This window comes from Malus sylvestris, chromosome 5 (assembly GCF_916048215.2).
Source record: "Malus sylvestris chromosome 5, drMalSylv7.2, whole genome shotgun sequence".
Taxonomy (NCBI): domain Eukaryota; kingdom Viridiplantae; phylum Streptophyta; class Magnoliopsida; order Rosales; family Rosaceae; genus Malus; species Malus sylvestris.
In genome coordinates this window covers 23,188,501-23,332,679 of record NC_062264.1, presented here as the reverse complement: position 1 = coordinate 23,332,679, position 144,179 = coordinate 23,188,501, and the positions used below count along the sequence as shown (strand labels likewise).

At 39.3% G+C, this 144,179-nt stretch overlaps 10 protein-coding genes and 1 pseudogene across 19 annotated transcripts; 3 read left to right on the top strand and 8 right to left on the bottom strand.

The window, feature by feature from the left end:
* Window positions 1-39,363: 39,363 nt before the first annotated feature.
* On the bottom strand, window positions 39,364-44,892 carry LOC126623232 (uncharacterized; annotated as a pseudogene).
* Window positions 44,893-46,568: 1,676 nt separating this feature from the next.
* Window positions 46,569-50,605, top strand: LOC126623226 (uncharacterized). 2 transcript variants are annotated; one of them, XM_050292025.1, is made up of 8 exons: window positions 46,569-46,828; window positions 47,441-47,646; window positions 47,751-48,183; window positions 48,284-48,491; window positions 49,096-49,203; window positions 49,293-49,382; window positions 49,529-49,598; window positions 50,158-50,605. In XM_050292025.1, exons 1-8 carry the CDS (start codon window positions 46,593-46,595, stop codon window positions 50,223-50,225), a joined length of 1,419 nt encoding a protein of 472 aa, XP_050147982.1. In that variant the 5' UTR covers window positions 46,569-46,592; the 3' UTR covers window positions 50,226-50,605. The 2 variants fall into 2 exon arrangements, with proteins under 2 accessions (XP_050147982.1, XP_050147981.1); XM_050292024.1 differs by having other exon boundaries at window positions 46,570-46,828; window positions 49,293-49,442.
* A 513-nt stretch (window positions 50,606-51,118) lies between these two features.
* On the bottom strand, window positions 51,119-52,598 carry LOC126623230 (uncharacterized). Its single transcript, XM_050292030.1, has one exon. It carries the CDS (start codon window positions 52,396-52,398, stop codon window positions 51,442-51,444), a length of 957 nt encoding a protein of 318 aa, XP_050147987.1. The 5' UTR covers window positions 52,399-52,598; the 3' UTR covers window positions 51,119-51,441.
* Window positions 52,599-53,458: 860 nt separating this feature from the next.
* LOC126623224 (pentatricopeptide repeat-containing protein At2g21090-like) lies at window positions 53,459-56,353 on the bottom strand. Its single transcript, XM_050292022.1, has 2 exons — window positions 54,304-56,353; window positions 53,459-53,642 (listed from the first exon to the last, which is right to left on the bottom strand). The coding sequence occupies exons 1-2, from the start codon at window positions 56,133-56,135 to the stop codon at window positions 53,615-53,617; spliced, it is 1,860 nt and encodes a 619-aa protein (XP_050147979.1). The 5' UTR covers window positions 56,136-56,353; the 3' UTR covers window positions 53,459-53,614.
* Window positions 56,354-71,652: 15,299 nt separating this feature from the next.
* On the top strand, window positions 71,653-77,031 carry LOC126623222 (translocase of chloroplast 120, chloroplastic-like). 6 transcript variants are annotated; one of them, XR_007623707.1, is made up of 4 exons: window positions 71,653-71,817; window positions 72,132-72,891; window positions 72,928-76,511; window positions 76,662-77,031. XR_007623707.1 is itself a non-coding variant. In XM_050292019.1 (2 exons), exon 2 carries the CDS (start codon window positions 72,163-72,165, stop codon window positions 76,024-76,026), a length of 3,864 nt encoding a protein of 1,287 aa, XP_050147976.1. In that variant the 5' UTR covers window positions 71,653-71,817; window positions 72,132-72,162; the 3' UTR covers window positions 76,027-76,575. The 6 variants fall into 6 exon arrangements, 1 of the variants encoding a protein (XP_050147976.1); XR_007623706.1 differs by having other exon boundaries at window positions 72,132-76,123; window positions 76,289-76,511; XR_007623705.1 differs by having other exon boundaries at window positions 72,132-76,187; window positions 76,289-76,511.
* A 2,282-nt stretch (window positions 77,032-79,313) lies between these two features.
* LOC126623233 (dirigent protein 22-like) lies at window positions 79,314-116,827 on the bottom strand. 4 transcript variants are annotated; one of them, XM_050292034.1, is made up of 3 exons: window positions 116,818-116,827; window positions 81,060-81,597; window positions 79,314-80,848 (listed from the first exon to the last, which is right to left on the bottom strand). In XM_050292034.1, exon 3 carries the CDS (start codon window positions 80,019-80,021, stop codon window positions 79,440-79,442), a length of 582 nt encoding a protein of 193 aa, XP_050147991.1. In that variant the 5' UTR covers window positions 80,022-80,848; window positions 81,060-81,597; window positions 116,818-116,827; the 3' UTR covers window positions 79,314-79,439. The 4 variants fall into 4 exon arrangements, with proteins under 4 accessions (XP_050147991.1, XP_050147990.1, XP_050147992.1 ...); XM_050292033.1 differs by lacking the exon at window positions 116,818-116,827 and adding an exon at window positions 82,328-82,468 and having other exon boundaries at window positions 81,060-81,655; XM_050292035.1 differs by lacking the exons at window positions 81,060-81,597; window positions 116,818-116,827 and adding an exon at window positions 82,328-82,342.
* Window positions 92,998-93,994, bottom strand: LOC126622672 (uncharacterized). Its single transcript, XM_050291422.1, has 3 exons — window positions 93,548-93,994; window positions 93,235-93,474; window positions 92,998-93,150 (listed from the first exon to the last, which is right to left on the bottom strand). Exons 1-3 carry the CDS (start codon window positions 93,992-93,994, stop codon window positions 92,998-93,000), a joined length of 840 nt encoding a protein of 279 aa, XP_050147379.1.
* LOC126623234 (dirigent protein 23-like) lies at window positions 107,599-108,567 on the bottom strand. Its single transcript, XM_050292037.1, has one exon. It carries the CDS (start codon window positions 108,471-108,473, stop codon window positions 107,895-107,897), a length of 579 nt encoding a protein of 192 aa, XP_050147994.1. The 5' UTR covers window positions 108,474-108,567; the 3' UTR covers window positions 107,599-107,894.
* Window positions 116,828-118,720: 1,893 nt separating the features above from the next.
* Window positions 118,721-120,481, top strand: LOC126622671 (secreted RxLR effector protein 161-like). The gene is made up of 2 exons (XM_050291421.1): window positions 118,721-118,804; window positions 120,080-120,481. The coding sequence occupies exons 1-2, from the start codon at window positions 118,721-118,723 to the stop codon at window positions 120,479-120,481; spliced, it is 486 nt and encodes a 161-aa protein (XP_050147378.1).
* Window positions 120,482-131,933: 11,452 nt separating this feature from the next.
* Window positions 131,934-133,107, bottom strand: LOC126621643 (dirigent protein 4). Its single transcript, XM_050290189.1, has one exon. It carries the CDS (start codon window positions 132,564-132,566, stop codon window positions 131,994-131,996), a length of 573 nt encoding a protein of 190 aa, XP_050146146.1. The 5' UTR covers window positions 132,567-133,107; the 3' UTR covers window positions 131,934-131,993.
* Window positions 133,108-133,244: 137 nt separating this feature from the next.
* On the bottom strand, window positions 133,245-134,192 carry LOC126621642 (dirigent protein 23-like). The gene has a single exon (XM_050290188.1). The coding sequence runs from the start codon at window positions 134,011-134,013 to the stop codon at window positions 133,432-133,434; it is 582 nt and encodes a 193-aa protein (XP_050146145.1). The 5' UTR covers window positions 134,014-134,192; the 3' UTR covers window positions 133,245-133,431.
* Window positions 134,193-144,179: the final 9,987 nt, after the last annotated feature.

Sequence of the window (144,179 nt, the reverse complement as noted above, 5' to 3'; positions counted from 1 at the left end):
ATTATGTTAATATTTTACATTCCGAGTCAAATAACCCAAGAATACTGTCTTTTAACAGTTTTCGTAACCCAAGAATACTTAGCAAATTTTATATTACCTTCATTGCTAACAATTAAAAATATTTTCAGTAAACTATTATTTAAATTATTGGAATGATATATGGACTTAAAAAATTAAAATGCGAAAATGTATGATGAATGTACCAATAATGGTGTTTGATTGTTAGAAAAACAAACTTATGACAAATTTTTCTTTTTTAATTTTCAAGTTGTTAAAAAAACCCGTAGATGGGTGAAAAAGGAGTAGATGGTAAAAAAGAAAGGATAAATGGGTTTCAAAATGATAAATGGGTAAACGGGTACTAAACGGTTATGGTTAAATGGGTACACGGTTATGGGTATGGTTAACCATTTATAAACGGTTATGGGTGTGAATATAACCGTTTAGACAATTACCCAACGGGTAAACGGTTATGCGGGTATAAGAATAAACGGTTATGGATAAATAACCGTAGTTACCCGCCCGCCATAACCGTTGTCCATCCCTACTTATGTCACATGGACATTTTTTTTAATTTTTTTATAATTTTTTTTAATACAGACATTGAATTATAGAACTTTCCTCTTCATCCTTCTTCTGTTGGCCTGTTTTTGGACCAGCATAGGTAATGAAAAATTGGATGCTTTATTAAGAATTAATATACATGAAACCAAACTTTTTTTGGACTCCAAAAACAGCAACATCGTACAGTATCTTAATCTTAGCTTAGAAGGGGACATTACAAATTAATCACCAAGTAAGCTAATTAATATTTCTTCTTCTGCAGCCACTTGATGAAATATGTTATTTGTGGAAGTTTGGCCTAGCTTTCAGCTTTACAGCAAATACTATATTACTCTGCATCTGCATGTAATATGATAGCTGCATTGTATGGTTTTGTTTTGTTTACAATATATTGGGCATATGGAGTTTGATTCATTTCTGTTCGTCAGCAGTGTAACGAAGGAATCTCTCATCCAACACTTGAGACTTCAAAGTTCTCTGCATACACTTTTTTCAGCACATGAATTTCAGCTCAATAATTTCTTGTTCACCCTTTCATCTTATGTAAAAGTGTCTTGAGTAGGTCATTGAACACAATCCATAGTCTAAAAACTTTGGAATTCCATGATTTCCACAATAATTTGAACCAAAAATTTAGCATAGATATATAAATGAGATGTGTTCTTTTTTGGACTATAATTATATGTTTTTTAAAAATACAAAGTGATGAATACGAGAACAAAGAACTTCCGATACATGAGTAACTTTTCCTAACACTTTAAGCTGCAGGTTAAAACATTGAACTCTTCTCTTCAATTCACTATACAGGATTCTCTAAAATTCTAAATATTTTGCGTGTTGTATTGACCAAAGTTTTGGATATGCGGAGCGAGTAGCAATATTCAAATATGTATGTTTAAAGGCCCAAGATGGTTCGTCCTCGTGTAATTTAGTGAACTGTGATGGAGAGAGGTCTGAAATTTGTTTATTCTTAACAGGTTTTTAATTTTTGATAAGAATCGATATTCTATTTTTATTATTTTAATTTATGTAAGGGGACCTTAAAAACTACCTATCATACGTGGCGTGCATGCCGAGTAACTAATGAGCTAATTGCGTCATTCGATTGTGTGCGGGACGTGCCAACTCGGCTGGGGAGTAGAATGTGTAGTGTGGCGTTGGGCACACTGCTGACTTCTTAATCTTGTGACTGCGGCTGAGGAAGGAACACATCTCAGCCTTCAGGTTCTAGAGCTTGAAGACAACGCTGCTAGTTCTGTGAAGTTCACAAATCGTCGACACTGAATTCGGTCACAGTGATTATATTCGTAAGAGTATAAGCACGCCGAATCGACACCAAACTATACGGGCACAAGTACTGAAAGCAAATGTATGTCTTAATCGTAAATGGAGTACGGTTGTCAGAATGCCGAACTCTAAATCCCACTTGAGAATACCCAATTATAAAACAACTCAGCATTCGATGTGCCAAGCCCAGTGATCTATAACACCTCACTTTGCTAAGAAGGCTAATGAGATGACCTCTGTTAATAAGGATTCAAAAATCCATCTCGACCAAGACTTGGATAGATAATCAGTCGGCCTCGACGCAGTGCTGTTTATCCAAACTAAAGGTGCTCCACGGTTAACTGATTCTACGGCAACAGTGGTGTTTATCCAAACTGAAGATGTGTCGGCAAAAAAGAAAATAAAAATGTCAAGGTTGTTGAGAGGTTTCGCGTAGAGCGAGAGTTTGCGCAGGGCAGTTCGTATGTTGAATTGGAGGGGTATTCTCGTTGCCACTGCCTCTGTATTTATAAGGCTGATGTACTTGCTTGGCACGACCAGATAATTTTGTAGAGTCCAACTACAACTCTATTTCGCGGAACTGAAATTAATTTGCATCAGAGACTAAGGCATATCCTTTAGATAGATGTTTGTGATTTTCCAAACCTCATAAAAGCCTATCCAACTAAAAGTCTTCTTATCATCATAGGCTAGCCTACCTAGGCTTGTCATCATTATCCAAGACCATTATTTTCTCTTTAATTAGCCCCCTTATCTATCTGAATGTAGCCATGCATGTCACATGCTTTCTTCCAACTCACACGCAATCCATGCAAATCCTATCACCCATTTACTGGAATATACCGTTGCATGTGGCCTCCTTCATTTTCACTCAGATGCATCCATGTAGCCAAAAACAAAACATCATCAAAAGGCGCGCATCATTTGCACTTCTATGATGATCATCCTACCTTGGATGCTTCATTATCTGGATTCAATTGGGATTTAGATAAATAGGTTTAGATAATTTAATATATTACTAAGAGATAATATCATGATTATCACAATATTATTTCTCAATATTAATGATAGGAGCATATTTATGCGACTTAGTTGGCTTGTTCTTGTGCATTTATGTCGTGTTTCCTTAGTTATTTTAATGTTTAAAGTCATTTTCGTGTGTTTTCAGATTTTATGGACAAAGTAGGCAAGAAGATGCATTTTGGAGCATTTTGGAGCAAAATGGAGCTTGGAATGCATGTCACATATTTGGGCCAAAATGGATGGACGAATTTGAGAACTAAAGAGGCCAAAAATGTGAAGAATTATGGTCCAAAAGATGAAGAACTCAGCCCAAAAATTTGTCACCCCAACTTGCCTTCATTGCCATGCAAAACAACATAGAATTCCCTTTGGATTCCCATGCCATGCTTGATCACTCTTGTCCCCTACATAATTTCTGATTTCATGCTTCAATTCATTTAATTATTACACTTAATTGCTTGATACTTCTTGTTCCCTTCACCCACAAAATTTTATACAACTTTCACAACCATAACATGCACCAATTGATGCTCCATCATTCACATTTGGAATCCCATGCCTTGTGTACCACATGTTGCTGCACCTTTGACCCATTTATTGACACATTTTCACCTCCCTTTCCATCTCTATGCAATGTACACAATCATTCATGCCCCCTAGCTACAAGACCACTCCATTTTACCCTTCACACTTTGCATCATCACTTCATTTTCACCCTTGGACCATTGCACACCACATACACTCTTTGCCATGCATTCTCCCTAGCCTAACCTGATTCTCTAAGGTTTTTGGGGCCTATATATACATGTTTACACCCCTTGGCAAAGGGTTCACACTCTCATATTCACCATTCATCACAGAAATTCGTCCATACACACCTTAGGAAGCAAAACATCCCAAAAACACCATTCTAGTGCCTAGAAAACATAACAGCCACTCCACCTTCTTCCACCCTCTTTCCCTAGTTCTCCACCACCCTCCAAACATCAAACACTCCTCCACACTCACCCTAAACCTTCCCATCCATTCTACGTCATAAAACTACCCAAAAACTGTCCACAAAGCAATCTGCCGCAAGCAAGGGAAAGGAGAATTCTTGGATGCACTTGTTGCCAAGTTGGAGCATTTTAGGTGTTTTCTTTCCTTTGATTTTAATGTCTAATTTTATGTATCTTTGCTTTGTGAGTATGAGGAACTAAACCCCTCTTAGTTAGGGGGTGATTCGAAACTATGTTCATACTTGCAATATGATTTGATTACATCCAGTTGTGATTCATAAGTTGTGAATTCAATTTACTTATCCGATCGTATAAAAAATGATTTGTGTATGTTGGTTGAGAGTGCACGCTTAATTTTCATGCATGAATTTAACGCTAGAATATAAGGGAGTTTCACCTAATCGTTATGAACTTATATTCACAAGTAGTGAAGGTTGCTAGTCACAATCACGTTAAGTAAATTCTTGGCATAAGTTTCATGCAATTCATAGTAACGAGTGCCTCGTCAATGCTTATGTTTTTCATAGAACTTAATGATTCTTGCTTGTATCTCTATTATGCAATTCATGTAGGGAACTTGTAGGGAATGTTTTGGGTTGTCGTATGCAATCATCCAATCCAATAACTTGTGGAAAAACTGAAGGTTAATTAGTGCAATTCACGGTTAATTTGGGGCGTTGAGTATTCATAGCTTATCGAAAAGCAACTGGAAATCGTTTTGTATGCAAGTGTGACATGTGTGGAGAAGAACCTCCTAGCTAGCCTTCCATCCATAAGTTTCATTCAAATTCATTTTACAATCTATTTTGATTCACTTAAATTTGTCTAAGAATTTGTTTACTTTGTTCTTGTCTTAATTTAATTATTTTCGTCCAAAATCAACCCCATCTTATTTCTTTGAGTCATATTAATTAGAACTTGTCTTAGATTATGTTTTTAAGTGTTTTAGTTCATTAGAAAACCAAAATTCGTCCAAGTTTGTGTTAGAGTCCCAAAACTGCCCAGATTGTGTGTTTAAGGTAGTTTTGAGTGTTTAGGGGCTGTTTTGAGTCTTTTGGTTTGTTTTAGTGTTTTAAAGTATAGTTTTGCATTCTTTGAGTCTAGTTAGTGTTTTAAACTTTGTTTTTACGTTTTCAAGTCAGTTTCCAAGTGATTTAGCAATCCCTCCTAATCCCCGGCCTAGAACGATCCCTACTTACATACTTTACTACAATTGATAAAAAGAGGGTTTAATTTTGTGTGTTAACTTATTTTTCACATCAATTAATTAAAAATTATTTCAACCACTTCATCATCCAACGGTCTAAAATTCTGCTCATTTAACGGCCTTGATTACTTGGGCCAATAGTGTAAAATCGGGTCCAAACATTGCTCCTCAATTTCCTTGAGCTTCGGCTCGTAAGCCGAATGATTAAGGAAATTAGCGCAGTTCAAGAACCCCCGGTATCATCGAAAATGAAGTGACTCGGTGAAGCAGAGGACTTTCTTTCTCTGACCGCTGAGCACCTCCAAGTGACAAAGAGAAATATATGGTCAAGGAAAAATGAACATCCACCGCCGAATGTACTCGGCTTAAAGTTTTTCTAAATTTGGGCCCAATTTCTTGACCCTCAAAAGTTGGTTACATAACTTGGAAAGTATACCTCGACGAGTTGGCTGAGCTCCTTAAAAAAAAATAGAAAACTCGTCTTTCCAATGGTCAACTTGAAAGCAATCACGATTCCTCATTGGCCTAGTACCTTCAACCTTATTGTGGAGTCCCTACCTGGTTCTCATCAATAACCTGCCATTAATAATGTAGCTTTTTGCTCATTTTGTCTCAATCAAGTGACTAAACACCCCCAAATGTGTGTGCTGGCCGAATGGAAAAATTGAACTCCCATGGCTGAGCGATGGGAAGGAAGAAGGATCGAAGATAGGTAGGTGTAGAGCATGCTGCAAATATTATTTTTAACCATCGAGGATACGTAATCTTATCAGTCGTTTGTGTTATGGGTTTCGACCGAAAGTAGTCTACCAAAGACCACCAATCATTAATAATTAAGTAAACAAACGATTCAGAAGATGTGAGAATTGGTCGAGCCATGTGGTCGAGGACTACTGAGAAACCACCACGAAATAAAAATGTATTCGGCTTTAAAATTCCATTCATTCGACCAAAATTGTCTTGGCTCGGCTAAGGAGCAACTTTTAAAGCTGAGCACACCATCTTTTGGTTGTCCGGGGCCAGCCTTGAGGGTAGCTGAGGTAGGCGGTCGCCTAAGGCCCCCAAGTTTGGGGGGCCCCCAAATTTTTTTATACATGTATATAAAATATAAATAAAGAAAACGTAAGAAACATCACAATTAGTTCGTTGGTTCAGTGGAAATGGTTCCACTTCGTTGTCATTGGGGTGGGTGGGCAGTTCGAAATACCTTGTAGGCATTAGTTTTTTATTTTTTTCAAATCTATGAAATTAAAGATTAAAATTAAAGATAAATTGCTCTTTAAAATTTTTAAAATTACAAGAATCAAAAGGAGTTAAAATAATTCAACAAATATTAATTTTGAATGAATTTAAAATTTTTGACTTTAGAAAAAAAAATAACAAAACCTCATGTTAGTGGGCCGTTTATGTTTAAATTCTTATTTATTTTCAAAAATATTTTAAATAAAAATTGTATAAATAGAAAAAACTTGAGTTTCTTAAATAAAAAACATACAAAGGCCACGTGTGTGATAAGAAGCTAGTGAAATTAATGGCCTCAATCTGTCCAAATGCATTTTTTTCTTCTTTTGCTTTTGAAAATAACCTAAAAAATAACTATGAAATTAAAGATTAAAATTAAAAATAAATTGCTCTTTAAAATTTTTAAAATTACAAGAATCAAAAGGAGTTCAAATAATTCAACAAATATTAATTTTGAATGAATTTAAAAATTTCGACTTTAGAAAAAAAATAACAAAACCTCATGTTAGTGGGCCGTTTATGTTTAAATACTTATTTATTTTCAAAAATATTTTAAATAAAAATTGTATAAATAGAAAAAACTTGAGTTTCTTAAATAAAAAACATACAAAGGCTACAGGTGTGACAAGAAGCTAGTGAAATTAGTGGCCTCAATCTGTCCAAATGCATTTTTTTTCTTTTGCTTTTGAAAATAACCTAAAAAATAACAAAAACCAGAATAATCATAACTTTGTAATTATTTTTCTTTCAACTTCCCAGTCTTTCTATTTCTGTTGAATGTTTAAGCAACTATGTGACAACCCGTCCCTAATTTTACAATTTTATAAAGGTTAAAAACGTGAATTTATGAAAATGCCTTTAGAGGCGAGGATATTGACTTTGATTGATCAGCGTATAGTGAGGTGTATGAATTAATCCTTAGCGTTTTCCTGAAGTACTTGACATTACGGACTCGTAAGCGCAAGTAGAAGAGGATTTGGGGTTACGGTTAAAGTTTTACGGAACTGTAAACCCGAGAAGTACTTTTGTATTGGTTACTATTTATATATATATATATATATATATTTCTATAATATTTACATTAAATTCTTTTAGTTAATTTAAAGTGGAAAATAAATAAATAAAAAGAAAGAAGAGGAAGATGGAGAAGCTGCCGGATAACAGCGAAGGAAAGAGGAAGAAGAAGAAGAAAAGGAAAAGGGTGCGGGAGAGAAAGGAGGGAAGAGAGGGACAAATCAGAATAGGAAAGAGAAAGGAAGTGATGAATCTGAGAAGGAGAAAGTAGAGAAAGGAAGGAAGGAGAAAAGGAGGGGGAAAACCGGTTTCCCCTTGACCCATCGCGACATGGTATAATTTCCGGTGAAAATCGTCAATTTTCCAACGAATTGTGATGACTTATCACTACTAATCATCACTATGTTTACCCCTCTTCATGTTTCCACCAAAAATCGAGCTAAGTTGGCCTTGTGTTTGTGAGATATACATCGGTGGGTGGTGGGGTGGCCAATGGTGATTCCCCCATTTGTGAAGACAAAACCATTGACTATCACCATGGTTCAACTCCCCTTAAGGTCTAGATGAAATCCCAAACAAGTTTGGGGGTGGTGGAGCTATGGAATCGACGGATTGAGGCACACCTATTTCTAGGGTTTCGGCGGATTCGAGAGAAATTGGGGCTTTTCCCTGCCAAATTGGCCTTGGCCGCAGGTATAAAGTTTGCTCTACTCTTTGAGATCTTTATTTCTGTAAAATTTAGTAATTTTTAGAAATAGTTGAATTTTCAGGCGAGTCGGGGCGACCGACCGCCACCTGTGCCGGCGCGTGACCTGTGGCCCGATGATGTCTTTTTAAATACTGTTAGATACCCTGAGTTCATGTTTGATATCCGTATGACGTAAATTGATTGTTTGGACTTACTTTCATTTCGATATGTTAATAGGTCATTATTTAAATTCACGATTCGACCGTTGGATCGTCACCAAACTTTAATATGTTATAGTACATAATATTTGAGGACCATAGAAATTTACTGATTGGGAATCTGACGTACTGATCTTCCTGAATTGGATTTGTAAGTTCATAAAATAAAATGTTGACCGCCACTTGATTTTGGCAATTGGCAGAGATCCGACCTTTGGATCATAATGAAACATTAGAACATGGTTCTAGGAACATAATGTGAACCCTTGGAAGTAACGGATCAGAAATTCATGATACTGATCTTCCGAACTGAATTACGTAGGGATGTGATTATGTAAATTATGTATTCTATCGGTAAGAACCCTAAGACGTGACTTGATAATTGTTATAGGCGACATTGGTTCGTGATGTCTCGATATGCATACGAGGGAGTCGTAGTGCAGACGTGAGGTGAGTGGATCTTTTCCTGCTTATTATATATATATATATATATGAGATTGACAATTTCACAAACGTTTATAATTGATTATTGCATATAACTACTGTGAATACTTTGAAGTACTTATGCGAACTACGAATGGCTTGATCCCTATTTAGGGTACGTAGGCAGTCTAACGAGACATTAGATGCAGCCATATAATAATGAGACTAAATAATTAGGACTATAGCCTTGTTTGGAGAAATGAAATAACGTAAAGGACATTGGTAGAAAATGTGAAATTTAAACTTATGTTTAGGTGAATAAATGTTGGTCATAAATTAAAGTGTGATGAAGCAAGAAATTGAAGTGAAAAATAGTTAGTAATGATAGTTAGTTAAACTAATGTTTAGTTGAGCTTATCACCTATAATTATTTTCGAAGGTAAATAGTTCGGGAGTGGGATGTTACAGCTTATGCATATTATGTTATTTGTATATACGTTTATATATTTGGAAATATTATGATATGGTTGAAGTTCATATTTACATCCTGGTATATCCATATGTATATTACTTGCACATAATTATTGCGAATGCTCTGAATTACAAAGGTGAATGCAAGACACACAGGTAAGTTCAGGTAAGTATACAATATTAGTTGAATTGATAGAGTTATGGTATGACTACATTTATGTTTTAAGCAACTCCGGCATAAATAGGCAACTCCGGCATTGTCGTACAGGTTGCAATAATAGGCAACTCCGGCATTGTCGTACAGGTTGCTTATGAGTCGTACATATTGTATTAGAGGCATTTAAAGCTTATAAACCTGTACCCCTGTGTTAGTGCTTCCGCTCGTGGCCAGGGCACAGTCCTTCACGTATTGTTCACCTCCCGTACATACGCTCACCTTGAATTCAAGGTAGGTGCACATGCTTGTCATACAGACCACTATAGGTGGTTCCGACTCGTAGGTGACTCTTCACGTGATCGTAGCACTTGAGCGTATTCATTTACACCCAGTTCTGTCGTACATACCACTACAGTGGTTCTGACTCGTGTGCAGGTGTAGTGCCGTATAGGTCACTATAGATGACTTCGGCTTATGTGCTAGCAATGATTAATGAGCTATGATTTCAACCGTACAGGTCACTATAGGTGACTCCGACTTATATGCTAGCCATGATTGATGAGATATGTTATGAGATGCTAGCATATATGATGAGATAACATATATGATGAGATATGTATGAGATGCTATCATATATGATAAGATATGTAATGAGCTAGCTTATATGATGAGATAGCATATATGAGGAGATATGTTATGAGATGCTAGCTTATATGATGAGATAGCATATATGATGAGATATGTTATGAGATGCTAGCATATATGATGAGATATGTGATGAGCTAGTTTATATGATAAGATATATGATGAGATAGCATATATGATGAGATATGTAATGAGCTAACATATATGACGAGATATGTGATGAGCTAGCATATATGACGAGATATGTGATGAGCTAGCATATATGACGAGATATGTGATGAGCTAGCATATGTGATGAGATATGGATAAGTCGTACATGTCACAAGAGGTGACTCCGACTTATGAGCTAACATTGATTTATGAGATATTTGTAGTCGTACAGGTCACCATAGGTGACTCTGACTGGCGTACTAGTATGGGTTATTAAGCACTTGATTAATTATATTGCTAGTGAGATGATGTGATGTGCTATACTTCTGGATTTCATGTTTATCCGTAGTATAACTCCGCCTATGTCTTACATGGCCGGTCCCAAGCCCGGATAAAGGAGGAGGGGGAGGGCGTCAGGTAGTCGACAGCCGGCACTCCATGATCACGTCGAATCCTTATGAAAATGAATCCAGAACAAAATCGCGCTAAAGCTAGGGCGTCACCCGTAAGTGGCGCGCTGTGTGGCCTGAGCACAGTGATAAGTGAGCAAGGGTCGCTGTATCTCCATCGGCACCCGGATGCAGTGTTAAATGAGCAAGGGGGCCATAGAAACTTCTTTTCGAACGACTCCACTCAAAGTTGTTTGGGAGCATATGCTCCTATCAACTTTACCCGGGATACACAAAAGAAGTACTTTGATCCTATTAGACGGGGGAGGGTGAAGAAGCTAGGACAGAAGGGTAGAGTTCAAGAGAGCAAAATGCGTTTAGGAACGTGGAATATAGGAACCTTAACGGGAAAATCTATGGAAGTAGTGGAAGTTATGGTGAGGAGAAGGATAAATATTATGTGCCTACAAGAAACTAAGTGGGTTGGTAGTAAGGCAAAGGATCTAGAAAACTCAGGGTTTAAACTTTGGTATTCGGGCACAAATAGAACGAGAAACGGTGTTGGCATCATCGTGGACAAGACCTTGGTACAAGATGTTGTAGATGTCAAGAGGGTAGGAGATAGAATCATGGCAATCAAGATTGTAATAGGACAAGAACTTATCAATGTGATTAGTGCGTACGCACCTCAAGTAGGGTTGGATACGAGTTCGAAGGAGAAATTTTGGGAAGATCTTGGAGACTTGGTGCAAGGAATTGCTCAGACGGAGAAGTTATTTATAGGAGGAGATTTAAATGGACACGTGGGCAGGGAGACAGGCAACTATGGAGGTTTTCATGGTGGCCATGGTTTTGGGGAGAGAAACGAGGATGGGGAAGCTATCTTGGATTTTGCAATGGCATATGATCTCTTCTTAGCCAACACCTTCTTTAAGAAGAGAGAAGAACATGTGATCACCTACAAGAGTGGGTCGTCAAAAACACAAATAGATTTTCTTCTAATGAGGAAAGGGGATCGTATAACTTGTAAGGATTGCAAAGTTATACCAGGAGAGAGCGTGGCTAATCAACATCGCTTGTTGGTGATGGATGTACATATCAAAAGAGTAAGACAAAAGAACAAGACTTGGAAGTGCCCAAGGACTAGATGGTGGAATCTAAAAGAAGAAAAACAAGCCATTTTCAAAGAGAAGGTAATCACCCAATGTGTGTGGGATAGAGAGGGGGAAGCTAGCCAAATGTGGGATTCCATGGCTAGTTGTATCCGAAAAGTAGCAAAAGAGGTATTAGGAGAGTCCAAGGGCTTTGCCCCACACCAAAAGGAATCTTGGTGGTGGAATGAGGAGGTACAAACAAAGGTGAAGGCTAAGAAGGAATGTTGTAAAGCCTTATACAAGGAGAGGACTGATGAAAATGGTGAAAGGTATAGAAAAGCGAAGCAAGAGGCGAAGAAAGCTGTCAGAGAAGCTAAGTTAGCGGCTTACGACGATATGTATAAACGACTAGATACCAAAGAAGGAGAGTTGGATATCTATAAACTATCTAGAGCAAGGGAAAAGAAGACAAGGGACCTAAACCAAGTGAGGTGCATCAAGGATGAGGATGGAAAGGTTCTTGCTACAGAGAACGCGGTTAAAGACAGATGGAGAGGTTATTTTCATAATCTTTTCAATGAAGGACATGAAATGAGTGCTTCTTTAGGGGAGTTGAGTAACTCAGAAGAGTGTAGAAACTACTCTTTTTATCGTCGAATCCGGAAGGAAGAAGTGGTTGTAGCTTTGAAGAAGATGAAGCATAAAAAAGCAATAGGCCCAGACGATATACCAATCGAAGTGTGGAAACTTTTGGGAGAGACAGGTATAACATGGCTCACTGACCTTTTCAATAGGATTTTGAAAACGAAGAAGATGCCAAATGAGTGGCGAATGAGCACTTTGGTGCCTATCTACAAGAATAAGGGCGACGTACAAAATTGCATGAACTATAGGGGTATTAAGCTAATGAGTCATACAATGAAGCTCTGGGAGAGAGTCATTGAGCATAGATTAAGGCAAGAGACACGGGTTTCGGACAACCAATTCGGGTTCATGCCAGGGCGCTCAACCATGGAGGCAATCTATCTCTTACGAAGATTGATGGAAAGATATAGAGATGGGAAAAAGGATTTACACATGGTCTTTATAGATTTGGAAAAAGCGTATGATAGGGTCCCAAGAGACATTCTTTGGAGGATTTTAGAGAAGAAAGGAGTACGAGTAGCATATATCCAAGCTATAAAAGATATGTATGAAGGAGCAAAGACTGCCGTAAGAACTCATGAAGGACAAACCGAAAGCTTTCCCATAACTGTAGGATTACATCAAGGCTCATCCTTAAGTCCTTACCTTTTTGCGTTGGTAATGGATGAGTTAACACGACATATTCAAGATGATATTCCTTGGTGTATGCTTTTCGCAGACGATATAGTGTTGATAGATGAAACTCAGGAAGGGGTAAATGCAAAGCTTAACCTTTGGAGAGAAGTGTTGGAATCTAAAGGTCTTCGCCTAAGCCGATCAAAGACAGAATATATGGAGTGCAAGTTCAGTGCAAATGGAGGCCAAAACGAGTTAGGGGTGAGGATCGGAGATCAAGAAATACCAAAGAGCGACCGTTTTCGTTACCTAGGATCTATCTTGCAAAAGAACGGAGAATTAGATGGAGATCTCAACCATAGAATACAAGCTGGATGGATGAAGTGGAAGAGTGCATCCGGCGTGTTGTGTGACCGCCGTATGCCACTGAAGCTCAAGGGAAAATTTTATAGGACGGCAATAAGGCCGGCGATGCTGTATGGCACAGAATGTTGGGCGGTGAAACATCAACACGTACACAAAATGGGTGTAGCGGAGATGAGGATGCTTCGTTGGATGTGTGGGCACACGAGAAAGGAAAAGATTAGGAATGAGGATATCCGGGGTAAAGTAGGAGTAGCCGAAATTGAAGGAAAGATGAGAGAAAATCGGTTACGGTGGTTTGGACATGTGCAAAGAAGGCCTACTGACGTTCCGATTAGAAGATGCGACTATGGGACAGAGGTGCAGGGCCGAAGGGGTAGAGGAAGACCTAGGAAAACTTTGGAAGAGACTCTAAGAAAAGACTTAGAGTACTTGGATCTAACGAAGGACATGACACAGGATCGAGCACAATGGCGTTCTAAGATTCATATAGCCGATCCCACTCAGTGACTTGGATTTTCCAAGTCTCCAACCGAGAAGTTTTCCTCATTCGGGAAATTAAGAGAACACTACCCCAACCTACATGCTCCACTCAGAAAGCTTCAACATACAAGCTTTAACAAAAGAAAATTCAAAGAACTTAGCGAAGAAGGCTTTGGTGTATTTAACACAATACGTTGAAATGAAGGAAAGCTTATTTATTGATATCCCCGATAAGCTACAAATATGTACATATACATGAGTAAAAATAAGCACACAAGATGGAGCCTTCACAAAGGTTGCTTAGGAGAAGTCTCAGCAGTCGGTAGAGCCCCAGAAAGAGAAGGCATCGGAGGGGGATCATTTGGAGCCTCAGTACTGGACAGAACCCTAGAAGGAGGAGGCATCAGAGGTTGATCATTTGGAGCTTCATTACGCGGTACAGCCCCAGAAGACGAAGGCAATAAATGCCTTTGGAACAAACCCACAAATCTCTGATGATCAAGTAAAACCTGACCATCAGTTTCCTTCATCTGGTCAAGCTTCCTCTTCATGTTTGTAGCATAGTCATGTGCGAGCCGGTGCAACTGTTTATTCTCATGCTTGAGCCCTCTAATCTCCTGTTTGAGACTCATCACTTCAGCCGCCAATGATTCAACTTGGCGGGTTCGAGCAAATAGGCGTTGGGCCATATTAGACACAGAACCTGCACACTGAACACTGAGAGCCAGCGAATCCTTAACAGCTAACTCATCAGACCGTTTGGAAAGTAGTCTGTTATCTTTGGGAGTGAGAAGGTTCCTGGCCACCACCGCAGCGGTCATATCATTCTTCATCACGGAATCCCCAACGGTAAGAGGACCAGTAGGGGAGACGAAGGATGGGCGCCATATGTTGTCTGGAGAAGGCGGGGCTGCCTCTTCAACAAGGTTCAAGTCAAAACGACGGTCGGAGGGGCCAGACATTTTCAAAGGTGTTGAAGAGAGAAGAGGTCGGACAAATCAAGATCTTAGAAGTGCAAGAATGAAGCTTCTACTGGTGGAGATTCAAGTGTGCTTTGGAACTTAATGCCAGCCCCTATAAAAATCTGCACTCGACGAAGCTTCAGAAATCGAAGAGGCGCCTGCTCAGAAATCGAAGAGGCGTTTGCTTTCTCAAAAGCTGGGCTGCTTAGAGATCACGAGGGTTGATCTTAGAAATCGAAGAGGCGTTTGCTTTCTCAAAAGTTGGGCTGCTCAAAGACCACGAAAGCCGATCTAAAAAATCGAAGAGGCGCTCGCTTTCTCAAAAGCTGGGCTCCCCAGAGACCACGAGGGCCGATATCAGAAATCGAAGAGGCACCTACTTTTCCAGCCTTTTCCAGCCTTGTCAGCACCTGTCACACGCACACTCAGTTTTACGGAAATTATGGGCATTCTGTCAAAGACTTCTGGGGAAGTAGAAAACACATGAATCTTACTGTTCAATCACCCACTTCCCACACGCAACAATAGCTCATGGGTACCACAGATAACTTTGCCAAAGTTCTCTGCCAAAGTTGAGCACGTGAAGCTTGCAGCTCCCACTACATCGCTCTGACCAAGAAGGGTAAAAGAATAGCAAAGAAACAGCACTAACAAAGTTTAGACCCATAAATTTTGAAGGTCTAGCTACCATATTATTACCCACAAGGGTAAAGGAACAGTACCACTGCTGGATAATTGGAAAGTCCCTGTGTGTCAACCTCTGTGCTTCGTGGCAAGGTAGACTAGCAAACATGCCCAACCTTTACTCACATTCGAGAAAACACTCCCAATAAGATTGCTTGCTCCAAAATCGAAGAGGCACCGTCCTCCGAATCTCGAGAGCCAGACTCCCAACATGACTACTTTCTTAAAAATCGAAGAGAGGGTAAAGGAACAGTACCATTGCTGGATAATTGGAAAGTTCCTGTGTGTCAACCTCTGTGCTTCGTGGCAAGGTAGACTAGCAAACATGCCCAACCTTTACTCACATTCGAGAAAACACTCCCAACAAGATTGCTTGCTCCAAAATCGAAGAGGCACCGCCCTCCGAATCTCGAGAGCCAGACTCCCAACATGATTACTTTCTCAAAAATCGAAGAGACACTGCTCCCCGAATCTCGAGAGCCAGACCCCCAGCATGATTGCTTTCTCAAAAATCGATGAGGCATCGTTCTCCGAATCAATCGAAGAGGCGCTCGCTTTCTCAAAAGCTGGGCTGCTCAGAGACCACGAGGGCCGATCTCAAAAATCGAAGAGGCCCTACTTTTCTAGCCTTGTCAACACCTGTCACACGCACACTCAGCTTTGCAGAAATTATGGGCATTCTGTCGAAGACTTCTGGTGAAGTAGAAAGCACATGAATCTTACTGTTCAATCACCCACTTCCCACACGCAACAATAGCTCATGGGTACCACAAATAACTTTGCCAAAGTTCTCTGCCAAAGTTGAGCACGTGAAGCTTGCAGCTCCCACTACATCGCTCTGACCAAGAAAGGTAAAAGAATAGCAAAGAAACAGCACTAACAAAAGTTTAGACACATAAATTTTGAAGGTCTAGCTACCATATTATTACCCACAACTGTAAAGGAACAGTACCACTGCTGGATAATTGGAAAGTCCCTGTGTGTCAACCTCTGTGCTTCGTGGCAAGGTAGACTAGCAAACATGCCCAACCTTTACTCACATTCGAGAAAACACTCCCAATAAGATTGCTTGCTCCAAAATCGAAGAGGCACCGTCCTCCGAATCTCGAGAGCCAGACTCCCAACATGACTACTTTCTCAAAATCGAAGAGAGGGTAAAGGAACAGTACCATTGCTGGATAATTGGAAAGTCCCTGTGTGTCAACCTTTGTGCTTCGTGGCAAGGTAGACTAGCAAACATGCCCAACCTTTACTCACATTCGAGACAACACTCCCAACAAGATTGCTTGCTCCAAAATCGAAGAGGCACCACCCTCCGAATCTCGAGAGCCAGACTCCCAACATGATTACTTCCTCAAAAATCGAAGAGACACTGCTCTCCGAATCTCGAGAGTCATACCCCCAGCATGATTGCTTTCTCAAAAATCGAAGAGGCATCGTTCTCCGAATCTCGAGAGCCAGATACCACAGACCACTTTTTCAAAGTGCTCTGACAGAGTTAAAACATGTGAAACTGGCAGCTCCCACTACCGTGCTATGACCAAGCAGGGTAAAGGAATAGCATTACTACTTGTTGTTAGGGAGACTCCTATATATGTCGACCTCCATCCCCAACGGACAGGCAGACCTGCAAAAATGCTCAACCCTTCATCATATCTGAGAGGGCACTCCCAACGAAGCCTTTCGAAATATTCAGCTTTCTTTCCCCCCGATAATACCTCTGCAAACAAGCTATACTAGAGCAAGAATATCTCATATCATCAGGGTTAAAAGCAAGAGTATCCCATATCATGCTTTTTTCCTGTCTTTTCTTTTGGCCTTGTTTTTACCTGCAAGACAAGGAGAAAGAGAGCAATCAGTCAGCACTTGGAATCAAGCTTCCAGCCAGGAACTGACTGCCTGGAACCCTTTACCTGATTACTTACCTGGCATTGCTCTCGAGTACTCATCTTCAACATCTTATGTTTCCAGGGAAGATTCCGCATCTGCTTGAGGAACAGATAGGGCAAGTGCGAAGGATACAAGGAAGCATGTGGAGACAAGCGTAACAGCACACGTGCCGATACATTCATTACTCTGTCAAAAGCAAAAGTATCCCATATCAGCAGGGTGGAACGTACTCTAGATTTGATGGACTTGTTTTGACCCTCAAATTCTTCAGTCGGCCTTATACTCTGGAGGAAACCAGAAAACCCTCCAGCTCAGTTCAAGAATAAGCTTGTGGAAAGTTACTTCTTCAAAAGCAAAAGTATCTCATATCATCTCTTCTCATTTTTCTTCTCTTTATCCTTCATGCTGCTGCAAGATGGGGAGAAGGTGAACAATCAGTCGGAGCTCTGATTGCTTACCTTGTCTGTCACCTCTTTCAGCAGACCCCCTAGCTCGGCGACTTGGGGGACTCCTACTACATGGTTTGTATCGCGCTTGACCAAGCCTGAAACTACAAGTAAGCTTCAAGTGAAATTGATACATTACCTTGTGCATCTCCACCAGTTAAAGATACCACCCCTGGATGGAGGAAGAGTACTTCCAGAGAAGATGCCACATCTACCTATGAGACAGATAAGGCAAGTCAAGACGACACCACACTCCGATACTTAGAAGTTTCGTGATTACGAGATCATTCTCCCACAATATTTCCTAATGTCATTTGTACTAAATCATTCACTTGTACTCACTAAATGAGAGCTTGAACCTATGTACTTGTGTAAACCCTTCACAATTAATGAGAACTCTTCTATTTCGTGGACGTAGCCAATCTGGGTGAACCACGTACATCTTGTGTTTGCTTTCCTATCTCTATCCATTTATATACTTATCCACACTAATGACCGGAGCAATCTAGCGAAGATCACAAAAAGCGATCGTTTTCGCTACCTAGGATCTATCTTGCAAGAGAACGGAGAATTAGATGGAGATCTCAACCATAGAATACGAGCTGGATGGAAAGAGTGCATCCGGCGTGTTGTGTGACCGTCGTAGGCCACTGAAGCTCAAGGGAAAATTTTATAGGACGGCAATAAGGCTAGCGATGTTGTATGGCACAGAATGTTGGGTGGTGAAGCATCAACACGTACACAAAATGGGTGTAGCGGAGATGAGGATGCTTCGTGGGATGTGTGGGCACACGAGAAAGGATAAGATTGGGAATGAGGATATCCGAGGTAAAGTAGGAGTAGCCGAAATTGTAGGAAAGATGAGAGAAAATCGGCTCCGGTGATTTTGAACATGTGCAAAGAAGGCCGACTGACGCTCCGGTTCGAAGATGTGACTACGGGACAGAGGTTCAGGGCCGAAGGGGTAGAGGAAGACCTAGGACAACTTTGGAAGAGACTCTAAGAAAAGACTTAGAGTACTTGGATCTAACGGAGGACATGACACAAAACCGAGCGCAATGGCGTTCTAGGATTCATATAGCCGACCCCACTTAGTGGGAAAAGACTTTGTTGTTGTTGTTTATCCGTAGTATGATTCTTTGGAAGCTAAACAAATGTTATAGTGAGGGATTATATCGTTTAGAAGGTCTTTATTAAAGCTTTGTTTTTGGCCACTCATTATTATTTTTTTTTCCTCCAGGGCTAGTAGCAGAGCTTTCGTATCGACGAGGATTCGTGGCAAGTTTTAGTATTGGAGGTTACCTTCAATGGTATGATCTTCAATCCACTTAATTGGACCTTATTTATGCTCTAACGTCACGTGTGAAGTGGGTTCATTCCTGCTCACCAGCGCACTCTGGTGTTTAGGCACGTTTAGGTTTAAATTTATTCACATTTTTCCACATCATCATACTATATGGCTTCGTCACCTTCCAGGTGTCGACCAACATAGCTCGATTTGGAGTCTTAGTGGACATCCCGGTCGGGGTATGTCAAACTATCACGTGATCCTGAAGATTGTAATTTGAGGTAACCATAACTTTGAATTTAAATTTTCTTTTTCAATAATTTATTGTTAAACTAGGTTATTCAAAAATTTGATTCGCTAGTGTGTGTTGATTTTAGAAAGAACACAAGAGAACCACTTTGCGTTGTTGAATTATTATATTCGTCAATCAAATTTTATTGTTTTTTACTCTCTTGATCATCAAGTTTTATTGCTCTTCAATCTCAATCTTAGTGCATTTGCGTCTAAAGACATGTGACATGTAATATTAAGTAATGTTAGTATATCTTTTTTCTTTTGATATTATTTTTAATGATATTCGATGAAGAAATATATTTTTATGTAATTAGCGATTTTTTTTTTACTACATGCGAATATACAAATAGTCAGAGGTCCGAGAACTTTAGGGCCCCACTTTGAAGACTCACCTAGGGCCCCCAAATTCTTAGGGCCGGCCCTGGGCTATCGCATCATCTTGTTGCCCCACTTACTTTTTTATGCATCGGCCTAAAAGGCTGAATGGTTAAGAAAATAATTTATTTAATTTGTTTTTTTTTTTAGCAAAAGAAAACAAAAGTGGCCGAACCATAAAGTGGAGGAGGCCAACGATGTTTTATTCCTAGCCGAGATCTTTCAATACTAATATTGCTAATCAGATTTTGCACCAAGCCGAATAAAAAATGACCTCTAAATATTTTTGACTTGGTGAAATATTTTTCATTGGCCGCCGAATGTGTTGAACAATTATTATGCCCCCCAGGCACAATAATTTCGTCAATTTCGGCTTTTAACTCGAACAACTTAACCGAACGGGATTTCTCCATATCGGCTTTATAGCCAATAACCATATCGACTGTCATGATTTCGGCATCTAAAACCATGTTTTGGCCCTGTTCGTCATTAGAATACTCCTCTGATGAATCATTTTCTGAGTCAATTTTTGGCTCAGAAACTTGAACTTTTTCTTCTAGGCTTACCAAACTTTCAGTCTCGACTGAAAAAACAGGTGGCCTAGGTTCTTCTTCGGCCATCTTGACAATTTGCTTGGGACGAATTTTGATTGTGGCTGGAGTGAAAATTTGGCCCATGGTCTTTTGATCCAACCATTCTTCAAATGGAATTGATATAAACCTAAGACAAAAAGGCGATTTCTTATCGAGCCATTCATAAAATCGAGCACTATCTTATTTAACCATTGATCTTATAAGCTGTGATGAACCTTCACCTTTACCATTTGAAAGAAAGATTTTTGTCTTTCCTCATATGCTTCAAGGATCCGGTTAAGGAATTTTCCTTGCTTCTCGACACTTTCCTTGTATAGGTGCCAAATTTCACCCCACTGAAGCCTGATTGAGATCTTGATATATTATGTGAATTTCATAGTTTTAGCACCTGTCCCACCGGGCATGCCGAAATGTTGACCCTAAAAACTACCAAGCCTACGTGGTGCGTAGGTCGAGTAACTAATGAGCTAACTACGTCATTCGGTTGTGTGCGGGGCATGCCAACTCGACGGCCGAACTCGACCGGGGAGTAGAATGTATAGCGTGGCGTTGGGCGCGCTGCTGACTTCTTAATTTATGATTGCGGCCAAGGAAGGAACACGTCTCGGCCTTCAGGTTCTAGAGCCTGAAGACAAGGCTGCTAGTTCTGCGAAGTTCACAAATTGTCTGCGCTGGATTCAGTCATAATGATTATATTCGTAAGAGTATAAGCACGCTGAATTGACACCAAACTATATGGGCACAAGTACTCAGAGAAAATGTATGTCTTAATCATAAATGTAGTTCGGCCGTCAGAATGCCGAACTATAAATCCCACTTGAGAATAGCCAATCATAAAACAACTCGGTGTTCGATGTGCCGAGCCCAGTGATCTATAACACCTTACTTCGCCAAGAAGGCTAATGAGATGACCTCTGTAAAAAAGGATTCAAAAATCCTTCTCGACCGAGAGTTGGATAGATAATCAGTTGGCTTTGACGCAGTGCAGTTTATTCAAACTGAAGGTGCTTCACAGTCAGCTAATTCTATGACAACAGTGTTGTTTATCCAAACTGAAGGTGTTCGCCGGTTGCCTTCACAATGCTGTTTATCCAAACTGAAGATGTGTCGGCGAAAAAAAAAATAAAGATCTCAAGGTTGTTGAGAGGTTTCGCGTAGAGCGAGAGTTTGCATAAGGCAGTTCGTATGTTAAATTGGAAGGGTCTTCTCGTTGCCACTACCTTTGTTTTTATAGGGTTGATGTACTTGCTTGGCACGGCCAGATAATTTCCTAAAGTCCAACTGCAACTCTATTTCGCGGAACTGAAATTAATTCATGTCAGAGACCAAGACATATCCTTCAGATAGATGTTCGTGATTTTCCAAACCTCATAAAAGCCTATCTAACTAAAAGTTTTCTTATCATTATAGCCTAGCCTACGTAGGCTTGTCATCATTATCCAAGACGATTGTTTTCTCTTTAATTAGCCCCCTTATCTGTCTGAGTGCAGCCATGCATGCCACATGCTTTCTTCCAACTCACACGCAATCAATGCAAATCATATCACCCATTTACTGGAATATGTCGTTGCATACGGCGTCCTTCATTTTCACTCAGATGCATCCATGTAGCCAAAAACAAAACATCATCAAAAGGCGCACATCATTTGCACTTCTATGAAGATCATCCCACCTTGGATGCTTCATTATTTGAATTCAATTGGGATTTAGATAAATAGGTTTAGATAATTTAATATATTACTAAGAGATAATATCATGATTATCACAATATTATTTCTCAATATTAATTAAAAATCATTTCAACCATTTCATCATCCAACGGTCTAAAATTCTGCTCATTTAACGGCCTTGATTACTCGGGCCAATAGTGTAAAATCGGGTCCAAACAGAACTATAATATGATGCAAGACATCATGATGGAGTCCAAATTTTCTCGACTCCACCTTTTTACCGGTTCGCTGATAATCTTCCATCGTGCTTGTAGAATACCAAAAGCTTTCTTAAGATCTTTTCGATATGCCTCTTGGTGTAAGGTAAACAACTTTTCCGCGTCATTCCTAGGGTTTGGAATTGATTGGACAAGTGTCGCCCACTTTGGGTATATGTCATCTGCCAAGTAATACCTTATATTGTATTGAAGGTTGTTGATATAGTAGTCAAGTTGAGGTGCTTTACCTTCTGTCAAGTTATTGAAGAGGGATAAATGCCCAAGAACTGTAATGTCATTTTGGGATCCAGGGACTCTAAAGAAAGCATGCCAGATCCATGTGTCATATGAGGCAACCGCCTCTAACACAACAATTAGCTTTCTCGACCTTTCGCTAAAGCCTCATTGCCATCTGGTAGGACAGTTCTTCCAATCCTAATGCATGCAGTCTAATGACCCTATCATGCCTGGAAACCCACGGTCTTCAGCTTTGCAAAGGAGCCGATTCAGATCTTCTTGATTTGGCTTGTGGAGGTACTCGTCTTTGTAAAGCTGAACAATTGTGTCACAAAATTCTTCAAGAGTATCAAGGCATGTAGACTCAGACATACCATGTGTTTCATCCATCGAATCAGCTGGGGAGCCATAGGCAATTATTCGGAGTGCAACAGTAACCTTCTGATGAGGTGAGAAACTAGGGCGGCTTGCTTTGTCCCGCTTCTGTCGAAAGTACGGATGGACCTGCTGGACATCACAAAGTAAACACTCGAAGACATGACGCCTCATCCGGAAGCAACGTCTGAAATCCTCTTATGTGTACACTGAGTTGGGGTCGAAGTAGTTGTTCATCAGATTGGCATGCGTCATTGCTTTGTTTCGTGGTTTGTAAGAGCGACCAGCAATAGAGCCACCCCATTGAGGTTGTTCCTCAGTTGGCTGACACACCATGGCCATAGCCATGGCCGCTGCTCTTTTTTGTTTGTTGCGCCTTACTTGAACTTCTTCATCAGACTCCTCATCTTCTTGTCTCATTTGCGCCTATTTTGCTTCTCATTTGGAATTGGATGAGGACCCCCAGTTGGAATCTGAAGAGGATCCAAAGTTGGGATTCATTGCAAACTTGAATTGAAAGAGAATGTATTGAAATAGATTGAATTCAAAGTTGTGTGAATTATATCCCAATATCCACCCTATTTATAGCAAAAAAAAAAATATTCAAATCCAACGGCTAGCTGACGTCACTTAGCCGTTGGATTTGAATTTAAGTTGTAGTTTTTAAATAATAAATTATGTTTGGCCCTATGGTCTTTTGGCCCTCGGTTGGAGACCATTTTTTGTGATAGGGCTAAAACGAGCCCTCTGGCCCTCGGTTGGAGACGGAGGCAAATATGGCACTGTACTATTCATTAAAATATTAATATTTTGGAGAATCTTGGAGGACCAGAGGCCTAAAACGAGCTAATGTAAGGAAGTGAACACACTGCCTTAATTAATATCTCAATCTTCATTATTCCACATTAGTAATATCTCTTGATTACCAGCTAACATTTCAATATACAAACAGAAAGTGTATGGAATTGAGATTAAATTCAGTCCGGTCCTATAAAATCTCACTTTCTTCGACGAAATAATTGAGATTAATTCTGGTCCAGTTCTATATTGTCTCTCCATTTTTGAATGCACAAGTTCATTAAATATGCACGAGACCAAAGCTTCGTGCTTTAATTGTCAATATCATAGACAAATAGTTGCAGGCTAAAAACCAGCATTTCATTTAATTGGCTACGTTTCCTAATTCTCATTTATAACAATTATGCTTTGTGCATCAACAATGTCCAATTTTAACAAGCAAAAGCCTTCATGCATGTTTAATGAACTTATGTTTTCATTCCAGTTATAACAGGTGTGTGCTTTTGTGTTAATATACCTTAAAAGTGGAACATGTTAGTCACATGTAATGGTCAAGGGATCAATATTTGAAACTTATGATTAGGTGTTCAAGTTAGGGGTGGGCAAACGGGTATAGGAACCGCGGGTCGGGGCGGGTAATCAAGGTTTGGAGCAGGTATGGGCCGGTTCCAATTTTTTAATAATAGAAACGGGGTGGGGCGGGATGGGGCGATGAAATTTTAGGGGCGGGCCGATTCCAAATGTATAGAAAAACGGGGCCTCGGAAGGCCCGTTTGTAACTCCCCCCGAGACCCAACCCATTAAATGGTAGTTAGTAACTTAGTTGGACTCTAGAAAACTCCTACCATTCCACTCCCACCTACTCGCATCGAGATTCCCTCCCACCCACTATTCTCCTTCTCGACGAAACCACTATCACAAAAGTCACCGAGACCATCATCGTCGTCATGACCACAACGACTGAGCCGCCGTCACGATTCAAGACTAAAATGGACTCCCATGGCCAACATCGGCATCGCGCGTCTTAAGTTTCAATGGAACTGAAGTTGAACAAGGACTGGGGAAGCACTCATGCTGCAATCGACAATTGTTTGGCTGTTGGAGATCAATATGACGCTCAGGTCCAGGTGCTATATTCTTTATTTTTATGTTTGGTCTTATAGGCTAATTTACGAGTTTCATCTTCAAATATCAATTATGATCTTAATAGTTAACATCCATACAAACACCTTGAATGGGTATGGATTTGTAAAGCATACAATTGCTGCATTTAAAGGAAGAGAAAAGTGGGTTTTGATGAATTTTTATTGTTGCAAAAGAGGTGGTCTCTCGGAATTGGGAGGAAGAAACAAGGTGGATTTCTAGTGGATTTGCAGAAGAAACAGAGATGTCCCTCGAGTTGGACCCGTGAACCCGTCCCGAACCGGTCTGTTTCAAACGGGTCGGGTTGGGTCTGGTTCCAAATCTCAAAATCCTTTTACCCAGCTCGGCCCGCCCTGGTGTATTTTAAAACGGGTCCGGTCCGGTCCCTTCAAATTTGGGCCTGGCCTGGCCCGTGCCCACCCCTAGTTCAAGTTACACCACTTGCCACGTGGTGTATCTCCAAGAATGATAAAAAATTTCAAAATTTTCTTGCACACTTATATATTTTTTTCTTTAAAATAGTGAAGATATATTGCCATGTGGTGTATATCATAGTTGCGTGTGGTCCAATATTCTAATGAATAAGATGTTGAGTTTCTATCCATTTGTCCCAAGTGCAAAACTCCCTATCTTGTAATTTAATGAAAAAGTTCCGAATCATCTCTCTCTCCTTAATAATAATAATTTTTATTCTCCTAATTCTTGTCCTCAATATGTCCAAAATATATATGTTGTTTTTTAAAACACAAAACAACATCATTTTGAATACAAGCACGAAATCAACACAAAAGGGTAATCATATGATTCACATTATTAGGGAATGTAATAAAAGTTTTTTTCAAATAATATTTTGTTACATGAATTTGTCCATAATATGCAGTATTGCATTGTCGAATTGTATTATGACATGCATTGTCGAATTGTTCAAATACCCATGTAGCAAACATTTTGTCTTTTGGATTTTTCACTGCTGATCGATTTCTCTACCATACATGTCCTCAGTTGTATATATAACTATGAGTGTAGCGGTCTCTTTTACGTAATAAAAGAGATAAATTCATGGTTAGATACATGTTTCACCTACGATTTCTTGCAAATATACAGCCATAGATCACCTAGTGTGTGTGTTTGTGTGGGAGGGAAAGGAAAAAGATCATCTCCGGATCTCTTCCACCAAGGCCACCGGATCAAGTGATACGGGGTCTTTCAAATTTCATCCAACAACCCACTTGTTTTGACCCCTTAAAAGCTGTAATAATTTTTGGCCATTAGATGAAATTTGAAATGCCCAAATCACTTAATTTAGTGGCTTTGGTGGAAGAGATCTGGAGAGGACAGGCGTACCACCGGTTGAAAATTGGTATGAAAGGTGATGATTGATAGAAGAGGCAAACTTTTCTGGTTAATTTGTTTGCTGTTTGTTTGGATATTATGAAATCCTTTCCTTCATGTAGCTACAGGCCATCACATGTAATCTATGGAAAGCGCGATGAACATTCCAAGAAGGCCAAGGCTAAATTGCATTGCATGATTCTCTTGTACGTGCTCTACTCGGACTAGGGCAATGCCATACACACACAATTTACATGCATGTATACTGACTCTACTAGTCGATCGTATAATTTTGAACAATGAATATATAGTTCGTTCATCTATAAAAACTAAAAGAAAAAGGAAAAAGAATAGCGAAGTCGATTTTATTGTGGTTGTCATCACGAAGAAAACTTGCTAAACTATTCACACATATGCGTTGGAAGTCATCATAGATATAAGAAAAAAAGCATGATGATTATGAGAGAAAAAAAATTTGTGGTAAAATATATGTGATTAATTAGTGGCTTTAAAAGTGACTCTTGATGCATTTACTGAGGGAAGCTAAAGTTAGGGAGCTAAAACTTGAGACAAAAAAATGACGTTGTAAATGGATCCCCCCCCCCCCCCCCCCCCCCCCCCCCGCCGCCGCGGGGGCGCCCCACAACCAGTGGTCACATGGGCTTTTTCTTATACAGACATTGAATTATCGAACTTTCCTCTTCATCCTTTTTCTGTCGCCCTGTTTGAACCATAATAAAACGTTGGATGCTTTATCAAGAGCTTTTTCTTATGCTGACATTGAATTATCGAACTTTCCTCTTCATCCTTTTTTTGTCGGCCTGTTTGAGCCATGTTGGATGATTTATCAGGAGTATACAAGATACCAAACTGTTTTTGGACTCCATGAACAGCAACATTGCATTGTACACATCTTAATCTTAGCTTATATTGGGAGATTACAAATTATCACTAAATAATCTAATTAATATTGTCCTTCTTCTGCAGCCACTTGATGAAATATGTATATTTGTGGATGTTTGGCCTAGGTTTCAGCTGTACAGCAGTGTAAAGAAGTTCGATTCATTGGATGCTGCATTGTATGGTTTTGTTTTGTTTACAGTATATGGGGCATAGTTCGATTCATTTCTGTTCGTTAGCTGTGTAATGAAGGAATCTCTCATATGACACTTGAGACTTCAAAGTTCTCCGCTTACAATTTTTTTAGCACATGAATTTCAGCTCAATAGTTTCTTGTTCACCCCTTAATCTTATGTAAAAGTCTTGAGTAGGTGACATTGAACACAATCCATAGTCTATTTTTTTTTTTTTAACAAATGATGTTATCCACACCAAGGAGGAAGAGGTGGGCTTAACCTCACAATGGGCAAGCAATAGTGTGGATCAAAATTCGCTATTGGCGAGAATCGAAACAAAGACCTTTCACTTACAAGTGAAGAGAAATACTATTAGACTATAGTACTAAGTGGTAAGTCTAAAAACTTTGGAATGATGAATATATATAAGGATTGTTAACAATCAAACCCTTAGCCAAAAACTTGACAATTTAACATTAAATGATAACTACTGCAATTATTGCAGTATCATGCATGCAACAATGACAACAAACAATAGGGGTTTACTTAACTGTAGTAGAAGATATTGATAGCAAGTTAATCACTTGTCTTCTCTTCTCTTGATTACGAAATTGAACACTCAATGGGACTGTTTATAGCGTGAAAGATCATACATACCCGAGAAGAGAGGCCAAAGTGATATATATATGTACTGCAACTCATCCTCCCATCATGGATGCAGTTACAAGCATTTTATCAATTTAACTGCTAATTAATTTAAATAATTATAACTTCAAGTGAGGCTCTGATCCTGTACGAGTCACACATCAACAACAACAACAACAAAGCCTTTTCCCACTAAGTGGGGTCGGCTATATGAATCCTAGAACGCCATTGCGCTCATTTGTGTCATGTCCTCCGTTAGATCCAAGTACTCAAGTCTTTTCTTAGGGTCTCTTCCAAAGTTTTCCTAGGTCTTCCTCTACTCCTTCGGCCCCGAACCTCTGTCCCGTAGTCACATTTTCGAACCGGAGCGTCAGTAGGCCTTCTTTGCACATGTCCAAACCACTGGAACCGATTTTCTCTCATATTTCCTTCAATTTTGGCTACTCCTACTTTACCTCGGATATCCTAATTCCCAATCTTATCCTTTCTCGTGTGCCCATACATCCCACGAAGCATCCTCATCTCCGCTACACCCATTTTGTGTACGTTGATGCTTCACCGCCCAACATTCTGTGCCATACAACATCGCTGGCCTTATTGCCGTCCTATAAAATTTTCCCTTGAGCTTCAGTGGCCTACGACGGTCACACAACACGCCGGATGCACTCTTACACTTCATCCATCCAGCTTGTATTCTATGGTTGAGATCTCCATCTAATTCTCCGTTCTCTTGCAAGATAGATCCTAGGTAGCGAAAACGGTCACTTTTTGTGATCTTCGCTAGATTGCTCCGGTCATTAGTGTGGATAAGTATATAAATGGATAGAGATAGGAAAGCAAACACAAGATGTACGTGGTTCACCCAGATTGGCTACGTCCACGGAATAGATGAGTTCTCATTAATTGTGAAGGGTTTACACAAGTACATAGGTTCAAGCTCTCCTTTAGTGAGTACAAGTGAATGATTTAGTACAAATGACATTAGAAAATATTGTGGGAGAATGATCTCGTAGCCACGAAACTTCTAAGTACCGGAGTGTGGTATCGTCTTGACTTGCCTTATCTGTCTCATAGGTAGATGTGGCATCTTCTCTGGAAGTACTCTTCCTCCATCCAGGGGTGGTATCTGTAACTGGTGGAGATGCACAAGGTAATGTATCAATTTCACTTGAAGCTTACTTGTAGTTTCATGCTTGGTCAAGCGAGATACAAACCATGTAGTAGGAGTCCCCCAAGTCGCCGAGCTGGGGGATCTGCTGAAAGAGGTGACAGACAAGGTAAGCAATCAGAGCTCCGGCTGATTGTTCACATTCTCCCTATCTTGCAGGCAGCATGAAGGATAAAGAGAAGAAAAATGAGGAGAGATGATATGGGATACTTTTGCTTTTGAAGAAGTAACTTTCCACAGGCTTATTCTTGAACAGGGCTAGAGGGTTTTCTGGTTTCCTCCAGAGTATAAGGCCGACTGAAGAATTTGAGGGTCAAAACAAGTCCATCAAATCTAGAGTACGTTCGACCCTGCTGATATGGGATACTTTTGCTTTTGATAGAGTAGTGGATGTATCGGCACGTGTGCTGTTACGCTTGTCTCCACATGCTTCCTTGTATCCTTCTCACTTGCCCTATCTGTTCCTCAGGCAGATGCGGTATCTTCCCTGGAAGCATAAGATGTTGAAGATGAGTACTCGAGAGCAATGCCAGGTAAGTAATCAGGTAAGGGGTTCCAGGCAATCAGTTCCTGGCTGGAAGCTTGATTCCAAGTGTTGACTGATTGCTCTCTTTCTCCTTGTCTTACAGGTAAGAACAAGGCCAAAGGAAAAGAGAGGGAAAAAGCATGATATGGGATACTCTTGCTTTTAACCCTGATGATATGAGATATTCTTGCTCTAGTATAGCTTGTTTACAAAGGTATTATCGGGGGGAAAGAAAGCTGAATATTTCGAAAGGCTTTGTTGGGAGTGCCCTCTCAGATAAGAGAAAGGGTTGAGCATTTTTGCAGGTCTGCCTGTCCGTTAGGGATGGAAGTCGACATATATAGGAGTTTCCCTAACATCAAGTAATAATGCTATTCCTTTACCCTGCTTGGTTATAGCACGGTAGTGGGAGCTACCAGCTTCACATGTTTTAACTCTGTCAGAGCACTTTGAAAAAGTGGTTTGTGGTATCTGGAAAGCTGATGTTGCGTGTGAAGATTACAGACCTGTCGGGGGTCTGGCTCTCGAGATTCGGAGAACGATGCCTCTTCGATTTTTGAGAAAGCAATCCTACTAGGGGTCTGGCTCTCGAGATTCGGAGAGCGGTGTCTCTTCGATTTTTGAGAAAGTAATCATGTTGGGAGTCTGGCTCTCGAGATTCGGAGGGCGGTGCCTCTTCGATTTTGGAGCAAGCAATCTTGTTGGGAGTGTTTTCTTGAATGTGAGTAAAGGTTGGGCATGTTTGCTAGTCTACCTTGCCACGAAGCACAAAGGTTGACACACAGGGACTTTCCAATTATCCAGCAGTGGTACTGTTCCTTTACCCTCTCTTCGATTTTTGAGAAAGTAATCATGTTGGGAGTCTGGCTCTCGAGATTCGGAGGGCGGTGCCTCTTCGATTTTGGAGCAAGCAATCTTGTTAGGAGTGTTTTCTCGAATGTGAGTAAAGGTTGGCCATGTTTGCTAGTCTACCTTGCCACGAAGCACAGAGGTTGACACACCGGGACTTTCCAATTATCCAGCAGTGGTACTGTTCCTTTACCCTTGTGGGTAATAATATGGTAGCTAGACCTTCAAAATTTATGTGTCTAAACTTTGTTAGTGTTGTTTCTTTGCAATTCTTTTACCCTTCTTGGTCAGAGCGATGTAGTGGGAGCTGCAAGCTTCACGTGTCTCAACTTTGTCAGAGAACTTTGGCAAAGTTATCTGTGGTACCCATGAGCTACTGTTGCGTGTGGGAAGTGGGTGATTGAACAGTACGATTCATGTGCTTTCTACTTCGCCAGAAATCTTCGACAGAATGCCCATAATTTCCGCAAAGCTGAGTGTGCGTGTGACAGGTGCTGACAAGGCTGGAAAAGTAGGTGCCTCTTCGATTTCTAAAATCGGCCCTCGTGGTCTCTGAGCAGCCCAGCTTTTGAGAAAGCAAGCCTCTTCGATTTCTGAGATCGGCCTTTGTGGTCTTTGAGCAGCCCAGCTTTTGAGAAAGCAAACACCTCTTCGATTTCTGAGCTCGACCCTCGTGGTCTCTGAGCTGCCCAGCTTTTGAGAAAGCAAACGCCTCTTCGATTTCTGAGCAGGCGCCTCTTCGATTTCTGAAGCTTCGTCGAGTGCAGATTTTTATAGGGGCTGACATTAAGTTCCAAAGCACACTTGAATATCCACCAGTAGAAGCTCCATTCTTGCACTTCTAAGATCTTGATTTGTCCGACCTCTTCTCTCTTCAACACCTTTGAAAATGTCTGGCCCCTCCGACCGTCGTTTTGACTTGAACCTTGTTGAAGAGGCAGCCCCGCCTTCTCCAGACAACATATGGCGCCCATCCTTCGTCTCCCTTACTGGTCCTCTTACCGTTGGGGATTCCGTGATGAAGAATGATATGACCGCTGCGGTAGTGGCCAGGAACCTTCTCACTCCCAAAGATAACAGACTACTTTCCAAACGGTCTGATGAGTTGTCTGTTAAGGATTCTCTGGCTCTCAGTGTTCAGTGTGCAGGTTCTGTGTCTAATATGGCCCAACGCCTATTTGCTCGAACCCGTCAAGTTGAATCATTGGCGGCTGAAGTGATGAGTCTCAAACAGGAGATTAGAGGGCTCAAGCATGAGAATAAACAGTTGCACCGGCTCGCACATGACTATGCTACAAACATGAAGAGGAAGCTTGACCAGATGAAGGAATCTGATGGTCAGGTTTTACTTGATCATCAGAGATTTGTGGGTTTGTTCCAAAGGCATTTATTGCCTTCGTCTTCTGGGGCTGTACCGCGTAATGAAGCTCCAAATGATCAATCTCTGATGCCTCCTCCTTCTAGGGTTTTGTCCAGTACTGAGGCTCCGAATGATCCCCCTCCGGTGCCTTCTCTTTCTGGGGCTCTACCGACTGCTGAGACTTCTCCTAAGCAACCTTTGTGAAGGCTCCCTCTTGTTTGTTTATTTTGACTCAAGTATATGTACATATTTGTAACTTATCGGGGATATCAATAAATAAGCTTTCCTTCATTTCAATGTATTGTGTTAAATACACCAAAGCCTTCTTCGCTAAGTTCTTTGAATTTTCTTTTGTTGAAGCTTGTATGTTGAAGCTTTGTGAGTGGATCATATAGGTTGAGGTAGTGTTCCCTTAATTTCCCGAGTGAGGAAAACTTCTCGGTTGGAGACTTGGAAAATCCAAGTCACTGAGTGGGATCGGCTATATGAATCTTAGAACACCATTGTGTTCTGTCATGTGTCATGTCCTCCGTTAAATCCAAGTACTCTAAGTCTTTTCTTAGGGTCTCTTCCAAAGTTTTCCTAGGTCTTCCTCTGCCCCTTCGGCCCTGAACCTCTGTCCCATAGTCGCATCTTCTAATCGGAGCGTCAGTAGGCCTTCTTTGCACATGTCCAAACCACCGTAACCGATTTTCTCTCATCTTTCCTTCAATTTCGGCTACTCCTACTTTACCCCGGATATCCTCATTCCTAATCTTATCCTTTCTTGTGTGCCCACACATCCAACGAAGCATCCTCATCTCCGCTACACCCATTTTGTGTACGTGTTGATGCTTCACCGCCCAACATTCTGTGCCGTACAGCATCGCCGGCCTTATTGCTGTCCTATAAAATTTTCCCTTGAGCTTCAGTGGCATACGGCGGTCACACAACACGCCGGATGCATTCTTCCACTTCATCCATCCAGCTTGTATTCTATGGTTGAGATCTCCATCTAATTCTCCGTTCTTTTGCAAGATAGATCCTAGGTAACGAAAACGGTCGCTCTTTGGTATTTCTTGATCTCCGATCCTCACCCCTAACTCGTTTTGGCCTCCATTTGCACTGAACTTGCACTCCATATATTCTGTCTTTGATCGGCTTAGGCGAAGACCTTTAGATTCCAACACTTCTCTCCAAAGGTTAAGCTTTGCATTTACCCCTTCCTGAGTTTCATCTATCAACACTATATCGTCTGCGAAAAGCATACACCAAGGAATATCACCTTGAATATGTCCTGTTAACTCATCCATTACCAACGCAAAAAGGTAAGGACTTAAGGATGAGCCTTGATGTAATCCTACAGTTATGGGAAAGCTTTCGGTTTGTCCTTCATGAGTTCTTACGGCAGTCTTTGCTCCTTCATACATATCCTGTATAGCTTGGATATATGCTACTCGTACTCCTTTCTTCTCTAAAATCCTCCAAAGAATGTCTCTTGGGACCCTATCATACGCTTTTTCCAAATCTATAAAGACCATGTGTAAATCCTTTTTCCCATCTCTATATCTTTCCATCAATCTTCGTAAGAGATAGATTGCCTCCATGGTTGAGCGCCCTGGCATGAACCCGAATTGGTTATCCGAAACCCGTGTCTCTTGCCTCAATCTATGCTCAATGACTCTCTCCCAGAGCTTCATTGTATGACTCATTAGCTTAATTCCCCTATAGTTCATGCAATTTTGTACATCGCCCTTATTCTTGTAGATAGGCACCAAAGTGCTCATTCGCCACTCATTCGGCATCTTCTTCGTTTTCAAAATCCTATTGAAAAGGTCAGTGAGCCATGTTATACCTGTCTCTCCCAAAACTTTCCACACTTCGATTGGTATATCGTCTGGGCCTACTGCTTTTCTATGCTTCATCTTCTTCAAAGCTACACCCACTTCTTCCTTCCGGATTCTACGATAAAAAGAGTAGTTTCTACACTCTTCTGAGTTACTCAACTCCCCTAAAGAAACACTCATTTCATGTCCTTCATTGAAAAGATTATGAAAATAACCTTTGCATCTGTCTTTAACCGCGTTCTCTGTAGCAAGAACCTTTCCATCCTCATCCTTGATGCACCTCACTTGGTTTAGGTCATTTGTCTTCTTTTCCCTTGCTCTAGCTAGTTTATAGATATCCAACTCTCCTTCTTTGGTATCTAGTCGCTTATACATATCGTCATAAGCCGTTAACTTAGCTTCTCTCACAGCTTTCTTCGCCTCTTGCTTCGCTTTTCTATACCTTTCACCATTTTCATCGGTCCTATCCTTGTATAAGGCTTTACAACATTCCTTCTTAGCCTTCACCTTTGCTTGTACCTCCTCATTCCACCACCAAGACTCCTTTTGGTGTGGGGCAAAGCCCTTGGACTCTCCTAATACCTCTTTTGCTACTTTTCGGATACAACTAGCCATGGAATCCCACATTTGGTTAGCTTCCCCCTATCTATCCCACACACACTGGGTGATTACTTTCTCTTTGAAAATGGCTTGTTTTTCTTCTTTTAGATTCCACCATCTAGTCCTTGGGCACTTCCCAGTCTTGTTCTTTTTTCTCACTCTTTTGATATGTACATCCATCACCAACAAGCGATGTTGATTAGTCACGCTCTTTCCTGGTATAACTTTGCAATCCTTACAAGTTATACGATCCCCTTTCCTCATTAGAAGAAAATCTATTTGTGTTTTTAACGACCCACTCTTGTAGGTGATCACATGTTCTTCTCTCTTCTTAAAGAAGGTGTTGGCTAAGAAGAGATCATATGCCATTGCAAAATCCAAGATAGCTTCCCCATCCTCGTTTCTCTCCCCAAAACCATGGCCACCATGAAAACCTCCATAGTTGCCTGTCTCCCTGCCCACGTGTCCATTTAAATCTCCTCCTATAAATAACTTCTCCGTCTGAGCAATTCCTTGCACCAAGTCTCCAAGGTCTTCCCAAAATTTCTCCTTCGAACTCGTATCCAACCCTACTTGAGGTGCGTACGCACTAATCACATTGATAAGTTCTTGTCCTATTACAATCTTGATTGCCATGATTCTATCTCCTACCCTCTTGACATCTACAACATCTTGTGTCAAGGTCTTGTCCACGATGATGCCAACACCGTTTCTCGTTCTATTTGTGCCCGAATACCATAGTTTAAACCCTGAGTTTTCTAGATCCTTTGCCTTACGACCAACCCACTTAGTTTCTTGTAGGCACATAATATTTATCCTTCTCCTCACCATAACTTCTACTACTTCCATAGATTTTCCCGTCAAGGTTCCTATATTCCACGTTCCTAAACGCATTTTGCTCTCTTGAACTCTACCCTTATGTCCTAGCTTCTTCACCCTTCCCCGTCTAATAGGATCAAAGTACTTCTTTTGTGTGTCCCGTGTAAAGTTGATAGGAGCATATGCTCCCAAACAACTTTGAGTGGAGTCGTTCGAAAAGAAGTTTCTATAGCCCCCTTGTTCATTTAACACTGTATCCGGGTGCCGATGGAGATACAGCGACCCTTGCTTACTTATCACTGTGCTCAGGCCACACAGCGCGCCACTTACGGGTGACGCCCTAGCTTTAGCGCGATTTCGTTCTGGATTCATTTTCATAAAGATTCGACGTGATCATGGAGTGCCGGTTGTCGACTACCTGACGCCCTCCCCCTCCTCCTTTATCCGGGCTTGGGACCGGCAATGTAAGATAAACTTACACGGCGGAGTTTGTACGAGTCACACATATAAGTCCTAAATGAAATACAAACATTTTGTTCTATATAATTACACTAAACTTAATTGCTAATATACATACAAATGTGATCGCTGATTGTATTTTCTCAATGACTTTAACAACTATATATTGAAAATTCACTAGTTGAGTTTTAGAGCTATTCAACATTGGATACAATATCAGAACTCTAAAACCACAAACTGATTAACCTTCAATATATCTATGTTGTATTCGAGAGAAAAAAATTCTTGGGACATGATTGCATGCAAGTCAAATACTCCCACATTTCTTTGGTCACAAGGTACTGTAGATACCTTGAATACTTGAATAATCATTAAGCATGTTAAGAACATTAATCTTTAACATTACAACACATGTATTAACATTATTACTTTACTGATGGCTAACACAATACATACAGATTTGTGTAGCTTACTCCTACATTTAAAGAACATCAAATGTTGACTGCAAACCCATTTTCTGTACATGTTTAGTGAAGATTGTAACATTCAAAGCCTTTGTCATTGGATCTGTAACCATGTCATATGTGCTGATATGTTGAATGTCAATCACACCCTCTCTAACTTTATCTTGAACTTTCAAATACTTAATATCCATAAGTCTTGATGCCTCTGATCTCTTGTTGTTTTTAGCAAAGAATACTGCAGATGTGTTTATCACAGTAAAGCTTGAGTGGTCTTTCAATGCTTCTCACAATCTTTATCTCATAAATTAAGTTTTTTTTTTTTATCCAGTTACGCTATTTCATTGCCTCAAAACAACCAATATATTCAGACTTCATAGTGGATATTGCTCTTGTAGTTTGTTTTTGTTCCTCTATGAGACAGCACCACCACACATTAGAAAAATATAGCCATTGGTAGATATTCTGTCATCTATACATCCACCTAAGTCTGCATCAGTATAACATACGAGTTCCAGATTGTCTACATAATGATAGCACAACACATACAACTGAGTCATTTTCATGTATCTCAACACTTTTTTTCCCTGTATACCAGTGAGCCAACCCTATATTCGATTGAAATCTTCCAAAAACACTTAACATAAAAGACAAATCAGGCCTGGTACAAACCTGTGCATACATCACACTGCCAATTAAGGAAGCATAAGGCTTATCCTTCATTGTCTGCACTTCATAGTCAGTTATAGGATACTAAGATAATGACAATTGTTGATGCACAAAATCAGCAAGGACTTTGGTACAACAGAAAGTGTCAAGTTTGTGACCTTCGCTAGATTGGTCCGGTCACTAGTGTGGATAAGTATATAAATGGATAGAGACAGGGAAGCAAACACAAGATGTACGTGGTTCACCCAGATTGGCTACGTCCACGGAGTAGAGGAGTTCTCATTAATTGTGAAGGGTTTACACAAGTACATAGGTTCAAGCTCTCCTTTAGTGAGTACTAGTGAATGATTTAGTACAAATGACATTAGGAAATATTGTGGGAGAATGAACTCCTTTTATAGAAGAGAGTTTCTAGCTTTGTTCTGACATTGACATGTGTCGTATTGTGATTGGCCTCTGATGTTGACACGTGTCGCACTATGATTGGCTTCTGATGTCGACATATGTCGCGCTGTGATTGGCCTCCTGGTTAAAGGGAAACTTTTCTGGGTCCTTGACAATATAACATTGACTGGTGCTCGGTAGTTTCGGGATTAGTCAAGTATGGTACAAACAACAACTTATCACCTTTGCCAAGTGGTAAATCTCCACCACTACAATTCTCCATGTTAAACCTTTTGAGAACCTTATCAATGTAGGCTCTCTGTGACAAGCCTAACCATCTTTTAGACCGATTTCTAGCAATCTCAATGCCTAAAACATAGTGTGCTTCACCCAAATCTTTCATGTCAAAGCTACTGGAAAGCATGCTTTTGGTTTCTTTAAGCAAATGAACGTTAGAACTGGCAAGTAAAATGTCATCCACATAGAAAACCATAAAGATAAAAGTGGACTTTACCATTTTGAAGTAAATGCAGTTGTCAATCTTGTTCTCTACAAAACGAACTTTTTATACCATTGTCTAGAGGCATGTTTGAGTCCATATATTGATTTGTTAAGTTTACAAACCATATCTTCCTTCCCCCTTTCAATGAATCCACTTGGTTGTTTCATATATATCTCTTCATCAATACCACCATTTAAGAAGCTGTTTTAACATCCATCTGGTGCAATTTAAGATCAAAGTGAGCAATGAGTGCCATGATCACTCGAAATGAATCTTTGGTTGAAAGTGGAGAGAATGTTTCATTATAATATAGACCCTCCTTTTGTGTAAAAACCTTTGCCACCAACCTTGCTTTATGTCTCTCAATCCTTCCCTGTGAATCTCTTTTAGTCTTATACACCCATTTACATCAAATAGGTTTAGCAGTTGTTGCAGGCATAACCAATGTCCAAAAATTGTTCTTGTGCATTGATTCCAATTCATCCTCCTTGGCAGCTTGCCATTGTGAAGACTTTGAACTCTCCATTGCTACTTGGTATGTGGTTGGAGGTATGTGGTTGGATCATCATGATCACCAATGTCAAATTCTACTTCCTGCAAGTAACATAGATAATCACTGGGAATAATAGACCTCTTAGGCCTACTAGACTTTCTTGTTTGAATTGGTAAAGTCTCTAGCACATGTGCTAAAATGGATGCAGGTGCAGGTACTTGTTGAGAAGAATTGGAAATTGATACAAAAAGGGATTGTTGTAATGTATGATCATGAAAATCGTGCTGCAATGGATTTGTAACAACATCTTGCACTGTATGACTTGATGAAGAAGGCACACGTGCAATATTCCCTGTTTGTGAACTCACCATTGGCATAGGTATCAAAACATTCATAATGGCATTTTTAGTCAACTCACTCTCAGTGATAGGAGGTTCTTCATTTCTCTTCAAACACATATGAAGTTTTGGAATAAGAATGCACATCACTGCAATCTTCAATGAATTTGGCATTGTTACTCTTCACTTTCCTAGTAAATGTGTTAGGACTGTAAAACTTGAAGCCTTTGGACCTTTATGCATAACTCACAAAATAACAACTAGTGGTTCTTATGTCCAATTTTCTTTCAGTTGGATTGTAAAGTCTAGCTTCACACCTACATCCCCCAGTGTGAAAATAAGATAAACTAGGCTTCCTACCTGTTCATAATTTGAATGGTGTTGATGCCACTGCTTTTGTTGGAACCCTATTCCAATGTAATTAGCTATTTTCACTACCTCTCCCTAAAGAAATTCTAGAAGCTGGCAATGAGAAAACATGCTTCTGACCATTTCCTTCAGTGTTCTATTTCTTGTTTCAACAACACCATTATGTGATGGTGTCCCAGGAGTTGTATACTATGTTGCAATGCCTTCTTGTTCCAGAAATATGGCAAATGGACCCTTTTGTTGTCCTTTCTCTGTGTACCTTCCATAATATTCATCTCTACCATCAGACCTCACAATCTTAATTGATTTTTCCAATTGTTTTTCAACTTCTAATTTGAAATTCTTAAAACAAGTTAAAAATTGGGACTTCTCAGAAATTAAATATCTAAAGGTATATCTTGAAAAGTCATCAATGATGAGAACAAAGTATGAATTTCCACAAATGGTTCTTGTTGGAAATGGTCCACATACATTTGTATGTATGATCCCTAAGAGATCATTGCTTCTTGTTGTTGCACACTTGTTTGTTGAGGTGTTAGTTTTCCCTTTGAAATAGTTAATGCATTCCACAGTATCATTAGTATTCAACTTTGGCAATATTCCATTCTTAATTAACCTTATCATCATTTCTCTCGAAATATGTCCAAGTCTTTGATGCCAAAGCATGTAAGACTTGTCATTTAGGGACATACGTTTTGAAGCAGAATGCTTAACACTGAGACATTCCTGGTGACAAGAACATTCAACTTGTCAAAGATCACCATTTGGAAATGCATAACCAAGTAGATTGTCAAACTGATTTTGAAAATAAAACTTAATTTGATTAATATCCCCTACAAATGAAAAACCATCTTTTACAAATTGTATAATAGAAAACAAATTCCTTCTCATTGAAGGAAATAAAGTACATTACTTAAAGTTAAAACACATCCAGTTGACAATCTCAGTTTGACAGAACCAACATATTCAACTGCAACTTTATTCCCATTTCCAACATAAACATTGTAGATCTCATTACTTGTTCTCTTCTGGTTTTGAAATCCCTGCAAAGAATTTGTTATATGCATAGAACAATCTGTGTCAAACCACCAAGAATTCTGGGGAATAAAAATCATATTTGACTCTACTGTCACAAAAACATTTATTGTTGTTTTACCTTTCTTGATCAACCAAGCTTTAAAGCCAGGACAATCCTTCCTCAAGTGATCTTCAGAATGATAGAAATGACATTTTTAACACTATTCTGATTGTACTTTGGTCCAGAAGCAATAGAAAGTGCATTTGTCTTCATAGTTAACATAGTGGATTTGCAGTGCTTCTTGGAACCAGAAGTTGTTCTAGCAGTTGATACTGACTTTTTGAATGCAAGCAGTTTCTTTCCTTTGTAAATCTCATTTCTGTTAACACCAATGACTTTCCTCTTGCCTTTTCCAGCATGCACAAAGTTAGCAAACTTACTGGTATGAGACCTCATTTTCTTCAATCTTTTCTCCTTTTGACAACAGATGGTTATCAATTCATTAATGCTCCAAATCTCCTTTTGAGCGTTATAGCTCACTTTCAGTTGCTCATAATCATTGGACAGTGAGTAAAGAGCCATGTGCACAAGGAAATGATCAGTGATACCAATATCCAAGGCATTTAATTTGTTGGCCATGTTAACCAATTTCAGTAAGTGTTCACAAACACTCCCTGATCCATCATGTTTATCCATGATGTTTAGTGTTTATCAATGTTGATAGATAAATACCAATCCCAACCTTGTCTGATCTTTTGAACTTCTCCTCTATTTTGTCCAAATAGTTCTTAGCCAAGTCACAACTAGGAATTCCTCCCCTCACATGCTCTTCCATTGCATTCTGCATTATGAGCAAAGACATTTGGTTGCCCTTTCCCATTTTGTGAAATGCTCATTTTCTTGTGTAGTACTTTCATCTGTCAAGGTTGCAGGTTGAGGAACTTTGAATATTAATGAGATAGTAAAGTTCTAGACTCAAGCTAGCAAAAAACAAGACTGAGGTCGGGCATTACTGGTAATTGCTAAGGTGCTTTCTGAAGTATTAACCATTGGCTAGCGCTCATCTCCAGCTCTGTTCCCATGCAATACTAAACTCTAGCATGCCAAGATTCATCTCGAGTTACTGCTTCCATGTTTTGAAATTGTTGCCATTCAATTTCTCCATATTTACCAGGCTCATCATATTGAAACATGTTTGAAATCAAAAGGAATTTGGAAAAGATCTCATAAATATATGACCAAGAATGAATACTTAACATCTTGTCACACTTCAATTATGGTTTCAGTTACACCTTTGGGCAAGAAACTGACTATACATAACTATGAGTTCCAAAATTGTTGCATTACCAAATCATGAAGAAAAAAAAAATCCAATACTAGATGTAAATCTCACCTTTGGGTGAGTTTGAGTACACAAATAGCATGTTTTTCATGACTCCCTATACACTGATTATACAAATGAACCCAACAAATTACTTATTTGGAAGTGTTTAACTTGTTAATATTTGCATATCACCATGATCCATGATACTACGTATCCTAAGATGATAATTTATATCCTGAGATGATAATTTAGTCCTACACTTTGGTGTTATACTGAATTAGTCTCAGAATTCATTTGTCTGATATGTTTGCAGATGCATATTTCACAGAGTTATTATCATAATCGTATTCAATTGCAAACTAGACACATTACTAAAAAGTGATAAGAATATTGTTTTTGAATAATATTTTAAACACATCATGTTAACTCAAGTAAAAATAACAGATCCAAATTTACACAAAATTAAGAAATACATGCATGCATAGTACATGTAGCAGTTATCTGAGCAGTCAATGTGTTGAACTTAATCGTATTAGCATGCAGTCACCAACGAATCAGGAGGTTATAAAAATGTCAACTTTGCATAGCGGAATACTTGAAACAAGTATGAGTTTAGATATGGTTTAAATTGTGTGGCTCTGATGACACATGATGAATATATATAAGGATCGTTGACAATCACACCCTAAGCCAAAAACTTGACAATTTAATATTAAATGATAACTACTGCAATTATTGCAGTATCATGCATGCAACAATGACAACAAACAATAAGGGTTTACTTACTTGTAGTAGAAGACATTGATAGCAAGCTAATCACTTGTCTTCTCTTCTCTTGATTATGAAACTGATCCAAGAACACTCAATGGGACTGTTTCTAGCATGAAAGATCATACATACCCGAGAAGAGAGACCACAGTGATATATATGTGTGTGTGTGTGTGTGTGTGTACTACAACTCATCCTCCCATCAAGGATGCAATTACAAGCAATTTATCAATTTAACTGTTAATTAATTTAAATAATTATAACTTCAGGTGAGGCTCTAATCTTGTACGAGTCACACCTATAAGTCCTAAATGAAATACAACCATTTTGTTCTATATAATTGCACTAAACGTGAACTGATGAAGGTCACTTCATTTTAGGGTTTCTTAAATGGAATTCCATGATTTCCACAGTAATTTCATCCAAAAATTTAGCCCGGTCCTATAAAATAGAAAGTGTATGAAATAAGATTGAGATTAAATTTAGTACTGTCTTATAAAATCTCACATTTTTCGACGAAATAATTGAGATTAATTTCGATCCAATCATATATTGTCTCTCCATTTTTTGAATGTATAAGTTCATTAAACATGCATGAGATTTGACCAAAAAAAGGTTAAAACATTGAACTCTTCTCTTCAATGCACTATACAGGATTCTCTAAAATTCTAAATATTTTTGTGTGTTGTATTGGCCAAAGTTTTGGATATGAAGAACGCGTAGCAATATTAAAAAATGTATGTTTTAAGGCCCAAGATGGTTCATCCTCATGTAATTTAGTGAATTGTTATGGAGAGAGTTCTGAAATTTGTTCATTCTTAACAAGTTTTTAATTTTTGACAATAATCGGTATTCTATTTAAATCATTTTAATTTATGTGAGAGTTAGCGAACTCGAATGTAAGGAAGTGGACACACAACCTTAATTAATATCTCAATCTACATTATTCCATACCAGTAATATCTCTTGATCACCAGTTAATAGTTCAATCATACAAATAGAAAGTGTATGGAATAAGATTGAGATTAAATTTAGTCTAGTCCTATAAAATCTCATTTTCTTTGACGAAAAAATTGAGAATAATTTCGGTCTAGTTGACACACCCCGACCCGGAATGTCCACTTGGACTCCGAATCGAGTTGTGCTGGCCGACACCTAGAAGGTAACGAAACCATAAAGTGTAGTGTAGTGAAATATGTGAATAAATTTAAACCTAAAAGTACCTAATTTAAAAGTGCGCTTGTGAGCGGGAATGAACCCATTTCACACATGATGTGAAAGCATAAGTACAGCAGAGTAGGATGAGAATTTAACCACTTATGCCAAGATTTGCTAAGAATCCTCGTCGACAAGAAAGCTCAGCTACTAAAACCTGGAGGGGCGAAAAACAAGGGTGAGTGGGCCTAAAAATAAAGTTTTGTACAAATTTTTTCGAAAACATAATAACCCCTCGCTGTAAAACAAGTGTAGTTTCCAAAATATACATACTACGTATAGTAAGAAAATACTTACTATAGCCTACAATATCTCAAGAATTCATTTCGGCACAATATCTCGTAAATAAGTGCATGACGACCATAATCACAAAATCTCGCATAAGCAAACATATTATATTGAGTGCTCATTGACACATGCTAACACACAAGTTCATGCAGAGGTATTCTGACATGAACATGACTGGGTGTAACAATGATATACGCTCTAGTACTACAATCATGTGAAGACTGGCGCTATGCGCAACACATACGAGTCAGAGTTGCCTATGGCAACTTGTACGAAAGGACTGGCACCTACAATGGATCCAAAGTGAGTGTACGGTGCGATGTGCACATCAAAGTGAAAGACTGGCCCTGGCTCGAGAAAGTACCAACACTGGTGCAGCAAACGATAAGCTGATAACATCAATATAGTCATGCCTTAGTAATTCAATAATTCTAGTCAACATAATAGTAATAAATAAGATATTACTCATGGCCGTAATTAAAACCCCATAAAAGTGCGCATACGTATGCATCCTAGAGGATTTCTAATAATTTTGAAATTTTTCCTATTTCGCTAATTCTTATAAGCATTAGTCTAATTTAGGCATGTGTAGGAAAGTTTTTTTCAAATGTATAATTGGAAACTAAATAAATATATAATATTTAAAAGTAAAGACCCAGTCTCAGATCATGTTGTCGAGTCGAACCCGTTTAAACTAGAATAGCTGAAGTCACCAATAATAATCGCACCTAAGCATAATATTAGGACTCATTAGTAAAGCTCCACTAAAATAATTAAATTTGGGAAAACGGAGTGTGGATTTGGAATCGGGGCGTCGAAATACGCTAAGGAGGGTCCCCAACAAATTTTACAAAAAGTCAACAGTCAATCCTAAAAAGTCAACCGAGACGCCTCGATGGTCAATTACATTAAACTTTAGAATTTCACAAAATGGATGCCAAAAATGGACTTAGGGCATCGAAATTATCCTAGAAGGGTTTCCGAGAAATTTTCGAAAATGCCAACATAAGGAATATTCCAAGAATATTCCAAACCTAACTCAGAAATGGGTCTAGGCCGGATCTGGCCCACGAATCTGGGCTTGGGCCATTGGCCAACGACCCAAAGGTTTGGGCTGGGTTTTGGGTTTAAGGCCCCCTTTTTTTTTTCTTTTTTTTCCCTTTTTCTTCTTCTCCGGCCGGTTGTCGCTGCAATAGTTGAGTAAAGCCCAACTCCGACCACCTAATTTCTTCACTAAACCTAGCCTTCCAATTTATCAAATCAAAGCTCGAAGAACAAGAAATCAAAATATACCTTTGGTTTCCTCAATCGTTGCCGGAAAACGGCTCGAAACCGTTTAGCTCTCTCCAGAAAATCTGGAAAAGTACACCCGAGGTGTTTCTGTGCCAAAACATTACCAAAAGTCCATAAAATTACTAGAATCACACACCACATCACGATCCACAACAATTTGAGGTGGTTTTTGGAACTTACAATCGTCGGAAATCCAAAAACTCGCTGGAGAAGGAAGATAAAAAGTGGCAGTGGCCATTGATAGTGGAAGTCCTAGTTTTTGGGCTAAAAACTTGCATATCTCTTCAGAGCAACCCAGTTAGCAGCGATGATGGAGCTAGCCGGAGTGGCGTGATGTTTGTGTGGGGGTGGTGTCTCGGTGGTTCATGGGAAGGAGAACGAGATAGATGAGGGTGCGGGAGAGATAAGAGAAAGAAAGAGTGAAAAAATGTTTTTGAAACAGAAAAAGGTTCAGGAGAGTGGGAGTGAGAGGACGTGGGGACAAGGGTGATTGGAGACCCACGTGGGTGGGTCCCATCATGCAGAAAATCTACACATAAAAATTAATAAAATAATGAAGGATGTTTATCTAGAATAATTCCAAAATGCCCTTGAACTTCGTAAGTCCATAAAATTTTTATCGTAGCTCCAAATTCAATTCCGCTTGCACCCACGCGTTTGTAGTGACGAGCACTAGGATGATTCACTAAAATAATATTTCACAACACGTTGGTCAACCAAGGTCAACATCATTGCCTATAAGGGCATTTTCGTAAATTCACTCTTTTAAAATTAATAAAATTGTAAAACTAGGGACGTGTCGTCACACTAGTCCTATATTGTCTCTCTATTTTTGAATGTATAAGTTCATTAAACATGCATGAAATTCGACCCAAAAAAAAAGGCATGCACGAGACACCATATTGATAAGAACATTTGAGCAACTATTGTGGGGAGCTTTTCATCAACCATTTGTGTGTCAAACTTTTGTTTCTCATAAATGATTTAGGTTGTGTTTTTGCTCACTGTCCTTAAGTGATAGTAATGCTCACTATTCTCTTTATCATCGTTGAATGTGTTTAAATTTTGAAATTTGTGTCTATCCACTGCACAAATCTCGAATTTTAAACTCATCTGACGATGATAAATAGGATGAGTGGTGAGCATTATCAGAGCAGTGAGTAAAAAATATTCCCAATGATTTGGGTCTTGTCTAGCTAGGACAAAAATTATAAAGCAAAGTCAATATATAATGGAGCAATTAGCCATAATATACATATTTTGACATTTAGTTGCACTTTTGATCACACTTTCTAAAAATTGATGATGATTTCGTCAATTATGCCTTTGAAAAGTCCATAGCGTCCTTTATATTGTAAAAACTTGCGTGCAATTTTTTAGAAAGGGAACAAACGCAGCAAAAAGGGAGAGTGTCGTTAGAACGACGATGTGTTTTTGTTCTTTTTCTGATTAACGAAGAACAATACGCACTTCTCACAAGCAAATTTGATTAAAAGAACAATTTTAGAAAGTGTGATCAAAAGTGCACCCAAATGCCAAAACATCTTTATTGTGACTAATTACCCTATGTAATAATATTAAGGCATGTCCCCTGTTTGGACAAGATATTCGGTGCTTTTCATTTATATTTGTTGTCTTGTTTATTGGTAGTGAGATTGTATATCAAAACAATTTTCCAAACTATGAGAGTTTCTTGAAGGGTTTGATAGTTTCTGTACAATTTTTTTTTTCTTAAAAAGAGACCAGTTGGTGGCTTCGTCATGACAATCCATTATTTCGGAAACCGGGAATACTCACATAGGCATTTCAACTTTTCTCTAGCCACTATCGTGCGATTCACCAATGATAAGAATCACACTTAGGACGTGCTGTGTGAAATATATGCTTACATTCGTTTTTAACCACTAAACCACTCCGTGGTGGTTAGTTTCTACACAATTTGATTCTTATGTTTTAGCAATGGATTTTTTCGTCGTCCTGAAAATAGAGCAAGAAAATGTAACTCAGCTCATGGGCCTTCAAAGTCGCAGGCAAAAATGTAGGTGATGGGTAAGCCCAAATTTCAGCTGGCTAATCCACAAGTATCAGAACGCAAAATCCCTGGAGCATAATTCACTCTCAAATGTCGATGAACAAAAATAAGAAGAGGAAGAGAAAGGAGGAGCGACCTGCGACCCACCTGAGAAACAAATACTCCGAGAACACACCCGACTTCGCTCACTTGGCTTCTTTGTACCCCTCTTTCGAGCCCTTCGTCTTCTTCTCCCGAGACGATCGGCCCAGAGTTGACTGGACCGACTTCAACGCCACCCGGGAACTCACTCGGGTCCTCCTCCTCCACGACCACCGCCTCAATTGGTAATTTTTTCTCATCCAATTCTGCATTTGCTTAATTGGGCAGCTCATAGAACTTGGAATACAGGGGTTTTGACTTGAAAGTTTGTATCTTTTTCGATTTTTGAGGTTACCCAGTTTCTTGTTTTAGCTGAATATTCTTTGGTTTACTTGTTTTGTGTAGCGGCTGTGTCGAAAACTTCTGATTCTGTCACTGAATTTATAACCATGCCACCTTAATTAGCTTCAAAAGTTTTACTAGGATCCCAGTAGGCATGAAAGTATGAAACATTGCAGCCTGTGAGGTTTACTTGGACGATCAAATTAAAAAGGTTCCTAATCTTGGTACCATCTTCGTTACGCAGATAAAATCGTAGGTTTAATGTTACATTGAGGACACAATTATACTTAGCTTAGTAATGTGATAAAGCTATTGCGGCTTTAGCTTTTATATCTCCAAGTCCCAGCTTATTGTAACTCCTAACTCATTGTATAGTTCCCTCTCAAGTCTCGCCTTTTTGTTACGGTGTGTAAACCCAGTTGAATACTTGATTCCTGAAGTCTATTCAGTTAATGAAGAAGCATTTTCATGGGGGTTCATAATGTAGGACGTTCAATGTGAATTTGATTTCCCAGGTGGATTCCAGATGGGCAGCTGTGCCCTACTGTGCCCAATAGATCGAATTACATTCATTGGATTGAAGATCTTCTCTCATCTGACATCATTGTGAAGACTACAAGCAATGGTGATAAAGTTAGGGGCTTTGATATTGGAACTGGAGCAAACTGCATATATCCGCTTCTTGGTGCTTCTCTTCTGGGTTGGAGCTTTGTTGGGTCAGGTTGCTTATTAGTTGTTTTAGTTAGCGTTTTCATACTTGGTTTTTTGAATACATCAATACTTTACAACCTAACAAAGCTTCATTTTCACCGACCTTGGTTGTAGATGTGAGTGATGTAGCACTAGAGTGGGCAGAAAAAAATGTTAGAGATAATCCACATATTGCGGAACTTATTGAAATTAGAAAGGTTGAAAGTGTTAAAGAGACCCTTCCCCTGGAAGGATCGCCAAATGGGATGTTGGATGGTACTGAAAGAAAAATAGAATTGACTGAGAATATGGAAAGTGAAGCAGTGACTTTGCCCTCCTCTTCATCCACATATCACGGGCCACCTATTCTCCTTGGTGTGGTTAAGGATGGTGAGGAGTTTGACTTCTGCATGTGTAACCCTCCATTTTTCGAGACCATGGAGGAAGCAGGACTAAATCCAAAAACTGCATGTGGTGGGACCCCAACCGAGATGGTTTGTCCTGGTGGAGAAAAGGCTTTCATCACTCGCATTATTGAAGATAGCGTCACATTGAAGCATACTTTTCGGTAATGTTCTTTATTACCCATTATGTTCTTTCCAAATCTCTTCTGTCTCAGGGTAATCTTCTCAGAAACTTAGCTCTTATGTCTCTCCATTGACTTGCAGGTGGTACACATCAATGGTTGGTAGGAAACTGAATGTCAAAATCCTAACATCAAAGCTTTGGGAAGTTGGAGTCACCATGGTAAAGACAACTGAATTTGTCCAAGGCCAAACTTCTCGATGGGGGCTGGCCTGGTCCTTTTTGCCTCCTGCCAAGCAGTTAGTGTCATCTCATATGGCTGTGAAGAACAACCTCTCTTTCATGCTTGAGGTTTGTTTGTCTTTCTTTTATATTGTTTCAACGATCTCTATTTTTCCAATATAAAAAATGTACCTACCTGATATTCTGAACGTTGCAAATCAGAAGTTGTGAGTTATCAACAAGAGGTCAAGGATTCCCTTAAACCCAATGACCCACCCTGACAAATACCCATCCATTTGATTGTTTGAATGACAAACCTGCTTTTAGAGAAGACTAGGAACTATTTTGGTATAAAGGTCGGTGGCAATTATGCCATTATTCTAATGTCAATTGGAGACCTACAAGATTGATATTCTTGAGTTTTTTTACGAACAATTCAAATTTTTGAAAGATGAATACTTCTTAGTCCTTCTCTGCAATAACTAGTACAACATTGCGGCTTCCCTAAAGTTGCAATTCCAGGAGCAGTGAGCTGAAAAGATTTTAAAATTCCTTCCATTTTTTATGCCACATTTTGCACTAGCATATATCGTTTGTTTCTATAATATGCAAATTCGTGCTTATTTAGGAATACAGTAAGCATCTATGAGGACCGAGAGGACTGACTTACATAGTTTCATCTCATAATTTCCATTATCTCTTGCATTTTGTCATTGTCTTGTCTGCTTTGCAGGGCCTCGACCGAAAATTTGGTGCTATACATGTATTGGAATCAACCAAATCCTTTTTCAGCTGTAGCGGTGCATCGTGTAACTTGAACACATCCTCATTTACACTCGACGTATGCTTATCTGTTAATTTGTTTTTTCGGTTTATTTATCAAGTGATATTGGTGTGTACTTACAAGCAGCACTTTCTAACTTTTAACAGATCACCGTGACAAAAGATCACTCAGATGCAATCTTGAAGGGTGGGCCACAAGATTATGATAGAGTTTTCAGTTGTGAAGATAAGCAACAGGCATCCACAAGCTCAAGCTGTTTGAACTTGCATTCAAATAATCTAGGTTTTCGTGTTTCGGTACGGTGATGTCATTAGTTGGCTTGTATATGGTGACATTGTCTTTAGAATTTGTGCTTGACTTTTACAAGTTTTCTTTCTTATAGGTCTTTCAGCAAAACCCAGGGACACTTCTGGTGAAAGGCTCACTACAGCAGAGAGATTGTCAACTTTCAGGTTTTCGCCTACCTATTTCTTAAATTTTGTTTATAAATTTTATTAATATAAACATTTGTACTACACTCTGGTGATGCTTTTACATGTTTTTTTACTAGCTTTGAGCTGTCACCAACATTAGTGCAATCTATCTTTCCTTGTGCGTGTGAATGATTTGGATCGCCAAAATGATTGACCTACAGATGTCTCAACTGCCTTGTTGCCTTGCATTCATACTGTTATGAATTATCGCCATAACTTTTTCATATGTTACTTGTTCTCATCCACTTTAGTTTCCGTTATAATCGGTTGGATGTCGCTAAATTTTTAAAGTTGTATTTTTTCAACTTGGAGGCAGCTCAAAAAAAATATGCTAAACACTCTCATTAAGAATGATAGTGATGATCACAGCATTATGTTTTTTTTTTCACCATTTGGCCAGCAAAACAACATTCGTATCTTTCGTTTACTTTCCCAAAGAAAGAATAGTTCATTACATCCAACACAGTTAACTTGCAGGAACTCTCTCCAAATGTTTTGGATGTAAAATGTATAAGATATGGTTCTATTTTAATTGCAGGAGCATTCTCACCAATATTCCAACGACTTGAGGAAGATCTGAAACAGAAATTTTGTAGAAGGAAGTAGACCACGGTAGAGCTTTCCTTGTCTAATTCCAGCAACATAGCAGCATCGGATATACAGGCATATCTGAAGTGGTTTGTTCTTAACTAGAAGATATTGAGCAGAGAATATTTTTGTTTTTGCATGCCCTGCTTTTTCCCTTGTAATCTCCGGTCCATTTTTCACATCCCCTTGTAGTTTTCCCATTGTTTTGTATGCCCCCAAACGCGTAAAACATACCTGCAATGATGTGTATATCGCACTCGTAATTGATGGTACTGACTTGAACACATCTTGTGCCGCTCTTCACTTTGTGTTGTATTGTATGCCATACTCCTAACATGAATAAATTAATGTGGCAGACATTACTTTCTTTCTTTTAGAAAAGTGATAAAGTTTTCTTCTTGGCAACCAAGTGTTTCTCAAGATGCCAATGAAAGGGGAAGCTGCATCATTACCCATCAATGTCGTCTCTTTGGTAGGTCAAATCTGATATATATTGTAGTCATGTTGAGAGTGAATCCCGGGAAAAAGAAGGACCCGCATTTTTGTGTTTTATTTTTATCATCGTGGAAGAGGGGATTCGGAGCTTCTTATAATTTGGAAGGAGGATTTACTACTAGATCAAAAGTTGGATGGTCGGAAATAACGAAAAGCTAGTGGGTGGGAAGTTTTTCTCACATTTATTTACCTCGGTTAATTATGATTCATGTAGACGAAGAAATTTGGCCTTGATTCATGTCATCAATTTTTCAAATGAATGATTATCTGAAAGCGTTTTTAGCCATTCAAAATACAGGCCTGGGCTAGTCGTGAACTCGAAATTCTTATTTTGAAGATCTTTATGCTGTCTTTGGACTCCTTGGCATGCTCAAGCTTACATGTTGCAGCTGATTAGATTCATTAGAATATTTAGCTTTACTGCAGAGACATATCAACTTTTATTCACAGAAAAGGTTTCTTCTCCAGCAAGAATGTGCGATCACTACATCTACTTTACACCCTTCATATTTTACATTACAAACACATAAATAAACCTGCAGATAATCACACTAACAGCAGAACGACGCGTGATACGTTTGGAACTCCGCCACCTTGATATTCCCGCTATCCCTTAAGAATAACAATCCAAACTCTATGGATGTAGAAAATAGTAACAAAGTAAAAAGGATTGAGTTACTGTGGGATGGAAGATTAATCAACCAGAAAACAAGAACAAGACTGCACAGACATGGAAACTTCATGCCTTCCCTTCAACTCTTGCATATGTAACCGCAACGCAAGCGTCCACGAAATCCTCGTCTATAAAATCTGTAGAAAGGATCTGCAACCTATCCGCAATACCTCTAGAGAAGCACTGAGTTATAAACAGCCTCGCGTATCCATGAATCCGTCCCGTCACAGGCTTGACACACAAAACCGGGTTATCAGCCTTGGGCGTGACCGTGTTCTCCACCCTGTAAAAGAACTTCCTTGATGAAACCGGCGGCTGATTACTCAAATGTTTCAGGTTGCTCTCGAACTTCGTGGATGGCAAGTCAGTGTCGATCCAGTTGTCCTTCAAATGCCCTGCATTCCACAGAGGACTCCCTGCCTTCGGCTGAGGTGACTTCCTCGGCTTCCACACGCATATCACTCTCTTCGGCAGCAGTTCCGAAATAGTCTTGTCGAAAACATGATCATCTTGGGGGATTAAAAACTCGCCGAGCTGATCAACCAAGTACTTATCAAATTCAGGAGGATCTTCGTGGCCGAATTCAGTTCGGATTTCGAGTATTATGATCTCATACTGCGTTTCGGACAAAAACTTCTTGACGTCGCTGATCACAGCATCAACGTTGTAAGTGAGGAGGACTCCGTGGCAGACTTTTCGGTCCTTCTGGATTCGAATATCGAGAACTCTGGCGCCCTTCTCGAGCTGCTGGTAGATGGACAGATTTTGACACTGAGCAAAAGGCCTAGTGATGAACGGAAATCCAATCTTGTTGGTTGCAGAGTCATGAGTTCCAGGCCATACAATCTTGTTTATGTGAAGTTTCTCAGGGTTGATCCCAGCCATCCAGTTTTTTTTGTCCGAAGGCTTGTAGGCACATGATGGAAACTCTTCACCACAGCTCTGGTGAAGATCACACAGTGTGTGTTTTTCCACCGCGATCGCCTTCCGACGTTCTACCTGCTTCGAGACATGGGAACCCATCTCCAATATGAAAATTGAAGAAGAAGAAGAAGAAGAAGAAGAAGAAGAAGAAGAAGAAGAAGAAGAAAACTCTTTTTCTTCTACCCTTTGGTTGTAAATGGAGGAAGTTGTGCAGAAAAGACTTTATTGTTGCAGGACCTATTGATGTGTATAAAAACTGATTATTGTTTATATTAAATGATTTTCATCTTTTATTCTTTCTTTTTTTCTTTCAGTACAGCTGTTTGTTTTTTGTTCTTTAATTTTTTTTTAATTTATTCAATTCAAAAATATAAAAATAAACAGTGAGAAAAAGGCTTGAGGAAATTGTTTTCTTTGTTTTCGTGCATAAATAATAATAAAAAATATATCTTCAAGGTTTGATTAAGAAGAGGGCGAAATGTAATTATCTTTATTGGTGGAGAGTCATGATCGATGTGTCTTTTTTAATCGGTTGGTACAATTGTATGGTTGTCCTAAGCTGTATAGCTTTTCGCTGTTGGGTTTGATATCTTTTGTTTATCTGTTAACAAGAACTGTAGTACCTAAAACATTTCTAGAACGTTTTTGCTCGTCACTCTTGATCACGGTGTAACATTACTATGCCACTCAATTCTGTTATCATTCTTAACTAGGGTGTAACATTACTATGCCACTCGATTATGCGACCTATATATATAAAAGTTACTCATAACTTCATACTTTAGTTCATGAGATTGTCGACCGTCAATCATTTTGATCATTAAAAATTTTCTTTAAATTGAAGAAACCACCAGTTCAAGTACAGGAATTAATTTGACAACTAAACCCTCAACTTAACGGAGATTTTTCATAGAATGACCAAAATGATTGATGATGGACAATTTCAGAAACACTTCTATCGATTTTAAATATTAAAGACCAAACTGATAATTTATGTCAATCTCAAAGACAATTTTAGCTAAAAAATCCCCTGGTACACATGACAGATATCGAGTCGAATAGTAACATTAGGACATCTCTGTAAGTTTAAGAACCGTCTGGATTAACCATAAACTATGGCCAAGAAGGATACCCATCTGATAAAGTCAGAGCACCAAATGCCAAATAATTGAAGGAAATTGCAACAATTGCGGATTTAACACCACTGAAATTGACAAAGATAATCACTACATCTGTTGAATGCGAACTCTAAACACTGATTTGAAGGTAAAAACAATGTTTACTTGTCATCTAATCAGTAATCATCACTAAAGCATCATCCGATCGGACGGTTTTCACTGCATCTGGAAAACGTTGTAGTCAGAGAAAAGACATGAATGAACTGGAAGGTCATCTGAACAATTCAATTTCAATGGTCCGCAACCACATTCCTAAATTAGACAAGCAAGAAATTGACAAGAAGCTAAAACCATGAAGTTTCATGGGGCCTGCCGTGTGAAAATAGTTCCCGTTGGATCCGAACTCTATAGAGTAAGTTCGTATTCAGGATACGGATCACTTGCAGTCTCGATCGAAATAGAAACGGTACAGAAGCAATGAGCAAATGTTTAAAGAGATTATGAGACGTTCTTGAGAGGTTTAGCATAACATGAGCTGGCACAGTTTTAGCAGCATTAATCCAACCTAATAGTTTCCACCCATGTTCACTTCTTGTGATCGGAATGAGAAATAAGCATACTATGCAAGTTCAAGTGTGGTAGTCCCTTATGAATAAAGAGAAGTGAATGATGCAAAAACTAAACATAATACCTTCCATGCGATCAGAAATTTAGATTTTATTGAACAATTCTCGCACGTATATCATTTTTTGAGATTCAAATCTAAAGAATCTGAAAACGGTAGCTTACAAAAATGCTATGAACTACAAAAATTGAATGGATATGTTATATCACCAGTTCTCCCTATTAAAACCCCCCGCAAGGTAACAAATCATCAAACTTTTACCTCAAGGAATTAGGTACTGAAACATCTTCTTCCATCTGGCCAGCTAACTGTTCCAAAACTGAGTATATTTCTTCTTTCAGAGGATGCAACCGATCCGATACAGTGAAAGCATTCACTCTATTTTCAACTTCTATCCAACTAAGGGCTCGCTCTTTCCTCACTTGTCTCTCATCCATAAGCTGTCTCACCTTCTCTACCAACTCCCATTTCCCATGTTCGGCATATATACTTGAAAGTAATACATAGGCACCAGAAGATTGAGGCTCCATCTCAATAAGGTATTCAGCCACTTTTCTTCCCATCTCTGTGTTTCCATGAATTCTACTAACACCAAGTAATGCATTCCAAACTTGATCCCCACCTTTACCTGGCATATTCTTGAGCTGGTTGATTAACTCGTCAAAACGTCCAGCTCGACCCAAGAGATCAACTAGGCATGCATAATGTTCTACATCAGGAACAATGCCATGATCACTAGTCATGGACTCGAAAAAAGTAAGCCCTTCCTGCACTAGACCAGAATGACTACATGCATTGAGAATGACCACAAAGGTGGTCCTATCCGGCTTCATGCCTGATCTGACCATGTCCTCAAACGTCTGCATTGCCTCTATACCTTTACCATGCTGTGCTAAGGCAGATATCAACGTGTTCCATAATACAGTATCTTGCTTATCACCCATGAGCTCGAAAACTCGCCTTCCTGCCCCTAAATCCCCACATTTTGAATACATGTCGATAAGAGAGCTCACAACAATTGTGTTGGGTCTAAAATTATTTCGTACTAAAGACGCATGTACTTGTTTACCATGCTTAAGTGAGGCTATACTAGCACAAGCACAAAGGCAACTACTAAACGTAAACTGATCAGGTCTAACTTGATAGAACATCATCTCTGTAAAAAATGCAAGGGCTTCATGCCCCAAACCATTTCTAGCATAGCCGGAAATCACAGCTGTCCACGATACAGGGTTCTTCTCGGGCATCCGATTGAACAATTCACTAGCTGATTCCATATCACCAAATTTTGCATACCCCGAAACCAGTGTTGTCCAAACAAGAACATCCTTCACATGCATGTTATCGAATACTTTCCTCGCATCTCCCATCTCCCCGCATTTGGCATAAGCATCAACAACCGAACTAGAAAGCACAACATTTGACAAAAATCCGGCAACCAAAACCTGCGCATGAACTTGCCTAGTAAGCCCCAATTCCTTCAACTTCACACAAGCAGTCAAAACACCCGCAAAACTAAACTCATTGAAACCAATTGACAACCTTCTCAACTCTCTATAAAACCTCAAAGCCTCATCACAAACTCCACTCTGGGCATAACCAATGACCATGGTGTTCCACGACACGACGTCCTTCTCCGGCATTTTATCAAACAAACTCCTGGCCTCACTCAACTTCCTCATCTTAGCATACCCAGAAAGCATATTGTTCCAAGAGTACAAATTCCTCACAGCCATTTTATCAAACACCCTGCGGGCTTCTACATCATCGGCACACTTAAAGTACATACTTATCAAATGGTTGGCTAAAAACGTAGAGGGGTGCTTGAATCCAGTGAGCTTCATATGGATGTGAACCCATTTGCCTTCTCGGAGGGACCTGGCGGCGCCGCACTGTTCCAAGAGGAAAGCGAGAGTCTTGGCGGGTAAGCGGATACCCTTTTGGACTAGAAGATCGAGAGTGGAGAGGGCTTGCGAGAGATTTCCCTGAGAGCAGAGCTTGAGGAGAGACTGGACGACGCAGGGAGGCTTGGTGGCGGCGAGGAGTTTAGGCTTGGTCAGAGGAGGGAGAGAGGGGGAGGAGAAAGAGGGCATTACAGAGTGAAACCATGAGAGGTTTGGATTGAAGTCTTCATCTATGGTGAGTTTGTGGCGGCAGTTGTTGGATCGGTGGGTCTTGAGGATTCAGCTCCGGCGAGCATTTCCGATAGTGGATAGTGGTGATGATTGAATCGACAGTGACAACTGACAATGGGCCTCTGGACATTGATCCGACCATTGTTTTTTGATCCGTCCCGTATTAACTCGGTTCGGCCTTACCCGGTGACCCAACTGCTCCTTTATTTATTTAATTTTTTTATTATTATAATAATAAAAAATCAATCAGACGTGAATTAAGCCAGCTAAATAACACAACCATTTCATCCGGGTAAGTTAGAGTAGTTTTAAGATAATGATTGTTAAAAGACTAAGGATAGAAATCAAATATACGGGAATTACATTTGCAAATGTAGGCCTTAAACATCTCTAATGGGCATTTTAAATAAGCTCCTAGCCAAAAGACAGTAAGAATTCAGAAAATTTCATGTACGTTCACACTCCCTATCTTGCTTCTAGGATAACAAAATCTATATGAGCTCATAAATCTGTAAAATGTAAAAAGAGTTTTTAGAATTGATTACTATTGTTTTAATAATATTTTAAATAAAAGCTTAAAAAAACATGTATATGCACCCTGATGCAGATTCGATCTCCGTGTCTTCTAACAACTGACAATTTAACTCAATAACACTATTATATGTAAAACACAAAACATATTAGAACATACATTTGACTACTTGTATTTAGTCCAATTAGTACAACTTAACAAATGACTTCCAACTCTCTGTTATTAGAAGTTCACGCTATGTACTGATTTTGACTTTCATATGAAAAATGCAACATATATGGGTCTTGAATGACGACTCAAAACTTACAACCTACCATGCCATGGACTCATTATATAAACTTACAACCTAACATGTACATGCTTCATATGAGCATGAATGTTAGAATTAGATGCTAATCTTATGGCAAACTGATAGTTATACCATAAATCATAAGGAGTTGACAGAAAAGAACCACGTCTGAAAGATATAAACTCTTGCTTCTTAGCATACAAGAACATAAGATTTGGCACTAGAAACCACACAAAATTCACTTGTGGTTCTTCTGTCAGTGGGATGCTTAATCCAGTAAGCATTGGAGAAAGCTTGAATCCCAAAAGTGGCTTTGTGAAACCAATTATCATGATCCATAATCCCTTTGAAATATTATAGAATTCGTTTTTTTAGTTCCTAAATGACATTCCTGAGGCATGTTCATATGTTAACAGGCTTGATTGACTGCAAATGAAAAATATGGAGTTGTCCAGTTGAGGTATGGCAGTGCACTTATTGTTAACTTATAAAATGTCGAATAAACTAAGTAATCTCTCTGAGAGTTTTAGAATCCCGTAGGTATAAAACATACTTTAGCTCCAAAAATGCAAGTTACTTTCAACAATCCGTATTCATATACTTGACTTGTGAAATGAAAACACCTTTATATGATCTCATGACCAAGGAAGTAATGGATTGGTTTAAGGTCTTGAGGGGGACATAATTTACCCAGATAACGGATAACCTCTTGGCAGTATTCATCATGGTAGTCGGAGAACTAGATTGATCAGCACGTCGTTGCTAACTACTAAGGCAGTGGATTTAGATCTTGATATATTTAGATTTCAATTTTCTCCGGTATCTCCACACACACACACACATATATAGCATACAGTTTAGTAAATTTCCTAAATTGTTTTGGGAAAATAGATAGACCAACATATCCATATGTTGACATTTGTAATTAGTTTTATTTTCCTTATTGTCCGATATTATATTACCACCGAAACCAAGCCTTTCGCTGCTCCAGTTGTTGTTCAGTCTGACAACTTCAATTTTAATATTGGAGTGTTGTTAAATGAACACAACTATGACAAATGGGCACCTCTCATTGAGATGCACATAGCCAGACGAAAGAAGATGGGATATTTTTTGTGGCTCGAGTAAGGTTCCAGCCAAAGACGATCCCAAGTACGATGATTGGTAATTTGAGGACCAGAAAGTCAGGAGTTAGCTTCTATCCTCCATGAAGCCGGAACTGAGGAAGCGATATATTCGCTTACTGACTGCAACTAACATCTGGAAAGCCTTGAAGACTGCTTTCTTTGATGAAAAGAAAGAAGTGCGATTTTATACCTTGAGTTAGAAGGCATCTCGCCTCCGAAAAAATGGATGACCTGTGTCTACCTACTTTGGTGAACTCACTTAAATTTTTCAAGAGTTAGATCATTACAGTAAGGTTAAGGTATCCATGCTTTGTGAAAAAGATATTAAGATTTATCATGAATCACATGAGCGGTAGCGAGTTTAACTTCTCCTAGGATGCCTTGCTGATAAATTGGAATAATTTCCTAGTGAGGTTTCACGCAAAGAACCAACTCAGGCCTTCAACCATCATATGCCTATGTACGTTGCAAGTCAAACATGAAGGATGTTATGAAGGGTGAGAGGGAGAAGACTGAAGCAATGGTTGTTCCTAATCGCCTCAGAATCAGTCTAATTCATCTGGTTCAGGGGGTCGACCGTACACTGATTCATCTGAACGCACTGTGCGTAGCAAGTATGCCCATTGCAATCTTCCTTGTCACTCAAAAGCTATATGCTACGAGCTAATTGGTTATCCCGAAGGGCGAGTTAAAAATTGTGATCCTCACCACAATCAACAACGTGCTGCCATTGCTGAGACAAAGGATGAACCAGAACTTATGGCTGGGCTAGCCACTGTAAGAATAAAGAACATAATCACCAAGACCAAAACATGAACTACAACTTAGAGAGAAATATTCAGTTTATGTATATGAGAAAATCAGCAAGAAGAACATACCTGCACCTGTTGCAGAACCCGAAGCCATAACCGCAAGCTTTCAGTGTGCCTTCTCTTCTCTCGCAGATTATCAAGAGCTCGACTTACTAATAGGATTAAGTCCAAAATCTGAGCGTATTTTCTGTGAGAAGAGAGGCCACTATATATATACATATAATCTTTACCATAACTGATTAGGATTCCCTATCAAAATCCATATAGGAAACAAAGCTTGTTTCCTTGTTCTGATCTCAATGCTGTACAAAATCCCTTTTTAAAAAGGATTAGCATTCCTTTTATTAACAAGACTTTTCTATCTAATTGAACACCTATAGCCGGTCCTAAAATTTCTCTATCTCATACTCATATTCTTACATTCTCCCACTGAGCATGAGAACAATTTCAAGTACTCAGCCTATTCAACCATTTTCAGATAGAAGTGATCACTAAGCCTGTTAACAAAAGTTTTTCAATCACAACCAACTATCATACATCTCAAAATGCAGAACGCTTGTAACTGTATTACCACAATAAAGCAAACAGTTTTGCAAGAGTCACATACATTCAATTTGTATCCTCAACGTTGTGAACTTGATCAATATCAGCAAATAAGCAAAATAATTTGCTCCCACTATTTCACACCATTGTCAGCAAAATTTAAAATAAATCTTTGCTTCAAAACAATGCATGAATCAACAACTCATCAACAAATGCTTTAAACAGACTAACCATTATAAAAGCAACAAATGAATTATATCAAACTTTGTTTCTCGAAACAATAGACCATCATTACTAATCTCAATTCGACAAAATAAACAAAAAACAAGACTACAAATCTAATACTATCATTATTCAGCCATAAGCTTTTAAAATTTAAACTTGAAACCTGTCTATATCACTGCACCAGCTCTTTGAACTTCACAGCAGCAAACAAACAACCAAATTGTAACAGATCACTCCCACTGATCAAATGATTCAAGTATTCCCATCCGAGAGACATGAGCTTTAAACACTCCAATCGGCAATGCCTTAGTCACGCCCCTGCACGTGTGGCGGATTTTCAAGCCTACACGTAGACAATAACTGGGTGACGTGAAGCGCGTGTGGTCGTTGGGCTTCACACGTGGACAACCTTGCTCTGATGCCATAATGAAATTAATGTGTTCCACCATAAAACCAATTGGCAATATGAGGAGTAGCCCAAGATCATATAAACACATAGCAAACCTTGTCCCTCACCAATGTGGGACAACTCTCAACATAAGTGCGATGTTTGTGAACTGGCTTATGGCCAATGTGATGTTTTCAGTTTCACCCAGTTTGACTAAAAGTTTGGTGCCATTTATGTTAGTTCATTACGATAGTTAGGTCTGTCTAAGCTTGCTACTTTAGGCGGTGCCTGTTCGTTTGTAACCTTTATTGATGATTGTACTCGCATGGCGTGGGTTGTTTTGATGAAAAACAAGAGCAACATGTTTTCTGCATTTCATAAATTCCATAAAATGAGACATTTCAATATAAAAGCACAGGTACAGGTACTTTGTAGTGATAATGGCTGAGAATACGTAAATAATGATCTTTGAACCTTTCTTAATGATCATAGTACTGTTCATCAAACAACTTGTCTGTTTACACCACTAGTATTCCCTAGCACGAACATCGAGGTGTCACAAATGATCGGCGCCTAGAACAATTATCAAAGCACATATAAATGAATATCTTAGTGAGTGGAGCAACTTTCATACCTATGACTACGGCCAATTTGGCCGGCAAAAGCCCAAATTTCATAAAAACCCGCCGGAACCCTAGATATGGGTGGTTCTTGATTCGTCCTCAAATGAACTCTAATGCTCTAACCACTGATTGGGCTTTGTTCTTGACCTCTTGAGGGGTGTTTTGGTGGTGGTAATTGAATGGAAACGCTTCAGATTTGATGGATCTTGGCCACGGGTCTCACGACACCCACGGGCGCAAAACCTCTCAATTCCAAACCCAATTCTCTCAAATTTGAAGTGGAAATGGTAAATGAGGAGTATAATTGATGAATGGGATTGATGAATCGGCCTAATTCGACGGAAAAATGGTGAAATTCACTGGAGAACCCACCGTTTACAACCCAGGTCGTGGGTCGAAAGGAACCCGGCCAGTTCCTCCGTTTTTTCCCTTCTCTCCTTTCTCCCCTCACCCATTGGTCACCCTCTTCTCTCTCCTCTCCCCACTGGTCGGTTCCTCCTTCCTTTCCCTCCTTTTTACACCATCTCTACCACCCATTTCATATTTCTTTAAATCTGGGCCACACACGTGGCTTTCCAGATTTTGCTCCAAAAATCTAGAATTTTATAGATATTAACCAATTTACAAAAATGCCCCTAACTTTAAACGTTAATAACTTCTTCGTTATAACTCCAAATCACGAACGGTTTGTGCCTACACGTCCATGAGGTCGAACTCTATCCAAACATGTCAAGAAACATGACAAAATATATGAGACTCACATATGTCCTCGAAAAATCACGCTTTGCCCCCAGGGCATTTTCGTAATTTCACGTATTAAAATTATAAAAACTATAACTTTTAGGGACGGGCTGTTACACACCATGAAACTCGTGGAAAAGAATATGAAATACATGAAATAATTATTTTTTAAAATTATTTTAGCCATTGGATTTAAATTTGAACTGTTATATTTTTTTCGTAACCGTTAGATTTGATCATATTAGATTTTAGCGGTTGAATTCAATGAATTTATAATCTCTACTAATTAATAAAACACTCATTGTCAACCAAAACCCTATGAAATTACCAGTTTAACTCTCTAATTAAAACAGAATATGAATAAGAAATATAGGGTAGAAATGTAATTTCACACAACCAAATTTTGCATTTTTTTTTTTGCAAAGCCTCACCTACATGTAATACTAACATATCTCTAATTAAAAAAATTAAAAAATTAAAAAAAAACTTCCCACTCCCACATTCTCTATCACTCTCTTCCTCTCTCCTTCTATTTCAAAAACAAAAATAAAAAATTTTCTCACACACTTTGTGTGTGCCCATATGCTAGTATAAAACAAAAAAAAAGTACATATATATGGTGGACTAACCCACTAACCCGGGGTGAATTCTAGGCTAAATTTGCCCCAAAAATGAGTTTTGGGTAAAACTCATATTTGACTCATGGGTTGGATCATTGGAGCAAGTTGAAGTAGATTTATAATCTAAAATTTGAGTTTTACTCTAAGAGTTAGAATATGTCTTAGCATTATCCTCTTATAAATGTGAACGGCCCAAACTCCAAAGCAAATTCTTGAAAACGGAAAAGGATCCTCACCGGATTTTTTTTCTAGGGATTTGTTTGGATCCGATTTTACACCATCGGCCCGAGTAATCGAGGCCATTGAGTGAGTATGGTTCTCAACCGTCGGATGGAAAAATGAAGATATTTTAAAGGATAATATTATGGATTTTATCATAATAATTATCTTCTCGGTATTTTCTTAAACCAGATAAATAGGATGCGATTTATATCTCAAATAAAGCGGCACAATTCAAATTAATGTGGATGTTTGGATGTGGATGTGCGCTCCAATTCAACACATAAACTGCCCTGCGCAAACCCTCGCTTTCGCAAAACTTCTCAACAACCTTGAGATTTTTATTTCCCTTTTCCGTCGACACATTATCAGTTTGGATAAACAGCAAAGTGAAGGCAACCGGCGAACATCGTTAGTTTGGATAAACAGCACCGTTGCCGTAGAATCAGCCGACCGCGGAGCACCTTCAGTTTGGATAAACAGCACTGCGTCGAGGTCGACTGGTTATCTATCCAAGTCTCGGTTGAAAAGGATTTTCGAATCCTTATTGGCAGAGGTCATCTCATTAGCCTTCTCGACGAAGTGAGGTATTACGAATTACTGGGCTTGGCACATTGAATGCCGAGTTGTTTATGATTGGTTATTCACAAGTGGGTTTTAGAGTTCGGCATCCTGACGGCCGAACCACTTTCACAATCAAGACGTACATTTGTTTGAGTACTTGTGCCCGTATAGTCTAATGTTGATTCGACGTTCTTATACTTTAACGAATATAATCACTGTGATCGAATCCGACGCCGACGATTTGTGAACTTCGCAGAACTAGTAGCCTTGTCTTCAGGTTCTAGAACCTAAAGGCCGAGACGTGTTCCTTCCTCGGCCGCAGTCGCGAGATCAAGAAGTCAGCAGCGCACCCAACGCAACATCAACACATTTTACTCCTCGGCCCAGCTCTACCGATAAGTTGGCACACCCCGCAAATAGCTGAAGGACGTGGTTAGTTCATTAGTTACTCAGCCTGCACACCACGTAGGCTTGGTAGTTTTTAGGGTCAACATTTTGGCACTCTCGGTGGGACCAAGTTCTAAAACTACGAAGTTCACATGATATATCAAGATCACAATCAGGATGAGATTTGGAACCTATTCAAGGAAATTGTCGAGCAACAAAAACTCCTTGACCAAATCCTTCAAGCAAATGAAGAAAGGCAAAAATCTTTCTCTCAAATGAGAAATGTGAAGGTTCATCACAACTTACAAGATCAATGGTTAAAAGAAGATAGAGCTCGATTTGATGAGTGGCTCAATAAGAAAACGCTATTTGGGTTCAAATTAATTCCATTTGAAGAATGGTTGGATCAAAAGGCCGAGGGGCAATTTTTCACTTTGGCCACAACCAACATTCGGCCTAAGAAGATTGTTGAGACGGCCGAAGAAGAACTTAGGCCACCTATTTTTTCGATCGAGATTGAAATTATGGTAGGCCTAGAAGCAAAAGTTCAAGTTTCTGAGTCACAAATCGACTTAGAAAATGATTCGTCAGAGGAGTGCCCTAATGATGAACAAGGCTGAGACATAGGCCTAGCTGAAAAAACCACGCCAATCGATATGATTATTGGTGATAAAGCCGATATGGAGAAATCCCATTCGGCTAAGTTATTCAAGTTAAAAGCCCAAATTAAAATGTCAGGGGGCTTCATAATTGTTCAATGCATTCGACGGCTGAAAATAAAAAAAAAATTTCACCAAGTCACAAGTATTTGAAGATTATTCTTTGTTCGGCCTAAAGCAAAATCAAATTGAGACTTTTGATATAAAGAAATCTCGGCTTAGAATAAAACATCATTGGGCTCCTCTACTTTATCGTTCGGCCACTTTTGTTTTCTTTTGCTAAAAAAAAAAAGGGAATAAATTATTTTCTTAACCATTCGGCTCATCGGCCGATGTAGAAGAAAATAGAGGGGCAACAAGCATCCTAACCATGGACCTGAAGGAAGGTAGCTTACATCAGGATGCCATTACCAATAAGGAAGGTAGTAGGCTTCAGCCTATGAACGTGTGGTTGCAAGTGTGGAGTTATGACCAGTTCCAAGTTATGTCAGAATACCATTGGTAAAGATAAAAGTTTCGTCGACACCTGTTCCAAGTCATGACAAGATGGTGTGGCAATCCAGAAGATAATGTGTTCGGTTTAAAAGTTGTTTCTAGCCGAGCCAATTTTGGACTTATAAGTCTATCTGGTATAATCGACGATTGCTCGCCGAGAAAGATTATTCGCCACATGCTGCGTATAAGAAGATAAGGGCTGTGTTGTGATTTTTGACACGCCACATGATGCCAATTCTTCTTCATTTCCCCATGTTGTATTCATGGAAGGCCTTATTTGAAAAAGAGGAAAAAATGATTGGCGTGGAGCCCATTAATGGAAAACTGATGAATTTCCTTAAAGCCGAATGATGGTGGTTTTGATGGTGTGACTTCGGCCTAATGCTTCTCGAACTCGCTCTTTTTTCTCGGCCCCATATGGTTTAGCCACTTTTATTAGTCGCTAACATATATATACACGCACACACATGTCGAGCTCGATGAGATGGTGCTCGGCACAAGTTTGTTTTGTGTGTGTGTGTGTGTGTGTGTGCGCGCGCCAAAGGCACGATAGACAAATCACATAAGTCAGGTTACCTATTTAGTCATGATTGCTGACAATGGGTTATATATATGCATGGCCGACAAATTATATTAGGTAATCAGGTTACCTATATATCTCGGCCCTCGACGCCATTTGGTTTTCCTCGGTCCAAATTTTTCGAGATGGTCGAAGAGGTTATTTATTAAAGTGGCTGAGCCTTGTATAGAATTGTGGCAGCCGAGGAAGATCGTAGCGTTGGCAATACACAGATGTTGTTGCTGAGTAAAAAGTTTCATTATCGGCGATACGAGAGTTCTTCGATTGCATAATTTCCTTAACCATTCGGCTTATGAGCCGAAGTTCAAGGAAATTGGGGGGCAATGTTTGGACCCAATTTTACACCATCGGCCCGAGTAATCGAGGCCGTTGAGTGAGCATGGTTCTCAACCGTCGAATGGAAAAATGGAGATATTTTTCCTAAAGGATAATATTATGGATTTTATCATAATAATTATCTTCTCGGTATCTTCTTAAACCAGATAAATAGGATGCGATTTATATCTCAAATAAAGCGGCACAATTCAAATTAATGCGGATGTTTGGATGTGGATGTGCAGCACAATTCAAAATGAATTTAAAATTCATTTAGTTGGGGTCAGGATGCATGCAACAATAAAAATGATGGTTTTGGGTGATGAATGAGATAGGAAGTCTAGGAAAGCTAGGCTTTTGGTGATGATGTGATTCCTAGATAGGCTTTTCAGTTTGTTTGAAAAGTCATAGATGACAAACGGATCAGTTTTCTTCCTAGAGTTTAAGTCGCAGTTGAACACCGTCAACCAAGCACATATCAACCCAAAGTCCATTTGAGATAAATACGTCTCATTAAACACGTGATCTCATCATGAAATACTGTTTGGCTTCGCATAGGCACATGATAAAGATGCATGCAGATTATACCAAGGTTCTAAAAAACGCTAGGCGCTAGTCGGGCGGTTGGCTAGCGCCTAGCGCCTAGGCGGCTAGGCGGCGCCTAGGCGGATTTAGGTAAATTTTTTGTATATCCTGTGAATAAGTGTATATTGACACTTACAAAACATGTAGAAAATGTACAAAAGAAATATTTCTTTCAACAAATGAAGTAATAATCATATGGTATACTTGAGAACAAGGCAGTGCTTGCGACCACTAAAGTGAAATGTGATTTCCAATCTTATGTCCAATGAATGAGCATTCTCAAAATTAGACACTGCTTGTAACTTGTAAGTATGGAAGACTAGAACTATAGAAACATTCAAGTCCAACACTACTAAGTCAAATGTACAAATGTTGCACAAACATTTCACATAATAGAATTAACATCAGTGAGTACGAATGATGGGCATACATTTCATAGAATTAACAACGAGTCAAATGTTCGAATGCTACACATGCAGACACTGACATAAAAGAAAATTGAGCTACGAAAGTTACTAGGCATCAAACTCTTCTTCACCATATCCCTCCAAGACTCTCTCCGTGTCGGACTCGAACTCAATTTCTTCATCATCTCCTTCTTCTTCCGTGTCCTCATCCAATATAAAATCATCTTCATGAAGTTCTCTTACTTCAATATTTTTAGAACTCCCCCTAGGCTCTAGGGAACTACCTACCTCCGATGTCTCTCCAATTCCCAAGCCAAGCTCAAGCTCTTCATCACCACCCTCCACAATCCATCCTTGAGCCATACTAGCTTCACTTGCAAGCAATATGTCCACCTTCTTCTCCTTCTCTCTTTTCTTCTTGTTCATAATCCTTGCATTAAATTGGACATAGACTAAATTATTTAACCTTGTTGTATCTAGTCTATTCCTTTTCTTTGTATGTATACCTTCAAAAGAACTCCAATTTCTTTCACAACCGGATGAACTTGTAGTCAATGAGAGTATCTTTATAGCTATCCTTTGCAAATTAGGCACACCATTTCCATAATTATACCACCATGCAACTAATGAAGAAAAAAAACACACAATTAGTAATGAAAAATAAGTAGTAAACTCAAATTTAATAAATAAAATATAAGCATATGTGAATATTCATACCCGGATTATAGTTTTCATCATTCTCAGCGCATCCAAGTTCGGCCAAATGTCTTCCAAATCCACCTTCTTTTACTCTATACTTATGCATCTCAACATTTATCACTTGGTTTTGAACCTCATAGTTATCGGGGAAGAACTTCTCAACACAAGTAAAGATCCCCTCCATGACAATTGGATCATGTTGTATGCTTTGATTTTTGAAGAAATAATAAGGGTTCAAGAGGTAGCCCGCCAAATGCAATGGACTATCAAGCCGCTCACGAGCTTTTTCATCAATAATTTGAAGAATTGGTTGATAGTTGGCCTCATTGTTCTTGAATGTCTCTTTAATCTCCATCTTTGCTTTTTGTAGCTCTCCATACAAAAACCCCATTAATGGCTTCTTATCCCCATCCACAATTCGAAGCACCTTGAATAAAGGTTCAAACACTTTCAAGCAAAGTAAGACCCCACTCCAAAAATGTGAACTCAATACAGTAGCATATGCCACTTTCCCCTTTGTAGTCTTGACATGTTTGCATTGTTCCCATTCTTCACTAGCAACCATAACCTTCAAGTCTTTTTTCTTATCCATCAAACTTTGCAATGTGAGGAAATAAGTTGCAAATCTAGTGACTCCGGGCCTTATTATGTCTCTTTTCTTGGTATGCTTCCTCATCAATGCCAAAGTTTTATGATGTGCATAAATGAAGATAGTGAAAGCCTTTGCCTTGTCAATAACTCCTTTGAACCTAGGGAGATTACCAATCCCTTGAAGCATGAGATTCAAAGTATGAGTGGCACATGATGTCCAAAACATATTCGGCCTCTTTTTTTTCATCATGTTTGTCGCCGCCATATTGTTAGAAGCATTATCGGTTACCACTTGAATCACATTTGGAGGCCCAATTTCTTCAACACACTTGTCAACATATTCGAAGATATATTCCCCGATGTGTGCTTCACTAGAGCATTCCTTAGAAGAAAGAAATATGGTGCCTTCCTTGCAATTGACACATAAATTCATTATGCTTCTTCTTTTTCGGTCACTCCAAGCATCGGTCATGATTGAGCAACCATTCAAAACCCACTCTTCTTCATGTTTCTTGAGTGAATTTTTTACTCTTTCTACCTCTTCTTTCAATAATGGCTCCTTTAATTCATATTGGCTTGGAGGTAGGTAACCCGAGCCAAATTGACCAACTGCTTCCATCACACGCTTGAAGCTATCATTATCAATAGCATGGAAATGAATACTGGCTTCATACACCCATCGAGCCACATATTGATCCACTTGATGTGTTCTTTCTTTCCAAATTGCATCATGGATGTTTTATTGCCGAGTCTTCTTACTTCCCTCATTTGAAGAATTGGGATTGATGGATGATGCAAACTTATCCATAGGTCCAAGAGTGAGAGGCCTTTTCCTTGACCCAATCACTTCAATGTCTTCTTTTTCTTGAATTTGTTGAAGTTGCACCTCTTCCCTCACTTCCACAATGTGCTTATCCCTTTGTTTCTTCTTATTTTTTGCTTCTTCTAATGCGGCTCGACATTTGGCTTTATCTTCATCCGAAGGCTTTGTGCATGCCGCTACATTTCCCCTTATGTTGGCTACATGTTGTTTTAATCTATGTACTCCACCACTAATGATTTTGTCACACAACTTACATTTCACCTTATCTGAGTTTGTAGGATTTGCCAAGATCCCATATTCCCATCCCACATCTTCCGAGCTACGCTTCAACACATTTTCAGATTGGGAGGAGGATGACATTGTAGTAGATGCTCCAGAAGATAAAGTACCAATCATCATCACGCAAGAGAAGAAACAATCCTAAAATTCATATAAAATAAACATTACAAACTTTTAGGTATTAATCTCCCATAAAAAATTATCATAGTATATTAACTTATAAGCCTAGTTAGCCAACTCAGATTGATGATCAGAACTCAGAAGTATAACTAAATGAAATGGAAAAATAGTTCAAGAACCTGCCAGTTAACCAAACCAAATTGCTGATGCAGAATTCCACTCAACTGATGCATATTGCTGTCATAGCTCTGAGAATAGCTAACTAAACCAATCTAACTCTAAAGGCAGCCATCATAAATTGGAAAGCTCATTCAACAAAAGTCTATATTAAAAAAAGGTTCATGTATATGCCCAATTATACAAACAATTGTGACAGACAATGTTCTTGTTTATAAATATATGCAGATTGGGTCCTCGCATGCATCTATATATAATTATTAATTGATACACAATTAGGCTAAGAATCTAAGATAGTAAGATGTGCACCTGGATCTAGCAAACAACCAGCACGAAAATAATACTATCAGAATTTCTTTCAATTATCAATAGACAAATAAGTTAACAGATTGTCAGATTCCCCTCAATACAATTGGTTTCAAATCCAAAACTCTGTAATTTTTTTTTCCAATACCTTAACAAATTCAACATTTACAAATTTGAAATCTGTAGAACAAAAACTCACTTTTTGGGGGCTTCGCAGCCTTCGTTGTTGACTGTAGCTGCAGAGTGCAGTGCAGCAGATGAGGAAGAAGAAGAAGACATGAAGTCGTGCAGCGGTGCAGCAGGTAAGTGCAGTGCAGCAGATGAGGAAGAAGAAGAAGACACAAAGTCGTGCAGCGGTGCAGCAGGCGAGTGCAGTGCAGATGAGGAAGAACCGAGGAAGAGACGAAGTCGTACAGCGGTGCAGGTTGCAGTGCAGATGAGGAAGAACGAAGAAGAAACGAAATGGGCGAACGGCGAAGAAGAGACGCAGCGGTGCAGATTCTGAAATCAGGTCACGGGATAGAATTAGAATTCAATTTAGAAGTAAAAACTTAGAATAGAAAAAAAAAAAAAAAAAAAAAAGGCCTAGCTTCGCCCAGCCGCCTAGCACTGCCTAGGCGCTGCCTAGAGCTCGGCCCATTTTTCAATCCGTTTTGCTAGAAATCACCTCGGTTGGTGCCCGCCCAGCGCCTAGGCGGCCGCCTAAGGCGTTTTTTAGAACACTGGATTATACTAAAGAGATTAGGATTTGACCAAAAGCTTGAACGGTGGAAGAATTTTAGTAGCATGGTGGAGCTTCAGAACTTATCAACAGTGTACTCATCCCTATAAATATGAGAAACTGTGCAACACAAATGGGCGCTCCAATTCAACACACAAACTGCCCTGCACAAACCCTCGCTTTCGCGAAACTTCTCAACAACCTTGAGATTTTTATTTCCCTTTTTCGTCGACACATCTTCAGTTTGGATAAACAGCATTGTGAAGGCAACTGGCGAGCATCTTCAGTTTGGATAGACAACATTGTTGCTGTAGAATCAGCCGACCGTGGAACACCTTCAGTTTGGATAAATAGCATTGCGTTGAGGCTGATTGGTTATTTATCCAAGTCTCAATCGAGAAGGATTTTTGAATCCTTATTGGCAGAAGTCATCTCATTAACCTTCTCGGCGAAGTGAGGTGTTACAAATTACTGGGCTCGGCACATTAAACGCCAAGTTGTTTATGATTGGTTATTCACAAGTGGGTTTTAGAGTTCGGCATTCTGACGATTGAACCACTTTCACAATCAAGACGTACATTTGTTTTGAGTACTTGTGCCCGTATAGTCTGGTGTTGATTTGGCGTGCTTATACTTTAACGAATATAATCACCGTGACCGAATCCAGCGCCGATGATTTGTGAACTTCGCAGAACTAGTAGCCTTGTCTTTAGGCTCTAGAACCTGAAGGCTAAGACGTGTTCCTTCCTCAACCGCAGTCGCGAGATCAAGAAGTCAACAGCGCATCCAACGCAACATCAACACATTTTACTCTTTGGCCAAGCTCGGCCGACGAGTTGGCACGCCCCGCATACAGCTGAAGGACGTAGTTAGCTCATTAGTTACTCGACCTGCGCGCCATGTAGGCTTGGTAGTTTTTAGGATCAACAGAATTGTAAGGATCCAGTGATCGTGTCATTTCATCAGACATCATGCGATCATAAATCATTTAAACTTTAAAATTAAATATAAATAGTACCTAACAAAAGCTGACTATATGATGTATGATGAGCGGACACGATCACAAGATTCCTAGGATAAAAAAAAAAAGGATTGAAAACTACATAAATTTTTAATGCAAAGATCTGATTGGAGGGACTTTTTAGATAAATCTTTTCTTTTTCTAGTATGTAGGAGAAATCATTTCGTCAACCACAATTTTTTATTCAAAAATCCAACCATCGATCCAAAGGAAAAGAGAGGCTCGTGCAACATGCTTGGAAAGTAGTGCCCTAAAATTACCACGTGACCGTCACGTGATATCACTCGTAAAAAATTGGACAAGCAAACGAACACTTACCCACATCCGTCATCGTGATCAATCAAAAGAGTTAATGATGATGATCATCTAGTCGTCGAATCGGACGGTGGGCACAAGTCACGTGACAAATGAAGGAGCCACCAAACCCGCCGCTGATCCGCACGTGCGAAAAGCCCACAGGGCAAATAGTAGACCCAACAGAAACCCTTTTTCCAGTTTCCCGTCCACGTCATCCTGATTGACGACTTTCACGATGATACCGATGAAAAACTCTTGACCGTCAGATGAAATCCCCAGAATCATTTGTGACCGTCCATCAGACTCTTATCCTTTAATTACTCTGCTGTTGAAGCAATGAAGCCTAGTACAGATATCGGATTCACAAACTAGAAGAAAATCCTCGAGCCTCAGCCTCTCTCTCCTCTCTCTCTCTCGCGCGCTCTCTCTCTCCTCTCTGAATCGAAGCGAGGCGAAAGGCAGAGAGCCTTTATCTCTGTTAACCCAGAAAACCTGGTAAGCTTTTTATCTGCTATTTATTATTTTATAATTGCTCTCCTTTTGTGCATTATTTCTAATGACTCTCCTTTTCTGTCTCGTATTGGTTTTTTTTTTTTAAATTCTTTTTTCTGCATAAACCCTAATAAAAAATAAAGCTAGGATCTGTGGTTTTTCGTTTCAATTGGTTTTTGTTAATAGTGATTGATAGATACATACTGGAAATGTTAAATTTTTGGGGATATAAGTTGAATAATCTGATGCTAAAATGGTTTTTATATGTTCATTCCAAAGTTTGATAATTGGGTTTTTCCGCGTTTTTGTGAATCTAGGGTTTTGAGGCTGCATTTTGAGGATTTGGGGATGGAAAATGGTGATAAGATTGCTGGTGGGTCTGAAGTGGGGGAGAACAAGAGTGTGGAAGTTGAGGTTGTCGAGGGGTCTAATGGACTCAAGGATGACGCCGAAGATGAGGTTTTCGAGGAGGCAATAGAGACACAGGAAAATTTGCAGGAGCAGGGGAGCAAAAATGATTTAGTGGATGCTGCTGCTGTTGGTGAAGAAAGAAAGGCTGAGATGGTTGGTGGTTTGGGGTTGGACTCTCTTATAGAGAGTCCTAATGTCGAAAACTTTGAAGAGGCAATTGAATTTCATGATGAGGCTGGGAAATCTGATGGTGATGATGGGGAGGTGGCAATCGTGGCTGGTGAAGTGAAGGTGGAAAACATGGTGGGTAAGAACAGCGCTGATGAGGGTGGAGGGCCAGGCGGAATTGATGATGGACAGACTATAAAAGAAGTAGTCAGTGAGGAAACAAATGGATTGACAGATGATGAATTGGTGGGCAGCCAAGAAGATGGAGTAAAAGAGGTTACTCAGGTTGGGGCTGGTGGAGGAATAGCAGGATTGACAGGTGGGGATGAGGCTGATGTAAAGTCTGTAGTTCTTGAGAATGTGAAGTTTGAAAAAGTCAATTTTGAATCAAATGGACTTGCGGATGATGGATTGGTGGGTAGCCAAGACGTTGAGGTGAAAGAAGTTTCTGAGATTATTACTGGTGCGGAAGTAGCAGGTTTGACAGATGTGGATGAGGTTGATTCAAAGCCCGATGCAGTTCTTAAGAATGAGGAGCCTGAGAGGAATGATATTGAATGTTCAACTTCAGAGCCAGTGCCTGCAGATGAAAAATTAGATACTGAAGATCTTGATTCTCCTCAAGTAACTGAATTTACTAAGGAGATTTTGAAGGAAGCTGGTAATAGTCAGGAGTTAGAGGATAATTCCTTGAGCATTGAGAATCAAGATGAGAAGACTGTGGACCTAGCAAGTGCTTCAGATGGTGTTCCTTTGAAGCTTCAAGATGATAACGGTGTGGAACTGCATGATAGAAACATGGATACAGTGCATCAGGAAGGTCATAGTGCTGAATCAAATGATGCCACCCTTAGCATTGAAGAAAAGCAGGAGGAGGATAATAAGACTGAAAAACCGAAAGATACTTTGACTGTTACAGATGCAGAACATCAAGGTTTCAGTAATGGGGAAGTGAAGGATTCTTTCACTGTGCCAGGTTCAGAGCATCACGAGGAAAAATCTGAACCAAAAAGCGTTTCATCTGCTAAACAGCTGTCTGGGGAGGGTGGTGAGGAAAGGATTGTGACATCAGAAAGGGAGATCTCAGCTCTTTCTAAAACATCTGCAACTGAGAAAACAGAGAAGATTCAGGATGGGGCCACTAATTTGAGAACAGAAAGTAACAAAGTTGATCAACCTCAGCGAGCTGGTGAAATTGCATGTGAAGTTCGTGACAACATTGCTGTGCCTGAAGAGCCTGAAAAGAAAGAAAACATTCCGGGGGAAAAGGGAATCACTAAAGTGAACAAAGAACAAGAGATTCGGCCTGCACCAGCTCTTTCTTCATCTTTAAATTCTACACAACGAAGTCCCCCTCCTGCTCGTCCAGCTGGCCTTGGGCGTGCTGCCCCACTTTTGGAACCTTCTCCTAGGGTGGTACAACATCCTCGAGTAAATGGTACAATATCTCATGTGCAAAACCAGCAAATTGAGGACCCTGTTAATGGAGAGGCAGAGGAGTCTGATGAGACTCGTGAAAAGCTTCAGATGATAAGAGTGAAATTTTTACGTCTTGCACATAGACTTGGGCAGACTCCGCATAATGTTGTTGTGGCTCAGGTTTTGTACAGATTGGGATTAGCTGAGCAGCTGCGTGGTAGAAATGGGGGCCGTGTTGGTGCCTTTAGTTTTGACCGTGCAAGTGCCATGGCGGAACAGCTTGAGGCATCGGGGAATGAACCCCTTGATTTTGCTTGTACCATTATGGTTCTTGGAAAGTCAGGAGTTGGTAAAAGCGCAACTATCAATTCTATATTTGATGAAAAGAAGTTCACTACTGATGCTTTTCAGATGGGAACAAAGAAAGTTCAGGATGTTGTGGGTACTGTGCAAGGGATTAAGGTACGGGTCATTGACACACCTGGACTTTTACCTTCCTGGTCAGACCAGGGACAGAATGAGAAGACTCTCCTCAATGTTAAGCGCTTTATCAAGAAAACACCTCCAGATATTGTGTTGTATTTTGATAGGTTGGACATGCAGAGCAGAGATTTTAGTGATATGCCACTCTTGCGCACCATCACAGACATTTTCGGGGCCTCTATTTGGTTCAATGCAATTGTGGTTCTGACTCATGCTGGATCAGCTCCACCTGAGGGCCCAAATGGTGCCGCTTCTAGTTATGACATGTTTGTCACTTCACGATCTCATGTTGTTCAGCAAGCCATTCGTCAGGCAGCCGGGGATATGCGCCTCATGAATCCTGTTTCATTAGTAGAGAACCACTCCGCTTGCAGAACTAATAGGGCTGGGCAAAGAGTCTTGCCAAATGGTCAGGTTTGGAAGCCTCATTTGTTGTTGCTCTCCTTTGCATCCAAGATTCTGGCCGAAGCAAATGCATTATTGAAGTTGCAAGATAGTCCACCCGGAAAACCTTTTGCAACTCGAACAAGGGCACCTCCTTTACCTTTCTTGCTTTCATCACTCCTTCAGTCAAGACCACAGTTGAAGCTGCCTGAGGAGCAGTTTGGTGAGGATGACAGTCTAGATGATGATCTGGATGAATCTTCAGATTCTGATGATGAATCAGAATTTGATGAATTGCCCTTATTCAGACGTTTGACCAAGGCCCAGGTGGAAAAACTCTCAAAAGCACAGAAAAAGGCATATTTTGATGAGCTAGAGTACAGGGAAAAGCTCTTTATGAAGAAACAATTGAAGGAGGAAAAAAAGCGACGGAAGTTGATGAAAAAAATGGCAGCTGCAGCAAAGGAACTGCCAAGTGATTATGTCGAAAATGTTGAAGAAGAGAGTTCTGGTGCAGCATCTGTACCGATTCCCATGCCAGATTTGGCATTGCCTGCTTCCTTTGATTCTGATAATCCAACTCACCGTTACCGGTACCTAGATTCCTCCAACCAGTGGCTCGTAAGACCTGTTCTGGAACAGCATGGTTGGGATCATGATGTTGGTTATGAGGGTATAAATGCAGAAAGACTGTTTGTTGTTAAAGAAAAGATACCCTTATCTTTTTCTGGTCAGGTTACCAAGGATAAGAAGGACGCCAATGTCCAAATGGAAATTGCTACTTCAATAAAGCATGGAGAAGGGAAAGCGACTTCATTTGGGTTTGATATGCAGACTGTTGGAAAGGACTTGGCTTATACTCTACGAAGTGACACAAGGATCAGTAATTTTAGGAAGAATAAGGCTACTGCTGGTCTCTCAGTTACTCTCCTGGGTGATGCTTTATCGGCTGGTATGAAAGTTGAAGACAAATTTATTGCTAATAAACGGTTCCAATTGGTTATGACTGGTGGCGCAATGACTGCCCGTGGTGACGTTGCCTATGGTGGTAGTTTGGAGGCTCAGTTGAGAGACAAAGACCATCCTTTGGGTCGTTCCCTATCAACCCTTGGGCTCTCTGTCATGGATTGGCATGGAGATCTTGCCATAGGGTGCAATATACAGTCTCAGATTCCAGTTGGACGGCATACGAACCTGATTGCTCGTGCCAATTTGAACAATAGGGGGGCAGGACAACTCAGCTTGCGCTTAAATAGCTCTGAACAGCTTCAGTTAGCTTTGATTGGCCTTGTTCCTCTGCTCAGAAAGTTTTTCACCTTTCCTCAACAGTTGCAGTATGGACAATGATGAAAATTAGAATAATAAATGTGCCGTGGCAGCGTTGAGGTATAGGTCGTCATCAAGAGTGAGTGAGGAGTTCATCCTGTGATGGCCATCACCACAAGTGAGTGATTCTAAGCTGCTGGTTTCAAGGCCTTTCAATCTAGTATTTAATTGATCATAGTGAGGTTAGCTTCGTAATTAAATATTGGCAGTTGTTAAATTAAGGTACTGGACTCGGTGTTGCTTCTATTTCACTCAGGCCTTTGTCTTAATTATCTATATAAAGGTGGTACCCGGTGCACAAGGCTCCCGCTTTACGCAGGGTCTGGGAGAGGTGAATGTCGGCTAGCCTTACCCCCATTTTATGGAGAGGCTGCTCCCAAGTCTCGAACCCGAGACCTACCGCTCATGGGCGAAGGCACTTGCCATCGCACCAAGTGCGACCTCTGTCTTAATTATCTATATGAGTGTGAAAATTCATTTATATTGCCAAAGTTGTTGATTGCTTGGTATCTCTTCCAATCTCTGCTTAATTAGGTTCTTGTGCTTGTAATTCAATACGCATTTCATTTACCTTATATTGTTTATGGATGGTTGAGGGCCTTGAATATGAAACCGAGTGTTTACTTCCAGTCATTGATATTGTTTGTGCATGGCAGAGGGCTTTGAAAATGACCAAGTTTTTAGTCTTTTGCTGTTGGTGTTTGATCAATGTGAGCTGCACCTAAAGGAAGCCTGGAGTATGAATAATTTTCTGCTTAACCCTGTCCTTCCACTCGTTTTTGGGAGGGAAGGAAGAGAGCAGCACCAATAGCATCCCTCAGATTCTCTTCTAGTAGGGGGAGTCATCCGCAGGATGGTGGAAAATAACGAGGTTATCTTTTGCTCAACGCTGTTTTTCTTGTTCTCGTGTTTGTAATGCAATTTTGACAGACTTAAGAATCGTGCATCAGTTAGACTATTGTAAACTCTTCTTTGTAATGTACCGGGACTTATTTTTTTCCGTGTAGATTTCTAAGAGTTGTGCCATTGCTCGAGTGATTAGATCGGAGTTACGAGGTTTCATTTTCTTCTTTGGAAAACAGGCAGCGCAGAATATGTACTTACCATTACTGGTCTTGGTAATGCTTGCCTTGCCTTGCCTTGGCTCGGTTTTCCTGTCGCAGTGTGTGGCTCATAATTTAGAATTTACTGTGATATTAGAAGCCTGCCAATTGCTAGGTTCTACTCGCAAGGTGCCAAAAGGTGTTTTCATACTGTTTTGAAATTTTGTATACGTCATTGAAGGCGACGGTCTTGGGGGTGGGGAATCGAACGTAGCACATCAGATGCTTGTAAATGCTATTAATTACTTGAGCTCCGAGCCTTTTAGTTTGTCTTGAGGAATTACAGTTTAATATTCAAACTTCGCTGGTCTGCACAACATTTCTTTGGTTTTGGAATTTTATTTTCTGAATTAGTGTAAAGATAAATTTACATACTGAATTGAGTTGCGATGATATTTTAGGTAGTAAATTTTGTTTAAATAGAAGTTGATTCTTGAATTAAAAATAATATGGGTGTAAAAGGTAAGTTGATGATAGAAAGATGTTATATGAGTTAAATAAAATTTCCTTTCGCATTATCATTAGAAATATTAAGATTTTGATTGTAGTGTCTTGAATTATCCCACGAAATTATTTTGAGCACTAACGGATAACCATTATCACCATCACCTCCGCTACCACCGCATTACCACGGCCATCACCACCGCTCTCACTCTTATGCCGCCACCATCACCATGAATACCGCTTTCCCATCACTACCATCGCCGTTTCCACAACCTTCATTGCCGTTTCCTCCACTAGTAAGTTAGTAACACAACTGTACTCATTTCTAGATTTATACCTCCATCAAGTTAAATTATTAATTCTGGAACTTTAAAACTCAAACTTGAAACTCCGTCATTTTCCGTTTGGAATTTCTTCAACTTGCTCAATGAAATAGTAAAAAGATCAAAGTTGTAACTTGTTTTTTAGGGATGTGCGCATCCCTTTTTACTTCTCACACACCCTTTTAATTTTCGGCATTTGGATTAAATGAATTGAAAAATATCAAAAGACATAAATTAATAAGAGGTATGTGAGAAGTAAAAAAATGTGTGAATATCACATCCCGTTCTTTATTAGTGTAAAGAGCAACGTTAAAGGTCTACGATTTCATTTTCTAATTTGGTTCAACTTTCAACCCTTATTTAATTTTAACAACATACATCCAACTCTGCTGCCATATCATTTTAATTCAAAAAAAGAAGTTGTGATGATTATAGTATTTATTGTCTTATAAGTATTTTATATCGCCGGCAAAGAATAAAAAGTTTGCCCACCAAATCCAAACACAAAGTACAAAATTTCGGCAGCATAAACCACAAGGCTAGCTACTTGTCATTTGGCAGGGTCCTACAACTTCTTGTGTGCGGAATATTTGCCACATTTTGTAACATTTTACGTGTATTATACGAGAGTAATGTGCTTAAGTGTAAAATACAGAGAGCTTTTATGAAAATAGGTTTTATATACTTTTTCTTTACCCAAATAATTCTTATATACTTATTCTTTGCCCAAATAATTCAACATACTTCTTTCCTTCCACGAGAGAGCTTCACTCTGTTGTGAAAGTTTTTCCCCTCTTTATGTAAAGGTTTCCAATCTTGCTTAAAATCGGTGGCGCCAACTCTAGTTTTGGCTGGAGGCGGTTGCCAATTTCCCTTTTCTTTTCTTTTTTGTCTTTTTTGTTCCCCTTTTATGCTGTGTTTTCCTCCTCCATCTCAATATGTCCTCCTCTTTTTATCTTTGTGACATCCCTTCCTCTTGTTCATTTGGGTTTCGATCTCCTTCTTCTGATATTCATATATCAGCCATACTTTCCGTCGACATGGTGTGTAGAGTTCCGGTTCTTCAACCAGCCACCTTCTCTCTATTGTCTACCGTTTCTGGCATTGTTGCTCATGGTTTTCCATGGGCTTCTTTCTCTTGGTAGCCGACTGATTTCTTTTAGTTGGTTATCCCTACTTTGTGGCTGTGCTCGGAGAAGCTGTTCAAGTTTGGATGATGAGTTTGGTGAGGCGATGCTCAGTGATGGGCGTGGATTTGTGCAGATCGAGATATACTGTTTCGATGGATTGTCTGGTTGGGCCTTAGTTGTTTGGCTGTGTTCTTGTTGGATTGTCTGGTTGACCCCTTTTTTTTCCCTGTTTATGTTTATTTGTTTGTGGTCTTTTGTATGTAATATGTGTCTTTGATGTTAATAAAATCTTCCTTGACCATAAAAAATAAATAATTCAACATACTTTATTTAATGGGAATGACAAAATAAACACAAATGAACTAAATATGAAAAATTCACGGTCTGAAAGCAAAGTCCAAACACAAACCCACGATTTACACCACAAATCGCATTCAATAATGCAAAATTGTAACATTATATTCAACAATGGCACCACTAGTATCAAGGAAATAAGTCTTGACCAATGCAAATCCACGCGCCAACCGGAAAACACCGGTTCCGGCGATGATGGGCAACTCTCTTACCAACTGCCCAATCGGGTTCCGCCCCAAAACGGTGAGACTGCTGCCGCTGTGCTTCCCACTCGTGAAAACAAAGTTCATAGCCGTAAGCAGGCTCACTTCCTCCTGTGAGCTAAACCCATATAGACCTTGCGCGCGACCCACCAGCTTGGAACCGGGTTTGGGTCCCTTGGTCAAGGGGTTGTCGAAGATGTTGACTAGGCCGAAGTAGGGTGGTGATGTGGAGGTGTTGGATGCGTTGGCCACCGTCACCAAGGTCGGGTGCGGGCCCAAAACGACCTCGTGCAAGTAGAAGTGCAGCATGGTCAGCTTCTGTTGTGCATGGGGGAGGTTTTGATACCACTGGTCAATGTTCTCCCTAGGGTTTTCAATGGCGCTCTGTACCATTAATGGCGTGGACAAGCATGCTATGAACAAAAGGTTGAGAAATATTATTGTACCGACCCTTGCCATTGTTCGCTGTATATATCAAAGCTTGAAGGGCAGGGAGGCATTATATAGTGGAACTCTTGAAGCATCCAAAATATATATTTTGTTTTCTATAGCTATATTTTAATTGTTTTGCCCATTGGTGGAGGCCCTTTTTTAAAGTTTTGTATTTGTTCAAATATTATGGTGTTTAAGATTTTATACGTCGGACCAACATTTTCATCCTTCAACGATAAGATCCCAACTTCCCACAACTGGCGGAGCCATGTTAAGGGCTAGCCCATCTGGTGAAAAATTCTTAGCTCCGTCATTGTCTACCACCTACTAACACAACAATTGTGAACCTGTATCACAAAAGACTTCAATTCAACTAGTAGTAGAAATGTTTATTTTGTATTATAATTTGTGCTGTCAGTTTTTTGATGATGTGAGAGGTTTTTCTTTCTTTAACAAATATTGCATTAATTGAGACCTTATTGCATGACCAATTAGAATTAACAAGGGAGTTGATTGATAACCATTTTCTTTCTCCTTTTCACTTTTTAAAAACTTGAAGTTGAAACTAAAGGAATGTGTAGAATTGTAATTGTATGATTTCCCAGTCAAAACAATGTCATCAATGTCATCCACATAAAGTGATAAGATGAGTCGTAAAACAATGAAAAGTGAAGAGAGAAGGATCGGCCATGCTTTGGACAAAACCATGACAGATGATACAAGGACTTAGCGCTGGAACCAAGGACGAGGAGCCTGATTGAGACCATAGAGTGCCTTAAGGAAGTTACAAACCTTATGAGGGCGTTGAGGATCCACAAAACCCGGTAGTTGGACGAATGGACCACCATGAGTAACTGTTAAACGAGAACAAGGTGAATGGTAGTGGGCTTAACAACCAAACTAAAGTCTCATCATAATCGAACCCATGTTGTTGATGCAAACATTTAGCAACCAAATGGACTTTATACCTCTCAATAGAACCATCTGCATTATGCTTAATCAGAAAAAACTATTTGCATCCAACTAAATTTTGAGAAAGGTGTGACAGAATAAGAAACAACGTACCAGTTTTAAGTTAAGCATTAAATTCCTCTGTTATTGTTGTACGCTATTCAGGGAAATGTAGGTAGGCTTGACAAGATCAGAGACAAAAGCAGTGAGTGCATGTGGAAGTGGATAAGGGACGACATGATCTGGATGGGGCGCGCCATGGGATAGAGGGAATGACATGGTCTGGATGGGGCACGGCATGTGGAAGTGTATAAGAGCGGATTGCCATGGGATAGAGGGAAGAAGGCACGACATGGTCTGGATGGGGCACGCCAGTGGCTGGATTGGGCTAATGATGAATAGGCATGTGGCTGGGTTGCTGCAAGCCAGTGGCTGGGTTGCTGCAAGCCAGCGGCTGGAAGACTGAGGATGGTAGTATGGTGGCTAGAATTGGACCAGGCCTAAGGAAGTGGGCTGGACAGCAAGGGCTGAGTAGCAGCTAGGCTCCATGAGGAGAAGCACGACGGTAGACAGGGCTGCAAGGGTAGTAGGGCGAGCAAGACGAAATGTCATTTTGAATGTGACATGGTGGGAGATGGAAACTCGATTTGTCCTTGGATCAAGGCATCAGTATCCCTTATATTGCAATTTGTAACCTTCAAAAACACATTCTTTGGAACAAGGTCCCAGTTTGTCAGTAGTATAAGCTTCTAGGTGCAGGTAACACGCAAAACCAAACTTACAAAGAGAAGACAAATTTGAGTGACGACCAAACTCAAGGGTTTTTTGGATTAACATGACGCTGTAAGAACAAGTTTATAACACCTTATTCAAGAATCAAAGATTCATCCAATTGAACCACAGCCGATACAAATTTTGTATTTTAAACAGATATGAGAGTCAAAGTTCTTTGAAACATACCTGCATTATTTGATCCTGATGAAGAAGCCATTCCAGTCTTCTTGCTCAAAACCTTCTCCTCTTTAACGATAAGAAAAGCTCTTCTAATCAATAGGTCTTAGAACTCTACAAGCTTACGATCGCAAGAGCAGGGGTTTGAGTTATATATATATATATAGCATTCCTCTGTCCATTCCCTATCAGAACCGGACTGAGACTCAAAGCTACAAACCAAACAGAATTATGAGACACTATAAAGTTCCAATACCGAGTCTTATTCCAAAACCAATTAGAACTTCTCTCAATCCTGTTAACCCAAATCAATAAGGATATCTTAACTACTTTAAACAAAAGACTTTTCTATATCAATCTTAAATGATATAACCGGTCCCAACTTATATTTCATACTCACAATCTTACAGACGCAATACAAGCTATCCCACCTTGTGAATGTGGAACCATAAGGGAAGTCAAGCAATACCGCCAGAACCAGAAGAGTATGAAGTCCTCATGGGATTAGACGATACATATGCTGCTGCCCGTGGCCAAATTCTTCTAACGGACCCGCTTCTTCCAGTTAATCAAACCTACTCACACATCCTACCAGACGAGAAGCCACGCAATGTTTCATCTGCTTCCACAGCCACACTCGATATGACAGCAGCATTTGCGGTTCGACATGGTAACTGTGGATTTAGTAGAGCCCCGCGCAATCTCCATCTGAAGTGTGACAAATGTGACATGATTGGACATTTCGCCAAGACCTGTCGATCACATCTCAAGTGTGGTTTTTGTAATTTGAAAGAACACATAATTGATACCTGTCAGAAACCCAAGAAGACCAAAGACACACAATTGATACCTATCAGAAGCCCATGGATCTGCGCACACCCAAAATGAATCATGCTCCTCAGACCAACGAGGCCTCATGCACACAATCTATTCCTTTCACTATAGAACAATACCAAAACCTTTTGGTTTTACATGGCAGCAATAAGTCACCAATCACGGTCAATCTTGTAGGTGCTTCCTCCAGTCCCCATAGCCTCTCAAGTAAATCATTTCGAGGCATCGCTCTTTGGAAAGATTTAGTATGGATCCTTGATTTATAGGCGATTGACCACATATCGTTTTCTCTTGCTTTGTTCACTACATGCTCACCAGTACAAAATCGGACTGTGCAATTACCAAATGGCATAGCTGTTGCCATGACTCACATTGGAGGCATCCGTTTTTCCTCTAACCTAATATCGCATAATGTCCTATGTATTCCCTCGTTCAAATTGAATTTGATTTCTATCAGCAAGCTGGTCCAATACTCGAATTATGTTGCCATATTTGCTGAAAATCTGTTTGTATTACAGGAAAAATTATAGTGTGGTAGAGTAATACCATGTAACTTGTAATACTCCCACTTAAAATTTGACTGTGTTCCTATTTTGTACAGTTGGAAATGAACTGGTTTTACTTTTTTTTAATTTAAATAATTAAAAATTAAAAAAGAAAAACCAATGAAAAATGCTTGAAAACTTTGAGTTTTAACGATAAGGACAAAATAAAGGGTAAAGTGAATAGTATCAGGATTGACTTTTTAGTGTAAAAAAACGGTTTTTTCATTAAAATGAACAGTATTAGGAGCTTTCGTTAAAGTTCCCAGATAAAAACTATCCGGAGTGACACTGGTCCTGAGTCCCACAAAAGAAAATCTGTCTCTCAGTAAGAGCAAGTCCACCGGTGGTGGATTAGGCCAGCACTCAGCACAAAAAACAGGCTGGGACCCTGTCCATTTACTCCAGCCCACAAAACAGACTGGCACCCAGCCCAAGCTGGTCTCTGGGCCAGCACAAAACAGGCTGACCAAGAAGCTGGGCCATTTGCTGGCGTTGGCCACGTGGCCGATCCTGGGCTATTGGATTTGAATATTTTTCAAATCCAACGGTCCAAATTAATTAACTACATTAAAATTAATTAAAAATATAAAAAAATACAGATTTTTTTTTTAAAATACAGTAAAATTTTAAAAAAGTTATTATTTTTTTTTCTATAAATACCTAACCCTCATCTTCCACCTTACACCACATTTCAATATTTTCTAGACCTTCTACCAAAACTTTCATATACTTTTTGTGTGAAAAAAAAATACCAAAAAGCTCATCCTTAATTTATTTGATGAGTTTATGTAATTTTATTTTAGTGTGTTTTTTTTAAGTTTATTTGATGAGTATGTAATTTTATTTTAGAGTGTATTTTTTTTTAAGTTTATTTGAAATTTTATCCGAAATTGGTTAAAAATCTTATCCGAAATAAACTTAAAAAAAAACACACCAAATAAATGCACTGGGTGCCAGCGCATTTTTTTAGGGGTGGAGATGCCTTGGCCTATTACTGTTCACTCCAGTCTATTACTGTTCACTTGAGTGGATAAATGCGCTGGGTGTTGGCGCAAAGTCCTTAGGGGTGGACTTGCTCTAAAGACACAGGGAATGCCTACCTGATGCCTCATCGTATCAAAGAGTAGTTGGGCTACTCATCTACGTAACCATCACACGTCCCGACCTTGTCTACTCGATTCACGTACTCAGTCGCTTAATGGACAAGCCACGAACAATACACATAGAGGCATCACATCAGGTGTTACACTACATCAAAAGCACACCTTGGCAAGGTCTATTTTTCCTTCACAAAGCTCCATCCAATTAAATGTTTTCTGCGACGCATATTGCGCACAATGTTGTGACACTCGACGATCAGTCACCAGGTAAAGCATATTTCTTGGGAGATCATTAGTTTCTTGGAAAACCAAGAACCAAGCCACCATATCTCAGTCAAATGTAGAAGCGGAGTGTCGACCTATGGTTGCTGGATGTTGCGAAACCGTTTGTTTAAAATACATGACTTGGGGATCTTGCACACAGCATCCCGTCAAGCTATATTGTGATAACCAAGCTACACTCCCCATTGCCTTGAATCTTGTATTTCATGAACGGACCAAACCCATAGAGATATATCGTCATCTTGTTTGAGAAAAGGTTCGAAGCGAAATGATCAAGACAGCTCACATACCAACATCACAACAACCAGCTGACATGTTCACTAAGCCCAAATTTCCCATTCAATTTCTAGAATCTTAATTCATCTATGTATTGTATATAACCTTGTATTGATTCAATAGCAGAGATACAATTTTCCCATTCAATTTCTAGACAATAAGCCCAACCCTGAAGCTAAATGGCGGAAAAGCAGATTCGAATTCATGTATATAGATACATTTACTCTATCCTATACGTCTATGTGTTGAACTTATATAGCCAAGAACAAGATTAAGCTGCACAATCAAGAAAGCACAAATCCTATTGCATGTAAAACACTGCAATTACACTAATCTGATGTACCTCCATTCGAAAACATGGCTGCTGTATTCCAAACTCAGTGCACTGCAATCCTTCTCCTCGCTATCAGATTACTTAATGCTCTAACCAAGAATAAGACTTAGTTCTTAATCGAGCGCACATCTGTGAGAGCAGAGGTCACAATATATATAGGCATATATCTCTCATAAACCAATAAGGATTCCCTATTAAAATCCTTATAGAAAACAGATTATGTTTTCTAATTCATATCAGTTTAATACCAAACACAATCCTTCATACATAAGGATTGATACACCATATCTCATAATGCTTTCTCATACCTATTGGACTTAATCATTCAACGTCAAAACATCCAATCTCATGTTCATATTCTTACATTCTCCCACTTGAACATGAGATCGACTTTTGACAAGAATGTCTCCGATTATAAGAAGTGATAACTGTTTGTACCATACTTGACCAATCCCGAAACTCCTGAGCACCGGTCAACGTTATACCGTCATGGACCCAGAAGAGTTTCCCTCCAACCAGGAGACCAATCATAGTGCGACACGTGTTGACATCAGAAGCCAATCATAGCGCGACACGTGTCAACATTAGAAGCCAATCACAACATGACATGTGTCAATGTCAGAATGAAACTAGAAACTCTCTTCTATAAATAGAGATCATTCTCTCACAATATTTCCTAATGTCATTTGTACTAAATTATTCACTTGTACTCACTAAAGGAGAGCTTGAACCTATGTACTTGTGTAAACCCTTCACAATTAATGAGAACTCATCTACTCCGTGGACGTAGCCAATCTGGGTGAATCACGTACATCTTGTCTTTACTTCCCTGTCCCTATCCATTTACATACTTATCCACACTAGTGACCGGAGCAATCTAGTGAAGGTCACAAACTTAACACTTTTTGTTGTACCAAAGTCCTCACTGATTTTGTGCATCAACATTTGGCGCCGTCTGTGGGAACGACACTTATTCCCACTTTCTTCAGCTTTGTCAAGCTGGTTTCCACCATTCGTACACTCTCTTTTGACCAGGCATCCCTCTCCAACATGGGGAGCGAAGGAAGCCACAACACACATAATGACACCCCTCTTGCACCTAGTGCGAAGCAACGAACGAAGGAAGGAAAAAGGGTTGCTCTTCAAGCTAAAGCCGATGAGCTAGAAGCTCAGAACAACAAGATAGCAATGAGGTCCTCCAGGAGCAGTATGAGAAGCTCTTTGAGACGTTCCACGAAACTAGGCGTACTCAAACATGCGAGCTTGTTGCCCCTGTGGATATCAACCATCATCTGGGTGCCCCCCAACACGGAGGGTTACCTTTCTTCGAGATAGGTATCCTTGACGAGGAGTGAGATAATCATCAAAACATTGATCAACGTGAGACTTCTCTCAACCCAGCTGCTTCGACCCGAAGCAGGAGAAGTGGAGGAAAACACCTCATTGCAGAAGGGTTGGAAGGATCGAAAGCCGTTTATCGTGACTGCCGAGACTTTCTAAAGCAACGTCGAGAGAATCCCCTCCACATATGCTCGAAGATCAATGACCCAAGGGTTTCTGAAAGACTCAGTCCCCTCCCACGACTCAGGCCAGCTGCCAATCTAGGGAAGGAACGACAGGTCCCAGAGGAACATGAAGGTACATGGGACTCTGAGGTATTCCGACAGACTCGCCCTAAAAGTCAGTACGGCAAGTCTAAGGAAAAATCACACGCCCTTGCTCAAACTTTCCTACTTCCAAGAGGCGATGGAGACTTACGAAAGAAAATCCCAGTGGTATACGACTTCACTCAGGACCCCCTTGTCCTACGGCTCCTTGAGGAAGTAAACAAGTTGAAGGCCGAACGTCAAGCCGAGATACCTAACTGGAACCAACCTAGGCCTGGCCCTCTCACAAGGAAGATCCTCGACACCCTCATTCAAGCAAAGACAAAACAAAAGCTTGGTTTACAACTCTATACTGGAAAGGAAGACCCAATTGAACACCTTAACCTCTTTGAGTCCACTATGGTATATCAGATGCACACCGACGAAGAGTGATGTCTTCTCTTCCCCTCCACCCTCTCTGGCGGAGCTCTAAACTGGTATTACCATCTTCCACCTGAGACAGTGGACTCATTTGAGGATACGAGGAAACTGTTTGTCTCTCAACACATCTTTCAGACCGATCGTTTGCATTCTGCAGATGACTTATACACTATTCGCCAAAAGGCAGACGAGTCACTACAAGAGTATGCCGGTCGTTTCAGCCATGAGTATTCTCGCTGCGCTGAGGCAGATGACAAGACCGCCCTCAAGGTCTTCACGATAGGCCTACGTGATTGTTTCTTCAAGTACATGATCAATGCTAACACTTGGAAGATTTACTCTGAGGTGATGGCACAAGCTTACAACCATGCCTCCGCCGAGGTAAGGACATATCAAGGGAAACCTCCCACAGCCACCCCTTATTAGCAAGTAGGGAGTGGAAGCCAGATCCAACCAAATGAGATGACCTCGACCTTTCAAACGCCAGCAGTGCCTCCCTCTGCCTTACTTAATACTTTGCCAAGTCAATAGGCATATCAATCTCAGGGCAAAAAGGAAAGATTTTCATCCTCACCAATCTCATTTTAGTAAAAGGAGTAAGGGACACTACCGTGATAACCAAGGGTATCGCCATGATAATTCTTGACCTCAGGCAGTCAACACAGTAGATCAAGCATGTGTCAGGACAACCCTTACCCCAAGGTATAGGCATACACACCTTTGAACGCCACATGGGTAGCCATTTACCCCAGTATAGCACACCTGATACCGAAGCCAAAGCCAAGGCACCCGGATTACAAGTCCACGAAGAACACGGGCACATTTTGCTGTTACCATGAGCATAACAGCCATGACGGCGATAAGTGTATCACCCTTCGTGATCATATTGAAGCTTTGGCACGTGAAGGAAAAATTGATCAATTCCTCCTTCACCCTCTAAGGGGTAACCGTAACCAATGCTAAGTGAATGTGATATATTCCATAAGTGGTGGCACACCCATATCTAAATCTTCCAACAGGGCCATGAAAAATAGCGAACGAGCTTTAAGGTCTGGTCACCAAGTGTTTCACGTGGAAGACATCAGGGGAGGTAAACATAAAAAACCTAACTAGGATCCAATAGTTTCTACCCTGAGGAAGAAAGAGGTATCATCTACCCTCACAACGACCCACTGATCGTGAAAGCTCACATAGCCAACTTTGAAGTATGCCGAATCCTAGTAGACACAGGGGCTTCGGTCAATATCATGTTTGCTGAAGCTTTCAGGGCACTTAATGTAGCTGAACACTTGCTCAATCGCTCGATTTCCCCTCTGATAAGCTTTTCCGGTGATATCGTGCAACCTTTGGGGAGCATATACTTACCTTTCACCATTAGTACAGGCCCTTACACAGCTACCATTACCACTAACTTCCTGGTGGTTGATTGCCCAATGGCATACAATGTCATCTTCGGACGCACAGGCATCAATGATCTTAAGGCCATGGTATCCACACATATGTTGTTGATGAAATTTCCAACACCCTATGGCAATGGTTACATCAGAGGAGATCAACTTAGTACACGATCATGTTACAACACTTCGGTCAAGCAACATCACCTATTTGTGCCCAAGGAAACCCTTTCTATACATGACCAAGTCATAAAGACCAGCCCAGACGAAGCCAACTTGGATCTTCACGGTCGCAACAGTCAACCCGACGATCCTCGAGATGACTCTTTCACCCAGCAAGCAAAACCCGTTGAAGAGTTGGAAAAGGTCTCTATCTCAAAAGATTATCTCGATAGCATGGTGAAGATTGGCACCACCTTGTCACCACCCATTCGGTTGGCATTGATCTCTTTTTTGCAAGAGAATATTGAGGTCTTCACCTGGTCATACGAGGACATGCTAGGCATCTCTCCCGATATCATTTGTCATCGCTTAAGTATTGACCCCAAGACCAAACCAGTGAGACAAAAGCGAAGATCTTATGACGTTGAACGGTACGAGGCAATGAAAGCAGAAGTTGAAAAACTCAAAGGCATATGCTTCATCTGCGAAGTCAATTATCCAACGTGGGTAGCAAATGTTGTCCTTGTTAAGAAGAATCCGACCAAGGAAAGTCTCCTGCTCCAAAAGGTTTGTGGAGAATGTGTGTCGATTACACCGACCTAAACAAAGGATGCCTGAATGATAGTTTTCCTCTTCCTCTCATAGACAGACTTATAAACTTTACGGCAGGGTGTGAACTTCTAAGCTTCATGGATGCTTACTCAGGATACAACCAAATCCTCATGAACCCTCCGGACCAAGAACACACAGCCTTCACTACTAACAGAGGACTATATTGTTATAAAGTCATGCCTTTTGGCCTAAAGAATGCAGGAGCGACTTATCAAAGACTGGTCAATTCAATGTTTGCCGAACAGATTGGGAAGAGCATGGAAGTTTACGTTGATGATATGCTAGTCAAGAGCAAACATGCTGACCAACACATCACCAACCTATCTGAAACTTTCACCATTCTGAAGAGGTATCGAATGAGGTTGAACCTCAACAAATGTGTCTTCGGCGTAGGCTCTGGCAAATTTTTAGGCTTCATGATAAGCCAACGAAGCATTGAGGCTAATCCCGAGAAGATCAAAGCAATCCTCGACATGAAGGAACCGGTAACTTTAAAAGACATCCAGAGCCTTACTGGCAATGTGGTAGCCTTAACTAGGTTCATCTCTAAGGCCACAAACAGATGTGCTCATTTCTTCAAAGCACTTAAGGGAAGTAGGAAGTGCATTACATGGACTGATGAATGTGCTGAGGCATTCAAGAACCTTAAAGACTACATGAGTAAAGCCCCTCTACTCTCCAAACCTGAGGTTGGTGACACTCTCATTATCTATCTGTCGGTATCGGCTTCAGCAGTAAGTTCTGTTCTCATTCGAAATGATGGTAATGTCAAACGGCCTGTCTACTACGCTAGCAAGGCCTTACAAGATGCAGAGACACGATACTCCAACATTGAGAAATTGGCTCTAGCATTGGTCATGTCTGCTCGAAAACTTCGCCCTTACTTCCAAGCACACTCCATCATCGTGCTTACCAATCATCCTCTTCGACAGATACTCCAAAGTCCTGACACTTCTGGACGAATGATCAAATGGGCGATAGCATTGGGTGAGTTTGACATCTCTTACCAACCAAAGCCAGCTGAGAAGGGCCAAGCAGTGGCAGACTTCATCGCCGACTTCATATATCCTTTTGACATTGTTTCTACGCCTAAAGAAGTGGTTTCATTACCCTCGGAAGCTAAGAAAATATAACCAACAACCTCAGCATGGAGTTTATATGTTGATGGCTCGTCCAACCAACAAGGTTATGGAGCAGGACTAGTCCTTACAATCCCTGACAAAGTGGCAATGGAGTATGCTATTCGCTTCAAATTCAAGGCGTCGAACAATGAGGCCGAATATGAAGCCCTCCTAGCAGGCTTACGTTTGGCCAAACACCTTGGGGTTAAACGAATTGATATCTTCAGTGACTCCCAATTGGTGGTTAACCAGGTCACCAACAACTTTTATGCTAAGGATAGCTCTACGGCAGCATATCTGGTACAAACACAATTGTTGCTTCAACACTTCTACTACCAGATCACCTAAATTCCTCGAGCTGCAAACAGTCATGCAGATGCTTTGGCTCGCCTCGCCTCAACGGTGGAAGACAAGATTGGGAGAAAAATTCAAGTCGAATTGGTGGCAGCACTAAGCACCATGGTTGCGGAAGTGTGCAACTTACAACAGGGGGATAGTTGGATTACCCCGATTTATAGATACCTTGCTCATGGCACCCTTCCAAATGACAAAGTCCAAGCTAAGCAGATTTGATACAAGGCTACCCGTTACTTGATCATTATTGACCAACTCTACTAACGGGGTTTTAACCTACCATACCTAAGATGCCTTACGCCAGCAAAGGCGGAAACTATCCTTCGAGAAATACATGAAGGAGTCTCCGGAGATCATGCTGGATCTCGATCCCTAGCACACAAGGCTTTTCGCCAAGGATATTACTGATCAACACTCCACCAAGATGCCATCAGAATATCCCGCTCATGTGATAAGTGTCAACGCTACGTAACTATTCCTCACTCCCCTCCCGAGCCGCTCACTCCCATGATCAGCCCTTGGCCCTTCGCCCAATGGGGACTTGATTTGATCGGCCCAATGTTTGCAGGGAAGGGCAAGGTCTGCTATGCAATCGTTGCAGTTGACTATTTCATAAAATGGGCCGAAGTAGAACCCTTGGCAACCATTACTGAGGCAAAAATAGAAGACTTCGTATGGAAGAACATCCTTTGCAGATTTGGCATTCCCAATGCGATAGTCACTGACAATGGGCGACAGTTCGACAACAATAAGTTTAGGATGTTCTGCTTTAAGTTCAACATCAACTTATGTTTTGCCTCCCCAGCTCATTCTAGTCTAATGGACAAGTTGAAGCCAACAACAAAATAATCAAGCGAACTTTGAAAACCAGCTTGGACAAGGCTAAAGGTTGTTGGCCAGAATTTGTACCCCAAGTTCTTTGGTCATACCGCACTTCGTATCGGACATCAACAGGAGAAACCCCATTCTCACTTGCCTTTGGTACAGAGGCAGTTGTCCCAGTTGAGCTTGAGCAAGCAACGTTCCGAGTCCAGAACTACGTGCAAAGCGAAAATGACAAACAACTTACCCTCAACTTAGATCTAGTCGAGGAACACAGAATCCAGGCTCACTTGAGGAATGTCGCCTACAAGCAGCGCATCTCCAACTACTATGACTCCAGGGTTAAACCTCGTTCTTTCAAAGTGGGGGACTGGGTATTGAAGAAAAGGTTACTCTGCGACAAAGTCCCGAGTGAAGGAACACTTAGTCCAAACTGGGATGGACCGTTTGAAGTTGTTGGCATCAGTCGCCCTGGCTCCTACAAGCTTAGAAGCTCCGATGGCAAGACCTTTGGCCATCCATAGAACGCTGATCACTTGAAGTACTATTACAAGTAAACTCACATTGTACAAGTGTTAAGCTTCAGCCGTTCGGCATCCTCTGTAACGAAGACTATTTGGCATGAATTCAATAAAGAGGTGATTTAGACAACTCGGTCCTAATCCTCTTACATTCCTAGACTCGGGTTCAAAGCTTCAACATGAATGCTTCCAACAGGAAATCAAGTCTAAGTATATGTCAACAAGACTATACAAATAAACAAACAGTACTGGACAGAACTAGTACATCCAAGTTATGGTTTATATCTAAACAAAGGATTTGCTCAAACATAGCCAGGCATTCATCAATGATAGTGCAAATACTTGGTAATGAACAACAAACTAGTACATCCAGAGTACATGGCACATGCCACACAAACAACAAACTAGTACATCCAGAGTACATGGCACAAGCCACACAAACAACAAACTAGTACATCCAGAGTACATGACACATGCCACACAAACAACAAACTTGTACATCCAGAGTACATGCAGAAAAAGAGGGCACTACAAGTCATCCTCATCTGAGGCCGAACCCTTGACAAAATCACTCTGCATTTCAACCCTATCGTCATCACCACCTTTCTCAGCATCTCCAGGATCCTCACTCTCCTGAGACTACTCACTGATACTAGCCTCATTATCAGAGTCATTATCACTATTAGGATCAACTACAAGGACGAAAGCTTCACCCTTTTATCGATACTCATCCATCTCATCACGGTACTTTCGGATAATGCTTCCATTGTCGTAACGCTCAAGGACGGCTATCCATTTCTTTTTCTCAAAATTAGCTGCTCGAATGTGAGGTCTAAAATCATCGTGAAATGCCTGGGAACCTACAAACTCCTGCACAGCAGCATCCCTCTCAGTTGGGATACTCATCTTCAGCCCAGAAACCTCAACCAAGGCACTATCTAACTCCCCTTTAACCTTGGAAACCTCAAGGATGGTTGTCTCCAACTGTTCCTTAGTCGCTTCCAATTGTTTCTTAAGCCTCACGTTCTCATCATTCCGCCTTTTCAAACTCTCAAAGTTTTCATCCTTAAGGCGGATGGCATCACCCAAAGCTTTGCTCGTTTTTCTGGCGTCATTCACAAGCTGCTTATTCTCTTTAAACTTTGCCTTGTACCGCTCGACTTCTCGTAATCTGTCATCATACTCGGTCATGACCTACATGACAAGATAATCATCACTACCAGGAAAAAGAGGGGAGAAAGCAAAGAAAAGACAAAGTAACACTTACATAAGAAGATAGCCTCATCATCCGGTCACAATCTAATTCGTTCTTATCTAGCGGCTCGCCAATCTCATCAACAGTGGATCGACGTCCTGCCAGGCAATTATTGATATACCTAAAACTACTTGGCTGCATGACAACCTTCAAGTCTTTCCAATGAATGTTGCCAACCTCTTCCTTGTACTTTCTCTTATGGCTACAGCTAGGGCCACCTTCTTGGTCAGTAGACTTTATGGTTGGAGGAAATATGGGATTTATGGTAGGAAGAGGAGGCAACAGTTGTCTCTCCTCCCTTGCAACTATGGTAGCAGCACACCCGATGGCCTTAGCTTCAGCCTTCTTTAAGGCAGCAATCTTGAGGACCTCCTCTTGCGACTTAGGTTTAGGGGTTGGCCTCACCCAGTGCTTACGAGCTCCCTTGTGAAACAAAATGTCGTCTACGGGAACTAACATATGTGCTTTCCCTTTCTTGGCATTAGTCTCCCCTTTCTTGCCCACTTTCTCCACTGAACAAGAAAAATCAAAGTAAGGAAAGCAACTTTGTAAAAGAAAGAGGGGGCGAAATGAAAGACACAACTTACTTGCTCGTCTCTGGCACTCTGACACTAGGGGCTGGAAACCGTACTTTCGAAATAAGGGTCGTAGCTTACCCAAATATCTATCCTCTTTGGGCACCCTCAACACCTTCTCTATGTCAGCTAGCTCCCATCCAAAGAGCTTGATGGTCCCTCGCGTTACTACACGAAGAAAAAATGTTAGAAGCAAGAAAAAATCACTACAAAATGAGCAAATGAAGACAATGAAAAGAGTGGAAACTTCTCATTCTTATAGGGTTCAACATGGCCAAAGAAATTCAAAATTCAAAATTCAAACCATGAGAAAACCCCACAAGGAAAGTCTTCAAACTTCCACACAAGCTAGGGAGTTTTCAAATTTCAAACTTGCAGCACCCCCTCTCCCCCTCAAAAAAAAAAAAAAAAAAAAGAAAGGGAGGGAGGAGGTGAACACATTAGCTTCATCAATTTATGGTGCCAACAAAAGCTTCATCAAAGGAATTTAACCATAATTCTCAAAAGCTTCACACACTCTTGATTAAGACAGTGTGAAGCAAAACCAATTTATGGTGCCAACAAGAGCTTCATCAATGGAGGGCAACCACAATTCTCAAAAGCTTCACACACTCTTGATCAAGACAGTGTAAAGCAAAACCAATTTATGGTGCCAACAAGAGCTTCATCAATGGAGGACAAGCACAACTCTCAAAAGCTTCACACACTCTTGATCAAGACAGTGTGAAGCAAAACCAATTTATGGTGCCAACAAGAGCTTCATCAATGGAGGGCAACCACAATTCTCAAAAGCTTCACACACTCTTGATCAAAACAGTGTGAAGCAAAACCAATTTATAGTGCCAACAAGAGCTTCATCAAAGGAGTTCAACCACAACTTTCAAAAGCTTCACACACTCTTGATCAAGACAGTGTGAAGCAAAACCAATTTATGGTGCCAACAAAAGCTTCATCAATGAAGGGCAACTACAATTCTCAAAAGTTTCACACTATCTTGATCACGATAGTGTGAAGCAAAATCAATTCATGGTACCCAACAAAAGCTTCAACTCCAAAGCTTCACCTACAAAGCTTCACCAACAAAAGCTTCATCAATGGAGGACAACTACAAATTCTCAAAAGCTTCACACTATCTTGATCAAGATAGTGTGAAGCAAAATCAATTCATGGTACCTAATAAAAGCTTCAACTCCAAAGCTTCACCTACAAAGCTTCAACTCCAAAGCTTCACCTACAAAAGCTTCAACACAAAAGCTTCACCCACAAAAGTTTCAACACAAAAGCTTCACCAACAAAAGCTTCATCAATGGAGGACAACTACAAATTCTCAAAAGCTTCACACTATCTTGATCAAGATAGTGTGAAGCAAAATCAATTCATAGTACCCAACAAAAGCTTTAACTCCAAAACTTCACCTACAAAGCTTCAACTCCAAATCTTCACCTACAAAAGCTTCAACACAAAAGCTTCATCCACAAAAGCTTCAACACAAAAGCTTGACCCACAAAAGCTTCACCTACAAAGCTTCACCTACAAAAGCTTCACACTATCTTGATCAAGATAGTGTGAAGCAAAATCAATTCATGGTGCCCAACTAAACTTCAACCTCAAAGCTTCACCTATAAAGCTTTAATATATATATATATATATATTTTTTTTTTTTTAAATTTTTTTTTCGGAAATTTGAAAATTTGTAAATTAGTAAATTCAAAAATTCAAAAAAAAAAAAAAAATCCAAAAAAACATTTTCCAAAAAAAAAAAAAAAAAAAAAAAAGCCTAGGCCTCCTCTTATTTGGGCCTAACAACTTTCATAACAAATATATATGAAGAAGGAGTTTTGGGTTACCGCTTAGAAAGGAAATGCCTCATTTGTCAACTCCCTCGACCGAAGACTTGGAGGACTCCTACCATATGCTACTGCACCTTAATACTCGGAAGTCTCACGACCACTCAGTGACTTGGATTTTTCAAGTCTCCAAACGAGAAGTTTTCCTCACTCGGGAAATTAACGGAGCACTACCTCAACTTACATATTTCGCTCACAAAGCTTCAACAAAAGGAAAAATTCAAAGAACTTAGTGAAGAAGGCCTTGGTGTATTTAACACAATACGTTGAAATGAAGCAAAAGCTTGTTTATTGATATCTCCGATAAGTTACAAATATGTACATATACATGAATCAAAATAAACAAACAAGAGGGAGCTTTCACAAAGGTTGCTCAGGAGAAGTCTCAGCAATTGGCAGAATCCCAGAAAGAGGAGGCACCAGAGGGTGATTATTCGGAGCCTCAGTACTAGGCAGAACCCAAGAAGGAGGAGGCACCAAAGGTTGATCATTTGGAGCTTCATTACATGGTACAACATTAGAAGATGAAGGCAATAAATGCCTTTGGAACAAACCCACAAACCTCTGATGATCAAGTAAAATCTGATCATCAGATTCTTGCAGCTGGTCGAGCTTCCTCTTCATGTTTGTAGCATAGTCATGTGCGAGCCTATGTAACTGTTTATTCTCATGCTTGAGCCCTCTGATCTCCTGTTTGAGACTTATCACTTCAGTCGCCAATGATTCAACTTGGCGGGTTCGAGCAAATAGGCGTTGGGCCATATTAGACACAGAACCTCACACTGAACACTTAGAGCCAGAGAATCCTTAACAGCCAACTCGTCAGACCGTTTGGAAAGTAGTCTGTTATCTTTGGGAGTGAGAAGGTTCCTGGCCACCACCGCAGCGGTCATATCATTCTTCATCACTGAATCCCCAACGGTAAGAGGACCAATAGGGGATAAGAAGGATGGGTGCCATATGTTATCTTGAGAAGGCATGGCTGCCTCTTCACCAAAGTTCAAGTCAAAACGACGGTCGGATGGGCCAGACATTCTCAGAAATGATGAAGGAGAAATGAGGTGCAATAAATCTCTGAATTAAGGGAAAAATTCCTACAAGCAATAACTCTTTGAATGTACTTCTTGCACACAATTAGTGCCCTTATAAAAGAAAGGGCAATAGGGCCGTTGGTTCAAAAATCGAAAAGGCACCACTCTCCTGATTCCGAAAAGGCACCACTTTCCACATGCAACATCAGCTCCTCGGGTACCACAGATAACTTTGCCAAAGATCTCTGACAAAGGTTAGACACATAAATTTTGAATGTTCAGCTACCCTACTATTACCCACAAGGGTAAAGGAACAGCACCACTACTTGATAACTAGAAAGTCTCAATGTGTGTCAACCTCCGTGCTCCATGGCAAGGCAGGCTAGCAAAAATCCCTAACCTTTACTCACATTCGAGAAAACACTCCCAACAAGATTGCTTGCTCAAAAATCGAAGAGGCACCGCTCTCCGAATCTCGAGAGCCAGACTCCCAACAGGATTATGTGCTCAAAAATCGAAGAGGCACCGCCCTTCAAATATCGAGAGTCAGACTCCTAACAGGATTACTTTCTAAAAAATCGAAGAGACACTGCTATCCGAATCTCAAGAGTCAGACTTCCAACAGGATTGCTTTCTCAAAAATCGAAGAGGCACTGCTCTCCGAATCTCGAAAGCCAAACTCCCAACAGGATTACGTGCTCAAAAATTGAAGAGGCACTGCCCTCCGAATCTCGAGAGCCAGACTCCCAACAGGATTACGTGCTCAAAAATCGAAGATGCACCACCCTCCGAATCTCGAGAGCCAGACTCCCAACATGATTACTTTCTCAAAAATCAAAGAGACACTACTCTCCGAATCTTAAGAGTCAGACTCCCAACATGATTACTTTCTCAAAAATCGAAGAGGCACCATTCTCTTAATCTCGAAAGCCAGATCCCCGACAAGATTGCTTGTTCGAAAACCGAAGAGGCACCGCTCTCCGAACTTCGAGAGCCAGATTTCCTTGGATAAAGCTTATATGCAATCTTCACACGCAACATCAGCTTTCCAGATACCACAGACCACTTTTTCAAAGTGCTCTGACAAAGTTAAAACACGTGAAGCTTGCAGCTCCCACTACATTGCTATGACCAAGAAGGGTAAAGGAATATCACTACTACTTGTTGTTATGGAGACTCCTATATATGTCGACCTCCATCCTCCACAGCCAGGCAGACATGCAAATAAAAAACAATGCTCAACTTTTCTTCACATCTGAGAGGGCACTCTCAACAGAGTAAGAGTATCTCATATCATCAGGGTTAAAAGCAAGAGTATCCCATATCATGCTTTTTCCCTGTCTTTTCCTTTGGCCTTGTTCTTACCTGCAAGACAAGGAGAAGAGAGCAATCAGCCAGCATTTGGAATCAAGCTTCCAGTCAGGAACTGACTGCCTGAAACCCCTTGCCTGATTACTTACCTAGCATTGCTCTCGAGTACTCATCTTCAACATCTTATGCTTTCAGAGAAGATACCACATCTGCCTGAGGAACATATAGGGCAAATGAGATGGATACAAGGAAGCATGTGGAGACAAGCGTAACAAAAACACGTGCCGATACATCCACTACTTTGTCAACAGCAAAAGTATCCCATATCATCAGAGTCGAACGTACTCTAGATTTGATGGACTTGTTTTGACCCTTAAATTCTTGAGTCGGCCTTATACTCTGAAGGAAACTAGAAAACCCTCTAGTCCAGTTCAAGAATAAGCCTGTGGAAAGTTACTTCTTCAAAAGCAAAAGTATCTCATATCATCTATTCTCCATTTGCTTCTCCTTATCCTTGTTGTTGTTTACGACACAAGGAGAAGGAGAACAATCAACAGGAAGCCGAAGTCGAACCTCGGATCCAAGTTGCTTGCTTGGAAGTCTGATTGCTTACCTTGTCTGTTACCTCCTTCAGCAAATCTTCTAGCTCGGCGACTTGGGGGACTCCTACTATAAGGTTTTGTATCGCACTTGACCAAGCCCGAAACTACAAGTAAGCTTTAAGTGAAATTAATACATTACCTTGTGCATCTTCATCGGTTAAAAATACCACCCCTGGATGGAGGAAAAGTACTTCCAGAGAAGATGTCACATCTACGTATGAGACAGATAAGGCAAGTGAAAATGATACCACACTTCGGTACTTAGAAGTTTCGTGATTACTCAATGGCTTAGATCTTGTAAGTCCCCAACCGAGGAGCTTCCCTCACTCAGGAACTTAGGGGAGCACTGTTTGTACCATACTTGACCAATCGCGAAACTCCTGAGCACCGGTCAACGTTATACCGTCAAGGACCCAGAAGAGTTTCCCTCCAACCAGGAGGCCAATCATAGCGCGACACGTGTCGACATCAGAAGCCAATCATAGCGCGACACGTGTCAACATCAGAAGCCAATCATAACACGACACGTGTCAATGTCAGAATGAAACTAGAAACTCTATTCTATAAATAAAGATCATTATCTCACAATATTTCCTAATGTCATTTGTACTAAATCATTCACTTGTACTCATTAAAGGAGAGCTTGAACCTATGTACTTGTGTAAACCCTTCACAATTAATGAGAACTCATCTACTCCGTGGACGTAGCCAATCTAGGTGAACCACGTACATCTTGTGTTTTCTTCCCTGTCCGTATCCATATACATACTTATCCACACTAGTGACCGGAGCAATCTAGCGAAGGTCACAAACTTAACACTTTCTGTTGTACCAAAGTCCTCACTGATTTTGTGCATCAACAATCACAAAGCCTTATCTGAGAATTCACCATTATGACCATCATCGTACTGCATTTCAAAATATGGAAACTAAGAACCTCATACTATAACCACAATGCAGTATTGATTCTAAGTTCACACATATCCAATTCGCAAACATGACTCATAACTTAAACTGATATATATAGCCAATGATAAATATGCTCCCACTTTTCAAAAGGACCAAAATAAAACAATCCCAGAGAAAAGCAACATAACATCGACTAAACACAATTCATTAACCATAAGCTTAAAACAGACAACTGTTTTCCAAAGCATCAAATGAATCCAACTTCTAACATGGTCCATTACCAAAACTACAATACCTTACAACTAAAGCATTGAGTCTCAAGACAAGGATACTTATTAAAACACAAAATAAACTAACAAACTAACTACATCTCAACCTCAGCTTGACTGAACTGCACTTATTGATCTAAGTCCCTTGCAACTACAACCCCGAGGTCTTAAAACATAATTGATTACTCCCACTGATCAAACCCTTCTAGCACTCCCATCAAAGAAACATGGTTTTTAAATTCTCCTACAGGTAGTGCCTTACTTAACGAATAAGCAAGCATCATTGCAGTATTTATGTGTTGCACTTCAATAACTCATTTCTTGACCTGTTCTCTGACCTTAAGAAATTTTACATCCATCAAACGTGAAGCTGAAGTGCGTCTGTTATTCTTGGCAAAGAATACAGCCGATCTATTATCACAAATCATCTTAATAGGCTTCTGGATTGAGTTCACAACCTTTAAATCTGTTAAGAAATTCTTCAACCAAGCTGCTTGTTTCATGCCTTCAAAACAAGCCACAAATTCAGCCTCCATAATAGATGTAGCTATGACAGTTTGTTTTGCACTTTTCCATGAAAATGCCCCTCCATTGAGCATGAAGGTATAACCTCATGTTGCCTTTTTATCATCCACATCTCCAGCCAAGTCTGAATCAGTATATCCCATAAGTTCCAAAGAATTGCTTCTGCCATACACCATCATATGACTTTTGGTTCTTTACAAGTATCGCAAAACCTTCTTGGCTGCCACCTAGTGTGCTTCACCTGGATTTGCTTGAAATCTGCTTAGCATGCCAACAATAAAGACACTATTTGGTCTTGTACATATAGTTGCATGCATGAGGCTTCCAACAAATGAAGCAAAAGGCATAGACTGCATTTTCTTCACTTCTAAATCAATTCTCGGACACTGACTCTTTGAGAACTTATCATCTTTGTTAACTGGAACTTGACCATTATTACAACTTTCCATATTGAATCTCACCAGTACTCTATCAATATATCCCTTTTGGGATAAACCAAGAAGCCGTATTTGTCTATCTCAAACAATTTCTATTCCCAATACATAATGTGCTTCTCCAAGGTCTTTCATCTCAAAGTTGTCACTCAACGTGCTTTTAGTACTTTGAAGCAATTGGGGACATGAACTCGCAAGAAGAATATCATCAACATAAAGCACTAAGAAAATGAACTTGGAACCCGAGAACTTAATGTATATGCAATCATCCAGCTTATTTTCTACAAAACCTTGTGCAAAGACAATCTGATCAAATTTCAGGTACCATTGCCTTGATGCCTGTTTCAAGCCATATATTGACTTATTGAGTTTGCATACCATATTCTCTTTCCTCATTTCAACAAATCCAACAGGTTGCTTCATGTAAATATCCTCTTGTAGGTCTCCATTAAGAAAACCTGGTTTTACATCCATTTGATGTAATTCAAGATCAAAATGGGCAGCTAAAGACGTTATTATTCTCATGGAATCTTTAGATGAAACTAGAGAGAAAGTATCATTGTAGTCGATTCCCTCTTTTTGAGTAAACCCCTTAGCAACCAACCGTGCTTTATATAACTCAATTCTTCCATTAGCATCCCTCTTGGTTTTATACACCCACTTGCAACCTATTGGCCTAATATTAGAATTTGATTCCACCAATGTCCAAACTTGATTCTTGAACATTGAATCTAACTCATCCTTCATAGCATTGTTTCACATAATTGATTGAGGGCTTTCAATTGCCTGAGTGTATGTGAGAGGGTCGTCAATGTCACCTATGTCGAACTCACTTTATTGCAAGTACACAGTCACTTATTGCAGTTGGTTTTCGAGCTCTTGTAGATTTTCTAAGTTCAATTGGTGGTGGATTTGAGACTTGTGATTTCCCAAGAGGAATCGATGTTGTAGGCTGTGTCAATTGGTCAACTTCCATAGTGTTATCAACTTGAACCCCTAAATCTTCACTCATATCTTTAGTGGTAGGTGATAATTGATGAGAAAATAATGGAACCTGAGTATAATCCATTGCTACATGGTTATCACCAACTTGATGCAATTCTTCAAATACAAAATTTTCCCTTAACAAATGTAAGACATCTTGATCTTCTATAAAAGCTGCATTATGTGTTTCTTGGATCCGAGTGTGACTTTGAGGGACATAGAACATGTACCCTCTCGATTTCTCAGTTCATTTGGTGGTGGATTTGAGACTTGTGATTTCCCAAGAGGAATCGATGTTGTAGGCTGTGTCAATTGGTCAACTTCCATAGTGTTATCAACTTGAACCCCTAAATCTTCACTCATATCTTTAGTGGTAGGTGATAATTGATGAGAAAATAATGGAACCTGAGTATAATCCATTGCTACATGGTTATCACCAACTTGATGCAATTCTTCAAATACAAAATTTTCCCTTAACAAATGTAAGACATCTTGATCTTCTATAAAAGCTGCATTATGTGTATCTTGGATCCGAGTGTGACTTTAAGGGACATAGAACATGTACCCTCTCGATTTCTCAGGATAGCCTATGAAGTAACATGACTAAGTCCTTGAATCCAGTTTTCCTTCATTAGGATTATAAAACCTAGCTTTTGCTTTACAACCCCAAACATGGAAATAAGTGAAACTTGGAACTTTCCCATACCACAACTCAAAAGGTGTTGAAGAGATTGCCTTGCTTGGAACTCGATTCAATATATTGTTGGCTGTTTTCAAAGCTTCTCCCCACAAAAAACCAGGCAACTTAGATCTTGAAATCATACTTCTCACCATACCAATAAGAGTCCTATTCTTCCTATCTAAGACTCTATTTTGTTGAGGTGTCCCTGGTGTTGTATATTGAGTCATAATGCCATTTTGCTCCAAATAAGTGCAAATGGTCCTTTTTGTTGCCCTGATTTAGTGTACATGCCAAAGTATTCTCCTCCCTTATCCGATCTAACAATTTTAATGACTTTACCTAACTGTTTTTCAACCTTAGTTTTGTAAATTATAAAGCACTTAAGGGCATCGGATTTTTCACTAATAAGAAAAGTATATCCAAGTCTAGAAAAAATCATCAATAAAGTTAACAAAATACTTGTTTCCACATATTGTTTTGACTGGAAAAGTACCACATATATCAATGTGTATGATTTCAAGTAACCCTTGACTCCTTTTGTCATCTAATTTCCTAAAGTTTTTCATTTTACCCTTTAAGCAGTCAACACACTCTGTTGCAGCAGCAGGATCCAATTTTGGAATTAACTCAGCTTTGGAAAGTTGAAAAAATCTTTCTTTATAGATGTGTCCTAACCTTTTATGCCAAAGAATATAAGATGTATCATGTTCTAGCATTCTCTTTGAGCTGATACTTAAAACTGAGTGATCAACAGACTCAACTATACACTCTAGACACCATAGATTTTCAGAAAAGAGAGCAGTTCCCAAAATTTCATCAAAACAATTTTTCTTAAAGAGTTTTAGACATACATCATTAGCAGAGAATGCAAAACCATCCCTTACTATTTTAGAAGCAGAGATCAAGTTTCTTCTCATTTTGGGCACATAGAGCACATCTTTCATTTGTAAAACAAAACCAAAAGTCAGTTTCAAGTTCACTATCCCTATGGAATGCACTGCAACCTTAGTCCCTTCCCCTGCATAAACATTATACAAGGCATTTCCAACTTCCTTTTGTTTTTGAAAACCTTTCAGAGAATTAGTTATATGTACTGAGCAACCAATATCAAACCACCAAGAATCAACAGGTATCTCACAAGAATTAGTTATTGAAACGCACCATTTAGTGAGGAAGTCTTTTGTCGTAAGACCTAGGATCAGTTTCGAAACTTGATCATGGCAATTTTATGAGTTTTATTTATTTTTTTATTGACTTTGCTTGATTGAATTTAAGAACTTAAACCTATGGCTCTGATACCACATGTTGAACTTATATAGCCAAGAACAAGATTAAACTGCAGTAATCACAATCAAGAAATCCTATCACATGTAAAACACTGCAATTACACTAACCTGATGTACCTCCATTCGAAAACGCCACGGCTGCTGTAGTCCAAACTCAGTGCACTGCAATCCTTCTCCTCTTTGTCAGATTACTTAATGCTCTAACCAAGAATATGACTTAGTTCTTAATTGAGCGCACATATGTGAGAGCAAAGGTCACAATATATATATATATATATATAGGCATATATCTCTCATAATCCAATAAGGATTCCCTATTAAAATCCTTATAGAAAACATATTTTGTTTTCTAATCCATATCAGTTTAATACCAACACAATCCTTCATTCATAAGGCTTTCTCATACCTATTGGACTTAATCATTCAACGTCAAAACATCCAATCTCATGTTCATATTCTTACACTATGCACATGTCTACTTGTAATTGGATGATCAATTTAGAATCCATTAGCTATACATTTTTTTTTATATATAGTTTTTTTGTCACAAAATTTCAATTAGCAGAATTAAATGCACGTTCTACTGATCTGTTCCCTATTTCATGGGTATAGGAAAATAATGCTCATAAAGAAAGCATTTGGTCCCGTACTAAGAGAGGTAACCATAATAATTAATATTATGGCTCATCAATACAATCCAATGCATTTTTTGTCTCAAAAAGAATTGAAGCTATGATCCTAGCATGCAGTTAATTAGTACGTGTTTACCAAATTGCTTTTGATTTTTTGCGTCTTTTTGTTTAATGGAGTGGGATTATAAGGATAGCATAAATAAAATACTTACTGTACTTGTTGTCGGCCTTATATTGTGACGATCTTTGTTTTGTTATCTTGAGTTGAGACTAAATTATCTTCTCACCCTTCCATGTGTTTTATAGTCTTGACCATTGAAGGGTTAATAAGATATTAAAACGAGAAATTTTTATTTAAAAGTTGCTCAAAGTTTTTAATATTCTATTTATATTCTTACACCCATATAATTTGGTTAGGGTGATCCCTAAGAAACAAAAGTAAGGGGTGCCTTGACAACAAAACAAGTTAGAGCATCTCAAATTTACGATTCAAACTTCTGCATAGTAAACTTGTTAAGTAGAAACTCTACACAACTTCTCTCACACTCGACTCCTCGGAATTAGTAACATGCCAGTCTTGTTAACTATGTCAATGTGATGCGTTTTGTGAGAGAAATGTGTAAACACTTGTTTGGCAATATTTTTAAAATGCTTAATTGGATTAATAGTGTATGTGATGATAGGATAGTTGGAAGATAGCTTATGTGGTAAAAGAAAATTAGGATTTAAGCTCCTGTGATGAAATATGTTAGGATTTAGACCCAAAATTGTAAATTTCGTCAACCCTCCATTAATTGTTAGCACATATGGCTCATATGTGCGACTAAAATGATGAAGTTAGCCTCACATGTACAATTAAGGGAGAGTTTCGTTTTGGCTTAATATGTTTGGCTCACATGCTAATAATTAACGGAGAATCGACCAAATTTTCAATTTTGAGCATAAATCCTAACAGATTTCACCAAAAGGGGCTTAAATCCTTTTCTTTTCTTTCCTTTTTTTGTTTTGTTTACCTCATGGACTATCTTTCAATCATCGTATCACCACGGTCACTAAAAATCCAATAACCCTTTTTAAAATTATTATAAGGGCTTTCAGATATATAGTAAAAAATGTTCCTTATAATTTCAAGAAGAAAATTATAAGAAAATTTTTAGTACTTTCTTGCAAGTGCATCTATGGCCAGCAAAAAAGTGTTTTTATAATGTTGAAAAACGTTTTTGGTGAAAATGGTTTTTAAATCAATTCTTAGTAAAAATTCAAATGGATGTTGGAAAAGTACTTGAAGTGCTTCTTGGAAAAAGCACTTGAAATACTTTTGGAACCCAAAACCAATTCTACTGAAAGTTTTTCCAATCATTTTAAAAATATTTCCAAATTAACACTAATTTATAGCAAAAAGTACTTTTTGAGAAAGAACTTGGATACAAACCATTTATCATGTTTCTTTTCAAATATTAATCAAAACTATTAATAGTGCAAACATATTTTATAATCCTAATCTATGGGACCATACCATGTGATGTATCTTTACTTTTAGACAAATTGATTGAAGGTGAAATAAATATGTCATCACGAGAAGAGATTAATTTTTCAGTGTGTTTAAAACACAAATCAGCATATCACGTGTTATAATATAAATTAGTAAATTTACTTTACACAAATTGATTGAAAGTGAAATATTTTCTTTCTACGTACATTATAATACATGGTAAACCGACTTATATTTTTATTACATAGAAATATCTCTGCAATGAAATTATCCATTGTATGACTTAACCAAATTATCATATTTCTTTAATATAAAATATATTCTTGAACTCAAGGTCTAAAATATCGATATTAGATATTTTCATCAAAATTTCTATGTTTTTGGACTACCGATATTTCCGATATCATCGATATTTTAGACCTTGATAGGAACTCTATTTGGTACTAAGTCACTCATGTATCTTACCATGCAATGTATAAAGTGTAAAATATTGTACTAATTCATTATATATAAATGATTATGGTGTGTTTAAACTTTTTTCATTAATTACTACATATTTTCTACACTCACAATGTTTGCCAGCTCGCTATATAATCAACTTAAATCAGTTAAATTCATCATGCAATGCATTTCCTTCCAATTTTTTGTGATAAACTAATAGATAATTGACTAAATAAACATCCTGCAAAGTTTCAATAAAAATTAAGTTTTTCTTACAACTTCCATATTTTTAAACTACCGATATTTCCGATATCATCGATATTTTAGACCTTACTTGTACTAAAAAAAAATCTCTGCATAAGGGGACGGCATATCTTACAAGGAATCTCTCAATGCCATAAATAAACGAGGCAAAAAACAAAGAAAAGGTGTTTCTTTTTGCATGGACAAATCACCATCTTCCCTTTATTCCTCGTGACAGCAAATGAAAGAGACAGTAAAGCTAAATTATAACCAAATATCTAGCTATGATTTTTTATTTTTTTATTATAATGTTTTGAGAAATGTCCATTCAATCTCAATGTCACAGGAAAAGGTTGAATAATTCGGGGAAATGGCTTATTCCCTATTACTCGAGTAAGCCGTGGAAAGAATTAACTGGAAAATGTGTGGGCTCAAACGTTATGAGAATTTGTTTTATGCTACAAAATATTTCAATCACATATAACTATGAAGACAACAGAAAACTATTTCAATCATTGTTGTATTTAAATGATGAAACTTTCTAAAGGAGTGTCGCTATTACAGGCAAACTCAATTATTTAAAATTGACCTCGTCACTAATACACTCTCCAATACAGATACGCACAACTCACATTTAGACGATTTTAATTATGAGGTATGTCTTGTGTGTAAACATAATCATTGTTGTTTAAATGATATAAGCTCACTGGTGTTGTAGATTTTGGTGCCAATTTTGCAATCTAGAATTTAGGCTACCAACCCAAATAAAATGGCATCAAACTAGGGAGACAGAAAAAACATTATTTGAGATAATTACTCTTATTATGTCTAATACACAACATACATAATAAAATCAGTAAACCGATCACCTAAAACCAAATGGTAACGAGGAGAAACCAAGATCTCGTAAGATGCACTAGAACTCCAAGAACATACCACGCTCAACAATCAAGCGAACCAGAAACTAGGAATTCAAAGTTTAATTGAACCAACAAAGAAAAGCAAACTATATATGATATATATATATATATATATATATATATATATATATATATATATATATGAAAGATCTCGTAAGTGTACTAGCTAGCTAGCTCTAGTGAATTAGAGTGACATTGTATCCAACAATTGCATCACCCATAGTATTAAACCAATGCGTCTTGGCAATCGCATAACCCCTCGCCAACCGGAAAACGCCGGTTCCGGCCACTACCGGCATCTCCCGAACCGGATTCATAGCCGAGTTCTTACCAAAAATACTGATCGAGCTCCCATTGTACATGCCATCACAGAACGCGAAGCACATGGCCATAGTAAGCCCAAACTCTTGCTGCCCGGATGACCCGTACATCCCCTGCGCCCGGCCCACGAGCTTGGACTTCGGGTCAGGCGTTTCGGTTAGCGGGTCGTCTGCCATGAGCAGAGCTCCGAAAAGGGTGAGGGACTTCTCGGTCTCTGGGGCTTGCGCTACACGGACGGCACTTGGGTTCTTCCCACTGACTGTGTCGTGGAAGTAGAATTGGAGGTTGGTCACTGTCTCCGACGTCGTTTTCTTCCTTGTCTTGAGCTTCTTGGCCCACTTGGGTTGTGTGGAGCTGCTCTGAGCTCCTTCGGTGGTTTCAGCTACGACGGCCATGATGAGCATGAGCATCACAGTCACGGCTGCGTTTGCCATTTTTTGTTTTCTAGGGAAGAAGAAGTCGATGTCTAATTGAGGAGGTTGTTGGGTATGTGTGGGATATCTTTGGGTTTGCAAAAGGTTAAATAATGCGAGAGGACTCAAGGGCAGGTAAGCTACCACATGAAGTCTTAAGGAGATATTAAGTGGGGCCCAGGAAAAAAGAGAGTTTACAATATCTTCTGGACACCGAGTTGTATGTCATGTTATTATGTAAGTAAAAGAAAATTATTTTTTTTTTCAAATGCTCTTCCATTTATATAAAGATATATAACTTATGTTTTATATACAAGATACATTGAAAAATCTTTAAAAAAAAATTGACACTGGTTGGTTATTACTACTCATTACAATTCAATAATATAATATTATGTAAATATACTTTACATTATTGTATTATCAAATAAAAACGCTACGAAACGATAAAATTCCTTTTGCACAAATTGCTCTCCTAACCTACTGTTTGAGGTGCAAGTTCTTTTTTCATTGGTTTTTTTTGTTCATAAGGTACAAGTTCTTCATGATGGGGCCAACTAGTTATCAAGTGGGCCACTTTCTTTGACCAGTTAGTGTGTCTGAGATTTCCACCGAAACAAAGAAAGTCAAAATCACAATCTGGTACGGTAGGACTTGGACCTTATAATTTGGACAGATTTTGTAATTTCATCGGCGACGATTATAAATATTAAGGAAAACTAATAAAAAAGGTTTGAAAACTTTGAGTTTTAATGATAATGACAAAATAAAGGGTAAAATGAATAGTACCAGGATTGACTCTTTAGTGTAAAAATGTGGTTTTTCGTTAAAGTGAACAATACCAGGTACTTTTCGTTAAAGTTCCCTAAATATTAAGCTAGGTTGCAATTTCAAATCCTAAAGCTGGCCATTTTATGTGTTATCAAGAATAACAAATACGAATAAAAGTAATTAACAACATTTATTCTTTTCATCCATGATCTGAAATATGATTTTTCTTCTTCTCCACTCAATAAGGCGGTTTGATGGTATTTCTTTTTATTTGTAAGTGAGATGTTTTAAGTTCGAATCTCGTAGATGACGAATTAACTACTAAATTAGGTATTGCCCATTGTGTGACTTGATCAAACTTGCCATTTTCTTAATATAAAACATATCATTATACTCAAAAATAAAAAATACCATTTGCATAAAAAATAAAAAAAAAAGGTAGCAGAATAGTCAACTAGATACAATAACTTGAAATTACTCACTGAATTCAATAATTTGAAACTACTCCTTATTGAATCTCTCCAAAAAAACATGAAAAAAGTAATCATTTTAAGAGGGAGTTTGGGTGGAAAGACTAAATCAAAAAGGGGGAAATATTGAAATTCAAGGACTGCACACACGAATTACTAAAGGAGCAAAAAAAAAAAAAAAAAAAGGCCAGCATAAAAGTCGTATCAAATTAAACATAAATTAATTAACTTTGCCATCCAAAACAGAAAGGTAACTTATACCTTCTTCGGAAAAACACCAAAAACAAATTAAACTGAAGTCTTGAAATTGCATTGGTCACCATTACCCACCGAACCCTCTCCATTCCACTAATTCATGATTGCTGCATGGACCAAAAAGCTTGGTTGGCCTCCTGATTGTTGCCGACCCAAACAAAGGATCCGGGATTCAATGGGATGCTATATATGCTTGTTTACCTAACTAGGATAATCGGGAAAAAGAAAGACATATAATCAGAACGCATGCACCCATATATATTTACCAGAATATATATGCTGAAAATGAAGTTTCACTACTAACATAACAAAACATTATTGACGTTCCAAAAATGACAAGAAAATATTTATTTTTATCGAATATTATGTAAAATTCGATAAAAAAAATAGATGCTATGTCTGTTAAGAGAAGCGATAGGAATGTTATCGTCACAAAAAAGCTTTCCATGTCGGATAGTACTCTTAATCTGCCAAGAAAAAGGAAACTACATTAAATTAAAATAAGAGCAATTAGAAGACATTTAGTGTCGGCCGAAATGACAGTAATGGCTGAGCAATCCCGTCTAATGCAGGTGACATTAATGGCTAAGTAATCCCGCCCATACAGAGACAATCATGTCGTCCATAGCCAATATAAAAAGGATTTGGATTGTCTGCCCTCCTAGGTGTGGTGCCCTTCCATGCCCTCCTATTTTGTGCGGTCACGGTTAAGTCACGTCAATATTTTATATTTTTATTATTTTTTATCTTATTATCTTATTAAAAAATTAATATAAAATATTGACGTGGCTTAACCGTGACCGCACAAAATAGAAGGGCATGGAAGGGCACCATAACTAAGAGGGCAGACAATCCAAGTCCATATAAAAAACTGTCATATATACTGCCACAAATCACTTAATAATAAAAAATAAATATAAAAACTAAAATTATGTTTTGAATAAAAATAAAAAACCAAAACTAATAATTATCCACCATAACAAACATAATATCTGCCAATGTAAAATAATAGCCGTTATATATATACATCAATTTAAAATGAACACTACATAAAATAAATGTCATCTACATCCGTCATATATATACATCAATTACTAATTTGACTCATTTAGTAATCCGTAATTAGATTGAGGAGGAAACAAAATTAAATTCTCTTTAAAGTTGTTTACTACACTATTTAGAATCGGAGTAGAAATAATGTTACTTACTAGTTGCTTGAATCAAAATTAAAACTAACTTTATTACTAAACTGCTCTCGTTTAAAATAAATAATTTTTCATGCTAATTAATGAAGTTTAATTTTATATAATAAAATGTGTCTATAAAAAAGAGTTCAAGAAGGTTCCCTAGCTATAATAAAACTCAACCCCTTCCTCCCGATCTCTCTCCCAGCCTCTCATCCCATCCATTTGCTCAATTTTCTATTTCTCCAACCTCCACAGCTCTCCCACACGTCTCCCCCTTTCGTCCTCATGCTTTTACAGTAAAACCTCAATACTAATTTTATTCATGGAGGTAGATAATTGGCCCACAATGTATAAGGACAATGCTTATAATAGAATAACATTCTTAAATTCTTAAAAATTTCAGTCCTAACTTGGGAACGGTTATATATTGGTTTTTCTTGGTCCCATCTTAAGAAAACACGTCTTTAAATAATTATAATTGTCAATGAGTACAAAAATATGTAAGCAAAAAATATTTATCGCCCAAAGAACCCTATTTAGAAAATACTACATTCATTAAGGATAGATAAGTAAATAAATAATATTTCAGTTATGTATTGGAATAAACTCTATATTGTAATAAGTTATAATTTTTCTTGGTTCCATTATAAGAAAACATGCCTCCACATAGTTATAATTGTCAATGAGTACAAAAATATGCAAGAAATAAAATACTTAACGCCCAATTAATCTTATTTAGGAAATGCAACATTCATTAAGGATATGTAAGTCAATTAATAATATCCTTTAACTACATCTCTATTAAGTACTAACCTCCCTCAAGTAATAAAATTGGTTTGATCCCAACTATATAACTTTAGAGAGATATTAGTGTATATAATGGTGACGGGTCATTTAATTTGAGTGTGGATAAAGTTGCTTTTCACTTGCTACTTCCACTTTGCTAAAATCGTATATTGGTTCTTGTTGCAGTCATATTTAGAACATGAATGTGATTGTGTAAATTCTAGTAGATATGAGAATGTATCTTATATTCCTATTAAGAGTTGATTGTCTATTAAATGTTGTAATCCTGAAGGAAAAGGTTTTTACCTATCCTACTACTATAAATAAAGGCACAATGGGGTGAATCAAACACACCTCACAATTAAATCAATCTCTCTTCTCTCTAAGTGTAGCCGGCCCCCTCTCTCTCTAAACCCTAGATCATTCAATCAAATAGGCCTATAACACGTTATCAGCATGCTCTTGCCAGATGCTGAGGAATTGATGTATCGTAGGAGGAGGCGATCTTCCACAAAAATTCAAAGGCTTATTCGTTTTCTGCTAATCAGGTACACTTAAAATAAAAGAAGATATTTGAAAAGTCCACGAAGCATGAAAACATTCTCCATGATGCATGAACCTCTCTATGTTTATATTTTCCTTACGATATATATATTGTATATGTTCATATATTTGTCAATATATATATTTGTTTTATGCATCGCACAATTAAATTGTTATGTGGAATATGTGAGTCAATGTATAAAATTAAATTAGAAGCATATTTAAGGTTTCTTAATGTCACAGCCCGTCCCAAATTATTACTATCGATGATGTGAAAAGACAAAATTGCCCTTGGACGTTTTGTGTGGTGGTGTGGTTTAAGTTTGGAAGTGGACTAATGCATTAAGCCCCTAATAATTTGGAACCAATTAGGACTCAAAGTTGTTGTGGTTTGTAGTGGATTAGAAGTCAACAATTTTGGACCACACACACACTCCAACCTTTTCTCTCTCCTTCCCGTGTACTCTCTCATTCCTCTCGGAATTCCTCCATTGTCCGTACAATTGTACGGACAATCCCTCAAACCACATCAAAACCTCACAGATCAAACCATCTAAGATCATCACTTTGTCCCTTGCGTTCTCTTGAGTCGGGAGATACCTTTGTTCTCAAGAAAGGATGTCGGGAACCCTGAGTTTTCATAAGCTCCGGCAAGGTAAATAGTGACTCGATCATGATTGTGGGTGATCTAGGAAGTTCGAGGACTCAAAAAGGTATTATCCTAACTCCCTTGACATTTTGGAGTAGTTTTGAAATAGTTTTAACGTCGGGATTGTGAAAAACCAAAGAACCCGATTTAGAGCACTGTTCACATGGTCGTAGTTATGGATGTTTCAGGTGATTTGAAGCTTATAGGAAGCTTTAAAACATCCTCACGAAGCTCGGAGAAGAAAAATGAAGTGATTTAGACGTCAGAAAGTTGAGTTTCGATGAGTTGCAGGTTTAGCCGGATTATCGAGGAATTTTCTGACAAGTTCCGTGGGTTTTAAGGCTTTTGAAAGGTATGGTTATATTCTACACGTACTAATCTTTAAATTGGTTTAAGTTTCATGCAATTTGGTTGAGAAACAAATGAGAAATGAAGGTTTGAAAATTTTGCAGTTTCCGATGATGACGACGATCGCCGGAATTCGAATGTAGAGGATGACGGAATATTCCTAATGGGGTTAGGGGATTCTGTTAGGGTCACTGCGCATGGCCACACGTGTTGCTGTGCCTTTGTCGATTCGTGGGACTTCGAAATTTTTTCTAAAAATATGGGGATGTTCGTGAGGTTGTGTAGATCACGTTGGTATATTCAAACATCCCATTTGAGCAATGTATGAGAAGTTATTAGCTAGTATTGGTTATGTGCTTTAAATTAACGTTTATTCAGTTATTTCGCGTATAGGTGAGACTTATCCCGAGGGCGAGTGCAGTCAAGGGCGACTTGGGGGCTACGACCCTTCGACATACCAGTGAATGGGCTTTTGGTTTTCAGTATATACTTATATACTTGATATTTTCCCAAAAAATGCGTTTAAATGAAAGTATGCTTTGAAATGCCATGCATATATGCATAATATATAATTGTGGTGTTGTGGACGCTCAGGTAACCCCAGGTGAGTTTATGAATTGTGAATGTGATTAACGTTTGTGATTAATTGAGAAGCATATAGCTCATAAACATGCACCCCAGTGTTAGTGATTAGCCAGAGATATGGCACATGCCTGAATATAATGTCACATCCCGCTCCATATGCTCACATTGGATCCAATTTAGGTGCACAATCTTGTCATACAGACCATCATAGGTGGTTCTGAATCGTAGGTAACTAGAGATTTATCACACAGCTATCATGAAAGTGTCGTATTGAGCATAATTATATTACACCCAGTCTTGTCGTATAGACCCTTTTAGTGGTTCCGACTTGTGTGCAGTGTAGTGCCGTATAGGTCATTGTAGTGACACCAGCTAGATTGACTAATGAGCTACGAATTCAGCCGTACATACTTCTACAAGGGTTCCGGCTAATATGTTATTTTCTGTGAAATTATTCTCACCTGAGTTACTTATTTTGTTTTTATCTTGGCATGACATACTTATGATTATGAATATATGAAGCATGAATTGACATATATATATATATATATATATACATATTTATGTTTATATTCTATTTATGGGAAAATTAGACATGTTTTACGGCGAAGGGTTAGAACTTTTGAGAAATGAAATGATTTTGAAAACATTTGTTTTTGCCCACTCACGTTTTCTGTTTTGCGCCCCTCCAGGTTTTATGTAAGTTTGTTGTTGGTGGCATTGAGGTTCTCGGCGGTTCTGACAGAATAAATTAGTTGTAGGACATCTTCTGGTGCTGTATAATTAGTATTTGTCCTATTGGACTGCACCTAGACTTTCTATGCTCTGATTAGGAGTATTTACACTTGTATCTCACTCCTAGCACTTCCTATTTATTAGTGCACATTAGTAGTTTTTGGTTTTTATTTATTCGTATATTTCTTATCTTAATTGCTTCCGCACTATGCACATGGCTACGTCACCCTCACGTGACGGCCAGCATGCCTCGATCTCGTCGGGATGTGTCACTTAAAACCTAGGGGATTTTCGAAAAAAAAAAAAAGGAATTGGACATGGTGCGGCACATCCACCACACCATCACTGTGGAAGCAACAACCAGGCCTCGGCCTGAAATTAACCTCGGCAGGGCTTGAAGCCCTGAACCCAATCGTTGCCTTGACCTGTAGCTATCCAATCCAGCCCAGTTGGCTGGGATTTTTCCCACGGCCCGCACCAACCACCCCACAAGGTTGGGCTTAGCCTTCGCGCGCCCAAACCCACAGGCTAGCTTTCTCTGGACCTAACCCGTGCCCTCTATCGGCCCAGACATGAAACCCAGCTGCGGCTGGGGTTTCTCCCACCCCCCGTGGCCTACAGTCCACTCCCGAGGTCCTTTCAGTGCCCTGCCCATTACTCAAGGCACCCAACCCGAGCCTAATTATTTTTGGGGCAATGTTTTCGACCCGATAATATTATTTAATATTATTTAGCTTCTACAATCGACCATGTATGGCTCGATTTATTGAATTAATTAAAAATGATCTGCAATCCATTAATCTGATAATGAATCCAAAATTATTGACCTGAATATCACTTTTGGACATTAACGATTTAATAATTTATTCTTTATACTTTGAATTGTAACATACTTTCGTAGTAGCGAAGCTCTCACACTTGAGTTCGCGAAGAACCTCAAATCCATTATATTTAAATTAGTATATTGCATTCTATGTTTCTTGCAGGAACCTCTCATTATGAACTAATTGTTCATAAAACTGAATTGAACCTGTAGTTTCAAATTTAGTGCATTTGAAACCCAAAGTTTTCATTCAAAACATACCACATGAAACCTGTACTTTTATGCATAAATTAAACCAATACATGTCTATAGAATCTGTATGTTCTACGATATATGTCTATGGCTTACCATATGACTAATCACATTTTTTCCCTTCATTTTAAGGACATGTTGAACTTGAACAAGCTCGATTTCTCTGATATAGAAGTCTCTGGAAGAAACTATCTGAAGTGGGTTCAAGACGTGAAGCTCTATCTAACTGTAAAGGGCATTAGAGCCACCATCGAGACACCTATCGCCGACAAACCTATTGATGAAACTCAGAAGGCTATTGCAATGATCTTCATTCGAAGACACATCCATGATGCACTGCAGACTGGGTATCTTGTTGAGGAGGACCCACGCACATTCTGGCTTGCTCTAGCTGACCGTTTTGATCATCAGAAAGACATATACTTGCCTGAAGCAAGACACAACTGGTAGCATCTTCGCTTCCAGGACTTTAAGTCCGTGAATGAATACAACTCTGAAGTTTGTAGAATCCGTTCACTATTGAAATTCTGCAAAGTGGAACTAACCGAATCAGATCCGCTGGAGAAGACCTATTCAACTTTCCATGCCACCAATATTGTCATGCAGCAACAATATAGGGCACATAAATTCACCAAGTTTTTTTATATGATCTCTGTTTTACTTCTTGCTGAAAAGCAGAACCAGCTTTTGATGAAGAATTATCAAGCTCGACCAACTGGCTCAAACGTCGCACCTGAAGCATGCAACCCATTTTAGCAGCCATAAACGACAAAAGCATCGTCATGGCCGTGGTAATAGGCAGCAAACCCAACCATGGGCCCAAGGTCAACAGAGTGCCGCACCAAAAGGAAGAAATGTGACCCAGCAACGTCTATCACTCACCTCTAAGGCCTCAAACTTCAAGAACAAAGGCAAAGATCCCGTTCAGCCTGATTCTACTAAACTGGACATATGCTATCACTTTGGATCAATGGATCATTGGTCACGTGTATGCCGAGCTTCCCCTGAGGCTATTGCCAAGTATCATTCTCGTTGTGAGTCTAACTTTGCACATGTGGATCATTCGGAAGATGCAACTATATCAATGGAGATATCGGATTTTCAGAAGACGTCAGCACCTATGGATGAATAAATTAGCCATGTTTTTAGGGTGTTTACCCCTAGTGGCCGAACCCACTAGAAATGGCCAGCCCCTACCCCCTATTTTCTAAATTTATGGTTTAATTTTGAACAATTTTTCTCAATATTTGGAAAATTTTGTTTGGTTTTTGTTTGTTTTGAATTATGGATGGTTATTTAAATGGATATTATTTTCTCGAATTACTTAATTACATGAATGGAATTATATTTTGTACATGTGACCAATTCAATCAATTTATTTCTAGGTATGTCTAGTAGGGAAGTTAGTTGTATGGCAGATAGTGCAAGCACGCACACCATCTTGTGTGAACGACACTATTTTACTAAATACCCAAGAAAGGCACGTATCATGTTGTCTAATGGTACAATTTTGACCATTAAGGAGGCATTCTATTCTCCACGTTTCGGAAGAACGTTGATGAATTTTAGAGATATTCGAGATAATCAATATCATATTGAAACCACTGAAGATAATTGTTCTGGATTTCTTTGTATCACTTCATATGAATATGGCCAAAAGCATATTCACGAGAAGTTGGAATGTTTGCTAAGTAGGTTGTACATCATAACCATTCACGGCATAGAAGCCCACAGTGTGGCCGACCCTATGCCTGAGTTCCAGGACACTTTGTTGCTTTGGCATGACCGTTTAGGACATCCTGGACGTGATGATGCGCTATATCCTCAAATCTTCACGGGGCATAAGTTACATCCCTATATCGGAGTTCCGCCATGCAAAGCGTGTTCTTTAAGGAAGTAGAATACTCAACCCTCCCATACAAAGATTATTCACAACCCCCCTAAATTTCTTCAGAGGATTCAAGGGAACATTTGTGGACGTATCTAACCAACCTGCGAACCATTTAGATACTTTATGGTGTTGGTTGATGCATCGACACAATGGTCACATGTTTGCCTATTGTCCATATGTAACGCCGTGTTTGCTAAACTCTTAGCTCAAATCATTAAGCTAAGGGCTCACCACCCTGATTATCTGATTAAGTTGATTCGATTGGATAACGCTGGAGAGTTTACATCACAGACTTTTGACGATTATTGCATGTCAGTACGGATTGATGTGAAACATCATGTACCCTATGTTCACACCCAAAATGGCTTGGTAGAAGCTTTCATAAAGCGCCTTTAATTGATCGCTCAGACTTTGGTTATGAGAACCAAATTGCCGGTATCTGCCTGGGGTTATACAATATTGCATGCAGCTATGTTGGTCCTTTTGAGGCCCACCGTTACTCAACCACATTCACCGTTACAGTTGGTCATTGGATACGAGCCTGACGTCTCGCATTTAAGGGTGTTTGGGTGCACCATTTATGTGCCAATAACGTCGCCGCTACGTACCAAAATGGGTCCTCAGAGAAAAATGGGAATCTATGTCGGTTATGATTCGCCATCAATTGTTCGATACTTAAAACCCTTGACAGAAGATCTCTTTACCACACGTTTTACGGATTGTCACTTTGATAAGACAGTTTTCTCATCAATAGGGGGAGATAAGCATACTAATGTTCCCGTAGAACACAGCGAATTGTCATGGTATGCTCCTACTATGTTTCATTTAGATCCCTGCACTGCCCAGTCTAAAACTGAGGTGCGACAAATTATAAATTTTTAGAGCATTGCTTAAAGCATGTCAGATGCTTTTAATGATCTAGCAAAGGTGACAAGATCACATATACCTACTGCAAACACACCTACAAGGATAGATGTACCCCGCTTACGTCAACAACCCGCCTGGGAAAGCCGGACCGTCCCCGAAGGTGGGGAGGCCGCACCCTCCACGCGGCAAGGTACATTGGTGGCTAGCCAATCATCTACTCCGACCCTAAAGCATGGCAGACCCTTTGGTTCAAAGGATTCACAACCCCGAAAGAGGAAAATAGCATTAACTAATGACCCTAGTTTGAATCCGACCATCGCTCACTCATCCGTTCCAACATATGAGGATATTCTAGATTACGGTGATGCTTCAGACGAAACATGTCGGCCTTCCGAGAATCGCTAGATTTCGGTCCACTACGCAGTACTGGATGAGGTTTGAAATATGAATGAGATGATCGTCGACGATGCATTCGCGTACTCAGTAGCTATTAACATCATTCTAAGCGATGACATCGAACCACGTTTCGTCAATGAATGTCGACATAGAACCGATTGGTCAAACTGGAAACAAGCAATCCAGGTCGAACTCGATTCGCTCGCGAAACGTAAAGTGTTTGGACCTATTGTTCCTACACCACAACGCATGAAGCCTATTGGCTACAAGTGGATTTTCATGAGGAAGCATAATGAGAAGAATGAAATAATGTGATACAAAGCACGCCTTGTAGCGCAAGGCTTGTCTCAGCATCCTGGGATTGATTACGAGGAGACGTATTCCCTCATAATGGACGTTATAACGTTCCGCTACCTAATCAGTGGTAGTTTCTGAAAAACTGAATATGCAACTTATGGACGTGGTAACATTGTATCTTTATGGGGATCTAGATACAGAAATTTACATGAAAGTTCCAGAAGGACTTCTATTGATTGGTTCAAATAGTTCTAGACCATAAAACACTCTCTCAATTAGGTTGAGGATGTCACTCTACGGGTTGAAACAATTTGGGCGGATGTGGTATAACCGTCTAAGTGAATATTTGACAAGTTAGGGTTATGTGAACAACAAATTATGCCCATGTGTTTTCATAAAGAAGTCACATTCTAGATTTGCAATCGTTGCAATTTATGTCAATGATATGAACCTCATTGGGACTCCTGCATAGCTTGAGGAAATTGTTGCACACTTGAAATCAGAATTTGAGATGAAGGATCTTGGGAAAACTCGATATTGTCTCGGCCTGAAGATCGAGCATTGTTCTGATCTAGTACATCAATCAAATTACACCCAAAAGGTGTTGAGTCATTTTAATGAGGATAAAGCGAAGCCTTCGAGTACACCCATGGTTGTTAGGACTCTAAATTCTAAACGAGATCCCTTCCGTCCAAAGGAGGATGAGGAAGAGATTTTGGAACCCGAAGTTCCTTATCTAAGTGTAATTGAGACTTTATTGTACTTGGCTCAGTGTACTAAACCCGACATCTCATTCATTGTTAATATTTTGGCAAGATACAGCAATGCACCCATAAACAGGCATTGGAATGGTGTTAAAGACATTTTCCACTACCTCAAAGGTACAACGGATTTGGGCTTGTTCTATACCCGCGAATCTCCAAATGTTGCCACCCCTTATAGTCCTCAGATTGATTCTTGCCTTATTGGTTACGCAAATGCTGGATATATGTCTTACCCACATATGTCACGTTCTGAAACGAGCTATGTCTTTACTGTTGGAGACACCACTATATCTTGGAGGTTTACCAAGAAAACGCTAGTTGCGACTTCGTCTAACCATGCTAAGATTCTCGCCCTGCATGAAGCATCGCGTGGATGCTTCTGGTTGAAAGAAGTTATAAGACATATTTGAAGCACTAGTGGTCTTACATCAGTCATTGACCTTCCTACGACAATCTTTGAAGACAATGCGGCATGTATCGAGTAGTTGAAGAAGGGATACATCAAGGGAGACAACACCAAGCACATAGAGTCGAAGTTCTTTTACTCACACCAACAGCAGTAGTATTAGAACATTGAAGTCAAGCAAATCCATTCCCAGGACAACCTGACCGATCTCTTCACCAAATCATTGCCCAAGTCTACATTTCAGAAGCTCGTCCAAGGAATCGGTATGTGTAAATTATCTGAGTTGAATCACTTGTAGTTCTCTTATTCAGAAGTTATATCTAACTCAGGGGGAGTATTTAGAAGTATGCTCACATGATCTTAATGTACTCTTTTTCCTACAATTATGAGCAGTTTTCCCACTGGGTTTTTGCTACCTAACTAGGTTTTAATGAGGCACCCATCCTAGGATGATCATACTCCGTTGAGTTCACTAGTTTCGTCATATTTGATGTTTGTATTAGACATTATGCATACTTCTCACTTTTCTCCTTAGTCTATGGGTTTTCCCCATGCCTTGGGTTTTACCATAGCAAGGTTTTTGTGAGTTTTACTACAAATGCATACTTCACTTAAATTTGAGACTCGCTATCACCCATTGTGCCGATGACTTCATCAACTATTCTACATTGTCTACTGAAGATCTGATGCGATGGTTTGTTGAGTATTTACACACTCAAGGGGGAGTGTTGCAGTCATATTTAGAATAGGAATGTGATTGTGTAAATCCTAGTAGATATGAGAATGTATCTTATATTCCTATTAGGAGTTGATTACCTATTAAATGTTGCAATCCTAAAGAGAAAAGTTTTTACCTATCATACTACTATAAATAAAGACACAATAGGGTCAATCAAACACACCTCACAATTAAATCAATCTCTCTTCTCTCTAAGTGTAGCCGGCTCCCTCTCTCTTTAAACCCTAGATCGTTCAATCAAATAGGCCTACAACAATTCTTTTTTTTTTTGGTCTGATAAAATTAATGGTATATTTTGGTAGGTTGATATTAAAAAAAATTCAATTTTTTGATACATGAAGTAGTCACTGCCTGACAAATGTTTATATTGTCACATTGTGATTCTCAGTCTCTGACCACGCATTCAAGGTAGGCATCAATATGATAAAAGAAATTTTCTATAGCTTAGAATGTTAGAAAAATTAGGTTTAATTGTTATATTAAATCACATAAAAAATTAAGAAATAATTCATACAATTATATATCAAAATTAATGTGTGCACATGAGTAACCAATGTTAAATGAACATGACATAATGGATTAGAAAATCTGAAAATTCGATTGAGGCAAGTGTTAGACACGTTGTCCTTAAGACAAGTTTACGCCTCACTACGGTGCTCATGGTTGATATGTGCTTGTCTCTTAAGATACAACGACCACGTCCTTGTAATAGTAGCACTCCAAATCATAAGGCTCCATGAACCACGATTGTGTTGAAAACTCTCATATGGACTCAATGAACCACGATTGAGGCAAGTGTTAGACACTTTTTCCTTATTAGGACTAACATGCATGACCATTCATATGCTTACTTAATAAGCATCATCATGTCTAATAATTTTTTCAAAAATCTCACATTTTAGTGTCTAGTCTTTTCCTTTCCAAAGACCAAGTGTTTTGACTTAAAATGTCATTTTTATTGTCACAACAGAATGTCAAATTGAAACTCACTTCGCAGTGACATATCATATATCACAATGATGTTTGGATAGCCATGTCTGTTCATTTGTTTAAAACAAGAAAGGTTGTGTTTTTGCAGTTATGCATCTTCTGAGACATATCCGTATCAAATCCTTTTCAATTATGAGATAACATGTTTGACACATACCCATATTTACACTGTTGGATACAATCCACAAAAATATATATTTATTTCTCACCTAAATCAGAAACTAACGAGAATAAACTCACAGTGTATATGCCAAGAAACATTCAATTATTAAAAGAAGACAATTATGTTATCAGTATTATATATAGCAAAATTGTCAAATAAATGGTGACATGCATGCAACTAAAACGATGCAACTTTTCAATAAATACATAAGCCCTTTCATGCGTAACTATTAAAATAGAATATATATATACACACACACATATACATATATGAATGATTGTTACAAAGAAATAAATTCAGTTTCTCAAACCAACCTTTGTTAATCAAATATAGCAAATAAACCAATAAATCTATAACGGTTATTTAGTTCAATTAACTATAACTATACCATCTACACAAGGCATAAGACAAAACGAACAAAATAATGGTGAAAGGTTACAGGTTGGCATCTTTTGAATCAAATTAACTTGCACTACATTTGGAAGCAGTTAACATATGTACTTCTTTATGTAAAACTACAAACCAAAAGATTCTATCATGAAAAAGAAAATGCACGCAGAAACATATATGATAGAATATTGTTCTCAAACAAACATAGTAATCAAACCATAAACTTGTAATGAGTAATTGTTTAAGGTATGGCAAGGTTGGAGACCTTCTTACAAATATTACTTGAAATATGGGGGAGTTTACTCAAGTGTTGGCAAATTACTTATCAAGTCCGAACGCATGTTTGGAGGAATTACGTTGGAAAACAACTACTCTTGAATGAAATATAATTTTATAAATGGAAGTCTACACTATAAGTGATAGTCACCGACCTAATGGATCCAATTAATTAAAGGTTTGACTAGAGAGTAAGTTGTATTATCAAGGGGAATGAGTTAAAAGCCTACATCTTAAAAATAGCCATAATGGCAACCCAACCTAGCTCACTGGAGATCCCAAGATCTATGTTCAAAGGGACAACCGAATTGTTGATGATTCAATGGGAGCAATGCGGAGATAATCTCCTACCCATGTCCTATTATGAAACAGTGTTATCCACAGCGTGTTTAGGATAAACTTGGCTTTTAATGATTCCCATACTTGGAAATAACAAGTGAGGTATTGCAGGATATTCTTAATGGGATAGTATTAGACCTAATTTTTCTAACAATCTTGAGATAAGTTTACGCCCTACTATGGTGCTCATGGTTGATCGGCGCTTGTCTCTCAAGATACAACGACCATGTCCTTGTAATAGTAGCACTCCAAATCACAAGGCTCCATGAACCACAATTGTATTGAAAACTCTTTCATATATATGGACTCAGTGAGACTCTCCAATAATTATGTAAACAATGAAAAATTATTTAATGACTATAGGGGATTCCCTGTTTATAGAATTTGAGATACCTCTTTAGAAAGCATGTGATTATTCACGAAGAGTCAAAAGTTGCAACTCTTTCGTTACAATAGACACATCTTTCTACCAAAAGACATCACTTCTAATTTTCATTCAATTAATAAATTTAATATAATAATAATAATAATATTAAATTTTCCAACACTGAAAACATATATATGAATGATTCTGCAATTTGAATGTTGGTATATCAGCACATAGCAGCCGATCGAACGACAAAAAATCTCTGGTCGATCAGGATTCACATTTCACAGTAATTATTCCGTCTTGAAAAATACATACATATATATATATATTTGTGAACACGAAAATTTCCTGAAAGGAAAGAGACAAGAACAACGTGCACAAAATAATATTTGTATTTGATGATTTTGGTTACAATCTCTCTCAAATTTGATCCTCTAATTCGATCTCCGTAAGGTATTGATTTGTGGATGTTTCGTTGATCCAAAGGCCGTCGAGGCTTGAATTTTGGATGAACCGTTGGAAGTTTCTTCAAGGGCCATGGGCTTGATCTTTGAAGGTGGATTTGAGCGGATCTTCAAGGAGCCGTTGGGGCTTGATCTTGAGGATGAATGTTTCTTCAAGGGCCGTTGAGGCTTGATCTTGAAGAACAGTGATGAACGGATCTTCAAGGGCTTTTGGGCTTGATCTTGAAGAACGGTGATGAATGGATCTTCAAGGGCCTTTGGGCTTGATCTTGAAGAACGGTTGGGTGTATGGATTTGTCGACGTTTGTTGATCCAAAGGGCCGTTGGGGCTTGGTCTTAGGATGAACGGATGATGAATAATGGTGCTTTCTTCAAGGGCCGTCGGGGCTTGATCTTGAATTGGTGGATGATTGTTGATTCAAATGGCTATTGGGGCTTGATCTTGGAATAACGATGAACGAAGAACGAAGAACACTTTCTTCAAGGGCCGTCGGGGCTTGATCTTGAATTGGTGGATGATTGTTGATCCAAAAGGCCATTTGGGCTTGATCTTAGGATGAACGATGAACGAATAATGAAGAGAGCTTTCTTGATTCTTCGGGAACCTGGATGCTTGAGAACTTCGGAGTTTCAGAGCTTCAAAGCTTTAAGAATTTTGCCTAATGATTTTTTTGGTCTCCTCAAATGAATGAATTAGCCTTCTATTTATAGAAATTTCCAAGGCCTAATTTTGAATATAATATTCCAGATGAAATAAGTCGTTTCTGCCAGGTGTTGACACGTGTCCTGTTTGATGACTTTTCCAACTTATTTCGATTTTTTGTTTAGACACACGCTACGTGTAAAATTTATGTAATACATGAGCATTGAAACTTTGATTTATCGGTCAACATTTATTTACCGAAATTTCGATGTCTACAAATGCCCCCACTTCAAGGCGCGTCGTATACATGTGCTTGTCACGTGTAGGAGATGCGTTTTGAAGTTCCTTAATGTAGATGTCGATCCAAGGGCCGTTGGGGCTTGATCTTGAATTGGGTTGGAAATTTCTTCAAGGGTCGTTGAGGCTTGTTCTTGGACTTTGTTTGAAATTTCTTCAAAGGTCGTCGAGGCTTGATCTTGAAGGTTGAAATTGGACGACAAAGAGCTAATCATTGGCGGCTGAAGTGATGAGTCTCAAACAGGAGATTAGAGGCCTTAAGCATGAGAATAAACAGTTGCACAGGCTCGCACATAACTATGCTATAAACATGAAGAGGAAGATTGACCAGATGCAGGAATCTGATGGTCAGATCTTACTTGATCATCAGAGGTTTGTGGGTTTGTTCCAACAGCATTTGCCTTCGTCTTCTGGGGTTGTACCGCGCAATGAAGCTCCACATGATCAACCTCCGGCTCCTCTTCTTCCTAGAGTTCCACCGAGTGGTGAGGCTTCTAACAGTCAACCTCCGGCGCCTCTTCTTCCTGGAGCTCTGCCGAGTGGTGAGGCTTCACACGAGTAACTTTCGTGAAGGCTCCCTCCTGTTTGCTTTTTATTTTTTTTATTTTTTTGACTGATGTAAAATGTACATTTATGTAAATTTTTTCGGAGAAATCAATAAACGAGCTTTATTTTATTAAAGCGTAAATTTTTTTTTTTAAATGCCACCCATTCATCTTTCCTATATACATATATATAATTTTGATATGTATATATTCTATCGTGCAGGAAGCACCCAAATTTTATTTTATTTTATTTTATTTTTTTTTTTTTTTATTTTATTATTTTTTTAATCATACATATATATATTTTTTCTTTAATCATGGTGCACCCATTTTTTCACATGGTGCACGCACCAAAAGACCAAACTTTTCTTTCTTATTTTTTTTTTTTTTTGCCTTTAATCATGGTACATTTTTTTATTATATATATATATATATTTTTTTTCTTTCAGAATGGTGCACATGCGCACCTCCAGAAACTTTTGTAACTTTTTTTTTCGTTCGGTGGTGCTCATACCCACCACCATCATGAACCTTTCAACTTTTATATTTTATTATTATATATATATTTTTTTTTCTTTTCTGTCTTCTTTCGGTGCCAGATGCACCATGTCTCCTCTTTTTTCATTTTTTATATTATAATTAATTATTTTATTTTTTTTTAATTTTTTTTTCATGCACACATACATACATATGTACATACATATACATATATATATATATATAGGGTGCAGGATAGGAGCTTGGAGGAGAGCTTTAGGCAGCAGCCATGGCGGAGCAAGGAGGAGAGGATGGAGCAGAGCTTTGGAGCACCGATGCTTCAGCCACGGAGGGCACGGCCGTGGAGAGGACGAGCTTGGTCCAGCGCAACGTCGAAGTCGTTGAAGTTGAACTCCCAGATGAAGCGCGTGGGGAAGCCGAGGGAACAAGTCCGAACGTGTGACGCCTTTGATGATCATGGAGAAAATGAGGGAGAGCTAAGCGGTGGTGAAGAAGAGGCAGAGAGGGCAGAGAATCCAAGAGAGGAGCGGTCCAACCTTGGAGGGTCAGAGGTAGTGGAGTGAAAACAAAGGAGGAGCTCGCAGAGGCAAAGGAAGAAATACCTATCGAAGCACTGAACAGGCCCTGCCACGAACACCACCCACGACTCATCAATCCGACGATCGTCAATTTCAATTCCCGGTCTTACCTTATTGTCTCCGGTTCTTTTGACGAAACAATGCGTATTTGGAAGGTCAAAACCGAGAAATGCTTTCATGCTATCCAAGCCCATTCATCTTCTCTGCTTGACTGGACTTCCCACTAAACAAATAGTTTCTCTCTCTTTCCGATTCAAACCCTAACGTTTCTCAACCTGACAGTCTCGGAGGATCAACTTCCAGCTCCAATGGCGGCCTCGCAGCTTCACTGATAAAGTAGTTTGGGCTGGGAACAAGACAGTTGGATTGGCACTAAATTATACCGAGAAACTTGGCCAAGGCGGCGATGAAGCTTGATTTTCCGATGCCTGACGGCCCGTATAGCATAAAGCACTATTTCCAGACCCGACTCGGTCAGTGATAGCACTGCTTTGCCTTGAGAAACGACTCCAAATTAGATTTGACTTTCAACTTAAGGTCGGACTCCATTGACATGGTCTCTGAGGTCGATGGGTGAGTGAAGGAGGTTTGATCTGCCGCTGATTTTCTTGTAGTGGTGCCACACCTCGTCGTCCGGGGACCACGACCGCTGCTTGTAGAGCGGAAGATGAGGCGTTGGAAGAGCTTGGTGCCGAGTCCGAGCAAGGAACGACTACCTTGTCAATAGGAGTCTGGATCTTACTTCATTCCACATGTTGTGCTCATTCTCCACTGATGTAGCGAAAGACGAGGTTGATGAATTCATTCTTCTTATTCTTACTGATTTGGCTCAAAGAAGTGACGTCAGATTTGAGCATGTCGACGTGATCGGTAGCCACCGCAGCCATTGGTGAAGCAGCGCGAGAGTTTCAAAGTTTCAGAGAGGGAGAAATGAAGGTAATATAAGTTGTGTGAACGTTGAGGAATAAGAGTCCTAGCTTTGAGTTCGAGGGCTGTGAGGACATCGCTGAGCTCATTGACGGAGGTATTGTCGGATGGGAGAGGGTAGCTTCTCGAACCAGAACGTGGGTTGGGTGCTATTGCTGCGCTGCTACAAGAGCTGGGCCTTGGCTAGGCTTGGAGTCGAGTGAGGATAGGCAACTAGGCTTGTCTGGACCATTGTTGGCCCAATAGCATTGTTGATGCTGGAGCTTAGTGTTGGGCCGAGACACATATATATATATATATATATATATATATATATATATATATATGTTTCCCTTTTTTTTTAAAAAAAAAAACAAATACATAATAACATATGTATTCATTTTTTTTTTCGAAGGAACTGTAATTTAATTTTGTACAAAGAAATTGTAATAACATCAAACTTTAAAAAAAAAAAATTCTTATTCTCTATTTTGATGTGATTGAACTCAAATTGTGAATATTCAAGCTGCCTACGTACCCCCTCCAAAGAAGAGATCAAGTCATAACGTAGTTCAAATACATTTTTTTTTTTGGTATTTTCTTTTGGTGCCGTTTGCAGTTTCAAATCATGCAGGCAAGGAACAGTTGGTGTCGCCTTTTATGCTTGTGCAGACCAGGAGCTTAGTGCCATGCAGTTTAGGCTCGTGCAGGTGAGGAGCCTTGGTGTTGCCTTTTATGCTCGTGTAGACTAGGAGCGTTGGTATCGCCTTTTATGCTCATGCGGATCAAGAGCGTTGGTGTTGCCTTTTATGCTCGTGCAGACTAGGAGCGTTGGTATCGCCTTTTATGCTCATGCGGATCAGGAGCGTTGGTGTTGCCTTTTATGCTCGTGCAGACCAGGAGCTTTGTGTCATGCAGTTTAGACTCGTGCGGGCGAGGAGAATTTGGTAGATTTGTCAAGCAATTTTGGAGAGGCGCTCCTCACAATCTTCATAGCAAGGAGCCTTGACCGAGTGATTGAAGAAGTCTTCGGGCAAGAAGTCGCGCATCGTGATGGCAACAGACGATCTTTGTGTCGTAATTTCATCATCCTCAACACTTTCGTGTAGCTTTGGAGGTTAACGAGAGCTGCTTTGCCCCCTTTCCAATTGGTGAACTTGTGGATGAGACGTATGCTTCTTGCGCAGTTTCTTTGGAGTAACATGCTTCCATCCTTCAACTTCACTTGACTTAACTGACGTGGTTTTGGAGCATGCCCCCAGCGATTGAGGTGAAAATTTTGAATTGAAAGAGCCAGAAGTGACAGTGGTATAGTTTGACTTCACCACATCGTCAAGATCTAGCTCGATGATTCCTTTTGAGCCAGCTTTATGATGAGATCTTTCAGCACGAAACACTTTTCTGTCGGATGACTGATGAAGCGGTGGAATTTACAGTATCTTGGACTGTCGGTACGACTCATCTCTTCCGGCCGTCTGCACTCAAGCAAACTAATCACCTTCTTGTCCAACAGGTCATCCAGCATGGCAACCACATCAGATTCGGGGAATGGATAAGTCTTCTCCTTAAGCTCCTTCAAAGTGTGTCTACGTATCTCTTGATCACGAAAAGCTTCGGTTTGAATCGCCTTACCTCGTGTGGAGATTTTGACGGGAGATATGTTGACCGTCATAGCTTCCTTGGTGGGTTTCCATGCAGCATTTTCCACCTTTGTCCCAAGAACTTTGTCGTTCTTGTAGTCGGCGATCGGTTCTTTCTTCCCATGATGGGCGATGCTTAACTTCATGTCATGGGCGCGAGTGGCCAATTCCTCAAAGGTCCGTGGTTTAATGCCTTGAAGGACGTATTGCAAACCCCATTGCATGCCTTGGATGCACATCTCGATTGAAGAGGTTTCCGAGAGCCTGTCTTTACAGTCGAGGCTTAGAGTGCGCCATTTATTGATGTAGTCAATGATTGGCTCGTCCTTCCACTACTTTGTGCTCGTTAGCTCTAGCATGCTCACAGTGCGGCGGGTGCTATAGAAGCAGTTGAGGAATTCCCGCTCCAATTGCTCCCAGCTGTTGATGAACTCAGGCTCTAGGTCCGTGTACCACTCAAAGGCGTTTCCTTTCAGCAAGCACACAAACTGCTTGGCGAGGTAATCCCCTTCGGTCCCTGCGTTGTTGCAAGTTTCAACAAAGTGGGCAACATGCTGTTTCGGGTTTCCTTTTCCATCAAACTGCATGAACTTTGGTGGTTGATAACCCATTGGCATCTTCAGGGCATCAATCTTCTTGGAGTAGGGCTTCGAGTAGAACAATGAGGTATGTGAGCTCCCTTCGTACTGTGCCTTGATGGTGTTGGTGATCATCTCCTGCAGTTGCTGGATAGAAAGAGATCCCATGAGTGCCGCTGCTTGGTTTGGTTCTGGCTTCACATCGATTCTCTCCACCGGAGGCTCATCTTCTTCGCCAACTCCTTTTTTTAGTGGATCATCTTCTGGGTTGGGGTTATCGTCGTCCTGTGGCTCCAGTCGGCTGACGAGTGCAACGATTTGCAAGTCTTTTTCTTCCACAATCTGTGTTAACCTTGCAATCGCTTCATTCATTTGAGCCAGTTGTTCTTCGATTGAGGTAACGCCGATGGTCATGACTTGTGCAACCAATAGACGTGACTTTCCTTTAGACATTCAGGATGCTGACGAAGAACGTTGTTGGCTACTTTGGGATGTCATCTTCTGTGCCTCAGCATCATGCTTAGGTGCCCCCAGCGAGGTCAGGTTGATGACGGACTCGCGCCTTTGATGCTCCCCTTGCTCCTTTAGCGGCACCAACTTTGAAATGGCATGTTGAGGAGCGGTTGTGGCGCCAATGGATGCTCCGTTCATGGCAGAAGTGCTTAGGCTTCTTCCCTTTGTGAGAACGGCTTGTCTTTTGCTTGATGACATTGATTTTGGAAGTGTGCTTGAATTTCTTGAACGGAGAAAGAGATGAGAGGTAGAGATTGTCCCACTGGGCGTGCCAAATTTGTGAACACGAAAATTTCTTGAAACAAGAACAAACGTGTACAAAGAAATATTATGTGATTTTGATTTTTGGGTTACAATCTCTCTCAAATTTGATCCTCTGATTCGATCTCCGTAAGGTGTTGATTTGTGGATGTTTCGTTGATCCAAGGGCCGTCGAGGCTTGAATTTTGGATGAACCATTAGAAGTTTCTTCAAGGGTCGTGGGCTTGATCTTTGAAGGTGGATTTGAGCGAATCTTCAAGGAGCCGTTAGGGCTTGATCTTGAGGATGAATGTTTCTTCAAGGGCCGTTGAGGCTTGATCTTGAAGAACAATGATGAACGGATCTTCAAGGGCTTTTGGGCTTGATCTTGAAGAATGGTTGGGTGTATGGATTTGTCGACGTTTGTTGATCCAAAGGGCCGTTGGGGCTTGGTCTTAGGATGAACGGATGATGAATGATGGTGTTTTCTTCAAGGGCCGTCGGGGCTTGATCTTGGAAGAACGATGAACGAATAACGAAGAACACTTTCTTCAAGGGCCGTCGGGGCTTGATCTTGAATTGGTGGATGATTGTTGATCCAAAGGGCCGTTGGGGCTTAATCTTGGAATAACGATGAACGAAGAACGAAAAACACTTTCTTCAAGGGTCGTCGGGGCTTGATCTTGAATTGGTGGATGATTGTTGATCCAAAGGGTCGTTTGGGCTTGATCTTAGGATGAACGATGAACGAAGAACGAAGAGAGCTTTCTTGATTCTTCGGGAACCTGGATGCTTGAGAGCTTCGGAGTTTCAGAGCTTCAGAGCTTCAAGAATTTTGCCTAATGATTTTTTTGGTCTCCTCAAATGAATGAATTAGCCTTCTATTTATAGAAATTTCCAAGGCCTAATTTTGAATATAATATTCCAGATGAAATAAGTCGTTTCTGTCAGGTGTTGACACGTGTCCTGTTTGATGACTTTTCCAACTTATTTCGATTTTTTGTTTAGACACACGCTACGTGTAAAATTTATGTAATACATGAGCGTTGAAACTTTGATTTATCGGTCAATATTTATTTACCGAAATTTCGATGTCTACAATATTACAAAACGTTAATGAATTAATATTAGTTACAAAAATGTTACCGTATGTTGTCCAAATATAATGGTAGACTTGACTCCAATTTTTGGAGTATGAGCTATTTTGTACATGGTATTCTGCTATTTATACATCGGCAAAAAAATTGAATATAAACAGATTTATTTTAATTTAATTATTCCATTAAAGCCACCTTCATAACAATTGCACGATATTATAACCATGAATCAATCAATATTGCTCAATATTCAATAGTGGATGAGAGTGACCTTATACTCAATAATGGCATCACCATTGGTAACATTTAAATAACTAGTTTTCAGCTTCGCAAACCCTCTCGCCATTCTAAACCTCCCTCTCCCTCCCACAACGGCCAACTCCCGATTCGTCTCCGTCACCGGATTTCTCGAAAACACGCTGAATGAGCTCCCCTTAAACTTACCCTCAGTAAAGCCGAAATCAACGTACATTACAAGCCCCAGCCTGCTCTCATCCTGGACTGACGACACGTAGAGCCCTTGAGCGTTCCCAATAACTTTGGAAGTGGCATCAGGGCCCTCTCGTAGAGGGTCATCGATGGCCCACACGCTGCCGAACGGCGTGGGGGAACTGTCATTCGTCGTGCTGTATGGACGTGCGACTTCTACAGCACTAGGTTTGTCGCCGCTGATGATGTCGAAGAGGTAGAAGTGGAGGCGCGTGACCTTTTCTTCTTGATGGACATTTGGAAGTGTGTGGGAATGGTAGCTGCAATGTGTTGGTGTGACCGCGACGGTTAGGAGAGTCAAGGCGAATCTAAGAACCAAACTACCGCGTTCCATATTTTTAACTCTTGTTTTGTTGTGCGAGGAACTGGTGGGGTTAAGGACCAAAGACGTTGTTTTATATAGCTAATAAATTAGTCTTATAAAGTAATAATAGCTAATAAGGTAAAGCTATATTTTGTGCTAAAATATTTAGAGGAGAACATTTGGATAGGTTCATTCTACTTAATCATACCGATATAATCATCATTATATTATTTTGTAATGGATATTTTCCCTTTTTTTTTCTTATTTTCATTAAGAATGAATCCGGACAGATAATTTCAAGTTGGTAAGGATTTACTAGGCTGTGTCCATCATACCGCATGGTGTTATAGTCTATTCACGTTTTTTTTTTTTTTCTGTTAAATTATAGTCCATTTATGTTTATAACACATATAATTAGACTCGTCAATCACTCATATTATAACATCTTGATGTAACACCATCGGTACTTACTCAGACTTGGGAGTCCGAGATTTGAATAGGAATGTAGGATCGTATCTGCACATGTTTATTTCCCCAAGTTAGAGTTCCTGATGTATATTAGCAACCATAAAAGAAGCTAAATCAGAAGTAAGGGACTTGAGCATGCATGCACGCACGTAATTATATATCAGCACTAATGTTGTAGACTTTGGTGCCAATTTTGCAATCTAGAATTTAGGCTACCAACCCAAATAAAATGGCATCAAATTAGGGAGATAGAAAAAAGATTATTAGGGATAATTACTCTCATTATGCCTAATGCACAACATACATATCATAATAAAATTAGTAAACCGATCACCTAAAACAAAGATCTCGTGAGATAGAATCCAAGAAAATAGTCATCACCCTCAACAATCAAGCAAACCAGAAATTAGTATTCAAAGTTTAAACTCTAGTGAATAACAGTGACATTGTATTCAACAATTGCATCGCCCATAATATTAAACCAATGCGTCCGGGCAATTGCATAACCCCGGGCGAACTGGAAAATGCCAGTTCCGGCCACAACCGGCATCTCCCGAACCAGATTCAGAGCCGGGTTCTTACCGAAAATACTAATCGAGCTCCCATCGTAAATGCCATCACAGAACGCGAAGCACATGGCCATAGTAAGCCCAAACTCTTGCTGCCCGGATGACCCGTACATCCCCTGCGCCCGGCCCACGAGCTTGGAATTCGGGTCAGGCGTTTCGGTTAGCGGGTCATCTACCATGAGCAGAGCTCCGAAAAGGGTGAGGGACTTGTTGGTGTCTGTGGCTTGGGCTATACGGACGGCACTTGGGTTCTCCCCACTGACTGTGTCGTGGAAGTAGAATTGGAGGTTGGTCACTGTCTCTGACGACGTCATTTTCTTCCTTGTCTTGAGCTTCTTGGCCCACTTGGGTTGTGTGGAGCTGCTATGAGCTCCTTCGGTGGTTGCAGCGACGACGGCGATGATGAGCACGAGCATCACAGTCACGGCTGCGTTTGCCATTTTCTTTTTCTTAGCGAAGAAGAAGAAATCGATGTCTAATTGAGGAAGGTGTTGGGTTTCTGTGGGATATCTTTGGGCTTGCAAAGGGTTAAATAATGCGAGAGGATACAAGGGATAAATTCCTTTTGTTCAAATTGCTCTCCTAACCTGCTGTTTGTGTTTGGGGTGCAAGTTATATTTTTGTTTCCTTTGGTTTTATGTTTCAAAAGTGCAAGTTCTTCATGATGGGGCCAACTAGTAATCAAGTGGGCCAACCTCTTTGACCAGTCAGAGTGTCTGAGTCTCTGAGATTTCCACCAAAACAAATGTCTTGAAATTCAAGGTATGTATACCTTCTTTGGAAAAACACCCAAAAACAAATTAAACTGATGTCTTGAAATTGCATTGGTCACCAGGTTCTCACCGTCATTACCCACCCATAAATTCATGCTTGCTGCAGGTACGAAAAAGCTGGGTTGGCCTACTGATTCTTGCCGACCCAAACATAAGGAATCCGGGATTCAATGGGATGCTATTGCTATTGTGCACGTTTGTTTACCTAACTAGGATAATCGGGAAAAATAAAGACATATAATCAGAATGCATGCATCCACATATATATTTACCAGAAAAAAAAATGCTAAAAATGAGATATGCATGCACCTATGTTAATACTATTTGGCTCGTTTACTAATTCATAATCAGCTTAAGGATAAATTGGATTAACAAGAAAATAGAATTAGATTTCTGTTAAAATTGTATACTAAACCATTTAGATCGGAGTAGAAATGATGTTATATAAGCTAGTTCACTCGAATTTAAAGTAAAACTAACTTGATTATTTAATGAAATTAAATTTTATAATATTAAAATTTATTTATATAAAATAATTAAAGAAGGCTTTCTTTTAATAAAAAGGATGGTTCTTTTATAAAATATATATATATATATATATATATATAATTGCCATCCTCAACCTCTTCTTCCGGATCTCCCTCACAACCTCTCATCCCATCCCTTTGCTCAATCTTTCTTTCTCCAACCTCCACAACGCTCCCTCCCACACCTCCCGCTTCCATAATCAAGCTTTTTTATTTCCTAGCTCGCACATCCCTCCCACCCCCGATCTGCTGATCCCCATAAATCCTCATTTGTCACTCTCGTTAATAGGTGTTTGGATGGAAATTTAATGATGGGCTTTGTGAGGATGGAGGCCCAAGAATGCAAAAGCAAAAGTAAGATTGGGCTCGGACAAGTCGACAGGCCCAAGAAGAATTAAAACCATTTTAGCAAGGTATAGGCCACATGCCTATGTTAGAAGTGATGGGCAACATAAGGGCATCTCACCATCAGCAAAAAAAAACACTTTTCAAGGGTATGGATGGTAAATGTCTATAAAAGCATAAAGGGACACCAGAGACAAGTTCATACCCAGAAAGCTGTGTTTTGTCCAGACTTTGCCCTTTTTAGTCATAGATTCCCCATAGAAAGCCACCTTTGTCAAGTTTAGAAGCTCTGCTACCTTCCCCTAGTATTGTAGTATTGAATCCCTTTAGGAAACCCTTTTTACATTTCATTTTCCAGTGTTTACAACCCCTATAAACACAAAGAAAAGTGGTTGCAAGAAGTTGAACATTGCCCGACAAGATTAAATCTTGTCCGAGTCTCTTTTGTTTGTACTTACATAAAGTAGATCTATTGTTTAATGCATATCTCATTATGTTTTAAAATCACTTTCAACTGTTTTTCATTTGAAGTCTCATTTGTGATCAAATCTTGCTAAACTAATGAACCTGTTTTCTTTAAAGCAAACTGTGATAAAAAAAATGGTTGGAAGGACCTTGAACCCCCTTCATTTTGGACATACAATATCATGAGTAAAGGTCCTTGTTTACAAGGCAAGAAAAAGGACCTTATGCAGACTTAACTCATCTGTGACAATCCAATAAGATTAAGAAGTTTAAAGTAACTTGTGGCGCAAGTAATGAACCCAATAAATAATCAATAAGACAGTCTATTATATAAGGATAGCAATGGCACGCTCAGATCTATGTTAGCTTTGATTGTAAGCCTCAAGGCCTAACAAAGGACTTACAAAGGCACCTTTCAAACTAACAACAAACTCATATTGCAGCACACCAAGCAACAAACCTTGCCCGACAGGCAAGAGCCCTGGGGAGCTATGCGAGGGATAGATCTAGCATGAACAATAGGTTCTACAAGTAGCTAAAACATCGTTTGTTAAAAAAAAAAAATATAGTGTTAATGGTCTATTAAGTGTAAAGACACGTGTTGAAAAATTAAGTAAGAATACATAGACGGAACATGCATTCTGAGACAGCAGGCCCACAAAGCTTTTTAAGAGTGTATAAAGTTTCTTTCCACTTACTTCTACATCTTTTCTAAAATTGTATGTTGGTTAAGAACAAAAGTTAGGAATGTTTGATAATCATAGATTTGAAGAAGTTTTCAAAACAAATGCTTATATTATCACGTTGTGAATCTCAATCTTGCATGTAGAAATTAGAGATACAAACAACATTACAGCCAATTATTTGACCAATGGTCACCATTTCTTTTCTAGGACATATGACAAATTGCTAACTATTTTGAGTAGCCAAAGTAATTAGCTACTGCAAAACCAAAAATAATTTCGTCTTAGGATAGTTGAGAGATGTAACAGTCGATCAATCGGTAGAATGTAGTTGTTTGACCAATATATAGGTGTCAATCAATCGACGACACCCGCATGCCGCAAAGTATTTCGTACTTTTGGTTCCGTTATGAAGTTCCTTCTAAGAAAATATAAATGCTAGTTTTAAAAATAAAATGCCAAATTTTAAAAGTGAAATTCTTTGTCTAAGTTTTTGGAGCTGAACTATATTTTGTGAATGGTGTTCAGCTATTCGCACATATGCTTTTTTTTTTCTTTTTTGTACGAGGGAATTTTATTGATATAAAAAAAAGGTACACCTAGTAAGGGGGAACGTAAACTTAACTCCTCATAATACAAGAAAAAATGATTAAAAAAATACATGAAAAGAAGAGGGGGGACATAAACCTTACCCTTCTAGAAACAAAAACAACATAGATACAAGGAAAAGAGGGGGAGGACATGAAATCTAACCCCTCTAAAGCCGAACCTAAAGGTCTACACCTGCAAAACAAAACAAGCAACATCACAAGGTTAAGAAACAGATTAAGAAAGTGAAACAAACCTGTATGCCGAGATGCTCATTAATTTGAGAAGCAAAAGCCAAGCAAGCCAACATAGTATGAAAACAAAGCAGCACGAACCGCCATTGGAGGGAAATCATGCCCATATAGCAAAATTGTTCGCAACTACATTTCATTTGCAATATATGTGGGAGGCATAGAAAGTCATCTTCCGAATAACACTGAAATAGTCACTTTCAAGCCAATGGCAATGCCAACCCTTTTTTTTTTTTTTTTTGGTAATCTTTTTTTTGGGAGGGGGGGTGAACATTCCAAAAACACTAAACTATCTAAGAAGTACAAACAAGGTGGTTCTTAGCAACTCCCAAAATATCATCAGACAAGAGATCACCAATCCAAATAGGAAGTTCTTCAAGAAAACAAAAGCCCAGATCAAGGTTGTAGCTTCAATTGGCTAAACAATCTGTCACATAATCCCTCTCTGTAAATATGCTTGAGTTGAGAGTATTCGAATTGGTTCAAAATCTCATGGCAATTATGCAAAAAAGACGCAAGATGATGAAAATTAGCAACCCCAGCCAGCAACATAGCCTGCATTAGATTCACAGAAGTAGCGGAATCCATTTCCACAATAATCTGAAAGATCCCTTTATCAGTTGCAAGATAAGACCAAAGAACAAACCCCAATTTCATCTTCAAGAACTTGACCTGACCCAAATTGACAGTAAACCCACCTATCCAATCATCAGAATAATCACGGATAATAGCACTAGCCCCAATTCTACCTAACCCACTCATTCTAGAGCCATCCACATTCAATTTAAAACATCCCATCGTAGGAGGATCCCACTTAAGAAGAGTATGAACTTTCTAAGAAACCACCATATCAGCTTTCTCAGCTTGGTAAGCATTATGCCACTCCACGACATTCAAATAATCAACCCCTTTTAGGATCAATAGGGAACTGAAAATTATCATGAAAAATATGATTGTTCCTCCATTTCCAAATATTCCACAACACAAAAGCAAAGATGTCACACCAAGCAGCATGATCATACCATTTCTCTTTAGATAATAAATTAGCCATCAACCACTCATACAAATCAAGACTAAAGGAATGACTAACCTGATTAAGAACAAAAACAGCTGAACAAACACCTTGAGCCCTGCCACAATCCCTTAAAAGGTGCAAAATAGATTCCTCAGGCCAAGAACAATAACTACACGAAGCATCCGTAGTCATATTTCTTCTAGCTCCCTGATCATTAGTGAGGAGTTTCCCCTTGAAAATAAACCATAAAAATATTTTCAATTTACGCAGAATATTCCATATAAATTTCCATCCCACCTTAGGCCACCAATCACCTAATAGAACAAACTATAGGCAGACTTCACATTGAAGGAACCATTAGAAGTAGTCTTCCAAATTCGACAGTCACCCTTGGCATTAAAAATACCAATGGGAAAACTAATAATTCGTTGAACAAGGTCTTCACTCACAACAGCTCTGAGCTTAGGAATATCCCACCGCCCATCTTTGAAAAAAATCAGAAACAACACAATTATGATTTTGACTCTTAAGAGCCATTTCATGATGCATTAAAGGTTGATCTATAATCCAAGAATCCTTCCAAACTGAACTTTATTACCCCTCCTAACTTTCCATGTCATACCTTTACAAAGCAACTTAGTACTATAAAGCACCCCGTTCCGAGTTGAAGACCACGCACCCTTATCACAAACATCATGACTAAGAATAGACTCACATTTCAAGTATGTAGAATCAATAAATTTTAGCCCATAGCCCGTGATCTTTACAATGAAGCCTCCAACCAATCTTAGCTAGAAGGGCTTGATTCATTTCTGCATATTTCTTAAAACCAATACCATTTTTATTCTTTAGTCTACAAACAAGGTCCCATTGACACAAATGAACCTTATGGTGCCGTTCAGTATCCCCCCCCCCCCCAAAACAAATTTATGTTAAGATTATCAAGGTCCTCACACACATTGAAAGGAAGCTTGGAGGTTTGCATCACATAGACAGGAATTGAAGAAGTCATAGCTTGAATAAGGGTAGCTCTACCAGCCGAGGACAACACTTTGCTCTTCAAGGAAGCTAATTTCTTACGAACTTTGTCAACAACAAAGCTATAGGTAGAAGAAGTGACCTTAGAATGCACAATAGACACTCCCAAATAATTACCAAGATCATTAACAAGAGGAGAGCCACAAATGGAGCTAATCTTGCTAGCAGTTTCTTTGCAAGTGTTAGCAGTAAATGACAGATTTGTGTAAATTCACCATCTGACCAGAAGCATTACAAAACCTTTCCAGACGCAGTTTCATAATTCTAGCTTGATTAGGAGTAGCCTCAGAAACAAAATTAGACCATCTGCAAAAAAAAAAAAAAATGAGACACACTTGGCCCCGATTGAGAAGTTTTCACAGGCTTCCACCATCTTCTTCGAATGCAGCAAAAATAAGATGAGACAACTTCTCAATCCACAACATAAACAAATAAGGAGAAAGAGGATCTCATTGCCTTAAACCATTTGTAGGAATGAACTCATCAGTCAACTCCCCGTTCAAACAAATCTGATACTTATCGGAAGAAACACAAGCCATAATAAGCTCAATAAGAGAATGAGGTAGCCCTACCTCATGAAGCACATAATCGATAAACTTCCAACTAAGATTGTCATAAGCCTTAGACAAATCAATCTTCAAACCAATAAATCCTTTTTGACCTTTTGAGATTTTAAACTGATGCATTACCTCCTAAGCAATCAGAATGTTATCAGTTATGTGTTTACTGGGAACAAAGCTAACCTGATTCGAACTGATTAAATCTGGGAGAATAGGCCTTAGTCTAGCAACAATAACTTTAGAACAATAACTTTAGAAATGATCTTATAGAGAGTGTTACATAGACTGAGAGGCAGAAATTGAAGCATAGGTTGAGGATTATCCACTTTAGGAACCAACACAATCAATGTATTATTTAAGCCATCCGGAAGTCTTCCTCTATGAAAAGCATCAGAGACTAAATTATATAAATCACCTCCATAATGGGACCACTGATTCTGATAAGAACCCAAAGGAAAACCATCAACATCATGAGCCTTAAAGCTACCAATATTGAAAAGGCTTTCTTTCACTTCTAGAGGAGTAACATTTATATTTAAAGAGGCACAATCATCAGGACAAATAATAGGGAAAAGACTAGGAAGACCTCGGACTTGACGAGAATACTGACCATGAAAAAACGAAAATAAGCAACAGTAGTAGCCTTTATGCCTTCGGTATCTTCCACCCACACCCCATGATCAATTTTCAGACCTTCAATTATATTCCTTCTCCTCCGAATGATAGTGGCAAGTTGGAAAATTTTAATATTCGTATCACCTTCCTCAACCACTTTAGTCTAGATTTTTTATGCCAGAAAATTGCTTCTTGGGCCAGGAGCTCATTGAACTCCGCAATCAGCTTATCTTCCAAATTACTAAGATAAACATTAGGACCATTACATAACACCTTCTGAATACCTTCCAACCTAGCAAGGAGCCTATTTTTCTTCTATCTTAGATGACCAAACACCTCATAATTCCACGTTTTTAGAGGAACAACCAGAGTACAAGTTTTGTCCACAGCAAACCCACAAGAATTCTCCCAAATATTAGAAACTTACTCAAGAAAATTCTCATGTTTGACCCACATGCTTCAAACCAAAAAGACATCAAAGAAGTAGAAGACATGAAACCAGACTTCAAGCATATCTTAATAGGGCAGTGATCAAATTTCGTGTTGGGTAAATGCCAAACATAAGCTTAGGATATAAACTTCACCCTAAATTACAAAAAGCTCTGTCAATTTTTTGAAATGTTTTTTTTTTTGGTCCAAGTGTATTTAGGACGAGTAAAATCCAAGTCAATCATACCATGATTATCCAACCACCTTTTAAACCCCTTTAATCTGCACAGATGAGCAACCCCAATTTTGTCATTAATATTCAACCTATCATTAAAGTCCTCTGCAAGCAACCAGGGCATTTGATGGCATTCAACAACAAAATCCAAATACTCCCACAACCTATCCCTTTTAGCAACACAAGGACTAGCATAAATTGCAGTGAATATCCAAGAAGCCTTTCCATAACTTTGAACACAAACAGAAATAGACTAATCAGAGATTCATAAGTACCAATCAAATCAAATTGAACCTTTTTATCATCCCACAGTAACCACGACCCTCCAGAGAAACCAACAGCATCCACAATCTCATAATTGGAATATCCCAAAGATTTCACAACAAATAAAGCTTTACTACCACTAATTTGTGGCTCACACATAAAAATCTTCATACGATGATTATGAATTAAATTTTGCACATTGGTAGAAAATTGGGTGCATCATTCACCTCTAGCATTCCAACACACAATATTCATCATAAACAAAATCAAGAAAAGATAAGACAAAAGGCCTAAGCCCATCAAAGACTGAAAGGTATACCTTCAACATTGTTGAAGGCAAAACCTGGCAAATTCCCACCTGGAATGCATTGCTGACCATCCGTCAAATCCATAATCTCATTTTGATCTAATCCCTCAGACAATTCCTCATCATTAGAAACAAAATGATCCAAGATATTAGGGAGTTGATGACAGAAGATAAACACCCATTTCTCTTTAGAAACATGCTGACCACTAGCTCACCCAGCATCTTGATGACAGAGACAGGATCATCAACCTTCTTTCCATCAATATTCATTTCCCTATTTGTAGCAAGAGCCCCCTAATTAAATTTCATTTTTTTCACAACCATCTTAGGACTTGCATCAACAGTAGAGTTAGCAACCACATTTTTATTAGATATATCATTAATAATTGGTCGAACCTCATTCCTTTTAGCACAATGCCAACCCTATTGATATGCAAACTCTATACCAAATAATTGCTGATAATTCTACCCAAAAAAAAAAAAAGTTGCAATGACCAATCCCTTGGCGGACACCATCAAGGGACTGTCCATGACAATCTAAAAAAATTCTGCAACAAGTAGCAGAACCAGGATTTTCTTTGGACAAACCATTTGTATCAAGTTTAATCCAAAGAAACCAAGGGGAAGACCAAAACACACGAAGAATAGTTGGCACCTTGCAAGGGATAGATGGGATCATTAGAGAAGAAATGATACGAGAGTCAAAACCCGAAGAATAACTAAGAATAAACTTCTTACCATGAACAATCCCAGAATTGATGGACATGCAAAGACGATAAAAATAGATTGGGCGACCCTCAAAAATAAACTATTTTAAGCTTTCCATAGTAGAAAGGCCCACAAAAATCTAGAGATTGTGCAACTGTTGGAAAAAGGGCTTACGTACATAGGCATCCCAAAAAACAGCCAATGAATCTAAAAATGGCCAAGATGTACCAAATTAATATGCTAACCACCTCTAAAGCTACCTAGGTATCTAGCACTCGAAGAAATGATGAAAAGTAGATTCCTCAAAGCTATGACATAAACAACAAATGGATGCCAAAGAAATTCCACGTTTTTGTAGTGCATCTTCGGTAGGAAGTTTGTCATGAAAGCCGCCAAGCCAAAATAGACAGTTAAGGCGGAATAAAATGTCCACAAATAACCTTGGCCCAAGTACAATCTTTACATTTTTTCCGAAATTTCAAATTCGTGTTTATAGTAATTAATTATTTCATTAAATCCACCATCATATTACAAGCAAAATATTGCCCATCAAAATTGTTCAATGTTGATCATTTCAATAGTGAATACACTCAATAATAGAATCGTCATTCGTAACACTAAAATAATGGGTCTTGAACCTAGCGATTCTAAACCTCTCCTTAATAAATATACCATCAGTAAAACCAAAATCAGCGTATGTCAAGTTCACATACCCTAGCTTGCTATCGTCATAGACTTATGACACATAGAGCCCTTGCACGTTTCTAATCACTTTAGAAGTGCGCTTGAGGCCTTCTGCTACATGGCGTGGGCGACTTGTCGCATTTCGGTTTTACTAAGGATAAATTTAAGGGGAGCTCTTTCAACATGTTTTCGCGGACTCGAGTGACAGACGAGGAGGCTGATTGAGAGGTGGCGATTGTGGGAGGCAGATGGAGGTTTAGAATGGCTAGAAAGTTTGTGAAGTTCAAGACCCATTATTTTAATGTTCCCAATGATGATTTTAACATTGAGGATAATGTCTCTCTCTTTCACCATTAAAATGAGCATTGAGTAATGTTGAAGGGCAATATTTTGTTTGTAATATGAAGGTTGATTTAATGGAGTAATTAATAACAATTAAACCAAAGTCAATGTAGACCGTAAAGTGTTTGGACTTGATTCCTTAGCGAAGCTTGAAGTGTTTGGACATATTTGACAACGCCATCTAATGCGAAGCCCGTTACCTATATGTGGGTGTTCGTAAGGAAGCGTAATGAGTGTGTTGCAAAGCACGCCTTGTGGAGCAAGGCTTCTCTCAACACCCTGTAATTGACTACAACGTACTAATGTCAATGTAGACCGTAAAGTGTTTGGACTTGATTCCTTAACGAAGCTTGAAGTGTTTGGACATAGTTAATTAACAACACCATCTAATGTAAAGCTTGTTGGCTACATGTGGGTGTTCGTAAGGAAGCATAATGAGTGCATTACAAAGCACGCCTTGTGGTGCAAGGCTTCTCTCAACGCCCTGTAGTTGACTACAAGGATGTCATAACGTTCTGCTACCTTATCAGTCTAATAGCTTCCAAGAAACTAAGTATGTAGCTCATGGACGTGGTCACAACACATCTCTATGGGGATCTAGATAGTATGAAAGTTCTTAAAGGACTTGCATTGACTAGTTCAAAAAGTTTACGACCAAGGAAAACTTTTTCTATTTGATTTAGACGTTTGGTATGAATTAAAGCAATCCAGACGAATGTGATATAACCGTCTTAGCGAGTATTTGATTAGTCATGGATATGTGAATAACAAGTTATG

Excerpts from the sequence above, each read along its gene's own strand:
- LOC126623226 (XM_050292024.1), top strand. The coding sequence starts at position 46,593 with ATGTCGATGAACAAAAATAAGAAGAGGAAGAGAAAGGAGGAGCGACCT. Across the intron at positions 49,443-49,528 it reads ATCTAGGTTTTCGTGTTTCG|GTCTTTCAGCAAAACCCAGG; the intron begins GTACGGTGATGT and ends TCTTTCTTATAG. Across the intron at positions 49,599-50,157 it reads GAGAGATTGTCAACTTTCAG|GAGCATTCTCACCAATATTC; the intron begins GTTTTCGCCTAC and ends TTTTAATTGCAG.
- LOC126623230 (XM_050292030.1), bottom strand. The coding sequence starts at position 52,398 with ATGGGTTCCCATGTCTCGAAGCAGGTAGAACGTCGGAAGGCGATCGCG.
- LOC126623224 (XM_050292022.1), bottom strand. The coding sequence starts at position 56,135 with ATGCCCTCTTTCTCCTCCCCCTCTCTCCCTCCTCTGACCAAGCCTAAA. Across the intron at positions 53,643-54,303 it reads TCAGTACCTAATTCCTTGAG|ATGCAGTGAAAACCGTCCGA; the intron begins GTAAAAGTTTGA and ends AACGTTTTCCAG.
- LOC126623222 (XM_050292019.1), top strand. The coding sequence starts at position 72,163 with ATGGAAAATGGTGATAAGATTGCTGGTGGGTCTGAAGTGGGGGAGAAC.
- LOC126623233 (XM_050292034.1), bottom strand. The coding sequence starts at position 80,021 with ATGGCAAGGGTCGGTACAATAATATTTCTCAACCTTTTGTTCATAGCA.
- LOC126622672 (XM_050291422.1), bottom strand. The coding sequence starts at position 93,994 with ATGTTAGTTCCCGTAGACGACATTTTGTTTCACAAGGGAGCTCGTAAG. Across the intron at positions 93,475-93,547 it reads TGATGAGGCTATCTTCTTAT|GTCATGACCGAGTATGATGA; the intron begins GTAAGTGTTACT and ends CTTGTCATGTAG. Across the intron at positions 93,151-93,234 it reads CCATCCTTGAGGTTTCCAAG|GAGTTTGTAGGTTCCCAGGC; the intron begins GTTAAAGGGGAG and ends GCTGCTGTGCAG.
- LOC126623234 (XM_050292037.1), bottom strand. The coding sequence starts at position 108,473 with ATGGCAAACGCAGCCGTGACTGTGATGCTCATGCTCATCATGGCCGTC.
- LOC126622671 (XM_050291421.1), top strand. The coding sequence starts at position 118,721 with ATGTACCCCGCTTACGTCAACAACCCGCCTGGGAAAGCCGGACCGTCC. Across the intron at positions 118,805-120,079 it reads CGCACCCTCCACGCGGCAAG|TGTACTAAACCCGACATCTC; the intron begins GTACATTGGTGG and ends TACTTGGCTCAG.
- LOC126621643 (XM_050290189.1), bottom strand. The coding sequence starts at position 132,566 with ATGGAACGCGGTAGTTTGGTTCTTAGATTCGCCTTGACTCTCCTAACC.
- LOC126621642 (XM_050290188.1), bottom strand. The coding sequence starts at position 134,013 with ATGGCAAACGCAGCCGTGACTGTGATGCTCGTGCTCATCATCGCCGTC.